General features: G+C 43.5%; 2 protein-coding genes across 6 annotated transcripts; both read left to right on the top strand.

Moving 5' to 3' along the window:
- The first annotated feature begins 10,219 nt into the window (after positions 1–10,219).
- prkcha (protein kinase C, eta, a) lies at positions 10,220–69,211 on the top strand. 2 transcript variants are annotated; one of them, XM_024430245.2, is made up of 15 exons: positions 10,220–10,690; positions 10,811–11,170; positions 22,920–22,983; positions 36,766–36,919; positions 37,310–37,344; positions 37,743–37,825; positions 39,139–39,268; positions 39,396–39,529; positions 43,559–43,693; positions 43,793–43,966; positions 56,057–56,211; positions 61,995–62,133; positions 62,753–62,941; positions 68,086–68,232; positions 68,518–69,211. In XM_024430245.2, exons 2-15 carry the CDS (start codon positions 10,820–10,822, stop codon positions 68,662–68,664), a joined length of 2,037 nt encoding a protein of 678 aa, XP_024286013.1. In that variant the 5' UTR covers positions 10,220–10,690; positions 10,811–10,819; the 3' UTR covers positions 68,665–69,211. The 2 variants fall into 2 exon arrangements, with proteins under 2 accessions (XP_024286013.1, XP_024286012.1); XM_024430244.2 differs by having other exon boundaries at positions 10,220–11,170.
- Positions 69,212–82,302: 13,091 nt separating this feature from the next.
- On the top strand, positions 82,303–124,572 carry LOC112256768 (hypoxia-inducible factor 1-alpha). 4 transcript variants are annotated; one of them, XM_024430248.2, is made up of 14 exons: positions 82,303–82,928; positions 89,793–89,986; positions 106,740–106,900; positions 117,294–117,378; positions 117,704–118,019; positions 118,321–118,427; positions 118,540–118,687; positions 118,857–119,143; positions 119,281–119,420; positions 119,600–119,722; positions 121,092–121,345; positions 121,455–121,557; positions 121,687–121,792; positions 123,407–124,572. In XM_024430248.2, exons 1-14 carry the CDS (start codon positions 82,858–82,860, stop codon positions 123,568–123,570), a joined length of 2,259 nt encoding a protein of 752 aa, XP_024286016.1. In that variant the 5' UTR covers positions 82,303–82,857; the 3' UTR covers positions 123,571–124,572. The 4 variants fall into 4 exon arrangements, with proteins under 4 accessions (XP_024286016.1, XP_024286015.1, XP_024286014.1 ...); XM_024430247.2 differs by having other exon boundaries at positions 82,304–82,928; positions 106,743–106,900; positions 119,281–119,468; XM_024430246.2 differs by having other exon boundaries at positions 82,305–82,928; positions 119,281–119,468.
- The last annotated feature ends 5,630 nt before the right edge of the window (positions 124,573–130,202 follow it).

The following is a 130,202-nucleotide window of genomic DNA, read 5'->3' as shown; positions in this document are numbered from 1 at the left end:
TTTAAAGGCCTTGATTGTTTAATTCTAACATTAGATTATTCAAATATGTAATACAAATCTCCAAACGTATTTTTGTTTCATTTTATAGCACTATTAAATGGCCCATGGCTAATTATGTTAATATTTTGGCATGTTTTTTTTACATTTAGGACATTAAACAACATTTATAAAGCAAACATGATCCCTTGAGTCTAGTTCAGCAAATACTTCAATTGTTTAAGCATATGTTGCAGAACAGTGATTGCGAGAAAAAAAAGTCACTGACAGGGGTTGACAACATACTCAAAACAGACATATTTTTGCCTCCAAATGAAAGTTCAATACAAACATTTGTAAAATATGGAAAATTATTAATTTGAAAATCCCCAATAAAAACAACCATTCTGTCAAATCTTTCAGCAATCTGAAGGAGTTGAAGACAAAAAAATAAAAATACTCAGTTTCTTTATGACTCTAAAACCTTATTAAATATAACATATTTGAACCTAAATTAATTTTCTATTTTAATCTATCAGGCAGATTGAGTTGACAGTTTAGGCTTGTGACCATGGTGATTCCAATATTGTTTGTTAATTTAAAAAAATCAAAAGTAGAGAACTTACAGACCATGAGTGGTCTTGTTGCACTACATGTAATGTGGACATGAATAAGGGGTATAGCTGACCCTTCTTATACCTGATTCATTTAGGATTTTAGACAAATCTGATGGACTTGACCAAATCCCCTGAAACATCTTTTAGGAATCAAAGTTGAGAAAAATATTCTTAAGTATTAAGTATCTTAAGTATCGAGAATTTCCCACTTATCCCCTGTTTGTTAAGTCAACCAGCATTTTGTTTCTCAGCTCCTGCTTTTCCCCAGTCTCTCTTTGCTCACCCTCCTGGTTTTGACCATTGCCTGTCCTGACTCTGAGACCGTCTGCCTGACAACTCTGCATGGCCCTGAGCCTGCATGCCATCTGGTGCCTTTGCCCCTACTCCAGATTACCGACCCCTGCCTGCCTTGACCTGTCGTTTGCATGCCCTGTTGTTGTAATACACATTATTACTTCAACACAGTCTGCACTTGGGTCTTACCTGAAACGTGATAGTACGAACTGGCCATGACTGACCCAGCAGACTTGGACCAGTTCCACAACGCCATCTCATCCCATGGAGCCCTCATTGGTAGACACGAGGAGTTGCTTCGTGGACTGATGGAAAGGTTCCAGGTTGTGGCCGAACGTCATGACCTAGCATTGGACGCCTTGCGGGGGCAATTCCATGGGTTGTTTACCAGGCAGCCTACCACGACGGCAACCTCCCAGCCCCTCAGTAACCCGGCTGGTTGCAGCGCCGTCACACCGGTTTCCCGGAAACCCGCTTATCTCCTCCGGAGCGCTGTGATGGAGATTTCAGAACCTGCCGGGCCTTTCTCTCCCAGTGCTCGCTCGTTTTCGAGCTGCAGCCATCTACTTTCCCCTCGGACCACTCAAAGATAGTATACATTATTATGTCCGGGAGGGCACTTGCCTGGGTCACAGCGGTGTGGGAGCAACAATCCGCCGTCTGCCTCAGTCTGGAGGTATTCGTGATGAAGGTGAGAAAGGTGTTTGAGGCTCCGGTGTCCGGGAGAGAGGCTGCCCAGAAGTTACTCCAGCTTCGGCAGGACTCCCTCAGTGTGGCAGACTATGAACCCAGAAGTTACTCCAGCTTTGGCAGGACTCCCTCAGTGTGGCAGACTATGCGGTGGATACCAGCAACGTAGGGTGCCTGGAACCCGGAAGCGCTGTTCGACATGTTCCTGCACGGATTATCGGAGGAAGTAAAGGACGAGCTTGCAGCCCGGAAACTACTAACGGATCTCGACTCACTCATCGCTTTAACCATTAGGATCGATCGGCGGCTACGGGAACGAAGGAGAGGTCTGATTGCGGTCCCAATCGCTCACTCAAGGATCCCACCTTGCATCTGATGAACTCCGGAATTCCCCGGCGTCTTTGTCCCCGAGAGTTCCTCCAAGAGCCTCCGAATCCTGCTGATTTGCCTCTTCCCTAGCTGATACAGCTCGGCAGGGCTAGGCTGTCTCCAGGCAAACACATATGCAGACTTAACACTCAGAATCGTCTGTATTGCGATACTACTGTCATTATGTGTTTACCTGTCCCTTCAAGAGACCTAGCTTATTGGTAGGACACCAGAGGATAATTTTCTTAAGGATCATTTTGCTTCTCCTTCTACTCGCCCCCCTCTCCATGCCACCCTGCTGTGGGGCGACCAGTCCAAGTCTCTCCAGATACTCATTGACTCGGGGGCCGATATGAGTCTTATGGACGTTACCCTGGCATCCGAGCTGGGCATCCCCACTCAACCCCTCTCCATTCCCATGAATGCACACTGCATGGGCTCTCTATAGGCCAGGTCACCCACCAAACCACCCCCATCAACCTATGAGTGTCGGGGAACCACAGTGAGACCATCCAATTCCCGCTAATTGAGTCCTGTGGTATTGGGATTCTCTTGGCTCCAGTGACACAATCCCTTGATTGACTGGTCTACTGGTGCCATCGTGGGCTAGATCCCATTCTGCCATGCCCATTGCCTGAAATCAGCTCTGCCTGCCACGGGACGTCTTCCTGGGGGCTTGGAAATTGCCCTGAACCTCTTCGTCATTCCCACGGAGTACCAGGACCAGGACCAGTTTCTCAGCTCCTGCTTTTCCACAGTCTCTCTCTTCTCACCCTCCTGGTTTTGACCATTGTCTGTCCTGACTCTGAGCCCACCTGTCTGACCACTCTGCCTGCCTGCCGTCTGGTGCCTTTGCCCCTACTCCGGATTACCAACCCCTGCCTGCCTTGACCTGTCGTTTGCCTGTGCTGTTGTTGTAATAAACATTGTTACTTCAACACATAATTACCTGGATTTCTGCATAAATTTTACATGATCTTCATCTAAGTCACAACAATAGACAAACTCAGTGTGCTTAAACTAATAATACACAAATTATTGTATTTTTATTGTCTATATTGAATACAACATTTAAACATTCACAGTGTAGGTTGAAAAAAATATGTGAACCCCTCGGCTAATGACTTCTCCAAAAGCTAATTGGAGTCAGGATTCAACTAACCTGGAGTCGAATCAATGAGACGAGATTGGAGATTTTGGTTAGAGCTGCTCTACCCAATAAAAAACACTCACAAAATTTGAGTTTGCTTTTCACAAGAAGCATTGCCAAATGTGAACCATGCCTCGAACGAACTGCAAAAATCACTGAAGCTGGAGATTCCCATCTCCCTCACTAGCTTTAAGAACCAGCTGTCAGAGCAGCTCACAGATCACTGTACCTGTTCATAGCCCATCTGTATACAGCCCATCTATCTACCTCATCCCCATACTGTATTTATTTATTTTTCTCCTTTTGCATCACAGTATCTCTACTTGCACATCCATATTTTGCACATCAACCATTCCAGGGTTTAATTGCCATATTGTAATTACTTCGCCACCATGGCCTATTTATTCCCTTATTTGACCTAATTTGCACTAACTGTATATAGACTGTTTTCTTTTTTTCTACTGTATTATTGACTGTATGTTTTGTTCATTCCATGTGTAACTCTGTATGTGTCGAACTGCTATGCTTTATCTTGACCAGGTCGCAGTTGTAAATGAGAACTTGTTCTCCACTAGCTTACCTGGTTAAATAAAGGTGAAAAAAAACAAGAGATCTCATAAAACGTAAGATTAAGAATTGTTGCCTTGCATAAAGCTGGAAAGGGTTACAAAAGTATCTCTAAAAGAAAGTCCACGGTAAGACAAATTGTCTATAAATTGAGAAATTTCAGCACTGTTGCTACTCTCCCTAGGAGTGGCCGTCCTGCAAAGATGACTGCAAGAGCACAGCGCAGAATGCTCAATGAGGTTAAGAAGAATCCTAGAGTGTCAGCTAAAGACTTACTGAAATCTCTGGAAGATGCTAACATCTTTATTGAAGAGTCTACAATACGTAAAACACTAAAGAAGAATGGTGTTCATGGGAGGACACCATGGAATGAGCCACTGCTGTCCCCCCAAAATATTTTCAGGTCTCTCCAGAAATGTTTGATTCGAGTCTTTGTCCTGTTGGAAGGTGAACCTTTGCCCCAGTCTGAGGTCCTGAGTACTCTGGAGCAGGTTTTCATCAAGGATCTCTCTATACTCTGCTTCGTTCATCTTTCCCTCGATCCTGACCAGTCTCCCAGTCCCTGCCGCTGAAAAACTTCCCCACAGCATGATGCTGCCACCACCATGCTTCACCGTATGTATGGTGCCAGGTTTCCTCCAAGCGTGATGATTGGCTTTCAGGCCAAATAATTCAGTCTTTCATCTTTCATCAGACCAGAGAATCTTGTTTCTCATGGTCTGAGTCCTTTAGGACCAAGGCCCTTCTCCCCGATTATTCAGTTTGGCCGTGCAGCCAGCTCTAGGAAGAGTCTTGGTGGTTCCAAACTTCTACCATTTAAGAATGATGGAGGCCACTGTGTTCTTGGTGACCTTCAATGCTGCAGAAATGTTTTGGTACCCTTCCCCAGGTCTGTGCCCTGACACAATCCTGTCTTGGAGCTCTACGGACAATTCCTTCGACCTCATGGCTTAATTTCTAAAAACCTGTTTTCTCTTTGTCATTATGGGGTATTGTGTAGATTGATGAGGATTTTTTATTTATTTAATCAATTTTAGAATAAGGCTGTAACATAACAAAATGTGGAAAAAGTCAAGGGGTCTGCATACTTTTTGAATGTACTAAAGCCTGCCAGTCAGCTCTTCGCCACTCACGTGGTCCTAAAGCCAGTCACTAATCCCGCTAAACTGCAATTGCCTTATTAAATTGGGATTGGAATGATTTTAGTAGCCTATTTTAAATTGTTGGTGATGAGCTAGTGTATGGCGACTGCCATACTCTGACATACCCAATTTACACTCCTGGTACTCAGTGATGTGTTGTTGTTTTGAATTTGCCACAAGCAATGCTTTTTAGGCTATTCAGGACAAAAGTTAATTTCTTTGCCACATTTTTTTGCATTGTTATTTTAGTGCCTTATTTCAAACAGGATGTATGTTTTCTAATATTTTCATTCTGTACATGCTCCTTCTTGTCACTGCCATTTAGCTTAGTTTTGTGGAGTAATCCATCCTCAGTTTTTTAAAATTGTCATTCTGTTACCAAAAACCCACATTTAAGTAGGATAAGGAAAGTTCACAGAAGTAACAATTAAAAGTAGACCTACCAATGAGTTAGTGTTTTTCTTGATAACAAATTTGTTTATTAATTATTAAAGCTACAATATGTAACTTTTTGCAAGACCCGACTGAATTCACATAGAAATTGTCAGTTATAGATCTTTCATTCTCATTAATTAAAGGCAAGTCTAAGAAGTCTGTTCTATGTGCGCTATTTCTATGCTTCCCGTTCTTAAGTTTTGTTTTTGCTTCTTTTGGTTTTGTACACCAGCTTCAAACAGCTGAAAATTGGGTCGCGTCCATATATGCTGAACAAAAAGACTAAATGACTGGGTCGCGTCTCTGCCAACTGAACCGATAGAACGAATGACCAGCCGGCTTGGGTGGAAACCCTAGAATTGTGTCATGACTATATCTTGTGGAAGGATGAAATAGTATGAATAAATTCATAAAAATAAAGTTAATGAAAATATGTCAATCATTACTTGAATATGTTGGTAACCCGTTGTATAAAAGTGCTAATGCCCTCGAAGCTGGTGTTTGAAGGATATATCCTCAACACTTGAGTACAGTTTAATTAACTGTATGTACTGTAGTGTACTGTACTGAACATATCTACTTGACTGTACTCTTACTGTTCTGTACAGTACTGAACTCTACTTGTGAAGCATTTGGTTAAAATAGACGTCTGATTGGTTCAGATTTGGTCCGGTATGGACCAATCAAATTTGGTCACACACGCACATTACTATACTCGTGATGACCTTTTGAGGACCATCAACTAATTCCCATTCAAAATCCTATGTTCCTTAACCCCTAACCCTAAAATAGCCTTTTTACAAGTGAGGACTGGCAAAATGTCCTCACTTCTCTGAAATGTTGTTGGTTTACTATTCTTGTGAGAGCTTCTGGTACTCACAAGTATAGTAAAATGTGTATACACACTCTCTCTCTCTCTCTCTCTGGGTTGAAGAGTTAACACTCAGTTAAATGTATGTAAAGCTGGCAGCAGGCTCCCGCAGTGTAATTGACGGAAGATTCAGGGCCACAGACCTTTTCAAAACAGCCTCTTTGTCAGGTGAGTGACATACACCGATCACAAAAGCATACGTGAAAGGTTAAGTTGAAAGAAGCTAACATTACTTTTTCACATTGCAACAGGCAGTTTTTTGTAAAGATCTTGAAAACACACCATTGTATTGTCTTTGTGGCTGACAGGCTGTGTGTATAACCCTTATTATAATGACAAGAATGGAGCAGGGCCTTCTCTTTACTGGGTGTCAGGGGTCTGCTCGATAAAGTGCCCTCCAGTTCCACTTCTCCTAGTTGTCCTCTCAAGTGCTTCATCAATCCCTGCAACAGAAAGACAACGCTGAGTTCATCGCTCAACACCAACCAAATGTCAACAGAATGCATTTGTGAAGCCTTGGCAGTAGAATTGGGTTCCATGCTGATCACTTTTCTCTTTCTCACTACAGTCATAGTTGACACAATAGCAGAAAAATAATGTTGAATAGACTGATTCAAGCAATGCTGTAACCATAAAAAATAGGACCAGATTAAAGACGTCAAGATAATTCCACATAACTGCACAGAAACATTAGAAGAGGAGAGCACAATGAGCTGTTTACTACATTTAGAGCAGAATGGTTGTCTCCAACAGCCCTTAGCTGATTTGTACAGAGAGGGCTGGGTAGGTGGGGAAGTTCGTCTGGAAAGGGGGCCACAATAGTGAGCAGCACAGTATGGGGCTTTGAGCAGGCTCTGTTTTTGGGAAGTGGGGGGTGCATTTGCCTTTCCCCCGATCCCCTTAGCACTTCGCTGAGCCCTTAACGCGGCCCTGACGCCTCACTGGCAGAAGCCACGCTGCCCCACATCTGGAGCCAATTACCCAGGAGGGGCTTTGACATAGCCCCCCACCCTCCCACACTGGATGGCCCAGTCTCACACACACATTCCTCTGCTTTTCACAACATTCTCTCACTCGCTCTCATTTTTCCCTTCGTTCCCTTCCTCTAAGTCTCTCTGTCTCCCAGTCTATATGTCTATATCCTGTCTTCTCTCACCCCCTAACTCATCTTTTACATCTACTATGGTACTATTCACACACAATCTGTGTGTCTCTCTATATTAAACTTGAAATAGGAAAAACTGAACTCACTCTCTGTCCCTACTCCAAAAAGGGTGAAAGTAGTGGTAAAGTGAGCTAGTGAGGTCTCATGCACCCTGACTGGCACAAACTTTCTCTTTCTCGCTGTCTCTATCTCTCCATGCCTTTTTCCCTTGCCCTCAACCTATACCAATTAAGGTGTCACGTTTCCCAGAGGCAGAGTGCTGGTATGAAATATGGACGTGTGAATAAAAGGGACACTTCGCACCAAATCAGCTTTTACGACTGTGATTTATGGCCTGCTGGTTCTCCCCTCATTTCATCTAAAGGACTGCTGTTTTTATTTTGCTGGGGGAGAGGTAAACTGAGGGGCTCAAAAGCTAGTGGAGGGCAAACATACATTGACTTAGTTCTGCAAAGAATAAATAGTACGTTCTCACAATAACAAATAAGTGGTTACTGTCATTCAACATTGACCTGCCCCAAATTGCATTCAACCATCTTGGCTTATCATTTTGCAATTGTTTGGCATAATGCCACTGGTAATGATGACACATATAACCTACATATAAGCTCTCTTTTGAAGGGTTCACTCTGGTTTATCATGTACCTTTTGATATCTCTGTTTATAGCCCTGTGAGGACAGTGACTAGGAAAGAAATATATTGGTGGATTACACATAATCAGCTCATTTGGCCTAGTTCAGTATTCAGTGTGTAGGAGTCGCTAGTCGTACCCAACCTGAAGGGGACGAGAGGTCCAATGTGGCATTAGGTGAGGGGGATAGTGTTGGGGCACTGCCCCTGTGAGGGATGGAGGTAATTGGGTTGGGTCTGAGGGGGGTGACGGGGAGGGGGTTGATGTGGGAGGCATGGTGTTTATATACTAGCCACATGGGCCTTCCCTTACCGGGGTCACACACAGAGGGCTGGGAATGGAGCTCACCATACCTGGCCCATATTACCCATATTCCCTGTTGTCCCATTTGGCACCAATGCTATGGTTCATTAGCTGCAGCTATAGAGTGTACCTGGGCAGGGAGCCAGAGAATAGAGCTGTCCAGGGTTACAGGAGCATAAATCGTAATGTGGACGGTGAAGGGAATGTGGAAACACTACAGGTGGCAGTTACTTTAGTCGTACCAATGAATACCCTGGACTGTTACAGCCTGGTTGAGGTAGCTGCTTCTGTGTTAATGTGTACAAGAACGTTAACATGCAATTTTAGAGTTTACACCAGAGGTGTGTCCTTGCAAAGAAATGTGTGATTATATGTATGAGAAAGTGTGGTCATGTGTGTTTGTGGAGTACACACCAGAACACGCGTTTGAGTTCAGATGTGTGTAAGTGTGTGATCATAACTCTTGATTTGGGCATGGCAACAGCTGTAGGGAGGAGAGTATAAAAATGGATGAAAAACGGGAGAGAGTTGGAGAAATAGAGAGATGGGGACAGTTGGGAAAACAGAGAGACCAAACAAATCACCCTCCATGATCGTATAAACGCCAGCCAGTGAAACGACTGCTGTGGAGAAAAATGTCTGCGGTACCCTAAGAAAAAAAAGACCACTGTCAAGATGAGGAAGTAGGGCATGTAAAAGTAAAGATGGAAAAAAACAAAAGATTGATGATGCGGTATGAAGGAGGAAGATGGCTATCAAATGAACTTTCTTGAGTTCAACAGCAGTCTCAGCCTGCCCTCTGCTGGACTGTATGGTGTAATGCTCCACAAAACTGGCAATGAAAACCAATGTACAGTATTCCTTGGGAATATTCAAAGTGAGGAATGGTTACTCACAGACCATGGATGATGGATCAATTGAATGTGTTTTTACCGGCAATGAAAGTTGTCTCAGGAGGTTGTCTTAGACCACTTTGATGTATTACGGGCACATGTTTGTCTCGGAATTCTATTACTGACAGGTCAAATCCCTGTCAGTAATGACTCAATGTCTGACTCAACACACTGACATACACATACATCTGTAGTATTCAGGTTAGTCATTCTGGGGTGATAATTGTGAAAAACATATGAAACCACACTACCCTATCTATCTGTCACTTTTATCTCATCGCTGTCTTCTTTTTATAAGGGCAGGTAAAAGCTGTTGTTTATAAGACAGGCTCTATCCCTGAGATCTGTAAGAGCCGTGTTAAAAGCTTTGTTTTTTAAGACCATCTCTGTTCCCTGGGATGTGGCCCCTTTATTGGAAGCAGCTGGAAGAGAGAGATGTGGGGAGGCGACGTTTGGCAGAGAAGGCTGAGAGGTCAACGCTAACACTAATAACGGCCAGACTTTGATCGTGAGAGAGAGAGAAATATTTACTGACCTCAAAGATTGACAGTGTGGCACCGAATATGACCTTTTCTTTTGCCAAAAAGATTGGGGACAAGGGAGTTTGGAAATGAGGGCAGAGAGAGTGTGTGTCAGAGGAAGATATTCAGAGACAGAGAGGGGTTAAGACTGGAGGGGAGTTAGAACTAACCCATGAGTTAAGGTCATCATTAGCTCATTCTGGTTACTTTCATAGGTCCTCTGAGGCACTCTTTCAGAAGAAAACTCTTGCCTTTAATGTCCTTTTTGATTCTGGTGTTATTAGCATTCAGCATAAATCAACTCCACAGCGCCCATCCTTACAACTCAGATTAAAAGCCCACTTGTTTCTACCATGTCTTGCAGGTCATGGCCATGTGCCTTTAATTACATCTTCACAGCTGTGCCAGGTGATATTCTTCACACAAGAACTGTACAATAGACCTCTGGAGGCTAAATAGCTGTAGTCACACTTTCTGTATATCACAAGGGGGTGCTATTTCTTTATTTATCTGCCGAGGACAGGATAATCATTTCGATAGCCTACCCCCATGCTCTGAGTCAACCCTAAGCGCTGCAAGTGCACTACGGTAGTTATAGTCTTAATGATACTTTTTCCACATTATTATATCAATCCTTGATAATAACCGATGAGACTAATATTGACTAGACCTTTTACAGTTATTTGTAGCATGCCGATTAGTCAGAACAAAATGTAAACACGTGCATTGAAAAAGAAGAAACTCTATAGAAAGCATTATCGTGCATGGTCGCTACTTCTGTTACTTCCTTTTTACGGAACTTGCCTTGTGCTTCCTTGAAGTAGACCTAGGTCGTTCTCAGAACGTGCGCGCTTTCTGTATAGGCTACATCAGCAGTGTTATTTTGGGAGGCAAGATCACACGCGCTGGTCCAGGGCACCGCTCACGACCGAGGGTCAAGAGCGCCGTGCGAACGCGTCACCTGCAAATGCCTATTGACGAGCAATGTCTTCGAATTGCTCTAGGATGCAACATTGGACTCCAATTCACAGTCAAATATATTGATTTATATTATTTTGAAATTAGGTCAGTATGTAGGAATGCTTTACATGACTATCGCAATAGCGTAGTTTTAATTTGAGTTTAAGTCTTTTTTGATTTTTAAAAAAAACTTTGAACTTGTTACGTTTTTTTTTCTTTCTGTAGAGGAACAATATGAAGTTCAACGGGTATCTGAAGCTTAGAATTGGTGAGGCGCTGGACCTCAAACCAACTACTTTTTCTCTTCGTCACTCTGTAATGTTCAACAAAACGGCTCCCACTCTAGACCCTTACCTTGTGATAAAGGTGGACGAGTACAAAATTGGACAAACACATACAAAACAGAAAACCAACATGCCAACTTACAACGAAGAGTTTTGCCTCAATGTCAACGACGGCAAGCATATAGAGTTGGCTGTATTTCATGATGCACCCATAGGGTATGACGACTTTGTTGCCAACTGCATTATTCAATTTGAGGACTTGATCAAAACCTCGAACACAGAAGATACTTTTGAAGGATGGGTGAGTAGCTTTAAAGCGGCAATCATTAGTTAAAACAGTAATAAAGCTGAATCCCTGCCCTGTTCCTATAAAAAGCTGAGAGATGGGGCTGGAGAAATGTAACCACGAGCAAAACATTTTTTTTACAAACAAAACAAAACGCACTATTTTCACATTTGTTCGGGTGGTGCTGAAAATTATGAATACGAAGTTGAACGTTTTGGAAATTACACTTTAATAAGCCCTGGGCAGTGTGAGGATGAATAGGGACTGATGTGGCTGTCATGACACAATTGTATTCTCTTGGCAATTCACTCAAATAGCCTTTATGATAAAGCAGAATGAATATAGCCAGACTGTCAGTAAAAAATACCCTGATCATATTTTCCTTTACCGCTCTGAAAAGTTCCCTTGGAGAACTTTTGGGGAATTTGCATATACACATTCCATACTGTACTGTTGGGTGATAAACTAATGCCAAGGGCCAGACACAAGGTAATAGGCACTTCTAAATACATCCCCATCAGTAGTGCTACTTGTAGACCTGAGATGCATAGTTTACACTCATTTTGCCATTCCCTTTCCAGTCCTTTCTTTACAGGGCAAGAGCCGATAGTGTCCTTTCCCCATATAGAGCCGCTAATTATAGGCGGCATCTTAGTGAATAGTGTGTTTAGCTTACGCCTAGTCTCAAACCCAGACCCACATGAGTACATTATAGGAAGCAACACGTCTGTCTAGAGACTAGCTTGAGCCTGTCGGAAAGGCAGAAGCGACATCAGCAAAGGGCCATAACCACACATGCCGTTCTAATGTGTTAATTGTGCTCCCTGCTAGCAATATGTCAAGCATGGCATTGTAAAGTGTGCTGGAAACCACAACCAGCAGAGACTTTGCATCTGGGGTCGGCGCCTTGCATGCACAAACAAGCTGAAGTGTGATAATACCCTATCTTACTGCATCTCATACCGCCACTCTCGTACAGCCATTGATAGATGTTAAAGTGACAGTATCAAAAGAATGACCTGTTATGACTTTCTACATTTCTCTCTCTGGTTGATGTGCATTGCTTTAGGGGCTACATGGATACCTCTTTATACCATTGTAGGCTACTATTGGTTTGGGTTATGTCTGTCACTGGAACTGCCCTCTATAACATAGTTTCACTCGTCTGGTTTACTTTTGATCCATTTTAATAATGTGTCACCTGAACCTGTGCAAACTGGGATCGTCAGTGTGCCTTGAGACCCACCGTCCTCCAGTGGCTGTCTGGGCTTCTTATTATCTCTTATGGTCACACAGTCCAATTTTTAAAATCAAACCTTTATTTAATTAGGCAAGTCAGTTAAGAACAAATTCTTATTTACAATGAAGTCCAAACCCAGACAAATTGTGCACCACCCTATGGGACTCCCAATCACAGCCAGAAGGGATGCAGCCTTGATTTGAACCAGGGATTGCAGTGACACATCTTACACTGAGATAGAGTGCCTTAGACTGCTGCGCCACTCGGGAGCAATGGGCTGACATACTCAACCTCCTCTGTCATGGTGCCAAAAAGCTATTAAGCAATACTTCACAATGTTGGCTATGAAGCTCAGAGTCAGATGAACTGGTGGATACCAGTTTTATGTCTACGTGTGCAGTTTGAAGGAAGCTGCTAAATAGCGTTAGCGCAAACGCTGGTTAGCATTGGCTCTTAAAACTACCTCTAACTTCCTTCATACTGGATGCAAAGACATAAAAATGGTATCCATGAGTTCATTCAACTCTGGGGAAGTATCCCTTTAACCTCTTGAAAAGTAGAATCTGAGTTTTTTTTTTTTGCGAAGCTTCCACCAGGGGCCAATCGCTGAAGACCAGAGTCAGTGCAGTGGGTGTCTGAGGTTTTATTGACCAAGATGTGGGCATAGCCTGCCCTCACACTTTAGGACATGCACTCTTGACAGCACTTATCTGATAGATCTGAACTGTGAAACTATCTTTTTGCTTTGTTAGCTTTCTCAGATGAAGTGCTTGGGGCCCTATATGTATGACAAAGAGTAGAGACTAAAAAGTAGGGCACAGGCCTCCACACGCCAACACCACTGTTATTGCTGCTTTCCCAATGTCTGCTTGACGCTCCAAGTCCCTCTCAATCCCATCCCATCTCCCTCGTTTTATAACCTCTCTTGGCTCAGAGCCAATAACATCACTTTCTCTTTCTCACCTGTGTTCCTCTCTAACAAGCAGGACAATTCCACGACAACAGAATGATGCTGAGACTCAGATTTCTCACTTTAAAATGTATGTCAAACAAAATACAATGATTGCAAAGTTAAACATACCATACAACTCTATGCACAAGGACTACTTTTTAACAATTTCCACTGAACATTTTGCAAAATCACATTTACCTGGAAGAACAGCACAAACTGTCATTCTGTTCCAAAATTTGCATCTGCACTGTTTTTTTAAAAGTTAATGTGTTTTTGGACAATGTTAAAAGTAGTCATTGTGCATAGAGCTGTACGGCAGGTAGCCTAGTGGTTAGAGCGTAGGGCCAGTAACCAAAAGGTTGCCGTGTCGAATCCCCGAGCTGACAAGGTAAAAACCTGTCATTCTGCCCCTGAACAAGGCAGTTAACCCACTGTTCCCCAGTAGGCTGTCATTGTAAATAACAATTTGTTCTTAACTGACTTGCCTAGTTCAATTTAAAACAATGTCCCCTCAAAAAATTATTGCAAATGTTTAAAGTGTTACTTTGGAATTGCTCAGTACAGTGTTGCATATTAAACACAAACAGACTTTACAGAGTGTCTTAAATATTAGGGGGGCTATCGGGACACACACACAGAAATAACTTTACTTCTTATTGCACTGTTACACAGAACCTTGACCAGCACCATAACACTGTGTGCCTCCGCCCCCATGTCAAAGTACAGAGGAGCAGAGAGAGAGTCTATGTTGTGTGTCAGGACAAGCAGCAGTTTGAGGTGTTAACCTAAAAAATAGCAACTCAAAATAGAAGTATGCAGTAATATCTGTGTCTCATCAGCCTGTGGCTCAGCCTCATGTGCCACCCACCCACTCCTTTCACACCCCACTCACATCCTCAACACTGGGGGACAGTTTCCATTAAGACCCATAACTTACACCTGTGACAACTTCAAATAGTGGCCTGTGTTGAACCATTTATCAGGTTCATCGAAATGTTGTCTCTTCTAGAAAGGGTTGGGGACTGAATACACTAGACTCAGTTTAACGCTAAATGTCTGTCAGCAGCTTCCACTCCCTGAAAAAAAACACTTCCTCCATTGCTGTGGCTCAGCCAGGCAAAGTTCCTGCTTTTTAAATTTAGTGTGGTCCTGTTTGCATCAGAGCTTGATTTAGTCTGAACACTTCTGTCTTTATCTGTCTCTGGAGTCCTGACTGCATCAGCTGCTTCACAGAGTACACAGACCCAGGGCTCTCAGAGAAAGAGAGAGAACTGGAGCTAACAGTAATGGGTGACAGTAGGCTAATAGTTTGTGTGTGCTCAGCTGAACACAAAGGAAACATGTGTGGAGGGTGATGTCTTGTCAAGGTCAATAGTTAAGGAATGAGAGAGGTGGAATTATCATAACATCTACATCTGATGTCGTTTTCTGTCTGGGATTTCCGTTTCCAATGTTTCAGCCTCAGCATTAGATCATGTGTGATATTACATATATTCCCTCCTTACAGTGATACAGAACTATCTAACTGACCAAGTATATTGAATGGTGAGACCAGCTGGTAGAGATGACTAAATCAGGATAGAGATGACCCTGCAGTATCAGTCCAATCATGTCACTTTTGTTGTGGGTTGTCAAGGTTTTCCATTGGGGCATCTGTCTGACATGAACCCTCTCTGTAGTTTGTGCTGTAAGCAAGGGCATAACTTTTTGTTGGATATTTGGGGTTGGGGTCAGGGTCAACAGGTTCCGGTGTCAACACCCCTCTAGGGGGGTCAGGGGGCATGTCCCCACGGGAGATGTTTTGTTTTAAAAAGGTCTGAAATGATTGTTTCTGGTGAATTTGGTCAATATACCCCAATAACAACTGAAACACAAATTTCTTTAAAACTGTGTTCTTACTCGTAACAGTTCAGAAAGTCACCACCACACCCCTTTAACCTGTTGATCCTACCCCCTACTTTTTCTAACATTCTGTTAAAAATCGCGCAACATTTCGGCGTCCTGCTACTCATGCCAGGAATATAGTATATGCATATGATTAGTATGTGTGGATAGAAAACACTCTCACGTTTCTAAAACTGGTTAAATCACCGCTGTGACTATAACAGAGCGTCTGTTTCATCGAAAAGCGCAAGAAAAACTGATCACTGAAAACTGAAAAAAAATATCCATGCGCCACTTGCATGTATTGTTCAAGGGGCACGAAATTAAATAGGGCCGAGATTGCAAGTCCTACAGCTTCCACACGATGTCACCACTCTTGTCAATTGCCTTCTCGTTGTTTCTTGGTCAAACGAGGAAGAGAGACCCCTTTCCATCCGGTCTCCGACAGGACGTTATGGAAGAGAGATTTTGGAAGATGATTTGAAGACGTGGAGCTATTGAATACACATCGCCTCGTGATCAATTTGATAGATTATTAAGGTTTACTAATACCTAAAATTGGATTACAAAAGTATTTTGAAGTGTTTTGTGAAAGTTTATCGTCAACTTTTTTAATTTAAAAAATGACGTAGCGTTTTGAAACGGTCTTTTTTTCTGAATCACACAGTTTCCATAGATGGATATTTTGGGTATATATGGACCGATTTAATCGAAAAAAAGACCCAATAGTGATGTTTATGGGACATATAGGAGTGCCAACAAAGAAGCTCGTCCAAGGTAATGAAAGTTTTATATTTTATTTCTGCTATTTGTGTAGCGCCGGCTACGCTAATTCTTTTGTTTACGTCGCCTTCAGGTATTTCGGGGTGTTGCATGCTATCAGATAATAGCTTCTCATGCTTCTCATGCTTTCGCCGAAAAGCATTTTAATAATCTGACTTGTTGGCTAGATTCACAACGAGTGTAGCTTTAATTCAGTGCCCTACATGTGTGTTTTGATGAATGTTTGAGTTTTAACGAGTGCTATTAGCATTTGGCGTAGCGCATTTGCATTTCCAGATGCCTAGATGGGACGTCTGCATCTCAGGTCGACATACCCCAATAACAACTGAAACACAAATTTCTTTAAACTGTGTTCTTACTCGTAACAGTTCAGAAAGTCACCACCACACCCCTTTAACTACATTTAAATGTTAAAACCCATTATTCTATTTGTGTACCCTTCACCACGCTTGGCTAGTACATGGTCTTGAATAACTCATTTCTTATACCAAATTAACTTAAAATCTGACTCCAGAAACATCTTACTTAGTTACACAATTGAATTGTAGTATTAATTCATAAAATAATTCAGTGACATTCAAAAAATATAACTCTTCGATATGGACGATAGACTTCAAAATTAACCAATCAGTGTAGCATCATGCTCAAGCAATAGACTTCAAAAATAGATAGCAACAATTAATTGTCATTCACCATCAAGTACAAAACAAACACATTCAATTACCTGTTGCAATCTTATATAAAGGTGGGCATATAGTGGTACAGAGAGGGGTCAGATGTTTAGTCTAAATTCTCTAAAATGTACTAAATACCTGTTTACGCCCGTCACTGACAGAAATACAATGTTGGCATATTGTTTTCATTTCTATGGTATCCAGCTTCTCCTGGTGAATGACAGATGGCAACATGGTTCAATCTGCTTTATGTCATTGTTGAGAGCAGCCACGTCTTCAATCTCCATGACAACCAAATGAAATCAGCAGGCAACAACATTTGTTATAGCACTTGGGCTACAGTCAGCAAAGATGAGAAGTTGAACCGATAGTTCCAATCTGTGTTCAATGTAAATTGCTGTGCAACATGCTGTACCAGACTGTCTTATAACTCAAATTCCAAATTCTCACCTGATGACCTGATCGCCCTCTCCCTGTGCCTCAACATGGGCAGTGCTTTCCCTCTTTCTACTGACTGTCTCTGACCCCTACCATGACAACCAAATGAAATCAGAATGAAGGCAGCAACTGTTTTGTTATAGCATTGGGCAACAGTCAGAAAAGATGAGGAATTGAACATATAGTGCCTTCCTTAACTCAAATTTTCACCTGATGACCTGTTTGTCCTCTCCCTGCCTCAACATGGGCAGTACACTCTCACTCTCTCTATTGCCTGTCTTTGAACCCTCCCATAATCATATGATCAAATACCATTATCATATGAAAAAAATGTCTGGCCGTAACAATGATGGGGTTTGCTTATTAACATAAATTATATTCTGCTTTTATTAGCAACATTTTCTTTTTTACTGTTTGGCAATAGGTATAGCTAGCTAGCTGACAACAAAGTCCCAGTCTATTATGAATTGTACAGTGTATTGTAGTTAGCTAGCTATGTAGCCATTAATTAATTTGGTACCTCCATTAAGGGCACTAACTACTTTTTCACTAGGGTGAACAGTGACTCACTAAGTGCTGCTCATCTGGAGCTGCAGTTGAAAAGGGGAAGATACTGTGCTAGCGAGCTAAAATAGCCAACCTAGCATAGCATCACCCACTATAAAACTATTTTTACACAATTATCTCATCACCAGTAAATAGTTCACTAGTTACTCAGGAACATAGGAATAGATTTATGAAATGTTCATTAACTTTTACTTGTTTTAACATTTTAAAACATTCATTGATTGGATTGCTCGTGAATGTAACTACCCAGGGCTCAAAAAATAACATTTTTTAATCACCGGGACAGAATCTTCCCAAAGTGCAACTTTTAACATCCTGAACTCTAGATGACCATCCCACATTAAAATACACTATACATACAAAAGTATGTGGACTGTCCTCCAAATGAGTGGATTCAGCTATTTCAGCCACACCCGTTGCTGACAGGTTTATAAAATCGAGTACACAGCCATGCAATCTCCATAAACAAACATTGGTAGTAGAGCTGCCCCGGTGAACTGTAAGTGCTGTTATTGGGAAGTGGAAATGTCTAGGAGCAACAACGGCTTAGCCACAAAGTGGTAGGCCACACAGGCTCACAGAACGGGACCGCCAAGTGCTGAAGCACATAGTGAGTAAAAACCTGTCCTTGGTTGCAACACTCACTAGAAAGTTCCAAACTGCCTCTGGAAGCAACTTCAGCAACATTACTGTTCATCGGGTGCTTCATGAAATGGATTTCCATGGCCAAGCAGCCGCACACAAGCCTAGATCACCATGTGCAATGCCAAGCGTCGGCTGGAGTGGTGTGAAGCTTGCTGCCGTTGTGCTCTGGAGCAGTGGAAACATGTTCTCTGGAGTGATGAATCACACTTCACCATCTGGCAGTCCGACAGACGAATCTGCATTTGGCGGATGCCTGGAGAACGCTACCAGACTGAATGTGTAGTGCCAACTGTAAAATTTGGTGGAGGAGGAATAATGGTCTGGGGATTTTTTTCATGGTTCGGGCTAGGCCCCTCAGTTCCAGTGAAGGGAAATCTTAATGCTACAGCATACAATGGCATTCTAGATGATTCTGTGTTTCCAACTTTGTGGCAACAGTTTGGGGAAGACCCTTTTCTGTTTCAACATAATGCCCCTGTGTACAAAGCGATGTCCATACAGAAATAGTTTGTCGAAATTGGTGTGGAAGAACTTGACTGGCCTGCAAAAAGCCCTGATCTCAACCCCCATCAAACACCTTTGGGACAAATTGGAACGCCAACTGTGAGCAGGCCTATTCGCCCAACATCTGTGCCTGACCTCACTAAAGCTCTTGTGGCTGAATGGAAGCAAGTCCTCGCAGCAATCTAGTGGAAAGCCTTCCCAGAAGAGTGGAGGCCGTTTATAGCAGCAAAGGCGGGACCAACTCCATATGAATGCCCATGATCTTGTAATGAGATGTTCGACGAGCAGGTGTCCACATACTTTTGGTATTGTAGTGTACTTCGTAAAAGTCGGGGGCATGGGTTTACTCTAGGACAGGTCATTCACAGTGATTTAGAAGGCTAATAAGAGTACTACTGAAATAGATAAATGGGACTGTCAACTGATCCAGAAATGTGACTAAAACGCAGTGCTGGAAAAAGTACCCAATTGTCAATAGTAATAGAAAATGAGTCAAGTAAAAGTGAAAGTAACCCAGTAAAATACTACTTGAGTAAAAGTCTAAAAGTCTGAAATATACTTTTTAATTTAAAAAAAAAGTATAAATAATTTAAAATTTCTTACTAAGCAAACCAGATGACACCATTTTCTTGTTTTTTAAATGTATGGATAGCCAGGGGCACACTCCAACACTCAGACATCATTTACAAAAAAAGCATTTGTGTTTAGTGAGTCCACCAGATCAGATGCAGTAGGGATGACCAGGGATGTTCTCTTGATAAGTGTGTGAATTGGACCATTTTCCTATCCCGCTAAGCATTCAAAATGTAATGAGTACTTTTGGGTGTCAGGGAAAATGTTTTGAGTAAAAAGTACTATATTTTCTTAAAGGAACGTAGTGAAGTAAAAAGTAGTCAAAAAAATAAATAGTTAAGTAAATTACAGATACCCCCCAAAACTACTTAAGTAGTACTTTAAAGTATTTTTACTTCAGTACTTTACACCACTGCTTAAAAGGCCAACACTGGAATAATATTCTAATCTATTTTGCCTAAATGTATGGGTAACTGACAAAATAAAAGAAACACTTGAGTAAATGAGGGATACAAAGTATGTTGAAAACAGGTACTTCCACACAGGTATAGTTCCTGAGTTAATTAAGCAACTTCATGCTTAGGGTCATGTAAGATATAATAATGCCCAGTTGCCCATCATTTTGGCTACCATGGCTAGAATAAATAATCTCATGGAGTTTAAAGTGTGTGTGTCAGTCACCTGATCTCAAACCAATTGAAGATTTATGGAAGATTCTGGAGCTGCGCCCGAGACAGCATTTCCCACCACCATCACCAAAACAACAAATTATGGAATTTCTCCTTGGAGAATGGTGTTGCATCCCTTAAATAGAGTTCCAGACACTTGTAGAATATGCCAAGGCGAATTGAAGCTGTTCTGTCGGCTCGTTGTGGCCCAACGCACTAAAACACTTTATGTTGGTGTTTCCTTTGTTTTGGCAGTTACTTGTACATAAATAATTAGCCTACATCTCAAAGTGTAGCCTAGGTGATATGTCCACACTGATGCTGACATGAGGGAGGCGGCAGAAAATGTAGCCAAACTTTTAAGTACCTAAATATAGGCTAAATGCCACTCATGTTTGACAAATATAATGTAGGATAACATTAACGTCTAAAAGTTTGATTCTGTTGACATACTCGAGGCACGGTTTGTTCAGATCAAATGGGTGTGTTCCCACTAATTGCATTTTGGAACATTCGCATGGAGCCTATACTGCAGTATGCGCGTTGCTGTGCTTACTCGGAATGGGCCGGCTGGGGGGGATCCAATCATAAAATGAGGAATGAGGAACATAAAGCCAGTAGCGGCCTGGCACTTTACAGTGGGGACATGTTTTCCAATCAATCAAACTAATCATGGTAAGATATTAACGGGTTCAAATTGACCTGTTTCTAATATTGGGGCAGTCATGACTCCCCGTCCCCATGCCCCCGGCAAGTTACTCACCTGGCTGTAAGTAACCTCCGTTTCCATTTTAGTGGTTTGTGCATGGCCTCCGCAGCACTGGAGATCCTTCAGGTTCTCACTGTGGGCCTAATACAAACCTTTCGACCTCTGTCAGTCTCATTATGTCTATCTGTCTATGTGTGTAGGTCTTCTTTATACTTACAGTGTATTCAGACCCCTTGACTTTTTCCACATTTTATTATGTTACAGCCTTTTTCTCAAACTGATTTTTGTCATCAATCTACACAACCTCACGCTGACAAGGCAAAAGCAGTTTTTTTGGCAAATGTATGAAAAATTAAAACTTAAATATTAAATTTACATAAGTATTCAGACCCTGTACTTTGTCTAAGCAACTTTGGCAGGGATTACAGCCTCGAGTCTACTTGGGTATGACGCTACAAGCTTGGCACGCCTGTATTTGGGGAGATCCTCTCAAGCTCTGTCAGGTTGGATGGGAAGCATTGCTGCACAGCTATTTTCAGGCCTCTCCATAAATATTGATCGGGTTCAAGTTCGGGCTCTAACTGGGCCTCTCAAGGACATTCAGAGACTTGTCCCGAAGCCACTCCTGCATTGTCGTGGCTGTGTGCTTACTGTGTCCTGTTGGAAGGTAAACTTTTGTCCAAGTCTGAGAACCTGCTCCAGAGCACTCGGGACTTCATCAAATATCTCTCTGTTCTTTGCACAGTTCATCTTTCCCTCTATCCTGACTAGTCTCTGCCGCTAAAAAATATCCCCACAGCATGATGCTGCCACCACCATGCTTTACCGTAGGGATGGTGCCAGGTTTCCTCCAGACGTGACGCTTGGCATTCAGGCCAAAGAGGTCAATCTTGGTTTCATCAGATCAGAGAATCTTGTTTCTCATGGTCTGAGAGTCCTCCCAGCAGGCTGTCCTGTGCCTTTTACTGAGTGACTTCCATCTGGCCCTCTACCATAAAGGCCTGATTGGTGGAGTGCTGCAGAGATGGCTGTCCTTCAGGAAGGTTCTCTCATCTCCACAGAGGAACTCTAGAGCTCTGTCAGAGTGACTCAGGTTCTTTGTCACCTCCCTGACCAAGGCCCTTCTCTCCCGATTGCTCAGTTTGGCCGGGCAGCCAGCTCTCGGAAGAGTCTTGGTGGTTCCAAACTTCATCCATTTAAGAATGATGGAGGCCACTGTGTTCTTGGGGACCTTCAATGCTGCAGAAATGTTTTGATACCTTTCCCCAGATCTTTGCCTCGACACAATCCTGTCTTGGAGCTCTTCGGACAATTGCTTCGATCTCATGGCTTGGTTTTTGCTCTGACATGCACGGTCAACTGTGGGACCTTGTATAGTCATGTATGTGCCTTATCAAATCATGTCCAATCAATTGAATTTACCACAAGTGTACTCCAAATTTTAGAAACATCTCAAGGATGATCAATGGAAACAGGATGCACCTGAGCTCAATTTCGAGTCGCATAGCAAAGGGTCTGAATACTTATGTAAATAAGGTATTTCTGTTTTCGCTTTGTCATTATGGGGTATCGTGTAGCGATTGCTGAAGGAAATGTTCTATTTAATTAATTTTAGAATAAGGCTGTAACGTAACAAATGTGAAAAAGTCAAGTGGGCTGAGTACTTTCCGAAATCACTGTATGCCTATGTCTGTGTGAGATGGATGTTATTTTCACTGGAGCAGGGTGTCATTTTAATAGAGCTAGCTCAACCAGCTGGACCTGCTCTCTAGTCTCTTCGCCACATTGCTCACATTCTCCCCACATTACATACACACTCAACCCACTCAACATGCTAAATACCGGTATGTTAAAGAAAAACCTAACAATGCAGATGTTTTTTTAATCTCAATATCAAATGATTTCTGGGTAACAATTAAGTACCCTTCTGTGATTGATTGTTTTAAATTAAATGGTAAAAAAGAAACAAATAGTTTCTTAATAAAGAGCAATTTCTCAAGATTTTAATTTTCATAGTATTATCCCAAGCTTAAAGTGTGGAAATATATATAAAACACAGGAAAATCATGTTTGACTGCACTGGGCCTTTAAATAGTCTAGTCTAATGTCTCCTGTGTTTGTGTGCAGGTGGACCTGGAGCCAGAGGGCAAGGTGTACATACTCATAGCACTCAATGGCTCCTTCATTGATGGTAAGAGTTTTTCACTGTATCTCACACTAACCCTCTATCTATTTCATCCATAGATGGCACAACTATCTCTTTCTCCCTCTTTCTCTGTTCCTATCTTTTATTTCTCTTACACTGAGACAGCATACATTCTTTCAACTCCTTAAATATTCAGTAACATTTTGTTCTATTCGACCCTCCTCCCTCTAAAGTTAAAAGTCTGTCTGGCTGCTTCAACACAGCCACTGATGCAGCTGATAACTAACAGGCTGTCAAACAGACATTCGGTGTCACAAAAACCTGGTTGTGTGTATGTGTGCGCGTTTGTGCATGCCTGTGACTGACCTACTGTAAGACATACTGTAGATGCTTTGATTGATGGGAAACCTATCTCCTTTGTTTCCTTTCAGATAAAAGCAACAATGTTCTATCATCCATATTTCCTGTCTGAATAAAATACTCCCCTCTAGCAGTTTGTATAGTGCTCTGCCGTGGTTTTATCACCACTGAAAATCATCATGACCTTATCTAAACTGCATCTGACCTGGATACCCTACAAATAAAAACTGCACATAGCTCTGCAAATTTCTCTCACTTTATCATAATATCATTCATAAACCTCTCCATTCTGAAGGTCACTTCCCTGATACAATAATATTTAATTTGTAAAGAGTACGATTGGGTTAGGTCATGAATGCTTTAGGGAGGTTCCGTCCATGAAATAACACACATTTAAACCCTAGTTTTTGCTGTGGCAAATCAAACATCCTTCAATAGCTGACAATTGAGTGCTATTCTCAGTGTAGTACTCCACCACCTGTGTCTCTGACGTGTGTCGGGACTCTAAAACATACAACTTTCCGCTGTTCGTATGTGGTCTTAGCACCTCACAAACTCAACTATTATTACTCTAGACAGACACACACACGCACACAGACATACACACTCACCTATAGACACGCACACACTCATCCATAATACCATACATGATATGATCAGTGGCTTCCCCCAAAAATGTACCAAGAAAAAAACATATAAAATAAACTCCTTCAAGACTGTTGGAAAAGCATTCCAGGTGAAGCTGGTTGAGAGAATGCCAAGAGTGTGCAAAGCTGTCAGGGTGGCTATTTGAATCTCAAATATAAAATGTATTTTGATTTGTTAAACATTTTTTTTTGGTTACAACATGATTCCATGTGTGTTATTTCATAGTTTTGATGTCTTCACTATTATTCTACAATGTAGAAAATAGTAAAAATAAAGAAAAACCCTTGAATGAGTAGGTGTTCTAAAACTTTAGACTGGTAGTGCAATCTCTCTGTGTTTCATAAATTTCCTTCAATTCACAAGAGGCTGAACGTATCTCACCGGAGAAAGCATCCCAGTGAACGAAACAGCGCCCCTCTGTCTCAGTATGTGTAGTGTATCTATCTGATGCTGTCTGGTCAGAAAGACTATGAAATTGATGCTGCCCATAATATTGAATGCAAGGGAAGCCAGCAAGTATTTGGCCTCCCTTGATAATAGCCAATCAGCTATTAAACTGAGTGCGCTCAGCTTTGAATGGTCCTGGCGCAACAAAAACATTTTTCAAGGGAAGATAGTTTGGATTTGGCTTCAGTCCAATCACATCACAGGCCAATCATCATTACTGACAGAAAAAAACTTTAATTGTTGTGTTCTCCGGTGGCTAGCTAGCTAAAATCGTCCCTTTCCTAAATTAGCCATGGATGGAGATAGGGATTTGGACCTAATTCTCCATACTGGTCAATCATTAAAACGGCGATTCTGATCCAACCATAAATTCGTACATTGTGCCCCTGGCCTGAGAGGATGGAAGTTCAACGTGTAGCTAGATTGTGGTATGCTAATGTTAACTAGCTGGCCTGACCTATCGTTGCCCATGAAAGGAAGTTAGGCTAGCGAGCAAGTATTTTAGCCAGGTAGCCTAGGTCAACAACAACTTAAAGTGTGTGCTGTGTGACTGTCATAGACCGTTTAGGCAACATGTAGGGAGAGAAATACTCCTCAGAATCAATTTGAAAGAAATAAGCTTTTTGTGCTTATTGAACATTTCTGGGATCTTTTGTTTCAGCTCATGAAACATGGGACCAACACTTTACATGATGCGTTTATATTTTTGTTCACTGTAGTTGTCACTCTATTAGACTAGGCATAGGTGATAAGCTGTTGAAATTGAAATGGTGCTGGAATAGGGGAGACCGCTCCAGTTTTCTTTGCGACTTGCGGTAAATCTCTGTGGCTCTAAATAAATAGTTGTTTAGTAGTGTGAAAATGTCAAGCATTACCTTGCTCTACCATGCTGTAGGTCATATAACTGTTTGCTACATGCAATATGTTTTGTGGACTTCACAGGACAGATGTTGCTCTCTGGTTTTGTAATGAGACGTGTGGTTGACTTTATTCTGCCACTGTGTCTTTTTATTGCCTCGGGCCTTAGGCCAGTATGTCATGGTGGTAAGGCATGTGAGCTAACCGGTTATAGAGCTATCAACGCATTTAACACAACACCGGTTGAAGTATGGCTTTTTTGTCCTGGATTGGCTTCCTTGGTGATTTTACCCACGCACCAATGTTTTGATAAACATTTTTTATTTTTTTAAACATTTTATTTAACCAGGTAGGCAAGTTGAGAACAAGTTCTCATTTTCGACCTGGCCAAGATAAAGCAAAGCAGTGTGAAACAAACAACACAGAGTTACACATGGGATAAACAAAAGTACAGTCAATAACAGAATTGAAAAATCTATGTACTGTGTGTGCAAATGTAGTAAGATTAGGGAGGTAAGGCAATAAATAGGCCATAGTGGCAAAATAATTACAATTTAGCAAATAAACACTAGAGTGATGGATGTGCAGAAGACGATTGTGCAAGTAGAGATACTGGGGTGCAAATGAGCAAAAAAATAAATAACAATATGGGGATGAGGCTATTTTGTAAATGACATCGCTGAAGTTGAGGATCGGTAGGATGGTCTGTTTTACGAGGGTATGTTTGGCAGCATGAGTGAAGGATGCTTTGTTGCAAAATAGGAAGCCGATTCTACATTTAATTTTGGATTGGAGATGCTTAATGTGAGTCTAGAAGGAGAGTTTACAGTCTAACCAGACACCTAGGTATTTGTAGTTGTCCACATATTCTAAGTCAGAACCGTCCAGAGTAGTGATACTAGACTGGCGGGCGGGTGCGGGCAGCAATCGGTAGAAGATCATGCATTTAGTTTTACTTGCATTTAAGAGCAGTTGGAGGCCATGGAAGGAGTGTTGCATGGCATTGAAGCTCGTCTGGAGTTTTGTTAACACAGTGTCCGAAGAAGGGCCAGAAATATACAGAATGGTGTTGTCTGCGTAGAGGTGGATCAGAGAATCACTAGCAGCAAGAGCGACATTGATGTATACAGAGAAAAGTTTCGGCCCGAGAATTGAACCCTGTGGCACCCCCATAGACTGCCAGAGGTCCGGACAACAGGCCGTCCGATTTGACACACTGAACTCTATCTGAGAAGTAGTTGATGAACCAGACAAGGCAGTCATTTGAGAAACCATGGCTGTTGAGTCTGTCGATAAGAATGCAGTGATTGACAGAGTGGAAAGCCTTGGCCAGGTCGATGAAGACGGCTGCACAGTATTGTCTTTTATCAATGGCGGTTATGATTAGAGGTTGACCGATTATGATTTTTCAACACCGATACCTATTATTGGAGGTCCCAAAAAAGCCGGCGCCTATTAATCGGCCGATTTAAAAAAATATATATACATATATATAAAAAAAAAAGTTTTATTTGTTATAATGACAATTACAACAATACTGAATGAACACTTATTTTAACTTAATTTAATACATCAATAAAATCAATTTAGCCTCAAATAAATAATGAAACATGTTCAATTTGGTTTAAATAATGCAAAAACAAAGTGTTGGAGAAGAAAGTAAAAGTGCAATATGTACCATGTAAGAAAGCTAACGTTTAAGTTCCTTGCTCAGAACATGAGAACATATGAAAGCTGGTGGTTCCTTTTAACATGAGTCTTCAATATTCCCAGGTAATAAGTTTTAGGTTGTAGTTATTATAGGAATTATAGGACTATTTCTCTCTATACCATTTGTATTTCATTAACCTTTGACTATTGGATGTTCTTATAGGCACTTTAGTATTGCCAGTGTAACAGTATAGCTTCCGTCCCTCTCATTGCTCCTACCTGGGCTCGAACCAGGAACACATCGACAACAGCCAACCTCGAAGCAGTGTTACCCATGCAGAGCAAGGGGAACAACCACTCCAAGTCTCAGAGTGAGTGACGTTTGAAACGCTATTATCTCGCACCCCGCTAACTAGCTAGCCTTTTCACATCGGTTACACCAGCCTAATCTCAGGAGATGATAGGCTTGAAGTCATAAACAGCGCAATGCTTGAAGCATTGCGAAGAGCTGCTGGCAAAACGCACGAAAGTGCTGTTTAAATGAATGCTTACGAGCCTGCTGGTGCCTACCACCGCTCAGTGCTCTATCAAATCATAGACTTAGTTATAACATAATAACACACAGAAATACGAGCCCTTAGTTTCTGGATTCGACCATATTAATGACCTATCATCTCGAAAACAAGACGTTTATTCTTTCAGTGAAATACGGAACCGGTCCGTATTTTATCGAATGGGTGGCATCCATAAGTCTAAATATTCCTGTTACATTGCACAACTGTCAATGTAATGTCATAATTACGTAACATTCTGGAAAATTAGGCGGCCCAAAATGTTGCATATACACTGACTCTGCGTGCAATGAACGCTAGAGAAGTGACACAATTAATTAATATTGCTTGCTAACCTGGATTTATTTTAGCTAAATATGAAGGTTTAAAAATACACTGCTTAAAAAAATAAAGGGAACACTAAAATAACACATCCTAGATCTGAATGAATGAAATATTCTTATTAAATACTTTTTTCTTTACATAGTTGAATGTGCTGACAACAAAATCACACAAAAATTATCAATGGAAATCAAATTTATCAACCCATGGAGGTCTGGATTTGGAGTCACACTCAAAATGAAAGTGGAAAACCACACTACAGGCTGATCCAACTTTGATGTAATGTCCTTAAAACAAGTAAAAATGAGGCTCAGTAGTGTGTGTGGCCTCCACGTGCCTGTATGACCTCCCTACAACGCCTGGGCATGCTCCTGATGAGGTGGCGGATGGTCTCCTGAGGGATCTCCTCCCAGACCTGGACTAAAGCATCCGCCAACTCCTGGACAGTCTGTGGTGCAACGTGGCGTCGGTGGATGGAGCGAGACATGATGTCCCAGATGTGCTCAATTGGATTCAGGTCTGGGGAACAGGCGGGCCAGTCCATAGCATCAATGCCTTCCTCTTGCAGGAACTGCTGACACACTCCAGCCACATGAGGTCTAGCATTGTCTTGCATTAGGAAGAACCCAGGTCCAACCGCACCAGCATATGGTCTCACAAGGGGTCTGAGGATCTCATCTCGGTACCTAATGGCAGTCAGGCTACCTCTGGCGAGCACATGGAGGGCTGTGCGGCCCCCCAAAGAAATGCCACACCACACCATGACTGACCCACCGCCAAACCGGTCATGCTGGAGGATGTTGTAGGCAGCAGAACGTTCTCCATGGCGTCTCCAGACTGTCACGTCTGTCACATGTGCTCAGTGTGAACCTGCTTTCATCTGTGAAGAGCACAGGGCGCCAGTGGTGAATTTGCCAATCTGGTGTTCTCTGGCAAATGCCAAACGTCCTGCACGGTGTTGGGCTGTAAGCAACACTCCTTCCGTGACCTCCATCTGCTCTTAAATGCAAGTAAAACTAAATGCATGATCTTCTACCGATTGCTGCCCGCACCCGCCCGCCAGTCTAGCATCACTACTCTGGACGGTTCTGACTTAGAATATGTGGATAACTACAAATACCTAGGTGTCTGGTTAGACTGTAAACTCTCCTTCTAGACTCACATTAAGCATCTCCAATCCAAGCATGTGAAATTGATTGTCAATCAGTGTTGCTTCCTAAGTGGACAGTTTGATTTCACAGAAGTGTGATTGACTTGGAGTTACATTGTGTTGTTTAAGTGTTCCCTTTTTTTTTTGAGCAGTGTATATTCTTCTGTGTAATGATTTTAAGAAAGGAATTGATTTATGGTTAGGTACGCATTGGAGAAACGACAGTCATTTTTCACGAATACGCACCGCATCGATTATATGCAACGCAGGACACGCTAGATAAACTAGTAATATCATCAACCATGTGTAGTTAACTAGTGATTATGATTGATTGTTTTTTATAAGATAAGTTTAATGCTAGCTAGCAACTTACCTTGGCTTACTGCATTCGCGTAACAGGCAGGCTCCTCGTGGAGTGCAATGTAATCAGGTGGTTAGAGCGTTGGACTAGTTAACTGTTTGGTTGCAAGATTGAATCCCCGAGCTGACAAGATAAAAATCTATCGTTCTGTCCCTGAACAAGGCAGTTAACCCACTGTTCCTAGGACGTCATTGAAAATAAGAATGTGTTCTGAACTGAGTGTAAAAAAATATATTTTTATTTAAATATGTAAAAAAATATATTTAAAAGAAATCGGCCAAATCGGTGTCCAAAATCGGCCCTAATTAATCGGTCGTTCCGATTAATTGGCCAAACTCTAGTTATATCGTTTAGGACCTTGGGTGCACCTCAGCCACACTCATGACCCGCTCGGTAACAAGATTGCAGAGCGGAGAAGGTACAGTGGGATTCGAAATGGTCGGTGATCTGTTTGTTAACTTGACTTTCGAAGACTTTAGAAAGGCAGTGTAGGATAGATATAGGTCTACAACAGTTTTGGTCTAGAGTGTCTCCCCCTTTGAAGAGGGGGATGACTGTGGCTGCTTTCCAATCTTTGGGGATCTCAGACGATACGAAAGAGGTTGAACAGGCCAGTAATAGGGGTTGCAACAATTGCAGCAGAACATTTTAGAGAGGGTCCAGATTGTCTTGCCCAGCAGGGGTCCAGATTTTGCAGCTCTTTCAGAACATAAACTATCTGGATTTGAGTGAAGGAGAAATGGGGAGGCTTGGGCAAGTTGCTGTGGGGGGCAGAGATGTTGGCCAGGATAGGGGTAGCCAGGTGGAATGCATGGCCTGCCGTAAAAAAAAAATGCTTGATTATTTCGGTGGTGACAGTGTTTCCTAGCCTCAGTGCAGTGGGCAGCTGGGAGGAGGTGCTCTTATTCTCCATGGACTTTACAGTGTCCCAGAACTTTTTGGAGTTTGTGCTACAGGATGCAAATTTCTGTTTGAAAAAGCTAGCCTTTGCTTTCCTAACTGCCTGTGTACTTCCCTGAAAAGTTGCATATCGCGGGGGCTATTCAGTGCTAAGGATGTTTTTGTGCTGGTCAAGGGCAGTCAAGTCTCGAGTGAACCAATGGCTATATAACTTTTCTTAGTTCAATTTTTTTTTGAATGGGGCATGCTTATTTAAGATGGTGAGGAAAGCACTTTTAAAGAATAACCAGGCATCCTCTACTGACGGAATGAGGTCAATATCCTACCAGGATACCCGGACCAGGTCGATTTGATTGGCCTGCTCGCTGAAGTGTTTTAGGGAGCGTTTGACAGTGATGAAGGGTGGTCATTTGACTGCATGCCCATTACGGACGTAAGCAGTGATCGCTGAGATCCTGATTGAAGACAGCAGAAGTGTATTTAGAGGGCAGGTTGGTCAGGATGATATCTATGAGGGTGCCCATGTTTACGGATTTAGGGTTGTACCTGCTAGGTTCCTTGATAATTATGTGAGATTGAGGGCATCTAGTTTAGATTGTAGGACGGCCAGGGTGTTAAGCATATCCCAGTTTCGGTCACCTCACAGTAAAAAGTCTGAAGATAAATGAGGGGCAAATAATTCAAATATGGTGTCCAGGTCACAGCTGGGGGCTGAGTGTGGTCTATAACAAGCAGCAACAGTGAGAGACTTATTTCTAGAAAGGTGGATTTTTAAAAGTAGAAGCTCGAACTGTTTGGGCACAGACCTGGATAGCATGACAGAACTCTGCAGGCTATCTCTGCAGTAGATTGCAACTCCACCCCCTTTGGCAGTTATATCTTGGCTGAAAATGTTGTAGTTGGGGATGGAAATTTAAGGATTTTTAGTGGCCTTCCCCTTCCTAAGCCAGGATTCAGACACTGCTAGGACATCAGGGTTGGCGGAATGTTTTTATTTTTCACCTTTAAAATAAATACAGTAGGGAAAGAGGTAGTTGTTTGGGCTAAATTATAGGTGGGCCATGTACAGGTGCAGTAATCTGTGAGCTGCTCTGACAGTTGGTGCTTAAAGCTAGTGAGGGAGATAAGTGTTTTCCAGTTTCAGAGATTTTTGTAGTTCGTTCCAGTCATTGGCAGCAGAGAACTGGAAGGAGAGGCAGCCAAAGAAAGAATTGGTTTTGGGGGTGACCAGAGAGATATACCTGCTGGAGCGCGTGCTACAGCTGGGTGATGCTATGGTGACCAGCGAGCTGAGATAAGGGGGGACTTTACCTAGCAGGGTCTTGTAGATGACATGGAGCCAGTGGGTATGGCGACGAGTATGAAGCGAGGGCAAGCCAACGAGAGCGTACAGGTCGCAATGGTGGGTAGTATATGGGGCTTTGGTGACAAAATGGATTGCACTGTGATAGACTGCATCCAATTTGTTGAGTAGGGTATTGGAGGCTATTTTGTAAATGACATCGCCGAAGTCGAGGATTGGTAGGATGGTCAGTTTTACAAGGGTATGTTTGGCAGCATGAGTGAAGGATGCTTTGTTGCGAAATAGGAAGCCAATTCTAGATTTAACTTTGGATTGGAGATGTTTGATGTCAGAGCTGTCCAGAGTAGTGATGTTGGACAGGCGGGCAGGTGCAGGCAGCGATCGGTTGAAGAGCATGCATTTAGTTTTACTTGTATTTAAGAGCAATTGAAGGCAACGGAAGGAGAGTTGTATGGAATTGAAGCTTGCCTGGAGGGTTGTTAACAGTGTCCAAAGAAGGACCAGAAGTATACAGAATGGTGTCGTCTGCGTAGAGGTGGATCAGAGACTCACCAGCAGCAAGAGCAACATCATTGATGTATACAGAGAAGTGAGTCGGTCCAAGAATTGAACCCTGTGGCACCCCCATAGAGACTGCCAGAGGTCCGGACAGCAGACCTTCCGATTTAACACACTGAACTCTATCAGAGAAGTAGTTGGTGAACCAGGCGAGGCAATCATTTGAGAAACCAAGGCTGTCGAGTCTGCCGATGAGGATGTGGTGATTGACAGAGTCGAAACCCTTGGCCAGATCAATGAATACGGCTGCACAGTAATGTTTCTTATCGATGGCGGTTAAGATATCATTTAGGACCTTGAGCGTGGCTGAGGTACACCCATGACCAGCTCTGAAACCAGATTGCATAGCATGGAAGGTATGGTGAGATTCGAAATGGTCGGTAATCTGTTTGTTGACTTGGCTTTCGAAGACCTTAGAAAGGCAGGGTAGTATAGATATAGGTCTGTAGCAGTTTGGGTCAAGAGTGTCCCCCCCTTTGAAGAGGGGGATGACCACAGCTGCTTTCCAATCTTTGGGAATCTCAGACGACACGAAAGAGAGGTTGAACAGGCTAGTAAATAGGGGTTGCAACAGTTTCAGCAGATCATTTTAGAAAGAAAGGGTCCAGATTGTCTAGCCCGACTGATTTGTAGTGGTCCAGATTTTGCAGCTCTTTCAGAACATCAGCTGACTGGATTTGGGAGAAGGACAAATGGGGAAGGCTTGGGCGAGTTGCTGTGGGGTGTGCAGTGCTGTTGACCGGTGGAAAGCATGGCCAGCCGTAGAAAATGCTTATTGAAATTCTCAATTATAGTGGATTTATCAGTGGTGACAGTGTTTCCTATCTTCAGTGCAGTGGGCAGCTGGGAGGAGGTGTTCTTATTCTCCATGGACTTTACAGTGTCCCAGAACATTTTTGAGTTAGTGTTGCAGGAAGCAAATTTCTGCTTGAAAAAGCTAGCCTTGGCTTTTATAACTGCCTGTGTATAATGGTTTCTAGCTTCCCTGAACAGCTGCATATCACGGGGGCTGTTCGATACTAATGCAGAACGCCATAGGATGTTTTTGTGTTGGTTAAGGGCAGTCAGGTCTGGGGAGAACCAAGGGCTATATCTGTTCCTGGTTCTACAATTCTTGAATGGGGCATGTTTATTTAAGATGGTTAGGAAGGCATTTAAAAAAAAAAACAGGCATCCTCTACTGACGGGATGAGCTCAATATCCTTCCAGGATACCCCGGCCAAGTCGATTAGAAAGGCCTGCTCGCTGAAGTGTTTCAGGGAGCGTTTGACAGTGATGAGTGGAGGTCGTTTGACCGCTGACCCATTACGGATGCAGGCAATGAGGCAGTGATCGCTGAGATCTTGGTTGAAGACAGCAGAGGTGTATTTAAAGGGCAAGTTGGTTAGGATGATATCTATGAGGGTGCCTGTGTTTAAGGCTTTGGGGAGGTACCTGGTAGCTTCATTGATAATTTGTGTGAGATTAAGGGCATCAAGCTAGATTGTAGGATTGTTAGGGTGTTAAGCATGTTCCAGTTTAGGTCGCCTAGCAGCATGAGCTCTGAAGATAGATGGGGGGTAATCAGTTCACATATGGTGTCCAGAGCACAGCTGGGGGCATAGGGTGGTCTATAGCAGGCGGCAACGGTGAGAGACTTGTTTTTAGAGAGGTGGATTTTTAAAAGTAGAAGGTCAAATTGTTTGGGTACAGACCTGGATAGTAGCCTGCAGAGTTTTGTCCTATCTTTGTAGTAGATTGCAACACCGCCCCCTTTGGCAGTTCTATCTTGTCTGAAAATGTTGTAGTTTGGGATGAAAATTTCAGAATTTTTGGTGGTCTTCCTAAGCCAGGATTCAGACACAGCTAGAACATCCGGGTTGGCAGAGTGTGCTAAAGCAGTGAATAAAACAAACTTAGGGAGGAGGCTTCAAATGTTAACATGCATGAAACCAAGGCAATTACGGTTACAGAAGTCATCAAAAGAGAGCGTCTGGGGAATAGGAGTGGAGCTAGGCACTGCAGGGCCTGGATTCACCTCTACATTGCCAGAGGAACAGAGGAGGAGTAGGATAAGGGTACGGCTAAAAGCAATAAGAATTGGTCGTCTAGAACGTCTGGAACAGAGTAAAAGGAGGTTTCTGGGGGCGATAAAATAGCTTCAAGGTATAATGTACAGACAAAGGTATGGTAGGATGTGAATACAGTGCAGGTAAACCTAGGTATTGAGTGATGATGAGAGAGATATTGTCTCTAGAAACATAATTGAAACCAGGAGATGTCATCGCATGTGTGGGTGGTGGAACTAATAGGTTGGATAAGGTATAGTGAGCAGGACTAGAGGCTCTACAGTGAAATAAGCCAATAAACACTAACCAGAACAGCAATGGACAAGGCATATTGACATTAAGGAGAGGCATGCTTAGTCGAGTGATCAAAAGGGTCCAGTGAGTAGTGATGTTGGTTGGGGTCACGGCGATTCAAACAGCTAGCCGGGCCATCGGTAGCAAGCTAGCATAGGATGGAGGTCTGTTTTTAGCCACCTCGTGCGTTTCCGTCGGTAGGATTAGTGGTGTTCCGTGTGGTAGAGGGGATGAATCCAATTCGCAAAAAAAACAAAAAACAATAGATAGAGGCCCAAGAAAATAAAAATAAATAAATAAATAAATTGTCCAATAGGCCTATTCAGATAGCAGCCGATAAGACAGCTAACGATTAGGAGACCGCAGATGGGCGTTCAGGTAACGTCGCGACGGAGGAGCCAGCCGGATAACTCCCTCGGGTAGATAACGTCGGTAGTCCAGTTGTGAAGGCCCGGTGGGGCTCCGCGTTGGCAGTAAAACGGATCCGGATAGGTGATTGTAGGCCAGGAGTGACTGATGGAGCTCTTCAGCTGGCTAGCTCCGGAATTATTGATGTTTGCTCCGGAATCAACATAAGCCGATAGTCACACGGATAGCAGCTAGCTACCTGCGAGATCCAGGTATAAATGTCCAGAGTTAGCGGTTGAAATCCGGGGACATGGAGAGAAAAATAGGTCCGATATGTTCCGGTCCGAGCCGCGCCGTACAAAACAGGCGATAGATTTTCGAGCTAAAGGATAGCTGATGACCACAAACCGTGGTTAGATGAATACTAACGATTAGCCAGTAAAGAAGCTAAATAGCTTCTGATTAGCTTCTGGTTAGCTTCAGGCTAGCTTCAGGCTAGGTTCTGGATTAGCTTCTGGCTAGCTTCTGGTTAGTTTCTATGGAGGATTACAGATTTGAGGTAAATAATACTTTCTTTTTTAAAATATAAATTGGTGAGGCGGGTTGCAGGAGAGTGTTTTGAAGATGAGTTTATGGAAAATAAAAAATATATATAAAAAGGTTTGTGAAGAAAGTTGTATATATATATATATATATATATATATATATATATATATATATATATATATATATATATATATATATATATATATATATATATATACGGGACACGGCAAGACGAGGACAAAAGACGTCTGACTGCTATGCCATCTTGGAGCAAGATGTGTGTGTGCTAAAGCAGTGAATAAAACAAACTTAGGGAGGAGGCTTCTGATGTTAACATGCATGAACCCTAGACTTTTACGGTTACAGAAGTCAACAAAAGATAGCGCCTGGTGAATAGGAGTGGAACTGGGGGCTACAGGGCCTGGGTTAACCTCTACATCACCAGAGGAACAGAGTAGGATAAGGGTACGGCTGAAGGCTATAAAAACTGGTCGTCTATTGCATTGGGGACAGAGAATAAAAGGAGCAGAATTCTGGGAGTGGTAGAATAGATTCAGGGCATGATGTTCAGACAATGGTATGGTAGGATGTGAGTACAGTGGAGGTAAACCTAGGCGTTGAGTGACGATGAGAGAGGTTTTGTCTCTTGAGGCACCAGTTAAGCCAGGTGAGGACTCCGCATGTGTGTGGGGTGGGACAAAAGAGCTATCTAAGGCATTTTGAGTGGGACTGAGGGCTGAAATAAAACTGTAAGAACTAGCCAAGACAGCAGTAGACAAGGCATATTGACATTAGAGAGAGGCATAAAGCAAACACAGTTGTTGATCAGGAGAGCTAACACAACAACGGGTAAATGGCGATGAATGGGCAGAGCGGGTTGGTTAGGACATACAGGACCTGAGTTTAAGGCTGGGGCCGACAGGTAAACAAAATGAGGTACCGTGTTATTGAAACAGTACAGGGGCATCCGCTGTGTAGCCGAGTGATCATAGGGTCAAAAGAGCAGCAATAGGTGAGTCAGGGTGCTGTTCGGTAGTCATTACTACGCTAGGCGAGCAGGGGACACAGAGTTCAGAAAAGCTAGCGGGCTGAGGCTAGTAGATGGTTCTTCGGTGACATCGTAACAGAATAGCCTGTTGAGACCCCCTCGGACGGTTACATTGGTAGACCAGTCGTGATGGATCGGCGGGGCTCCGTGTTGGCAGTAAAAGGGCCAATTGGAAAAATAGGTATTGTAGCCCAAGAATTGGCTGAAGAACCTCTTTGGCTAGCTGGGAGATGGGCCTAGCTCGAGGCTAGTTCCAGGCTAACTGGATGCTTGCTTCGTGACAGAGACGTTAGCCAGGAGTAGCCACTCGGATAGCAGCTAGCTAGCTGCAATGATCCGGTGTAAAGGTTCAGAGCTTGCAGTTGGAATCCCAATACTGTCTGACCCCCATCCCATTCTGTTCCCATGTTCTAAGATGACGCCACGGGGAATGTGAAGGTGTTTAAGCAGTTCAACAGGAAGAGGCAGGGGGCCGTGAAACGCAAAATTCACCAGGTCAACGGACACAAGTTTATGTCCACATTCCTACGGCAGCCCACCTTCTGCTTCCACTGCAAAGAGTTCATCTGGTAAGGACACACACACACACACAACATATGTTTTACTATTCTTGAAGGGACCTAAAATTGATTTCCATTCTGGTACCCTAACACTACACTAACCTTAACTCCTATCCCTAATTGTAACCCTAAGCCTAATACCTACATTGAAAATAGTATTTGGGAGAATGTTCCTTGATTTACTGTCCTTGTGGAGACTTTTGGGGATTTCTGGTACCCACAAGGGTAGTAATACAAGACCACACACACTCCCTCCCTCACCTCATAGAGTTCATCTAACGTGTTACACATAGTGATAGTATTGTTGATGGTTTATAATAGAAACAGCCAGTTACAATATATTTCATATGTAAACAGTATGCTTTGCATGATTCCTGACTGTCAAGTCTTCTGTTACAGGGGTGTTTTTGGGAAGCAGGGTTACCAATGCCAAGGTGAGTGACCCTTTTTCTCCTTTTCACTGTTTTCTTTGAGTCTTTCTTTCTGCTCAAACCCCCAGTCTTTCTTTTCTCTCACTCTTATTCACACCATTTCTGTGACCACCAGCCCACTCAGAAAGGAAGTCTGTGCTACGCCACAGAGAATGAGCTCTCTCTCACACGGCCTGTTTTTATTATTGAGCTGCTGAACCCAAAACCCAATCATCTCACAGTGCCCGGCCTCTATCTCAAATAATTAAGCCACATGGTCTTTCTCAGAAACAATTGATAAAAATCCCTAGTGTTTCTGCAGGAAGCTGATGCCTTTGTCAGGGTTTCTTTCACACTTAACGGCTGTGTTAATGAAAAACATGGCTTGATTGTTGTTTTGATTAATTCTGTCTGTTTTCCAGTATGCACTTGTGTGGTTCACAAGCGATGTCATCAGTTGGTTGTCACGGTGTGTCCACGCATGAAGAAGCCTGTCAAGGAGCCGGTGAGACAACATACAGAGACGAGCCATTTGAACTTTAACACCATACCCCTATTACACTACAATAATGCTGTAACAGCTCTGTCATGTCATTACTAGAACACCCACCCCTCCACATTCCAAAAATCACTCTCTCATCAATGGAATGTGTTCTGACAATGCAAAGACAAAAAGTTGTCTTTGTACCTGAAATACACTATTTTGACTATCCGGGGGATTCCAGAGTCAAAATCGGCTGTTCTACAGGTGCATTGTGCATCAGCTGATAGATCCAGATCCAGTCAGATGGCCTTCAGACGTAGATGAAAATATCTTTATTCAGGAACTATGTCAGTCAGGGACCCTGCCCCGGATGCTGTTTGTGCTGAGTTGTTGTGGGTGAACAACATCAAGCTACTGAATACAGATGTAGGATCTTAATTTGATCACCCTGTTGCAGGAGAACTGCAATGCAGGTTTAAAAAGGCTTCTGAAGTTTGTAATTTCCACTTTGAAATGTCAGACTTTATTTTCCCTTAAAATGTCCATTCGTTATAATCCACATAATAATTCACATTTCCTGTTGCTGCAGGATAGTTTTCTGCTGAAGCAAACTGGCACAATGACATGATGCCATGTGATGGTTTGCTTGAGCACACACTGCTACCTGCTGGCTGTGTGGTTTATAACATACAGTATTTACATGGTCTCCCATTCAAACCGAGGTCAATGCAGTGGTGGAAAAAGTACTCAATTGTCATACTTGAGTAAAAGTAAACATACCTTAATAGAAAATGACTCAAGTGAAAGTAACCCAGTAAAATACTACTTGAGAAAAATATAAAAGTATTTGGTTTTAAATATACTTAAGTACCAAAAGTAAATGTAATTGCTAAAATATACTCAAGTATCAAATGTAAAAGTATGATTCATTTCAAGTTCCTTATATTAAGCAAACCAGACAGCACAAATGTCTTTATTTTAACAAATAGCCAGGGGCACACTCCAACATAATTTACAAACGAAGCATTTGTATTTACTGAGTCCGCCAGATAAGAAGCAGCAGGGATGACCAGGGATGTTATCTTGATAAGTGTGTGAATTGGACCATTTTTCTGTCAAAATGTAACAAGTACTTTTGGGTGTCAGGGAAAATGTATTGAGTAAAAAGTACATTATTATCTTTAGAAATGTAGTAAAGTAAAAGTTTCCATAAATAGTCATGTACAGATACACCCCCCCAAAACTACTTAAGTAGTCCTTTAAAGTATTGTTTACTTAAGTACCTTATACCACTGGGCCAATGTGATGACATTGTGATAAATTCTCATTCACAGACCACCAATCAAGGCTTCAGTATCAACGTCCCCCATAAGTTTAACATCCACAACTTTAAGGCTCCCACCTTCTGTGACCACTGTGGTTCTCTATTGTGGGGCCTTGTCAGACAGGGTCTACACTGCAAGAGTAAGATTCTTTCTCTCATTTCTTATATTCTTGATCTCTCGCTCTCTCAGATGTTTATAGGCAGGTGTTCCATTTTCATGGCTTATTAACCTGTACTTCCTGTCTGTTTTGTGTCTGTCCTCTGCAGTCTGTAAAATGAACATACACATCCGCTGTAAGGGCAACGTAGCACCCAGCTGTGGGGTCAACAGTGTGGAGCTGGCCAACAAGCTGGCAGAGATGGGGCTGCAGGCTGGGGGGCTCTCCAAACGCAACTCACTGGTATGCTAACTAGATGAAAAGAGAGAGCGGGAGAGGAAGAAATAGTGTGCCAAGTTAATCCACACATACAAACCACAGGAGGTTGGTGGCACCTTAATTGGGGAGGACAGGCTTGTGGTAATGGCTGGACTGGTATACGTGGAATGGTGTTAAACAAATGGTTTCCATGTGTTTGATGCCATTCCATTTGCTCTGTTCCAGACATTATTATGATCTGTTATCCCCTCAGCAGCCTCAACTGATACACACACGTACTTAGATACATACACATACAGTTTATATACACTAATGTTGGAGTCATTAAAACTCGTTTTTCTTTTTTTTCTTTTTACATTTTTTTTACCCCCCTTTCCTCCCCAATTTCGTGGTATCCAATTGTTAGTAGTTACTATCTTGTCTCATCGCAACCACTCCCGTACGGGCTCGGGAGAGACGAAGGTCGAAAGCCATGTGTCCTCCGAAACACAACCCAACCAAGCCGCACTGCTTCTTAACACAGCGCGCATCCAACCCGGAAGCCAGCCACACCAATGTGTCAGAGGAAACACCGTGCACATGGCGACCTGGTTAGCGTGCACTGCACCCGTCCCGCCACAGGCGTCGCTAGTGCGCGATGAGACAAGGATATCCGTATCGGCCAAACCCTCCCTAACCCGGACGACGCTAGGCCAATTGTGCGTCGCCCCACGGACCTCCCGGTCACGGCCGGCTGCGACAGAGCCTGGGTGCGAACCCAGAGTCTCTGGTGGCACAGCTAGCACTGTGATGCAGTGCCCTAGACCACTGCGCCACCCGGGAGGCAAAAACTTGTTTTTCAACCACTCCACAAATTTCTTGTAACAAACTATAGTTTTGGCAAGTCGGTTAGGACATCTACTTTATGCAAGACACAAGTAATATTTCCAACAATTGTTTACAGACAGATTATTTCACTTATACGTAATTCACTGTATCACAATTCCAGTGGGTCAGAAGTTTACATACACCAAGTTGACTGTGCCTTTAAACAGCTTGGAAAATTCCAGAAAATTATGTCATGGCTTTTGAAGCTTCTGATATGCTAATTGTCATCATTTGAGTAAATTGGAGATGTACGTGTGGATGTATTGCAAGGCCTACCTTCAAACTCAGTGCCTCTTTGCTTGACATCATGGGAAAATCAAAAGAAATCGTCCAAGACCTCAGAAGAACAAATTGTAGACCTCCACAAGTCTGGTTCATACTTTGGAGCAATTTCCAAACGCCTGAAGGTACCACATTCGTCTGTACAAACAATAGTACGCAAGTATAAACACCATGGGACCACGCAGCTGTCATACCGCTCAGGAAGGAGACGTGTTCTGTCTCCTAGAGATGAACGTACTTTGGTGTCAAAAAGTGCAAATCAATCCCAGAACAACAGCAAAGGACCTTGTGAAGATGCTGGAGGAAACGGGTACAAAAGTATCTATATCCACAGTAAAACAAGTCCTACAGTGGGGCAAAAAAGTATTTAGTCAGCCACCAATTGTGCAAGTTCTCCCACTTAAAAAGATGAGGCCTGTAATTTTCAGCATAGGTACACTATAACTATGACAGACAAAATGAAAAAAAATCCAGAAAATCACATTGTAGGATTTTTTATTTATTTATTTGCAAATTATGGTGGAAAATAAGTATTTGGTCACCTACAAACAAGCAAGATTTCTGGCTCTCACAGACCTGCAACTTCATCTTTAAGAGGCTCCTCTGTCCTCCACTCGTTACCTGTATTAATGGCACCTGTTTGAACTTGTTATCAGTATAAAAGACACCTGTCCACAACCTCAAACAGTCACACTCCAACCTCCACTATGGCCAAGACCAAAGAGCTGTCAAAGGACACCAGAAACAAAATTGTATACCTGCACCAGGCTGGGAAGACTGAATCTGCAATAGGTAAGCAGCTTGGTTTGAAGAAATTAACTGTGGGAGCAGTTATTAGGAAATGGAAGACATACAAGACCACTGATAATCTCCCTCGATCTGGGGCTCCACGCAAGATCTCACCCCGTGGGGTCAAAATGATCACAATAACGGTGTGCAAAAATCCCAGAACCACACGGGGGGACCTAGTGAATGACCTGCAGAGAGCTGGGACCAAAGTAACAAAGCCTACCATCATTAACACACTACGCCGCCAGGGACTCAAATCCTGCTGTGCCAGACGTGTCCCCCTGCTTAAGCCAGTACATGTCCAGGCCCGTCTGAAGTTTGCTAGAGAGCATTTGGATGATCCAGAAGAAGATTGGGAGAATGTCATATGGTCAGATGAAACCAAAATATAACTTTTTGGTAAAAACTCAACTCGTCGTGTTTGTAGGACAAAGAATGCTGAGTTGCATCCAAAGAACACCATACCTACTGTGAAGCATGGGGGTGGAAACATCATGCTTTGGGGCTGTTTTTCTGCAAAGGGACCAGGACGACTGATCCGTGTAAAGGAAAGAATGAATGGGGCCATGTATCGTGAGATTTTGAGTGAAAACCTCCTTCCATCAGCAAGGGCATTGAAGATGAAACGTGGCTGGGTCTTTCAGCATGACAATGATCCCAAACACACTGCCCGGGCAACGAAGGAGTGGCTTCGTAAGAAGCATTTCAAGGTCCTGGAGTGGCCTAGCCAGTCTCCAGATCTCAACCCCATAGAAAATCTTTGGAGGGAGTTGAAAGTCCGTGTTGCCCAGCAACAGCCCCAAAACATCACTGCTCTAGAGGAGATCTGCATGGAGGAATGGGCCAAAATACCAGCAACAGTGTGTGAAAACCTTGTGAAGACTTACAGAAAACGTTTGACCTCTGTCATTGCCAACAAAGGGTATGAAACAAAGTATTGAGAAACTTTTGTTATTGACCAAATACTTATTTTCCACCATTTGCAAATAAATTCATTAAAAATCCTACAATGTGATTTTCTGGAGAAAAAAGATTCTCATTTTGTCTGTCATAGTTGAAGTGTACCTATGATGAAAATTACAGGCCTCATCTTTTTAAGTGGGAGAACTTGCACAATTGGTGGCTGACTAAATACATTTTTGCCCCACTGTATATCGACATAAAGGTCGCTCATGAAAGGTCGCTCAGCAAGGAAGAAGCCACTGCTCCAAAACTGCCATAAAAAAGCCAGACTACGGTTTGAAACTGCACATGGGGACAAAGATCGTACTTTTTGGAGAAATGTCCTCTGGTCTGATGAAACAAAAATAGAACTGTTTGGCCATAATGACCATTGTTATGTTTGGAGGAAAAAGGGGGAGGCTTGCAAGCCATAGAATACCATCCCAACCGTGAAGCACGGGGGGTGGCAGCATCATGTTGTGTGGGTGCTTTGCTGCAAGAGGGTCTGGTGAACTTCACAAAATAGATGGCATCATGAGGCAGTAAAATTATGTGGATATATTGAATCAACATTTCAAGACATCAGTCAGGAAGTTAAAGCTTGGTTGCAAATGGGTCTCCCAAATGGACAATGACCCCAAGCATACTTTCAAAGTTGTGGCAAAATGGCTTAAGGACATCAAAGTCAAGTTATTGGCGTGACCATCACAAAACCTGACCTCAATCCTAAAGAAAATATGTGGGCAGAACTGAAAAAACGTGTGCGAGCATGGAGGCCTACAAACCTAACTCAGTTGCACCTGCTCTGTCAGGAGGAATGGGCCAAAATTCACCCAACTTATTTTGGGAAGCTTGTGGAAGGCTACCCAAAATGTTTGACCCAAGTTAAACAATTTAAAGGCAATGCTACCAAATACTAATTGAGTGTATGTAAACTTCTGACCCACTGGGATTGTGATGAAAGAAATAAAAGTTGAAATAAATAATTCTCTCTACTATTATTCTGACATTTCACATTCATAAAGTAAAGTGGTGATCCTAACTGACCCAAGAAAGGGAATTAAATGTCAGGAATTGTGTGAAAAAGTGAGTTTAAATGTATTTGGCTAAGGTGTATGTAAACTTCTGACTTCAACTGTACATACATTACATACATACTCTGTTGTCCCCCAGTCCCCTGGAGGGCAGGGCCAGGAGCGGGCCCTCAGTGTGAGGAGGGAGAGTGGAAACCCTCAGCAGCAGACCAGACGGCTTGGTATCACTGACTTCACCTTCCTACAGGTGTTGGGCAAAGGCAGCTTCGGCAAGGTGAGACAATAGTGATACACTATAGAGCGATACCTCAAGGGACTGTGTGAGGGTTTGGAGTTGGGTTAGTAACGTGTGTGTGGTTTATTCTTATTTCAGGTGATGCTGGCTCGGTTGAACAGCAGTGAGCGGGTGTTCGCAGTTAAGGTGCTGAAGAAGGACATAATTCTGCAGGATGATGATGTTGAGTGCACTATGACAGAGAAGAGAGTGCTGTCACTAGCTGGCTGCCACCCCTACCTCACTCAGCTCTACTGTTGCTTTCAGACACTGGTGAGACACGCACACATTCTTACATTTACAGTTGATTGCAGTCACACAATATATATATTTGCTGTAATGCAGTTAGAAAAGCCAAGGCTAGCTTATTCAAGCAGAAATTTGCTTCCTGCAACACAAACTCAAAAAAGTTCTGGGACACTGTAAAGTCCATGGAGAATAAGAACACCTCCTCCCAGCTGCCCACTGCACTGAGGATAGGAAACTCACCACCGAAAAATCCACTATAATTGAGAATTTCAATAAGCATTTTTCTACGGCTGGCCATGCTTTCCACCTGGCTACCCCTACCCCGGTCAACAGCACTGCACCCCCCACAGCAACTCGCTCAAGCCTTCCCCATTTCTCCTTCTCCCAAATCCAGTCAGCTGATGTTCTGAAAGAGCTGCAAAATCTGGACCCCTACAAATCAGCCGGGCTAGACAATTTGGACCCTTTCTTTCTAAAATTATTACTAGCCTGTTCAACCTCTCTTTCTTGTCGTCTGAGATTCTCAAAGATTGTAAAGCAGCTGCGGTCATCCCCCTCTTCAAAGGGGGGGATACTCTTGACCCAAACTGCTACAGACCTATATCTATCCTACCCTGCCTTTCTAAGGTCTTCGAAAGCCAAGTCAACAAACAGATCACCGACCATTTTGAATCCCACCGCACCTTCTCCGCTATGCAATCTGGTTTCAGAGCTGGTCATGGTGCACCTCAGCCATGCTCAAGGTCCTAAACGATATCTTAACAGCCATCGATAAGAAACAATACTGTGCAGCCGTATTAATTGACCTGGCCAAGGCTTTCGACTCTGTCAATCACCACATCCTTATCGGAAGACTCGACAGCCTTGGTTTCTCAAATGATTGCCTCGTCTGGTTCACCAACTACTTCTCTGATAGAGTTCAGTGTATCAAATCGGAGGGCCTGTTGTCCGGGCCTCTGGCAGTCTCTATGGGGGTGCCACAGGGTTCAATTCTTGGGCCGATTCTCTTCTCTGTATACATCAATGATGTCGCTCTTGCTGCTGGTGAGTCTCTGATCCACCTCTACGCAGACGACACCATTCTGTATACTTCTGGCCCTTCTTTGGACACTGTGTTAACAACCCTCCAAACGAGCTTCAATGCCATACAACTCTCCTTCCATGGCCTTCAACTGCTCTTAAAAACGAATAAAACTAAATGCATGCTCTTCAACCGATCGCTGCCTGCACATGCCCGCCCGTCCAGCATCACTACTCTGGACGGTTCTGACTTAGAATATGTGGACAACTACAAATACCTAGGTGTCTGGTTAGACTGTAAACTCTCCTTCCAGACCCATATCAAACATCTCCAATCCAAAGTTAAATCTAGACTTGGCTTCCTATTTCAAAACAAAGCATCCTTCACTCATGCTGCCAAACATACCCTCGTAAAACTGACCATCCTACCGATCCTCGACTTCGGCGATGTCATTTACAAAATAGTCTCCAATACCCTACTCAATAAATTGGATGCAGTCTATCACAGTGCCATCCATTTTGTCACCAAAGCCCCATATACTACCCACCACTGCGACCTGTACACTCTCGTTGGCTGGCCCTCGCTTCATACTCGCCGCCAAACCCACTGGCTCCAGGTCATCTACAAGACCCTGCTAGGTAAAGTCCCCCCCCTTATCTCAGCTCGCTGGTCACCATAGCAGCACCCACCTGTAGCACGCACTCCAGCAGGTATATTTCTCTGGTCACCCCCAAAGGCAATTCTCCCTTTGGCCGCCTCTCCTTCCAGTTCTCTGCTGCCAATGACTGGAACGAACTACAAAAATCTCTGAAACTGGATACACTTATCTCCCTCACTAGCTTTAAGCACCAGCTGTCAGAGCAGCTCACAGATTACTGCATCTGTACATAGCCCATCTATAATTTAGCCCAAACAACTACCTCATCCCCTACTGTATTTATTTATTTAGCTCCTTTGCACCCCATTATTTCTATCTCTACTTTGCACAGTCTTCCACTGCATATCTACCATTCCAGTGTTTTACTTGCTATATTGTATTTACTTCGCCACCATGGCCTTTTTTGCCTTTACATCCCTTATCTCACCTCATTTGCTCACATTGTATATAGACTTATTTTTCTACTGTATTATTAACTATATGTTTGTTTTACTCCATGTTGTTGTATGTGTCGAACTACTTTGCTTTATCTTGGCCAGGTCGCAATTGTAAATGACAACTTGTTCTCAACTTGCCTACCTGGTTAAATAATGGTGAAATAAAATACATAAATAAAATGCCTAGATTGTCCTGTTGAGGGCAGCAGTGCCCTAACGTTATGAGTGTGAGAGGTTAAATTGATTGTGATACAGGAAGCACAGTGAATGGCCATCTGGATGCCAGAGCTATTCTACCACCCAGAGCCTGCTCTGCTTTAGTTGTTTGAACCCTCGCTGGCCTACTTCAATGTGGATGAAAATCGAGCAGTGTTGAGTGATGGGTTAACTCTGGCTCCTAGACACAGCTTACTATGTATACCTCAGCTGCCCCAGACCACACTCTATCTTCACTCCATAGTTCTCTGTCTTCTTTGAGTGGGAGTTACAGTACTTCATATCTTAACAATACAAATTGTAGCTGTACCTCATCTCTCACAGAGCCTCTCTACGCCATTCATATCCATGACATATCCAGTTGGATTACTTGTCAATATTTTACCAATGGCTCAGTAGAATAACACAGTAAGGGCTCTATAGTCTTTACCTACCTAGTGTGCTGCAGTTGAACAGAACACCTTGTACTGGCTAGTCATGTCTGGTACATTTATGGCCCATACAGTACTGCACTCCGTGTTCCACAGGGAAGTGTTTTTTCCTGCTCCCATATTCTGGAACATATGTGTGCCTAACCTGTAATGAGATAAATTATTTATGTATTTGCACAGTGTACATTGCTTAAAATGGAGCTGGAGAAGAAGGCAGATGTTTTACATGCCCCCAACCGATTATGTTTTTTTGTTTGTTTATTTGCGTTGTTTGTAACTTATTTTTGTAACTTATTTTGTATATAATGTTGCCGCTACCGTCTCTTATGACCGAAAATAAATTCTGGACATCAGGACTGCGAATACTCACCGCGGACTGGCAGAATCCTTTTTTTCCTTTAACGAGTCTGACGTGAACGATATACTGCTTTCTCGGGAACAGGCTCAGATCCCTGTGATTTGTGTGAAGAGGAGGCGGAGAAAAAGGGGCTGGAGGGTGGGCTGCCTTCTGAGAATTCGTAGGCGATCGAATAAACCCCCACTTTCTTCCATTATGCTAGCAAACGTGCAATCTTTGGACAATAAAATAGATGACCTACGCGGAAGATTAAACTATTAACGGGACATTCAAAACGGTAATATCTTATGCTTCACGGAGTCGTGGCTGAACGACGACAGTCAACATACAGCTGGCTGGTTATACACTACACTGGCAGGACAGAACAGCAGCGTCTGGCAAGACAAGGGGCGGTGGACCATGTATTTTTGTAAATAACAGCTGGTGCATGATATCTAAGGAAGTATCTAAGGAAGTCTCGAGCTATTCCTCGCCTGAGGTAGAGTATCTCTTGATAAGCTGTAGACATCACTATCTACCTAGAGTTTTCATCTGTATTTTTCATAGCAGTTTACATACCACCACAGTCAGAGGCAAGCACTAAGACAGAAATGAATGAGCTGTATTTTGCCATAAGTAAACAAGAAAACGCTCACCCTGAGGCAGTGCTCCTAGTAGCCAGGGACTTTAATGCAGGGAAACTTAAATCTGTTTTACCAAATTTTTATCAGCATGTTAAATGTGCAACTAGAGGGAAAAAAACTTTGGACCACCTTTACTCCACACACAGAAGCATACAAAGCTCTCCCTCGCCCTCCATTTGGCAAATCTGACCATAATTCTATCCTCCACATTCCTGCTTACAAGCAAAGATTTAAGCAGGAAGCACCAGTGACTAGATCAATAAAAAAGTGGTCAGATGAAGCAGATGCTAAGCAAAAGGACTGTTTTGCTAGCACAGACTGGAATATGTTCGGGGATTCCTCCGATGACATTGAGGAGTACACCAGTCACTGGCTTCATCAATAAGTGCATTGATGACGTCGTCCCCACAGTGCATACCCCAACCAGAAGCCATGGATTATAGGCAACATCCGCACTGAGCTAAAGGCTAGAGCTGCCGCTTTCAAGGAGCGGGACTCTAAACCGGAAGCTTATAAGAAATGCCGCTATGCCCACCGAAGAACCATCAAACAGGCAAAGAATCAATATAGGACAAAGATCAAATCATACTACACCGGCTCTGACGCTCATCGGATGTGGCAGGGCTTGCAAACGATTACAGACAACCAAGGGAAGCACAGCCGAGAGCTGCCCAGTGACACGAGCCGACCAGACGAGCTAAACTACTTCTATGCTCGCTTCGTGGCAAATAACACTGAAACATACATGAGAGCACCAGCTGTTCCAGAAGACTGTGTGATCACGCTCTCCGCAGCCGATGTGAGTAAGACCTTTTAAACAGGTCAACATTCACAAGGCCACAGGGCCAGACTGATTACCAGGACGTGTACTGTGAGCATGCTGACGAACTGGCAAGTGTCTTCACTGACATTTTCAACTTCTTCCTGTTAGAGTCCGTAATACCAACATGTTTTAAGCAGACAACCATAGTGCCTGTGCCCAAGAACGCCAAGGTAACCTGCCTAAATGACTACCGACCCGAAGCACTTGCGTCTGTAGCTATGAAGTGCTTTGAAAAGCTGGTCATGGCTCTCAACAACACCATTGTCCCAGAAACCCCAGACCAACTCCAATTTGCATACCGCCCCAACAGATCCACAGATGATGCAATCTATTTTGCACTCCGCACTGCCCTTTCCCACCAGGACAAAAAGAAACACCAATGTGAGAATACTATTCATTGACTACAGGTCAGCTTTCAACACCGTTGTGCCCTCAATGCTCATCAATAAGCCAAGGACCCTGGGACTAAACGCCTTCCTCTGCAACTGGATCCAGGATTTCCTGACAGGCCGCCCCCAGGTGGTAAGGGTAGGTAACAACACATCCGCCACGCTGATCCTCAACACCCTCAGGGGTGCGTGCTCAGTCCCCTCCTGTACTCTCTGTTCACTCATGACTGCACGGCCAGGCACGACTCCAACACCATCATCAAGTTTGCCAATGACACAACAGTGGTAGGCCTGATAACCGGGAAGACAGCCTATAGGGAGGAGGTCAGAGACCTGGCCATGTGGTGCCAGGACATCAACCTCTCCCTCAACTTGATCAAGACAAAGGAGATGATTGTGGACTACAGGAAAAAGAAGACTGAGCAGGTTGAGGGCTTCAAGTTCCTTGGTGTCCATCACCAACAAACTAACATGGTCCAAGCACACCAAGATAGTCATGTGAAGACAGCACGGCAAAACCTATTCCCCCTCAGGAGTCTGAAAAGATTTGGCATGGGTCCTCAGATCCTCAAAATGTTCTACAGGTACACCGTTGAGAGCATCCTGGTTGCATCATTGCCTGCATCATTGCCTGGCAACTGCTCGGCCTCTGACCACAAGACATGACAGAGGGTGCCTAGTAACTGGGGCCAAGCTTCCTGCCATCCAAGACCTCTATACAAGGCGGTGTCAGAGGAAGGCCAAAAAGATTGTCAAAGACTCCAGCCACTCTAGTCATAGACTGTTCTCTCTGCTACTGCATGGCAAGCGTTACTGGAGCACCAAGTCTAGGTCCAAGAGGCTTCTAAACAGCTTCTATCCCCAAGCCATAAGATTCCTGAACACCCTAAGTCTGGGTAGCCATTGGATATGTGCACACTCCCCTTTTACACCGCTGCTACTGTCTGTTGTTATCATCTATGCATAGTCACTTTAATAACTCTACCTACATGTACATATTACCTCAACTAACCAGTGTCCCCGCACATTGACTCTGTACCGGTACCCCCCTGTATATAGTCTCGCTATTGCTATTTTACTGCTGCTCTTTAATTACTTGTTACTTTTATTTCTTATTCTTATCCATTTTTTAACTGCATTGTCGGTTAGGGGCTCTTAAGTAATCATTTCACTGTAAGATGTATTCAGCGCATGTAACTAATACAAATAAAATACATTTATCTTCCCATTGGTATCAGGGAGTCATGGCTCTGCAGTGACAGCCAGATGAATCTGCTATATGGGCTCGTGAAATGAAATGTTATTGGTCACATACACATGGTTAGCAGATGTTAATGCGAGTGTAGCAAAATGCTTGTGCTTCTAGTTACGACAGTGCAGTACTATCTAACAAGTAATCTAACAATTCCCCACCAACTACCTAATGCACACAAATTTAAAGGGGTGAATGAGAATATATACATAAATTTATGGATGAGCGATGGCCAAGCGGCATAGGCAAGGTGCAATAGATGGTATAAAATACAGTATATACATATGATATGACTAATGTAAGATATGTAAACATCATTAACCTCTTGATTCTAGCCATCTTGGATCTGGGATCGTGAATACAGCCTCAAGCTCATTACCATAACGCAACATTAACTATTTATGAAAATCGCAAATGAAATGAAATTAATATGCTAGCTCTCAAGCTTAGCCTTTTGTTAACAACACTGTCATCTCAGATTTTCAAAATATGCTTCTCAACCATAGCAAAACAAGCATTTGTGTAACAGCTAGCGCAGCTAGCGTAGCATTTAGCGTTAGCATCAGCAGGCAACATTTTCACAAAAACCAGAAAATCATTCAAATAAAATCATTTACCTTTGAAGAACTTCAGATGTTTTCAATGAGGAGACTCTCAGTTAGATAGCAAATGCTCAGTTTTTCCTGAAAGATTATTTGTTTAGGAGAAATCGCTCCATTTGGTGCGTCACGTTTAGCTACGAAAAAAACCTGTATCCAGGAGTGTAATTATCCCCGCAGCTCATTAGCATAACAAAGTTAACTATTCATGAAAATCGCAAATGAAATGAAATTAATATGCTAGCTCTCAAGCTTAGCCTTTTGTTAACAACACTGTCATCTCAGATTTTCAAAATATGCTTCTCAACCATAGCAAAACAAGCATTTGTGTAACAGCTAGCGCAGCTAGCGTAGCATTTAGCGTTAGCATCAGCAGGCAACATTTTCACAAAAACCAGAAAATCATTCAAATAAAATCATTTACCTTTGAAGAACTTCAGATGTTTTCAATGAGGAGACTCAGTTAGATAGCAAATGCTCAGTTTTTCCTGAAAGATTATTTGTTTAGGAGAAATCGCTCCGTTTGGTGCGTCACGTTTGGCTACCAAAAAAAAAAAGAAAAATCAGTCATCAAAACGCCAAACTTTTTTCCAAATTAACTCCATAATATCGACTGAAACATGGTAAACGTTGTTTAGAATCAATCCTCAAGGTGTTTTTCACATATCTCTTCATGATATATCGTTCGTTGAAAGCCTCCTCTCTCCTCTCAATCACTGGATGACTGCGTGCAGCTTGTAGATTACGCACCAATTTAGACAAAGGACACCGGGCAGACCCCTGGTAAATGTAGTCTCTTATGGCCAATCTTCCAATGATATGCCTACAAATGTGTCACAATGCTGCAGACACCTTGGAGAAACGATAGAAAGGGCAGGCTCATTCCCGGCGCATTCACAGCCATATAAGGAGACAATGGAAAACAGAGCCTCAAAAATTCTGCCCACTTCCTGGTTGAAGTTTCATCTTGGTTTCGCCTGTAGCATGAGTTCTGTGGCACTCACAGATAATATCTTTGCAGTTTTGGAAACGTTAGAGTGTTTTCTTTCCAAAGCTGCCAATTATATGCATAGTCGAGCATCTTTTCGTGACAAAATATTGCGCTTAAAACGGGCACGTTTTTTATCCATAAATTAAAAGAGCGCCCCTATATCCAAGTAGTTAAAGTGGCATTGTTGAAAGTGACTAGTGATCCATTTATTAAAGTGATTGGGTCTCAATATAGGCAGCAGCCGCTCTGAGTTAGAGATTACTGTATAGCAGTCTGATGGCCTTGAGATAGAAGCTGTTTTTCTGTCGCTCTGTCCCAGCTTTGACACACCTGTACTGACCTCGACTTCTGGATGGTAGCGGTGTGAACAGGCAGCGGCCCGGGTGGTTATTGTCCTTGATGATCTTTTTGGCCTTCCTGTGACGTCGGGTGCTGTAGGTGTCATGGAGGGCAGGTAGTTTGCCCCCGGTAATGTGTTGTGCTGACCGCACCACCCTCTGGAGAGTCTCGGTGGTGCAGTTGCCGTACCGGGCAGTGACACAGCCCGACAGGATGCTCTCAATTGTGCATCAGTAAAAGTTTGTATCTACCCTCTGGAGAGCCTTGCACTTGAAGGCGGTGCAGTTGCCATACCAGGCTGTGATACAGCCTAACAGGATGCTCTCGATTGTCACCCAAAACCCTGACAAACTTTTACAGATGCACAAGACAAATTTCTTTAGCCTCCTGAGGTCCACCCACACTATCTGTGTGGGTGGACCTTTTCAGTTTGTCCGTGATGTGTACGCCGAGGAACTTAACTTTCCACCTTCTCCACCGCTACCCCTTCAATGTGGGTAGGTGGGTTCTCCTTCTGCTGTTTCCTGAAGTCCACAATCATCTCCTTTGTTTTGTTGAGTGAGATGTTGTTTTCCTGAAACCACCCTCCGAGTGCCCTCACCTCCTCCCTGTAGGTTGTCTCGTCGTTGTTCGTAATCAAGCACACTACTGTTGTCTGCAAACTTGATGATTGAGTTGAAGGAGTGAATGGCCACGCAGTCATGGATGAACAGGGAGTACAGGAGGGGGCTGATCATGCACCCTTGTGGGGCCTCAGTGTTGAGGGTCAACGAAGTGGAGATGTTGTTTCCTACCATCACCACCTGGGGGCGGCCCGTCAAAGTCCAGGACCCAATTGCACAGGGCTGGATTGAGACCCAGGGCCTCCTGCTTGATGATGAGCTTGGAGGGTTCTATGTATGGGGTTGAATGCTGAGCTGTAGTCAATGAACAGCATTCTTACTTGGGTATTCCTCTTGTCCAGATGGGATAGGGTAGTGTGATGGCGATCGTATCGTCTGTGGACCTGTTGGGGCGGTATGCAAACTGAAGTGGGTCTAGGATGGCCGGTAAGGTGGAAGTGATGTGATCCTTGACATGTCAATCAAAGCACTTCATGATGACAGGGCGTAATATGGGGCGATAGTCATTTAGTTCAGTTGTCTTTGCCTTCTTGGGTACAGGAACGATGGTGGCCATCTTAAAGCATGTGGGGACAGCAGACTGGGATAGAGAGTGACTGAATATGTCCATAAACACACCAGCCTGCTGGTCTGCGCATGCTCCGAGGACGCGGCTAGGGATGCCTTCTGGGCCAGCAGCCTTGCGAGGGTCAACTTTTTTGGGATAGGGGGCAGTATTCGGAAGTTTGGATGACTGAGGTGCCCAAAGTAAACTGCCTGCTACTCAGGCCTAGAAGCTAGGGTATGCATATAATTGGTAGATTTGGATAGAAAACACTAAAGTTTCCAAAACGGTTAAAATAATGTCTGTGAGTATAACAGAACTGATATGGCAGGCTACAACCTGAGGAGAATCCATCCATGTGAAGTGCTATTATTTTGAAATGCCTGTTTTTCCATTGAAAGCCTATCCACCATACAAAGACTTATGACGCAGTTCACGATTCCTATGGCTTCCACTACATGTGGCCAGTCTTCAGGCATTGTTTCTGGATTTTACTCTAAAAAATGAGGAAGAAACACCACTTTCAATGAGAGGCCAGTGGAAATTTCCAGAGATGTGTCCTGCGCGATCCCGAGAGCTCGCCTTTCTTTCTTTTCTATTGACGAAGCTATTGTCCGGTTGAAACATGATAGATTATTTATGACAAAAACAACCTGAGGATTGATTATAAACATCGTTTGACATGTTTCTACGAACTTTTATGGTACTTTTATGATTTTCGTCTGCCTGCTGTGACCGCGCTTTGTGCCGATGAATTATTGAACAAAACGCACCAACAAACCTGAGGTTTTTGGACATAAACAGGGATTTTATTGAACAAAACAAACATTTATTGAGTCACATGGAGTCTTGAGTGCAACCACACAAAGATCATCAAAGGTACGTGATAAATTCTATCGCTATTTCTGACTTTTGTTACTCCTCTGCTTGGCTGGTTACTGTTTAATTATTTGTCTGCTGGGCGCTGTTCTCAGATAATCTCATGGTTTGCTTTCGCCGTAAAGCCTTTTTGAAACCCGACACAGCGGTTGGATTAACAATAAGTTCATCTTTAAGCTGATGTATAACACTTGTATGTTTTAGGAATTTTTATTATGAGTATTTCTGTTTTTGAATTTGGCGCTCTGCAATTTCACTTGCTGTTGTCGAGGACACTACCGTCCCACCTATCCCCAGGAATTTAACACGTTTAATGTTTTGCTCATGTCGGCCACAGAGAAGGAGAGAGGGGGGAGGGTGCAGTCCTTGTTAGAGGTCTGCAAGAATTGCACTGTATTATCCTCAATGCGGGCAACATACGTCTCGTGTCTGAGTCGTTGAATTGCGACTCCACTTTGTCCCTGTACCGGCATTTCGTTTGTTTGATTGCCTTGCGGAGGGAATAACTACACTGTTTATATTCAGCGATGTTCCCAGACCTCTTTCCATGGTTAAATGCGGTGGTTTGCGCTTTCAGTTTTCCGCTAATACCGCCATCCATCCATGGGTTCTTGTTAGGGTAGGTTTTAATAGTCACAGTGGGTACAACATCGCCAATGCACTTCCTTATATACTCACTCACCGTGTCAGCGTAAAGATCAGTGTTATTTTCTGAGGCTGACTGGACCATATCCCAGTCCGCGTGATAAAAACAATCTTAAAGCGTGGATTCCGATTGGTCAGACCAGCATTGAATGGTTCTAGTCACTGGTACATCCTGTTTGAGTTTCTGCCTATAAGATGGTAGGAGCAAGATGGGGTCGTGGTCGGACTTAATGAAGTGAGGTCGGTGGAGGGCTTTGTATGTGTCCTGGAAGTTAGAGTATAAGTGATCGATTGTATTACCCCCGCGAGTACTGCAATCAATATTGAATTAAGGTATCCGTGTTAAAATCCCCAGCTACAATAAATGCAGCCTCAGGATATATGGTTTCCAGTTTACATAGAGTCCAGTGAAGTTCCTTGAGGGCCGTCTTGGTGTCTGCTTGAGGGGGAATGTACACAGCTGTGGAGATAACTGACGAGAATTCTCTTGGGAGGTAATATGGCCGGCGTTTGATTGTAAGGAATTCTAGGTCGGGTGAGCAGAAGGACTTGAGTTCCTATATGTTATGATTACACTATGAGTCGTTAATCATGAGGCATACAACCCCTCTTCCCGGAGGGGTGTTTATCTCTGTCGGCGCGATGCATGGAGAAGCCCGGTGGCTGAACCGAATCCGACAACATATCCCGAGAGAGCCATGTTTCCGTGAAACAGAGAATGTTACAATCTCTGATGTCTCTCTGGAAGGCAACCCTTGTTCGAATTTCGTCTACCTTGTTGTCAAGAGACTGGACATTGGTGAGTAGTATACTTTGGAGCAGTGGGTGATGTGCACGTCTACGGAGCCTGACTAAGAGGCCGCTCCGTCTGCCGAGGCACAGTTGTTTTTTGGTTCGGCTTCTGGGATTAGATCCATTGTCCTGGGTGCTGGTCCAAACAGAGGACCCGCTTCGGGTATGTCCTATTCCTGGTCGTAATGTTGGTAAGTTGATGTCGCTCTTATATCCAATAGTTCTTCCCGGCTGTATGTAAAAAACTTTAGATTTCCTGGGGTAACAATGTAAGAAATAATACATTAAAAAAACTAAATACTGCAAGGTTTCCTAAGGACTCGAAGCGAGGCGACTATCTCTGTTGACGCAATTTTGTATATTAGGGTAATAGACAAGAGTTTGACGTCACTTCCTCCTTGACATAAGGAACTTGGTATGTCCTCAAAAAGAAGTTGAAAGTTGGGATTCGTTGTTGTGAATGTACAAACTGAACCATTGTCCCTGTGTTGCAGGACCGCCTGTTCTTTGTGATGGAGTTTGTCAACGGGGGCGACCTCATGTTCCATATCCAGAAGTCCAGGAAGTTTGAGGAAGGCCGCGCTTGCTTCTACACTGCCGAGATCACCTCTGCACTCATGTTCCTGCACAGCAAGGGCATCCTCTACAGGTCCAATACACACACACACACACACACACACACACAATCACATGCTCTTATATAGAGACAGCTAACCTTTTCATTGAAGTGATGCCAAGGTGGCAGATGACTGGTTCTAATCCATCTAGATTTGTGTGTGGTCTTTTAATAGTGTTTTTACAGGGTTGTTGACCACTTACCGTGATAGCCAACACAACGGTCTCTCTGCCAAACCTCATGTTGATAGCGGCTACGCTATATGTTGAGTTTATATTTAGATAGCCCTCCATGTCAGCACCACATAGTATGACTGCTAGATTGATGCGACGAGCTAATGTCTTTTCCTGGAAATACCCTAACCCTAGAACACCAGGTCTTGCTCTATAACAGTACTAAAGACCCTGTGCTGACTTCTCAACATATGGTCCCAGATGTAGCCCAAGTGTATTATGTAACCTAATCACCTTATTGTCTTAACTACTGTATCTCTTCCTCGTGCTCTTTCACCTCAAGGTAAAGGGTGTATTATCAGCCAATTAGGGGCAATAAAATGGAGCAACAAAATTATTTTGCAAAAGTGCTTTAATCTCGATTTTAGACCATTAATATTATCTTAAATCAAAGACCAGAGCTAATAGTACCCAATGTCAAAATGTTACAGACCACAAGGTCCCCTCCTTGACTAGTCCTTAATCTCTTTAGGTTTGCTCACTGTGCTGTTAGTCATTCTTACATATTTGAAGTCCAGATATGTAAATGGTTTGGGTTAGTAAGTCAGTAAGTCACCAACTACTCCCCCTACTAGTACTTTCCGCTCCCTGTATGATTGGGAAGCACTTGGTTCCTCTCTCTATGGCTGCAGCTGTTTCCCAATCACCAGTTGGATATGTGATTCACAGCAGATCAAGTCAGCATGCGGCAGACGTTCAGAATGCACTGAGATGTTTCCAGCATGGCAGTTTGACCCCAAGGTCATGAACACACTGTGACTATGACCTACATATCATAGACAAAGGTCTAATGTCTATAATATCTACGCTAGATTCACTGCCCAGCCGTGCCACTCACAGGAAGTGATGAAGAGGAATTAGGTGGATGAGGTAGAGACTGAGGTTGGAGTAGAGAGCCAAACAAAAACTGAGATAAACCAGAGGACAGGAAGCAGGCAGGGTTTGTGATTAAGTGGAGGGTAATTCTTTAGTAAAACGGTGTCATTGGACTCCAGCCTGAAAACCCCACCACCCACTGGTCACAAACTGTTTGAATCAACGTTGTTTCAACCTAATTTGAGAGATTAATGTACTTTGGCGTGAAAAGTGCAAATCAATCCCAGAACAACAGCAAAGGGCCTTGTGAAGATGCTGGAGGAAACGGGTACAAAAGTACTTATATCCACAGTAAACCATATATCGATATATCCTATATCCGGAGAAGACAAGGTGAGCGCTACCATCAGTCCTGTGTCATGCCAACAGTAAAGCATCCTGAGACCATTCATGTGTGGGGTTGCTTCTCAGCCAAGGAAGTGGGCTCACTCACATCCTCCGAAACCAACTTATCCCAACCATCCAGGAACAGTTTGGTGACGAACAATGCCCTTTCCAACATGATGGAACAGTTTGCCATAAGGCAAAAGCAGGGAACAAAACATTTATATTTTGGGTCCATGGCCAGGAAACTCCCCAGACGTTAATCCCATTGAGAACTTGTGGTCAATCCTCAAGAGGTGGGTGGACAAACAAAAACCCACAAATTCTGACAAACTCCAAGCATTGATTATGCAAGAATGGGCTGCCATCAGTCAGGATGTGGCCCAGAAGTTAATTGACATCATGCCATGGCGGATTGCAGAGGTCTTGAAAAAGAAGGGTCAATAGAAGCCTTTGACACTTATGAAATGCTTGTAATTATACTTCAGTATTCCATAGTAACATCTGACAAAAATATCTAAAGACACTGAAGCAGCAAACTTAGTGGAAATTAATATTTGTGTCATTCTCAACTTTTGGCCACGACTGTATGTACCTCCGACTTCAACTGTATTGTCTTTTAATTTTTTTTTTTACCCTAGTTTGAATTGAAACAAAAGTCGTTGATGACTTTGCAAATGCTTTTTAGGCCTAAAAAGTATAATTGAAATACTGTATGACTTATAAAGTATGCTTACATTTAATTTGCTTTGTTAAAATTTCAGCTTTGGAATTCGCTGATAGCATCAGTGAATATATTTAGTTACTAAGAGATCTCTCAAAATCATTCTCACGATAGCACATAGTAGTCAGTGACAAATATTAAAGCTGAGCAGGGCTGGGTTTGGGAGACCAAATGGATAGCTGTAGATATATAAACTCTCGGATTGTTTTTTTTCTGATAGTGGATATAACGGTATTTCAAAAGGTGCAAATTCAACATATTTTATATAAGGTTTATCTATGTTGAAAATGTGTAACCATGATGACATAATCCTGTGATTTCAAATTTCACCCATAAAACAACAATTTCACATTCAATATGTTGAAAAATTACATTGAAACAATGTTGATTCAACCAATTTGTGCCCAGTGGGATATTACATTGTATTAAATTGTAGACAAACTGGAATTTGACAACCAAACACAATTTAATATCACTTTTGCAATACAGTAAATTCCCTATTAACTTGTTAACAAATTACGTGTTGGATTCACATCTCTAACTTCAACAACAAAAATGTAAAGAATAAGATTAAGCCAGTGGCTCAGATGAAACTATCCAAGCATTAGATATCCTTGAAATGTTGATATTTGGTTGCGTGGTCAACCAAACACAATTCAATAATCTTTCATATGTAACAGTATTTATTCAACCTTAAAATGAATAACACATCTATGGCCACATTTTGAGGTTAGCCTATTGTAACTCTAAATCTCTTACGTAATCAAGCGTGCATGTTCAAGATAGTATTCAAAGGTTGCAGGTCTGTGGAGATCTTCAGTTGCTTTCATAATCTGTGCAGAATCTTGAACAGCATTGTTCACTTGCACTATGTACTTTTTAATGTAATCTCAACTGCAACCCAGGACATTTGGTTGTTCTATTAGATGAAGCTCATAACACGTTAAGTTGTTGTATAAATACAAATATCTGACATTGTGTTCCCATTTGAACTTTGTTATGCTTTTAAATGGTTGACAGCGCAGTAATAACACATTTAGATGACAACTAAACCAAAAATCAAACATATTGTTTTTCTACTGTAATTTGGTTGTGCTTTTATACTGAACAAAAATATAAATGCAACATGCAACAATTTCATTGATTTTTACTGAGTTACAGTTCATATGAGGAACTCAGTCAATTGAAATAAATTCATTAGGACCTAATCTATGCATTTCACATGACTGTTGGTTACAGATACCTTAAACAAATGGGCCTCAGGATCTTGTTACGATATTTTTGTGCATTAAAATTGCCCTCGATTTAAATGCAATTGTGTTCATTGTTTGTAGCTTATACCCACACCATAACCCCGGCACTCTGTTCACAATGTTGACATCCACAAACCGCTCACCCACACTACGCCATACACATGGTCTGCGGTTGTCAGGCTTGTTGGATGTACTGCCAAATTCAAAAAAATTACGTTGGAGGTGGTTTATGGTAGATAAATTTAACATTTAATTATCTGGCAACCGCACTGGTGGCTAATCCTTTTGTCAACATGCCAATTGCACGCCCCCTCAAAATTGTTGACATCTCTGGCGTTGTGTGACAAAACTGCACATTTTACAAAAGGTGCACCTGTGTATTGATCATGCTGTTTAATCGGCTTCTTAGAGTAATGGTGCCGATAGAGAGGGCTGCATCACTTCTAGTCCTTAGGAAACTTTGCAGTATTTAAAAATATATATACACAGTGGGGCAAAAAAGTATTTAGTCAGCCACCAATTGTGCAAGTTATCCCACTTAAAAATATGAGAGGCCTGTAATTTTCATCATAGGTACACTTCAACTATGACAGACAAAATGAGGGAAAAAAATCCAGAAAATCACATTGTAGGATTTTTAATGAATTTATTTGCAAATTATACAAGGCCCTCCATCCATTATACAAGGCCCTCCCTCCCCCGCCCTCCTTTCGGCAAATCTGACCATGGCTCCATTTTGCTCCTCCCTTCCTATAGGCAGAAACTCAAACAGGATGTACCCGTGCTAAGGATTATACGCATACGTCTCGTGTCTGAGTCCTTGAATTGCGACTCCGCTTTGTCTCTATACTGACATTTTGCTTGTTTGATTCCCTTGTGGAGGGAATAACTACACTGTTTGTATTCGGCCATATTCCTAGTCACCTGTCCATGTTTATTATCTTGGCAAAGGAGACATTCTCACTAACAGGGATGTAAACAAATTTGTGCACAAAATGAGAGAAATAAGCTTTTTGTGTGTATGGAACATTTCTGTGATCTTTTATTTCAGCTCATGAAACATGGGACCAACACTTTACATGTTGCATTTATATTTTTGTTCAGTATAGAATCACAAGCTTCATGTAGTACATGCGTGCTAGGAGTATGGGAGCAAATATTATACTTTAGACTGCTTTATTTCTACAAGTCTTTTTTTGCCCTGTTTGTTTTGCAGTGAGCCAGAGGCACCATGAGGAACTGATTCAGTCAGGACAGGAAACACCAGATTAAACCAACCACACTATACTTCCATTAATGTGTGTCTGTGTGGCTTCACTCTATTTATTTCTCCTCACTCCCTCTCACACATACACACACACAACCTACACATTAAGTCATTACCTCACCTTTACCAGTAGACTCAGCCATGCCCGTCTAACACCTTGGTGACACATCACTGCTGTGTCACCTGATCTCAGATTAGCGCTATTGGCTGGGTTAATCTGTCTCTCAGATAGCCAAGGCTCCAACGGCCTTAGTGGGGAGGAGGAGGAGGAGGGGCCTCCAATAGAGATGGAGACAGAGACCAGACAATTTATTGTTATGGGGGATGATTCATTATGAAGGAAATTACTAATGACTCTGCTCTGCTCCTACCTTACTGCTTCTCCTGAATATTGCTTCTCCTCGTTACAGTGCTAATTCAAAGACGCTAGACAAACTTCAAAGATACCAGAGCGACAAGAGCCCAACGCCAAAACATTTTGTTAATGTCTGTGTTTGAAGTTCTCCACATTTTTGGGGGGGACAGATCAATATTGACACTGCAGCCCAGCCATTCCCCTGCTCATCCCCCTTCCCCATTAGGCTCTGTCGTATGACTGTGACAGACTCTTCTCTGCTGTCAGTCATTGGTCAGTGTCCTGGCCAACAGTAGCTCTCTGTTCAGTTCTCCTCTGTGTCTCCTGGTCCTACAGTTGGTCACGGTCTACATGTGGTCTAACTCACCATATTCTTTCACCTCACAGACATATTTTAGCAACAACTCTCGAAGGGGTTAGACTAGGATAGTTTAGCCGTCACAAAATTAAAATAGCAGTATTTGCTGACTCACTGGTAATTTAATTTTTTATTTGACCTTTATTTAACTAGGCAAGTCAGTTAAGAACAAATTCTTATTTTCAATGATGGCCTAGGAACAGTGGGTTAACTGCCTGTTCAGGGGCGGAACAACAGATTTGTCAGCTCGGGGATTTGAACTTGCAACCTTCCAGTTACGAGTCCAACGCTCTAACCACTAGGCTACCCTGCCGCACCAATTGGGAACATACTGAAGTAATAGTTGAATAGTTTCCCCCCAAAAATGAATGCGTTTAGGAGTCTACAGGTCTGGAAATGTCTGTAATGAGGTGTTATGTTTTCCAGGGATCTTAAACTGGACAATGTGCTCCTTGATAAGGATGGACACTGTAAGCTGGCTGATTTTGGCATGTGCAAGGAGGGCATGTTTGAAGGTGTGGCCACGGGCACCTTCTGTGGGACGCCTGACTACATCGCCCCAGAGGTCAGTTTACCTCCCTCCACTCATATACCCCTTCATCTGCTCTAAGATTGCATTCTTTACACCAATGGGAATCATTAAGTATCGGTCTCCCATCTATCTTTCGAAGGACATTGGAGTTCACATTATTTAGGAGCCAGCCCCACTATGTCACCCCACCACTCAGAATACCCAGTACTGTTAACACTGGTCTTCTAGTCCAGTCTCCCTGGTGGTTAGCAGCTAGGTAACACACCTGTGTTGGGTTGGCCCCCTGAAACCACTTCAGTTCTGTTAGGAGAGCCCCATCTGCCTCTCAAAGGCTCTGTTTGCCAACACTCTTTAAATCCCCACCACAAAATTCACCAAGAGAGGGGTCCTTGGTTACGAATTAGTGAGTTTATGAATGTGGAGTATGCATGTGTTTGTACGTAAAGCATTTAGTCTGATTTTGATGAATGGCTTCATTGCCACCCCCAACACTCAGTCCTTAGTGTATCCCAGTGAAGAGCAGCGAAACCCAAGGAACTGTCTTGGCTCTGGAGTTTGGTGTTACATTTAGTAAAACTCCAGTTGATGTACTTTAGAAGGTCTCTACTATGTTGTGTAATGTTGTTAAATGTCATGTGTTTTGGGTACCCAGATTCTTCAGGAGATGCTGTATGGGCCGTCTGTGGACTGGTGGGCTCTCGGGGTGCTGCTCTACGAGATGCTGTCTGGCCACGCCCCCTTCGAGGCAGAGAACGAGGACGACCTGTTTGAGTCCATCCTGAATGAGGAGATTATCTATGCATCCTGGCTGAGTGCTGATGCAGTCAATATCCTGAAAGCTGTAAGTCCATCCTAAAAAAAAAATAAAAGTCCATCCTTAATGCGGAGCTCATCTATCTGTCCTAAATGACCACAGTTAGTCATGTCAATAACACTCAATGCTGTTCATGTTCCAGAGGCCTTTATATTGTTTACATGAGAGAATATACAGTGGAGTCTGAAATTATTGACACACCTAAAGATTTGTATAAATAAAGTAGTCAAAAGCTTAGGATTTGGTCCCATATTCCTAGCATGCAATGACTACATCAAGTTTGGGACTGGACAAAATTGTTAGGGAGCCAAGCCCAGCCAATGAGAATTTGTTTTTCCCCACGAGGGCTTTATTACAGACAGAAATACTCCTCAGTTTCATCAGCTTTCTGGGTGGCTGGTCTCAGACTATCCTGTCGTTGGAGGCGGCTTATGGTAGAGAAATGAACATTAAATTCTCTGGCTACAGCTCTGGTGGATATTCCTACAGTCTGCATGCCAATTGCACGCTCCCTCAACTTGAGATGTCTGTGGCATTGTGATGTGTGACAAAACTTCACATTTTAGAGTGGCCTTTTATTGTCCCCAGCACAAGGTGCACCTGTGTAATGATCATGCAGTTTAATCAGCTTCTTGATATGCCACACCTGTCAGGTGGATGGATTGTCTTGGCAAAAGAGAAATGCTCACTGACAGGGACGTAAACAAGTTTGTGCACATAATTTGAGAGAAATAAGCTTTTTGTGCGTATGGAACATTTCTGTGACCTTTTATTTCAGCTCATTAAACATGAGACCAACACTTTACATGTTGCGTTTATAGTTTTGTTCAGTATAGAATCACAAGCTTGATGTAGTCAATGTGTGCTAGGAATATGGGACCAAATACTTAACTTTAGACTACTTTATTTCTACAAATCTTTAGGGGTGTCAATAATTTTTAATTTCTATTTCTCTCAGCAATTGTATTAGTATGAATAAATAGAAAAAGTCCCCCTTTTTTTGTTGCATACAATATAGCTCAGATTTGAATTATTGTACACAGTCATTATTGCTCATGTTTATCAGGAAGGTGTCAATCATTTCGGGCCCAACTCTGTCAGAGTACATTTTGTCTCTGAACCAAAGGGCAAGAAAATCGATCTATACGCAGTTGTGTATTTAGAGCCGTGTGAGGAAAAAATGACAAGTCCAATTAACCTACCACAAGCGGTTTGCGTAATAGAATATCAACATTACAGACCACCATGTAGAGAGAAGCAGTAGCAACACTTCCATGCAAGCAGAACTGGCACCCATCTGGCACCCATCTGTTGCCACAAGTGATCACAGGGTTAAAAAATAATATAAGCTCTCAGATAGGAGAGAACATACAGGACAGGGTTTTGGGGATGGATTTTTGGTCAGCGCATCGGGGTGGATAATAAATAATCTGGGTCCTCGTGTATGACACTAGCCTCACAGTGCTCCCTCTGTCTTACATAACTACATTAAGGCACAGTCCACTACCCCACCACTATAAATAACGCTGCCTCCTCCCCTCTGCCCCCCTAGCGACACATCATGTTATGTAAAGGCAAACTCGTGTCATCAAATCCAAAGACTTTCAACAGTTGAGTGGATTTAACTCGCTGCTCTATTTATACTGAAAGCTGTTCGCTCACCAGGGTTCTACTTCCTGCAAGCAACATCCCGTGTGTTTGAGCCCTGAGACTGGTTATTCAAACAGAGAGCGCACATTGTTTGGTGTTTGACAGTTGAGATGCTAAGGTGAACATTATCCCACCTCATATTTGACTGGGACATAAGAGCGGGGTAAATGTGCCTGTGTCCTATTTCTTTGCATGTCTCTTCATCTGATATAGTAGGCTTGTTGTCTGTCTGCAGAGTTTAGTTCTCAGGCCTGGCAGAGTGGATGGCACAGGCCCGGTGTAGCCAGTGGAAAATATGATAGACTCAAGTAGGATTTCCCAATTTACATTTTGTGGTCAGTTGAGGAGGAGGGAATTACATAGTGCATTTCTCTGTCCCATCATGAACTGACTAACCAATTTCCTCTGCTCCTCTACTCTTCTCTCCTGGCCTCGTCTTGTCTTCTTGTCTCTGCTTGTGTCTTCCATTCTCTACATCAGCTCTACTTTCTCCTCTCCTCTCCTTGTGAACTGTTTTGTTATAAAAAATGCAATGGCTCTGGGCTCTGGGGTGTTGAAGAGTGGCTTAGATTAAATCTCAGTTTAATTGTGGTCTGGTCTCAAAGCAAAGTGTATTGGTTGCGTACACAGATTTGTAGATGTGTACACAATGCTTGTGTTTCTAGCTTCGGCAGTGCAGTAATATCAACAACAAAGAAATACACACACAATCCATAAAAATAAAAATTAGGATGAGCCGTGACTAGACTACAGTATACATATACATACATATAAAGTGGGTGAAACAGTATCTAAACATTATTAAAGTGACCAGTGTTCACTTAATCTATATACATAGGGCAGCAGTCTCTGAGGTTCAGGGCAGGGTACTGGGCAGAGGCCAGTTAGTGGTGACTGTTTAACAGTTTGATGGCCTGAAGATTGAAGCTGTTTCTCAGTCTCTCGGTCCCGTCTTTGATGCACCTGTACTGTCTCGGACTTCTAGATGGTAGCGGGGTGAACAGGCCGTTGCTCGGGTGGCTGAGGTCCTTGATGATTTTCTTGGCCTTCCTGTGACATTAGGTGCTACAGATGTCCTGAAGGGCAGGCAGTGTGCCACTGGTGATGCGTTGGGCTGACTGCACCACTCTCTGGAGAGCCCTGCGGTTGCGGACGGTGCAATTGCCGTACCAGCCGGTGATGCAGCCTGACAGGATGCTCTCAATGGTGCATCTGTGGAAGTTCGTGAAGGTCCTAGGGGCCAAACCAAATTTATTCAGCCTCCTGAGGTTGAAGAGGCGCAGATGCATTTTCTTCACCATCCTGTCTGTGTGAATGGACCGCTTTTCAGGTTGTCGGTGATGTGCACACCGAGGAACTTGAAGCACCACTCTGCCAGGGCTCTAATCTCCTCCCTGTAGGCTATCTCATCGTTGTTGGTAATCAGGCCTACCACTGTTGGGTTGTGAGCAAACTTTATGATTGAGTTGGAGACGTGCGTGGCCAAGCAGTCATGGGTAAACAGGGAGTACCGGAGGGGGCTGAGCACACACCCTTGTGGGGCCGGTGTTGAGGATCAGTGTGGCAGAGGTGTTGTTGCCTATCTTCACCACTTGGAGTCAACCCACCAGGACCCAGTTGCATGGGGAGGAGTTCAGACCCAGGGCCCTGAGCTTAGTCATGAGGGCACTAATGGAGTTGAAAGCTGAGCTGTAGTCGATGAACAACATTCTTACATACAGTACCAGTCAAAAGTTTGGACACACCTACTCATTCTAGTGTTTTTCTTTATTTGTACTATTTTTGACATTGTAGAATAATAGTGAAGAGATCAAAACTATGAAATAACACATATGGAATCATGTAGTAACCAAAAAAGTGTTAAACACATCAAAATATATTTTATATTTGAGATTCTTCAAAGTAGCCACACTTTGCCTTGTGGGAACAACATCCTCTATGCATTTCCTGTCACCAAGTCAGTGTATACGTCAATACTATTCTCAGAGGCAACCTGGAACATTTCCCCGTTCGTGTGATCAAAGCAATCTTGAAGCATAGATTTTGTTTGGTCAGACCAATGTTGAACGGTCCTTACCATGGTAGCTTCCTATTTAAATTTCTACCTATAGGTGGGAGGAGCAGAATGGAGGTGTGAGCTGATTTTTTAAAATGTTTCGTTTATTAAATTGACCATAAAACTTAAATCCAAACGTGCATATTAGTAAAATCATCGAGGATAACACACAAAGTCTAGGACTTATTTCCATTGTGGTCCTCTTGACACAAGATGGCTAGGCAAAATCCAACAGTTGCAACACAGTATGACAGCGAGATAATAAAACATAAAAACAAAGAATAAGAACATCTATCTCATCATTGCAGTTACATCATAAGGTACATTCAAATGGGCACAGAAGACAGTTTTTTTTTTAAACTTAAACTGTCCAGTGAGGTTGTTTTTATGGGCAGAAGCGACTCATTCCACTCTGAGGACCCAGTATACAAGAAAGTACCTTTCCCAGCATTACTCCTGAACCTGTATAAGTATACATTATCAACACCTGATCTGATGCTGTTATGTGCATCCCTAACATGGGGAAAGTAATCAGTTAGATATCTGGGCGCAAAACCATGAATAGTCCTGTAAACCAAACCAAGTCTAATCTGGGACACCCTAACCTCAACAGGCAACCAGTTGAGTTCCTGAAAGCAGCACCTGCCTATGTGAGTACGTGGACTCCCCTTCAATACTGCCCTGATCAGCTAATTCTAGGCTATCTGGAGTACTAGCGTATTCAAAATGGCATTGAATGTGGGCAGTGGCTAGCACTCTCATGGAGTCCTTATTAAGCAGCTTGGACTTTCTAGCCAAAAACGTAGTCCTGGGTGGGGGAAGGATTTGTAGCCGTCACGGAAGGGAGAGTATTAATGTTCTGTTAACTGTGTTTGGGTCTGGTGTGGCAAGACCTATTAATCTTGGGGTGGACTGGAGGTGAATCTGGTCCCATTTCTCATTAGTTTTGGCTGATTGGGAATGTCACTGCTAGCCCCCTAGACTCCTCAGCCAAAACAGCGGTCCAATACATTAATTTGTTCCTCTGGAATCACTCCTCAAGGAATTTTGAGAGACTGTGTTTAATTTAGTTTTGTTGTGTTTTCTTTGACTCTTCCCCTTGGCTGCTCAAACCCACCAACGTCAGATGTTGTTGAGAAAAATGTAAGGTCCACATACAGTATTTAGTCCAGGAAATGGTTGCTTTGTTTTGTTGACACAGTTCAGATAAATAGAATTTACAAAACACATCTGTGTCTCTCCAGACGCCAAGCTGAGCCGGAAAGGAGGTGCTACTGGGCCTCGGGGTGTGTGTTTCTGCAAGTCAGGGGGGGGTGGATGGGATGGCATTCAAGGTCGAACCAAAACTGATGCTAATCTCAACAGTCATATTATAAGCCACATTCAAATGATTTACTTCATTAACACACTTTATTTTACTTTTATTCACTTCTCATATGCAATTATATTTCTGTTCTCTCCACAGTTCCTGACTAAGAACCCAGCCCGGCGTCTAGGCTGCATGGCGGAAGAGGGCGGGGAGAATGCTGTGACTAGCCACGCCTTCTTCATTGGAATCGACTGGGACAAGCTGAACCGCAGGGAGCTGGAGCCGCCTTTCAAACCCCGCATCGTGAGGCGCGCACACACACACCTGATACACATGATTGATGTCATTACAAACTGTTTACAGTAGATATTACGGTAGAGTTGTAATACCTTCCTATCTTACCATTTATAATACACACCCAGTTTTATTCTCTTATCATTGAATTACAGTATGGTAGGTAGTGGCCTGGGTTATGAAAGACATGCAAGGTGGTATCTGTTGGCAGTTACCCAAAAGTATTTCCAGGACATCTCACTGATATTTTGTTATTGTGCCTCCTTTCCTGTCTAACCAATACTTCACTTTCAGAAAACTGCAGAGGACGTGAACAATTTTGACCCAGACTTCACCCAGGAGGAGCCCACCCTGACGCCGATTGAGGACCTCCTTCCCTCTGTCAACCAAGACGAGTTTCACAACTTCTCCTTCACTGCTCCTGAGCTGCTGGACGATTAAGGGGCCCTGTGTGACACCCCAGCACCCCCAGACTTCTGTCATACCTCCCCCTTTCACTGTTCACCCCTTTTTCTCTGGCCCTACTGACTTCTACTTCTGCCCAATGGGGAGGCAGTTTGAGTGGAAGAGGCTGACTTCCAATTACATGAGGACTCTTACTGTAGCACTGAAAAACATCTCCAGCTTCTGACATTCTCAATTAAATTCTTGCAGCAGGATTGTTGCGTAATTGCGTCTTGGCACTGTGGGATATGACATCACTGTCTCGTCACTGTGAGACATGACTGACTGGTTTTGTGTTGAGACAGAGGTTGCTCAATGAGGCCAGATTTTAATCAGAGATTCTTTATTTTTCCATGCTCATTCCTGTCACCTTTAGAAAACATGGGACAGTTCTGACTTGTAATCTTGCTCAAAGTGTTTTACTGATCTTTCAGACTAGTTGACTGAAATGCAAAGCAAGGTTAATGGCAATTTGTCCACTGATACAGAAATATGAATTCCCCTACAGTTACTTCAAGATAAATACACACATTTTTTAAACTAATGAGAATTGTGTATCTTTGTCTTTATTAACTCGACATACTTCTTGTTCAATGCTGTGACCATTGGTGATTTTAGCATGTAAATCCTGGTGGGCAAACATTTTTTTTATGCATGCCAGCAAAACCACTACACAACACTAAACAATACATTAATTGCACTATAACGGTGACGAACAGTGCCCACAAACTCTTAGGCCTACATAAAGCTGTCCCAACAGCAGAGCTGAACTTTTCAGCACCATGGAGTGAATCCTTACCGCTGCTACACCTGGCTATCAACAGAGCCTTGTCTAGCAGTGAAACAGTTCATTCAGCCTCATTTACTGCCTTTAAAAAAACATAGCTGATATGTCTGACTTTGCTTAAACAAATGTGGTTTCTACTGACAATTGAGATCTACAAACTATGGCATAAGGGAATGATGAGCGGATAAGAGGCAATCCGTTATTTCAATGAAGACATTAATTAGCTAGCTAGGACGGGCGTAGTCAATATAACTTTGTTCAGCACTTTAGAAATGTACAGCAACAGAATTCAGGACATGGGCCGTTCTTACAGTATTTTCCCTGTACACCAAGTCAGAACCGTAGGATAAATATAGACTGACAATGAAAGCTCTTACAATATTCAATGATTACAGTTCTCTAAAACAGGCTATAGGCTACATGTGCACCACCAAGTCAGAACAGTAGGCTAAGTTATGAGGGGGGAAAGGGACCAAATTATTAGGGTGAGGCACATGGGCTACTAACTGCTTACTACACAACATACTTTCAGTATACATATCTCCCTGGCATATTGCATCATTTATGCAGCAGCATACAAGACATTTTTGGACTCACCTTGTTGTGCTGTGCTCACTTGAACAGGAAAGTGGCACGGCGGTCTTTCTTGTGGGCTCAAGAAAGAGGCCCGAGTTCCCGGCTTGGAATTCCGAGTCTAAATTATTTTCTGTATTTTCCCAGTCAGAGGGGGGAAAAAATGTAGTTCCTTACCAATTGGATATCACGTAATTGGGGGAAAAAGGGGTTCAAACATTTTAAAGGATAAACATTCACATATAACGTCATGGGCCAGAAGTTACAATCTTGTCTCATCGCTGCAACTCCCCTACAGACTCTGCGAAGGTCGAAAGCCGAGCCGCATTGCTTCTTGACACACTGTTTGCTTAAACCAGAAGCCAGCCGCACCAATGTGTCGGAGGAAACACCGTCGAACTGAGGACCGAAGTCATCGGGCAGGTGCCCGGCCCGCCACAAGTAGTTGCTAGAGCACAATGAGACAAGGAAATTCTGGCTGGCTAAACCCTCCCCTAACCCGGACAACACTGAGCCAATTGTGCGCCATCCAATGGGTCTCCAGGTCACAGCTGGGGATAGAACCCGAGGCTGCAGTCACGCCTCAGCACTCATTTTTGAATTTGAGTAATGTTTATGGCCGATGAGCACCGATATGTTTTATCTATAATTTATTTTAATGTGGCAAGGATGAAAAGGATTTGCTAGTAGATTGTCGACTTGATTTATGATGATGACTGCTTGTCTGGCTAGCTAGCTAAGATTTTGAAAGTATGATGTTGACAAAGATCAGTCCAATCAAAGCTACTGTAGATATGTGGCCAATGACTTTGAGCCTTCTTTGATGGGCACTTCTAATGTAAGTCTATGGCAGCACCCAAGGGGCTTCAATATTCGAGCTATGCCTCCTGGGTGGCGCAGTGGTTAAGGGCGCTGTACTACCAGAGACTCTGGGTTCACGCCCAGGCTCTGTCGTAACCGGCCGCGACTGGGAGGTCCGTGGGACGACGCACAATTGGCCTAGCGTCGTCCGGGTTAGGGAGGGTTTGGCCGGTAGGGATATCCTTGTCTCATCGCGCACCAGCGACTCCTGTGGTGGGCCCGGGCGCAGTGTGCGCTAACCAAGGTTGCCAGGTGCACAGTGTTTCCTCCGACACATTGGTGCGGCTGGCTTCCGGGTTGGTTGCGCGCTGTGTTAAGAAGCAGGGCGGCTTGGTTGGGTTGTGTATCGGAGGACGCATGACTTTCAACCTTCGTCTCTCCCGAGCCCGTACGGGAGTTGTAGCGATGAGACAAGATAGTAGCTACTAAAACAATTGGATACCATGAAATTGGGGAGAAAAAGGGGTAAAATGTAAAATAATAATAATAAATATTCGAGCTCTACCCGTAGATTTTGCGGTGACGTAGTGTCCCCATGAGTGACAGAACACTGAGAACATTACCAACCCCGAGGCGCTGTATTTTCTGCTGGCTGTCCCAGCACCACAGAAAGTACTGAGCTAGGCTGCCTTACTCAAGAAAGCAAAAAAGAGACCATGTCTGCATGCAGCTTTATTAACTCTTTTTTTAAACATTGTTTGCAAACTGATATGTGACAGAATATTAAAGCCAGAATAACATGCAAAAGAGGTGCAAAAAAATGAAATGGGCTAAACAGGTGGGGCTCAAGACAGGTTGGGCTGAATGACGTGTCGCCACTGGCTGTGACCATTAGTCAAGATAACTGACTGACTCCAGCACATAGACGATAGCAGGGAAAATGGTAACGTAACCAGAACGGCTGATCTGCTCTATTAAATACTGTAATGACTGCCGAGGGGTCCATGTGAAAAAGTTTCTCTGTCCTTCCCGGAAAACACAAACACACACACACACAGAATACAGTATGTTTTACTATCCTTGTGGGGACCTAAAAAACATCCTATTTTACCTAACCCTTAACTTAACCCTAACTCCTAAACCAAACCCTAAACCTATCCCTAATTCTAACCCTAATTGCAACCATAAACCTAACCTCTAAGCTTAAAATAGCCTTTGTCCTCATGAGGACGAGGGAGAATGTTCCTTGTTTTAGTATCCTTGTGGGGACTTTGGGGGATTTCCCGTACTCATGAGGATAGTAATTCAAACACAATGGAGATAAATGTCAGTCATTTTCACCTTTCATATCAGACACAGGGATGTGGTCTGAGAAGAGGGAAGGGGGTTTCACACCTCTTGTTTTGTCCCTGTTTTTCAGGAATAAATCTCATCCTGTGCTCTGTCAAATTAAATCCAATTTTATGCAAACAATGCAGGTGTAGAAGCACAGTGGCTAGGAAAAACTCCTTAGAAAGACGAGAACCTAGGAAGAAACCTAGAGAGGAACCAGGCTATGAGGGGTGGCCAGTCCTCTTCTGGCTGTGCCGGGTGGAGATTATAACAGAACATGGCTGAGATGTTCAAATGTTCATAGATGACCAGCAGGGTCAAATAATAATAATCACAGTGGTTGTCGAGGGTGCAACAGGTCAGCACCTCAGGTGTAAATGTCAGTTGGCTTTTCATAGCCGATCATTGAGTATATCTAACGCTCCTGCTGCCTCTAGAGAGTTGAAAACAGCAGGTCTGGGACATGTCCGGTGAACAGGTCAGGGTTCCATAGCCGCAGGCAGAACAGTTGAAGCTGGAGCAGCAGCACGGACAGGTGGACTGGGGACAGCAAGGAGTCATCAAGCCAGGTAGTCCTGAGGCATGGTCCTAGGGCTCAGGCCCTCCAAGAGAGAGAAAGAAAGAAAGAATTACAGAGAGCATACTTAAATTCACACAGGACACCGGATAAGACAGGATAAATACTCCAGATATAATAGACTGACCCTAGCCCCCCGACACAAACTACTGCAGCATAAATACTGGAGGCTGAGACAGGGGGGGTCGGGAGACACTGTGGCCCCGTCCAACGATACCCCCGGACAGGGCCAAACAGGCAGGATCTAACCCCACCCACTTTGCGGAAGCACAGCCCCCACACCACTAGAGGGATATCTTCAACCACCAACTTACCATCCTGAGACAAGGTCAAGTATAGCCCACAAAGATCTCCGCCACGGCACAACCCAAGGTGGGGCACCAACCCAGACAGGAAGATCATGTCAGTGACTCAAACCACCCAGGTGACGCACCCCTCCTAGGGATGGCATCGAAGAGCACCAGTAAGCCAGTGACTCAGCCCCTTTAATAGGGTTAGAGGCAGAGAATCCCAGTGGAAAGAGGGGAACCGGCCAGGCAGAGACAGCAAGGGCGGTTCTTTGCTCCAGTGCCATTCCGTTCAACTTCACACTCCTGGGCAAGACTACACTCAATCATAGGACCTACTGAAGAGATAAGTCTTCAATAAAGACTTCAAAGTTGAAACCGAGTCTGCGTCTCTCACATGGGTAGGCAGACCATTCCATAAAAATTGAGCTCTATAGGAGAAAGCCCTGCCTCCAGCTGTTTGCTTAGAAATTCTAGGGACAGTTAGGAGGCCTGCGTCTTGTGACCGTAGCATACGTGTATGTAAGGGTTTTCGTCCTCCTCTTCTGACGAGGAGTATCAATGATCGGACCAAAATGCAGCGTGGTATGTATCCATAATGATTTAATGATTTAATGAATACAAAATACAAAAGAACAAAAGAATCCAAAATGAAAACCGAAACAGTCCTGAATGGTGCAAACACTGAAACGGAAAAATAAACACCCACAACTCAAAAGTAAAACCAGGCTACCTAAGTTTGATTCTCAATCAGGGACAACGATTGATAGCTGCCTCTGATTGAGAACCATACTAGGCCGAACACAGAAATCCCAAATTATAGAAAAACTAACATAGACAACCCACCCAACTCACGCCCTGACCATACTAAAACAAAGATATAATAACAGAACTAAGGTCAGAACGTGACAGTGTAGGTATGTAGGGCAGGACCAAATCGGAACCATAGGTAAAAGCAAGCCCATGTAATGCTTTGTAGGTTAGCAGTAAAACCTTGAAATCAGCCCTTGCCTTAACAGGAAGCCAGTGTAGAGAGGCTAGCACTGGAGTAATATGATCATTTTATTTGGTTCTAGTCAAGATTCTAGCAGCCGTGTTTAGCACTAACTGAAGTTTATTTAGTGCTTTATCCGAGTAGCCGGAAAGTGGAGCATTGCAGTAGTCTAACCTAGAAGTGACAAAAGCATTGATACATTTTTCTGCATAATTTTTGGATAGAACGTTTCTGATTTTTGCAATGTTACGTAGATGGAAAAAAGCTGTCCTTGAAAGTCTTGATATGTTCGTCAAAAGAGAGATCAGGGTACAGAGTAACGCCGAGGTCCTTTCACAGTTCTGTTTGAGATGACTGTACAACCATCAAGATTAATTGTCAGATTAAACAGAAGATCTCTTTGTTTCTTGGGACCTAGAACTAGCATCTCTGTTTTGTCCGAGTTTGAAAGTAGAACATTTGCAGCCGTCCACTTCCTTATTTCTGAAACACAGGCTTCCAGCGAGGACAATTTTGGGGCTTCACCATGTTTCATCGAAATGTACAGCTGTGTGTTATCTGTATAGCAGTGAAAGTTAACATTATGTTTCTGATTGACATCACTAAGAGGTCAAATATATAGTGAAAACAATAGTGGTCCTAAAACGGAACACCGAAATTTACAGTTGATTTGTCAGAGGACAAACCATCCTCAGAGACAAACTGATATCTTTCCGACAGATAATATCTAAACCAGGCCAGAACTTGTCCGTGTAGACCAATTTGGGTTTCCAATCTCTCCAAAAGAATGTGGTGATCGATGATATCAAAAGCAGCACTAAGGTCTAGGAGCACGAGGACAGATGCAGAGCCTCGGTCTGACACCATTAAAAGGTCATTTACCACCTTCACAAGTGCAGTCTCAGTGCTATGATGGGGTCTAAAACCAGACTGAAGCATTTCGTATACATTGTTTGTCTTCAGGAAGGCAGTGAGTTGCTGCGCAACAGCTTTTTCTAAACAATTTGAGAGGAATGGGAGAATCGATATAGGCCGATAGTTTTTAAAATATTTTCTGGGTCAAGGTTTGGCTTTTCAAGAGAGGCTTTATTACTGCCACTTTGTGTGAGTTTGGTACACATCCGGTGGATAGAGAGCCGTTTATTATGTTCAACATAGGAGGGCCAAGCACAGGAAGCAGCTCTTTCAGTAGTTTAGTTGGAATAGGGTATGCAGCTTGACGGTTTAGAGGCCATGATTATTTTCATCATTGTGTCAAGAGATATAGTGCTAAAACACTTGAGTGACTCCCTTGATCCTAGGTCCTGGCAGAGTTGTGCAGACTCAGGACAACTGAGCTTTGGAGGAATACGCAGATTTAAAGAGGAGTCTGTAATTTGCTTTCTAATGATCATGATCTTTTCCTCAAAGAAGTTCATGAATTTATCACTGCTGAAGTGAAAGCCATCCTCTCTTGGGGATGCTGCTTTTTAGTTAGCTTTGCGACAGTATCAAAAAGACATTTTGGATTGTTCTTATTTTCCTCAATTAAGTTGGAAAAATAGGTTGATCGAGCAGCAGTGAGGGCTCTTCGATACTGCACGGTACTGTCTTTCCAAGCTAGTTGGAAGTCTTCCAGTTTGCTGTGGCGCCATTTCAGTTCCAATTTTCTGGAAGCTTGCTTCAGAGCTCGGGTATTTTCTGTATACCAGGGAGATAGTTTCTTATGACAAATGTTTTTGGTTTTTAGGGGTGCGACTGCATCTAGGGTATTGCGCAAGGTTAAACTGAGTTCCTCAGTTAGGTGGTTAATTGATTTTTGTACTCTGACATCCTTGGGTAGGCGGAGGGAGTCTGGAAGGGCATCTAGGAATCTTTGGGTTGTGCGAGAATTTATAGCATGGCTTTTGATGATCCTTGGTTGGGGTCTGAGCAGATTATTTGTTGTGATTGCAAACATAATAATTGATGATTGATTAGGCTGCATAGATTTCATGACTAGAAGCTCAAAAGACGAAAACGTTGTTTTATTTATTTTTTTGTAAATTGAAATTTGCTATTGTAAATGTTAGCAACACCTCTGTCTTTGCGGGATGCACGGGGGTTATGGTCACTAGTGTAACCAGGAGGTGAGGCCTCATTTAACACAGTAAATTCATCAGGCTTAAGCCATGTTTCAGTCAGGCCAATCACATCAAGATTATAATCAGTGATTAGTTCATTGACTATAACTGCCTTGGAAGTGAGGGATCTAACATTAAGTAGCCCTATTTTGAGATGTAAGGTATCACAATCTCTTTCAATAATGGCAGGAATGGAGGAGGTCTTTATTCCAGTGAGATTGCTAAGGCGAACACCGCCATGTTTAGTTTTGCCCAACCTAGGTCGAGGCACAGACACGGTCTCAGTGGGGATAGCTGAGCTGACTACACTGACTGTGCTAGTGGCAGACTCCACTAAGCTGGCAGGCTGGCTAACATTCTGCTGCCTGGCCTGCACCCTATCTCATTGTGGAGCTAGGGGAGTTAGAGCCCTGTCTATGTTCGTAGATAAGATGAGAGCACCCCTCCAGCTAGGATGGAGTCCGTCACTCCTCAACATGCCAAGCTTGGTCCTGTTTGTGATTGAGTCCCAGAAAGCGGGCCAATTATCTACAAATTCTATCATTTGGGAGGGGCAGAAAACAGTCTTCAACCAGCGATTGAGTTGTGAGATACTGCTGTAGAGCTCATCACTCCCCCTAACTGGGAGGAGGCCAGAGACAATTACTCGATGCCGACACATCTTTCTAGCTGATTTACACACTGAAGCTATGTTGCGCTTGGTGACCTCTGACTGTTTCATCCTAACATCGTTGGTGCCGACGTGGATAACAATATCCCTATACTCTCTACACTCGCCAGTTTTAGCTTTAGCCAGCACCATCTTCAGATTAGCCTTAACGTCGGTAGCCCTGACACCTGGGAAACAGTGTATGATCGCTGGATGATTTGTTTTAAGTCTAGTACTACGGGTAATGGAGTCGCCAATGACTATGGTTTTCAATTTGTCAGAGCTAATGGTGGGAGGCTTCGGCGTCTCAGACCCCTTAACGGGAGGAGTAGAGACCAGAGAAGGCTCAGCCTCTGACTCCGACTCGCTGCCTAATGAGGAGAACCTGTTGAAAGGTTCTGTCGGCTGAATGAGCGACACCGGTTGAGCATTCCTAAAGCATTTCCCTCCAGAAGCCATGAGAAAGTTGTCCGGCTGCAGGGACTGTACGAGGGGATTTATACTACTATCTGTACTTACTTGTGGCACAGACACTGTCTCATCCTTTCCTACACTGAAATTACCCTTGCCTAACGATTGCATCTGAAGCTGGGATTGCAGCACAGCTATGCTCGATGTATCGAGTCGATGTGCATGGGTATGAGGTAATTGAGGTAGATATCTAAACTCAGCAAAAAGAGAAAACATCCCTTTTTCAGGACCCTGTCTCAAAGATAATTCATAAAAATCCAAATAACTTCACAGATCTTCATTGTAAAGGGTTTTAAACACTGTTTCCCATGCTTGTTCAATGAACCATAAACAATTCATGAACATGCACCTGTGGAACAGTCGTTAGGACACTAACAGCTTACAGACGGTAGGCAATTAAGGTCACAGTTATGAAAACTTAGGACACTAAAGAGGCTATTCTACTGACTCTGAAAAACACAAAAAGAAAGATGCCCTGGGTCCCTGCTCATCTGCGTGAACGTGCCTTAGGCATGCTGCAAGGAGGCATGAGGACTGCAGATGTGGCCAGGCAAATAAATTGCAAAGTCTGCACTGTGAGACGCCTAAGACAGCGCTACAGGGAGACAGGACGGACAGCTGATCGTCCTCGCAGTGGCAGACCACGTGTAACAACATCTGCACAGGATCGCTACATCCTAACATCACTCCTGCGGGACAGGTACAGGATAGCAACAAGAGACTATAAGATACTGCATCAGATTATTATTAATATGTTGCTTTATGGATATCTTGAGAGAGAGAAGGGAAATGCAGTTGCAACCCTAACCATAAAGATCCATCATCTGTTTGAGCCATCATGTACTGTATATCTTACATTCTTACTATCGTCACAGACAATAAATGGATAAACAGGAAACTACAGTGTCATGACTGTCGCCTCTGATAGTTACAGGAAGTTGAGGTTACTGTTTGTTGAAAGGGAGACTTAGATGTTGGCCAAGCATTCTGCTAATAAGCAGCTGGTCTAGGAGATGGAAGATAGGTTTGAAAACAACCCTTCTCTGACGCTGAAGGAAATCCCAGCAGTCAGAAGAAACAATTTGCTGCCCTGTGTTGAACCTGCTCAGAGCTCGATGTTCTTGACCCAGAGATGTGCACTGATATGTTCAGATAGGATGGGAACTTCCTGTCATTTAGCACTGGAAGTCTTCAGACAGTACCAGAGTCACTGATTTATCCTGCTGGAAGAAATTCCTAAGATATAAAATTAGCATTGTTTGAAATCAATGGCAGGAAATAGCTCCCGTCTAAACAGAGCACAAGTAATGTCCCACTAGCCTGTGCTACAAGGACACATAGACCTTATATGAACTTTATTCAATTGAAAGAGGATGCCTCACACGGCTCTAAATTTAAAGTTGCTGAAATATTTGGATTAATGCGAACTTTCAATCCCTTCTCAATATCCCAGTAAAACCTTGCCAGCACTAAACTAACAAAATCCCACCTCTATCTTCTTTATTCTATGACTTACTGGAGCATCAGTTTAGCTCAAGGTTTAAGGTCAAGAGCATTGATCTCGGGAGGCACCAGTGCAGGCTACTAATCTGGTTTAATCAGACCTTGCAAAAATTCAACCCCTGTGCAATGCCTCAGGCCTCATTAAGGGGCCTAGTGAGCTGAGCATAATAAAAATACTAGTAATAGTTTTTAAAAAATATATAAGTTCTCTACTTGAGCCCCCCCTGACAAACGACCCGCTGTCGTGGGCTGCTCAGCTCATCACTCCAATTATGTTTTGGTTCAGCAGCAGCAAAATCTGCAGAAAGCTTGAAATTTGCAAAGTAAATGGGGAGGGAGTGGGGTTTATCCCAGGACATTGTTTACTAAACAGGCCTCAAAAAAGTAAATGAATCCATACAGCTGAATAATAATTCATAATAGACCATTATTTATTTCCATACCTACAGTTTTTCTCATAATAGTAGAAACGAGTGTCATTAATCACCCACAGACTGATTCATTCCTGTGCATTGTTCCACTCAATATGGTTGCAGACGTGACTGTCATTGAAATTAAGCTCCAGCAAAGAGGAGCTTTCAGAGTGGGGCAGAGAAAAAGAAAGAAGATTTAATTTGAACAGAAAAAGTACCTAAGTTAACTAATTTCTTTAGTAAAACGACAGGTGCTGCTGATAATACTGGCAGGGGATTTATTTCTCCTTGAGGCAGAGGACATTCATGTGTTACCCATGTATCTGATCATGTCTGGCCTAAAAGAGTATGGCATGTCATACTCCTTTTGACTAGCCAGCATCAGATACAGTGACTTGCAAAAGTATTCATCCCCCTTGGCGTTTTTCCTATTTTGTTGCATTACAACCTGTAATTTAAATGGATTTTTATTTGGATTTCATGTAATGGACATACACAGAATAGTCCAAATTGGTGAAGTGAAATTTAAAAAATAACTTGTTTAAATGTTATTTTATTTTATTAAAAACGAAAAGTGGTACGTGCATATGTATTCACCCCTTTTGATTTGAAGCCACTAAACAAGATCTAGTGCAACCAATTACCTTTAGAAGTCACATAATTAGTTCAATAAAGTCCACCTGTGTGCAATCTAAGTGTCACATGATCTGTCACATGATCTCAGTATATATACATCTATTCTGAAAGGCCCCAGAGTCTAAGCAAGCGGCACCACCAAGCAAGCGGCACCATGAAGATCAAGGAGCTCTCAAAACAGGTCAGGGACAAGGTTGTGGTGAAGTACAGATCAGGGTTGGGTTCTAAAAAAAAATCTGAAACTTTGAACATCCCACGGAGCACCATTAAATCCATTATTTAAAAAATGAAAGAATATGGCACCACAACAAATCTGCCAAGAGAGGGACGCCCACCAAAACACACAGACCAGGCAAGGAGGGCATTAATCAGAGAGGCAACAAAGAGACCAAAGATAACGCTGAAGGAGCGGCAAAGCTCCACAGCAGAGATTGGAGTATCTGTCCATAGGACCACTTTAAGCCGTACACCCCACAGAGCTGGGCTTTATGGCCAGAAAAAAGCCATTGCTTAAAGAAAAAAATAAGCAAACACGTTTGGTGTTTGTCAAAAGGCATGTAGTAGACTCCCCAAACATATGGAAGAAGGTACTCTGGTCAGATGAGACTAAAATGTAGCTTTTTGGCCATCAAGGAAAATGCTATGTCTGGCGTAAACCCAACACCTCTCATTAGCCTGAGAGCACCATCCCCACAGTGAAGCATGGTGGAGACAGCATCATGCTGTGGGGATGTTTTTCATCGGCAGGGACTGGGAAACTGGTCAGAATAGAAGGAATGATGGATGGCACTAAATACAGGGAAATTCTTGAGGGAAGCCTGTTTCAGTCTTCTAGAGATTTGAGACTGAGACGGAGGTTCACCTTCCGGCAGGACAATGACCCTAAGCATACTGCTAAACCAACACTCGAGTAGTTCAAGGGGAAACATTTGAAATGTCTTGGAATGGCCTAGTCAAAGCCCAGACAGAATCCAATTGAGAATCTGTGGTATGACTTAAAGATTGCTGTACACCAGTGGAAGCCATCCAACTTGAAGGAGCTGGAGCAGTTTGTCTTGAAGAGTGGGCAAAAATTCCAGTGGCTAGATGTGCCAAGCTTATAGAGACATGCCCCAAGAGACTTGCAGCTGTAATTGCTGCAAAAGGTTGCTCTACAAAGTATTGACTTTGGGGGGTGAATAGTTATGCAAGCTCAAGTTCTGTTTTTTGGGGGTCTGTTTCACAAGAAAAAATATTTAGCATCTTCAAAGTGGTAGGCATGTTGTGTAAATAAAATTATACAACCCCCCCAAAATCTATTTTAGTTCCAGGTTGTAAGGCAAAAAAACAGGAAAAATGCCAAGGGGGTTGAATATTTCGCAAGCCACTTGGGCTACATAATGTAAGACAGAGGGGCGCTGTTTTGCCTAGCTCGGATGCTTTCTCCGGTGAGATAGTTGTAGCCACTTGCATATTGAAGGAAAGTTGGCGGGTGCACAGTGCACTGTTCAGATGCTGGAATTATTTTGGATGAACGTGCAAAGGAAACTTACTTTTTTGACAATCAGATAAAAACATCATGACTGGTTGTGTCATGGCACATTAAAAGGTAATATTTACTGGAAAAGAGTTTGAGTTTGGAATGGTAATACTGCCATAACCCCCCACTCTTGAACCATAGGCCTACATTTTTGGTAAAAAATGCCTCACTTCTCATTGTAAAAGATAAATGCTCATGTTTTATTATTTTGTGTAGATTGAACTGAGATTGTTTGATGTTAGTATTTTATTGAATTTGTAAGGGAACTGACATTTGGCCTGGTAAATGTGACATGCTTACATTTTAATGATAGCAGTTCAGTCAACTTGGTGTAAAGGAGGGAAACCAAACAAATGGAATATACAGTACCATAGAGCTCGTGCGCGCCGCCGGTGGAGAGGCATGTGATTGCGCGCGCTCCCGAAAAGACAAAGAGGTAATGGGAGGGGACAGATTCTCTTTTTTTATTTCACCTTTATTTAACCAGGTAGGCTAGTTGAGAACAAGTTCTCATTTACAACTGCGACCTGGCCAAGATAAAGCATAGCAGTGTGAACAGGCAACAACACAGAGTTACACATGGAGTAAACAACAAGTATAAAATGTTAGCTGATTCCAGACCTGTAGTAATTGCTCATCTCTCTGGGGGAGATAAGCAAATAGAACCCATGTTTATGTTAATTTGTTTTCCCTTTTATACTTTATCTATTTGCACATCGTTACAACACTGTATATAGACATAATATGACATTTGAAATGTCTTTATTCTTTTGGAACTTCTGTGAGTGTAATGCTAATTTTTATTGTTTTATTTAACTTTTATTTATTATCTACTTCACTTGCTTTGGCAATGTTAACATATGTTTCCCATGTCAATAAATCCCTTAAATGTAATTGAAATTGAATTGATAAGCAGCTGATCACCTAGCCACAGAGTTTCTAAACCCAGAGGAGCGACATCGTGAGACTTCCGGGAACCAGGCCGGGGTTTGAGAAGTCAATGAAAGAAGTGAAAAATGATTCGTTAGTTGTTCGTTTTCTCGAAATCTAAAGGCACAACCTAGATTCGAGACAATGTCTTAAGTAGTTAAACATGTTATTACTCCAACCTCGTGATAGTGACAAACAGCCACGTTTTCATTTTCGTCAAAATGAATTGACGGACTGTACATGCGCATTTGGGCGCGAGCCGACCATTAGACCCGTAATGACATGTTTCTACGCATGAATTTAGCTTGCCAACAAGTGTGATCGGGGATTTCTTTTGGAGAAGCAGTTTCTACCTATCTTACTGTACGGTGTTTGACCTAGCTGCTCAGCTAACTAGATGCAACGTTGTTCCAAGCAACCGCTAGCGTGGCACCTCATGCCATTTCGAAGGAATTAAAACACATTCTTCTGCACTCATGTTTTGACTTCAGCGATGGAGGCTTGACCTCTCCTGATTTGCATTTATCAACAATTTCTGGAAACACAAATTACGGATTTAATTTGAATTAGCTACGTGAATTTTCGCTTGTTTTTGTACGGGCCCGAAACACAGTTTATGTTCTTGGCTGAGGCTCAAAATAAGTCCGTCGTCATTAAAATGAACACAGTTGTCCCAGAAAAGAAAAGGTACGTTTACCTCTAGTAATCTAGCCGATTATCTAGCTGTAATGTGTTGTTTCGTTCGGCTTGGTTTAGATTTTGACGTGTTTGCATAACTAGTTAGCTAGCCTAGCCAGCTACAGTAAATGTTATAGACGACTCGATATTTTAATTTCTAGAACTAACATTAGCTAGCTAGGCGGCTAACTACTAAACTAACTACATAGCTAGCTAACTTTCAATAAGGCTACCGTAAATAAGTGGCACTGACAGCCAGTGTGTTAAAAGGTCGCGAGATATGGGTCCACTTGCTGTCACTTGACTTGCCCGAATGATAGTGAGAGCTTGTTTTGAGGTGCTGAATACAGATTATGAACGTTTTGAGGAATTGTTGAAACGTGTCTTTGAGGTTGTCAAATGTTGAGGCAAGAACAGGGAAGAAAGCCAGGTATGTCAACTCCATTTTCTTGTCTCCCATTTTCTGGCCTTCATTGTAAAGGTGTTGAAATGTATTGTTAGTGGTTGCTCGTATAATACTCAGAATTGAATTAAAACTGTTTGGCGCCTCTATAATTGAGATGGTTTAGTTGCCATAGGCCAATGTAGTGGTATCAGTGTGAACCAAGGTAGGCTGTTCTATGGGAGGCTGCTACTTTTGTTGTTACAGTGTAACATTCTATGTGACTATGTGGGCAGATTTGAGACATTTATACTAATGTAGGGGACAGATTCTCTCGGTTGAGGTTTGCCTCAGTGATGGAGCTTTTATTTGTTACCAAATACCTTACTTAAAACTGCTGACATGAATCTAACGTAGTGCTTTGCGCTCTATGCCTACTTTCACAATTATTTCACACTGCTTTGTCCGCAGGTTCTAAAACCAAAACAGAAATCAAAACCATTGCAAAAAGTATCAAGCTTATTTTAATGTTTGCCATTCCATGGATTGCTGTGACCTTGTTATTTCTGTATCACGTCTTAATCACTGAGAGCCTGACGTCAGTGGGAGTTCCTGGCATAAAGTGTGTGTGTGGCAATTCACTAGTTGCCAGGAAAGGCCTTTAATTGACACTTTCTTTGTGCATAGGCCAAATTTTAGTAAAAAGCCTGTCCACTGAACAAACATATATTTAAGATAGCATTTTTGTGTGCAACTATGGGTCTTTCATGATCCATGGGCTTTTTGCACAGCTGTGGTCTTAAATATATTTTCTGGCATGGGGCTAGATTCAAGGCGCTGATGGACAGCTAGCAGCGACAGGGTGTTAGACTTGTTAGTCAAACATTCCGACTTGTCTCTTAGTCACGTTGTGCTTATATATATGTATATATATAGCCACATAGTCAAGGGGTCTGAATACTTTCCCAATGCACATACAGATATTTAAAAAGCACATACACATGTTTAAAAAGTGTATATATATATAAAAAGCACATACACATGTTTAAAAAGTGTGTGTATATATATATATATATATATATATATATATATAATACACCTTTTAAACATGTGTATGTGCTTTTTAAATATTTGTATGTGCATTGGGAAAGTATTCAGAACCCTTTGACTTTTTCCACATTTTGTTACATTACAGCCTTATTCTAAAATGTATTCAATTTATGGTTTTCCTCATACTATGTTGTGACATTTTGTATATGCATCTCTTCATGAGGAACACGTTTTCCATAAGGACCTATAAGCTTGTCCCATTACATACAGTGAGGGAAGAAATACCCATTACTACACACATAGTAAAAAAAAGAAATGTATTGCGGGTATCTGACAGCCTGTACAGGTCCGGAAAGATACATCTGTAATTTTTGTTTTACTCTGCCTGCAAACATGCTGGATGATTCAGAATCCATTGAAGAGCTTGAACGATTAATTGACGAGAGATACTTATGAGCTCAAAGAAACATGTTTCTGGTTTCGGGGGATTCAAGCACTGTTAAGGACAACAAACCCAATCAACAAACCAAAGCCAAGTTGGCCAAGCAGTATCAACGATGGCACCAAACCATCCCCAAACAAGAGGGAGTGTGTGGGGAGGTTCACTGATATGGATGTTCACTTGTTAAACTTGATATCTTGGATATAAACTCAGCAAAAAAAGAAACGTCCTCTCACTGTAAACTGCGTTTATTTTCAAAAAACTTGACGTGCAAATATTTGTATGAACATAAGATTCAACAACTGAGACAAACTGAACAAGTTCCACAGAACAGAAATGGAATAATGTGTCCATGAACAAAATGGGGGTCAAAAGTAACAGTCAGTATCTGGTGTGGCCACCAGCTGCATTAAGTCTTACAGGACACCCACCTCCCATCTGTAGTGTGGAGGGGCTGACGCACCATTAAGACAGCAGCACGAGAATCCTGTCTTCTGTAGCTGCCTTTGTTTGGACTGCACATAACTCACTTTGTAGAGTTTGTGGTCCAGCCTAAACCAGGACCTTTTCAGGTAAAGGGTTTCCAGACATTCCCTGTATTCTCTGTGCATAAGCCATACTTGTCTGTCACATCACAATAGATTCCAATACATAGCACAGAGATACGCTTAGATTTTATTTTACCTTCATGTGGCCAGATTTTCCACAGGTGAAGACCTAGATATTAATTTATTTTTATCTGCTTCACTTAGCGTTGGTTGAAAGCAATGATTATTGAAAGATGTTGCTCTGGGCTAGGGCAAGTGACCAGGAAGGTCTCTGTAGCGGAGGGTGAGAAGTGTGATGGCACTATGCAGAACTGGTTGCATTACACAGAGGACCAGAGGACCACAAACTCAGACCCCAGAGAGGCAGACCTCATGTGCATGCACGTGATGGAAAACCTGCAGACACATTCACTGAACATGCAAAATATTTGGGTTGCAAAACTGACCATCTAGGCTACTAATTTCTGTGTGGACATGTACATTGAGGTGGATCAGTTTCTGTCATTAACTGTTAGGAGGGACTTTCTGTACTCAAAAAAATGTTCAATTATTAATTCAATTAGCTAGCTGAAGCATTTTCCTGATTTTTACAGACAGTCTCAAATAATATAATTATGTGACTCTAACTCCATAACAGATAAATTGCAATTATGTTTCGGGGGGTTATTTTTACTGACGTCTATTTTTCACGGTGAGCGTTGCACACTTTTTGGATTTACGCTGTTGTCTGTAGGGTTAAGACCACAACTCAGCAGCAGCCTCTGGTATGCATTGGTGTCATTGCCTTGACTTGTCTACAATCTCTATATGCTTCAATACATATGGACAAGACCGACAATAAGCCATGCATGTGTTCACATCACGTGGGAGATATATAAACAGTACCAGTGAAAAGTTTGGACACCACCTCATTCCAAGGTTTTTCTTTATTTTTACTATTTTCTACATTGTAGATTAATAGTGGAGACATCAAAACTATTAAATAACACATGTAGTAACCATTAAAGTGTTAAACAAATCAAATATATTTCAGATTGTTCAAAGTAGCCACCCTTTGCCTTGATGAAAGCTTTGCAAAGTCTTGGCATTCTCTCAACCAGCTTCATGAGGTAGTCACCTGGAATGCATTTCAATTAACAGGTGTGCCTTGTTTACTTGTAGAATTTCTTTTCTTAATACGTTTGAGCCAATCAGTTGTGTTGTGACAAGGTAGGGGTGGTATACAGAAGATAGCCCGCTGTGGTAAAAGACCAAGTCCATATTATGGCAAGAACAGCTCAAATAAGCAAAGAGAAATGACAGTCCATCATTACTTAGGGTCATGAAGGTCAGTCAATACGGAAAATGTCAGGAACTTTGAAAGTTTCTTCAAGTGCAGTTGCAAAAACCATGATGAAGCTGGCTCTCTACGCCACAGGAATGGAAGACCCAGAGTTTGATAATCCAAAATGTGAGATTTTTGGTTCCAACCGCCATGTCTTTGTGAGACGCAGAGTAGGTGAACGGATGATCTCATGTGTGGTTCCCATCATGAAGCAGGTGTGGGGGTGCTTTGCTGGTGACACTGTCTGTGATTTCTTTAGAACTCAAGGCACACTTCATGGCTACTACAGAATTCTACAGCGATATGCCATCCCATCTGGTATGCGCTTAGTGGGACTATCATTTGTTTTTCAACAGGACAATGACCCAACACACCTCCTGGCTGTGTAAGGGCTATTTGACCAAGAAGGAGAGTGATGGAGTGCTGCATCAAATGACCTGGCCTCTACAATTACCTGACCTCAACCCAACTGAGATCGTTTGGGATGAGTTGGACTGCAGAATGAAGGAAAAGCAGCCAACAAGTTCTCAGCTTGTGTGGGAACTCCTTCAAGACTGTTGGAAAGCATCCCAGGTGAAGCTGGTTGAAAGAATGACGAGTGTGCGAAGCTGTCATCAAGGCAAAGGGTGGCTATTTTACTACATGATGAAATATGTATTATTTTATAGTTTTGATGTCTTCACTATTATTCTACAATGTAAAAATAAAGGAAAACCCTTGAATGAGTAGGTGTGTCCAAACTTTTGACTAGTACTGTGTGTATATACACTGCTCAAAAAAATGAAGGGAACACTAAAATAACACATCCTAGATCTGAATGAATGAAATATTCTTATTAAATACATTTTTCTTTACATAGTTGAATGTGCTGACAACAAAATCACACAAATGATCAATGGACATCAAATTTATCAACCCATGGAGGTCTGGATTTGGAGTCACACAAAATTAAAGTGGAAAACCACACTACAGGCTGATCCAACTTTGATGTAATGTCCTTAAAGCAAGTCAAAATGAGGCTCAGTAGTGTGTGTGACCTCCACGTGCCTGTATGACCTCCCTACAATGCCTGGGCATGCTCCTGATGAGGTGGCGGATGGTCTCCTGATGCCAACTCCTGGACAGTCTGTGGTGCAATGTGGCGTTGGAGGATGGAGCGAGACATGATGTCCCAGATGTGCTCAATTGGATTCAGGTCTGGGGAACGGGCGGGCCAGTTCATAGCATCAATGCCTTCCTCTTGCAGGAACTGCTGAGAACACTCCAACAACATGAGGTCTAGCATTGTCTTGCATTAGGAGGAACCCAGGGCCAACCGCACCAGCATATGGTCTCACAAGGAGTCTGAGGATCTCATCTCGGTACCTAATGGCAGTCAGGCTACCTCTGGCGAGCACATGGAGGGCTGTGCGGCCCCCCAAAGAAATGCCACCCCACACCATGACTGACCCACCGCCAAACCGGTCATGCTGGAGGATGTTGCAGGCAGCAGAACGTTCTCCACGTCGTCTCCAGACTCTGTCACGTCTGTCACATGTGCTCAGTGTGAACCTGCTTTCATCTGTGAAGAGCACAGGGCGCCAGTGGCGAATTTGCCAATCTTGGTGTTCTCTGGCAAATGCCAAACGTCCTGCACGGTGTTGGGCTGTAAGCACAACCCCTACCTGTGGACGTCGGGCCCTCATACCACCCGTTTGAGCAGACACATGCACATTTGTGGCCTGCTGGAGGTCATTTTGCAGGGCTCTGGCAGTGCACCTCCTGCTCCTCCTTGCACAAAGGTGGAGGTAGTGGTCCTGCTGCTGGGTTGTTGCCCTCCTACGGCCTCCTCCACGTCTCCTGATGTACTGGCCTGTCTCCTGGTAGCGCCTCCATGCTCTGGACACTACGCTGACAGACACAGCAAACCTTCTTGCCACAGCTCGCATTGATGTCCCATCCTGGATGAGCTGCACTACCTGAGCCACTTGTGTGGGTTGTAGACTCCATCTCATGCTACCACTAGAGTGAAAGCACCGCCAGCGTTCAAAAGTGACCAAAACATCAGCCAGGAAGCATAGGAACTGAGAAGTGGTCTGTGGTCACCACCTGCAGAACCACTCCTTTATTGGGGGTGTCTTGCTAATTGCCTATAATTTCCACCTGGTATCTATTCCATTTGCACAACAGCATGTGGAATTTGTCAATCAGTGTTGCTTCCTAAGTGGACAGTTTGATTTCACAGAAGTGTGATTGACTTGGAGTTACATTGTGTTATTTAAGTGTTCCCTTTATTTTTTTGAGCAGTGTATTTCTTTACAAGAAACTCTGAAGGAGAATGAAATGTTTTATTGTCACCTTTGTTTTCGGCAGACCTTTCTTCTACGGAATTAAAAGTTCTCCTTGTTGTTTTTTTCCCACAGGATATTTTTTTACTGTTTAGTTAAGATCTTATTTTAGCCTACATATTTTAACATTCTCTCACTCAATGGAGAATTGCATCGTGGCCTATATTTGTACAGCATTTATTTTATTTTTTTACCTTTTTGAGGGACTGATCTTAGCGGAGACCTAGCCTGCATAGTTTTCAAAACGGGCTTCTTTTTGTTCCTCTTAAGGTTCTTGTTGCATGAAGTGGACCAATTTTTAAAGAGGCTGTCATTCGTTCAGTAGCCTATGTGTTTTTTTAATGTAAATGTGTGTCCTTAACGAGGACCGTCTGTCCCCCCTCACTGTCCCTCAATAGTGGAGGATTGTACTATTGGCAATAAATGTCAGGATGATTGGTGGAGAGGCTTGGCAGTGCACCAAGCAGGTAGAGTGGAGAATCTACTGCGTATCACACACAACCAAGTCCCCACTCCCAGCCAATGGTGCCATGGGGGCTCACTGTGCTTCCTTTGGTTTGCAGCCAATAAGACGGCAGGCTGGGCCAGCGTCCGAAAATGAGCCTGCTAGGGTGAGACGGTTGGACTTGTAGCTTGTTGCAGACCCCAGCTGCTGCAGCCTTTCCCATTGTCTGGGCCAGTGGCTTAGTGAACAGTGTGCAGAGCAGGCAGGCAGACAACAAGGATGCAATCCCTGGTGGTGTGTGTGTGTTAGGCCCGGACTCTGACTTGCATCTTGTTGATCTGCCTGTCTCCCACAGCAGGGTGAGCTCGGAGCGGAGGAAGGAGAAGTCCCGGGATGCAGCGCGATACCGGAGGGGGAAGGAGTCGGAGGTGTTCTACGAGCTGGCCCAGGAGCTGCCCCTGCCCCACAGTGTCACCTCCAACCTAGACAAGGCTTCTATCATGAGACTGGCCATCAGCTACCTGCACATGAGGAAACTGCTGAGCACAGGTCAGTACCCTGGGGGGAGTGAGGAAGAGGAATATGGTAGTGTCCAAATTAGAGGGACACAGCTGTGGTGCGGATAGTGTCAAAAGTGTCTTGGGGTTAAGGGGTGGGGGTGAGGAGAGAAGTGGGAGGTGAGAAAAAGCAGTGAGGTGAGCAGCGTGGGCGACCTGGATGATCTAGAAACTTGCAGACAGGAGGATATACAGTGGGGTCTGAAATTATTACTCCCTTGATAAAGAGGAACAAAAATTCAACTTAATCATAGAAAGACCATATGAAATAAATAATTCAAATACTGAGCTATATTTACATTTTATATTAACACAATTGCTCATAGAAAGATTTTGTTTAAAAGATAGCGGTCAAAATTATTGACACCCTGTTTTCAATTCCTCACCTTGTGAGGATAACAACCCTTTTTCTAAAATGTTTTATGAATTGGAGAACACATTGCAAGGGATCTTAGACCATTCCTCCATACAGAATCCTTCCAGATCCTTGATATACTTCATCTGCACTTAAGGACTGTCCTCTTCAATTCAAACCACAGGTATTTAATGGGTTTCAAGTCCGGAGATTGTGATGGTCATTGCAAAATGTTGAAATTTCTTTGTGGATTTTGATCTGTGGGTAAAGTTCATGATGCCTTTACACTCGTACCCGTATGTATATTGGTTGAAAGTGGCAGATTTGGGCACCAATAAGAGCCTCAATTGGAACGTAGTGGCTGTACAGTAACATGCTATACATTAGGCCTGCACGATTAATATCATTTTAATCGGAATTGTGATATTGGCATTCACAATATCCATATCGCAAGAGGCAATATGGAGAGGTGTGTGTGTGTGTGTGTGGGGCCACTTGGAAACACCAGTTAGTCCTCTCACTCAAACCCTTCATTTTTTTGTATTATGTTGCACCATTTTCCAGGAATAGTCTTATGTTACTAAATGTATCCAGAGTGTTTTCAGATCAACAAATGAGGAAAAAAGTACAGTAAATGTAAAATGGACATAAGATCAACAGTGTGATGTTTGGATTCAGTCTTGTCAGGTGAACTGTTGTGTCCCCTCCTTTTGGTCTAATACTTTTCCAGTTAACTGTTCCCTTTCAATTGCTACCTTGGTTATGCAGATGCGTTTTTTCATATTTCTTCTTTAAGAAACAATTTTTGGTATAGCGTATTTGACTATATACCGGTATTGATGAATGGATCGGTTTGGGTTTTTACTTTACCTTCTATAATGATATTTAATGTTTGGTTTGTTAAATTTAATACACAGTGTGTAATGTCAATTTTTATAATTTACTCCGCTACTTGATTCAGCTCTTTTGCCATCTCTCTCTTTTGCCATCTCGGTCTGTCTGTCTGTCTCTGTCGGTCTCGGGCTGTCTGTCTGTCTGTGTCTCGGTCTGTCTGTCTGTGTCTCGGTCTGTCTGTCTGTGTCTCGGTCTGTCTGTCTGTGTCTCGGTCTGTCTGTCTGTGTCTCGGTCGGTCTGTCTGTCTGTGTCTCGGTCGGTCGGTCTGTCTGTCTGTGTCTCGGTCTGTCTCGGTCTGTCTCTGTCTGTCTGTGTCTCGGTCTGTCTCTGTCTGTCTGTCTGTCTGTGTCTCGGTCTGTCTCTGTCTGTCTGTGTCTCGGTCTGTCTCTGTCTGTCTGTCTGTGTCTCGGTCTGTCTCTGTCTGTCTGTCTGTCTGTGTCTCGGTCTGTCTCTGTCTGTCTGTGTCTCGGTCTGTCTCTGTCTGTCGGCCTGTCTCTCGGTCTGTCTGTCTGTCGGCCTGTCTCTCGGTCTGTCTGTCTGTCGGTCTGTGTCTGTCTGTCGGTCTGTCTGTCTCTGTCTGTCGGTGTCTCGGTCTGTCTGTCTGTCGGTGTCTCGGTCTGTCTGTCTGTCGGTATCTCGGTCTGTCTGTCTCGGTCTGTGTCTGTCTGTCTGTCTGTGTCTCGGTCTGTCTGTGTGTGTCTGTCTCGGTCTGTCTGTCTGTGTCCCGGTCTGTCTGTGTGTGTCTCTCTGTCTGTGTGTGTCTGTCTCTGTCTGTGTGTGTCTGTCTCGGTCTGTGTGTGTCTGTCTCGGTCTGTGTGTGTCTGTCTCGGTCTGTGTGTGTCTGTCTCGGTCTGTGTGTGTCTGTCTCGGTCTGTGTGTGTCTGTCTCGGTCTGTGTGTGTCTGTCTCGGGTCTGTGTGTGTCTGTCTCGGTCTGTGTGTGTCTGTCTCGGTCTGTGTGTCTCTCGGTCTCTCGGTCTGTCTGTCTGTGTCTCGGTCTGTCTGTCTGTGTCTCGGTCTGTCTGTCTGTCTGTGTCTCGGTCTGTCTGTCTGTCTGTCTGTGTCTCTGTCTGTCTGTCTGTCTGTCTGTCTGTCTGTCTCTGTCTGTCTGTCTGTCTGTCTGTGTCTCGTCTGTCTGTCTGTCTGTGTCTGTCTGTCTGTCTGTGTCTCGTTCTGTCTGTCTGTCTGTGTCTCGGTCCGTCTGTCTGTCTGTGTCTCGGTCCGTCTGTCTGTCTGTCTGTGTCTCGGTCCGTCTGTCTGTCTGTCTGTGTCTCGGTCCGTCTGTCTGTCTGTCTGTGTCTCGGTCCGTCTGTCTGTCTGTCTGTGTCTCGGTCCGTCTGTCTGTCTGTCTGTGTCTCGGTCCGTCTGTCTGTGTGTCTGTGTCTCGGTCCGTCTGTCTGTCTGTCTGTCTGTCTGTGTCTCGGTCCGTCTGTCTGTCTGTCTGTCTGTCTGTGTCTCGGTCTGTCTGTCTGTCTCGGTCTGTCTGTCTGTGTGTCTCGGTCTGTCTGTGTGTCTCGGTCCGTCTGTCTGTCTGTCTGTCTCGGTCCGTCTGTCTGTCTGTCTGTCTGTGTTTCGGTCTGTCTGTCTGTCTCGGTCTGTCTGTGTCTCGGTCTGTCTGTCTGTCTGTGTCTCGGTCTGTCTGTCTGTGTCTCGGTCCGTCTGTCTGTGTCTCGGTCTGTCTGTGTCTCTGTCTGTGTCTCGATCTGTCTGTCTGTCTGTGTCTCGGTCTGTCTGTCTGTCTGTGTCTCGGTCTGTCTGTCTTACTGTGTCTCGGTCTGTCTGTCTGTGTCTCGGTCTGTCTGTCTGTCTGTGTCTCGGTCCGTCTGTCTGTGTCTGTGTCTCGGTCCGTCTGTCTGTCTGTGTCTCGGTCTGTCTGTGTCTGTGTCTCGGTCCGTCTGTCTCTGTCTGTCTGTGTCGGTCTGTCTGTGTCTCGGTCTGTGTCTGTCGGTGTCTCGGTCTGTCTGTCGGTGTCTCGGCCTGTCTCTCGGTCTGTCCGTCTGTTGGTCTGTGTCTGTCTGTCTGTCGGTCTGTGTCTGTCTGTCGGTGTCTCGGTCTTTGTCTGTCTGTCGGTGTCTCGGTCTGTGTCTGTCTGTCGGTGTCTCGGTCTGTCTGTCTGTCTGTCTGTCTGTCTGTCGGTATCTCAGTCTGTCTGTCTGTCGGTCTGTCTCTGTCGGTCTCGGTCTGTCTCTGTCTGTCTCTTGGTCTGTCTGTCTCGGTCTGTCTGTCTGTGTGTCGGTCTGTCTGTCTGTCTGTCTGTGTCTCGGTCTGTCTGTCTGTCTGTCTGTCTGTCTGTCTCGTGTCCGTCTGTCTGTGTGTCTGTGTCTCGGTCCGTCTGTCTGTCTGTCTGTCTGTGTCTCGGTCTGTCTGTCTGTCTGTCTGTCTGTGTGTCTCGGTCTGTGTGTCTGTCTGTGTGTCTGTCTCGGTCTGTCTGTCTGTGTGTCTCGGTCTGTCTGTCTGTCGGTGTCTCGGTCTGTCTGTCGGTGTCTCGGTCTGTCTGTCGGTCGGTCTGTCTCTGTCTGTCTGTCTCGGCCTGTCTCTCGGTCTGTCTGTCTGTCTGTCGGTCTGTCTCTGTCTGTCTGTCGGTCTGTCTCTGTCTGTCTCTGTCTGTCTGTCGGTCTGTGTCTGTCTGTCGGTGTCTCTGTCTGTCTGTCGGTGTCTCGGTCTGTCTGTCTGTCGGTGTCTCGTCTGTCTGTCTGTCGGTGTCTCGGTCTGTCTGTCTGTCGGTGTCTCGGTCTGTCTGTCTGTCGGTGTCTCGGTCTGTCTGTCTGTCGGTATCTCGGTCTGTCTGTCTCGGTCTGTGTCTGTCTGTCTCTGTCGGTCTGTCTCGGTCTGTCTGTCTGTCTGTCTGTCTCGGTCTGTCTGTGTCTGTCTGTGTCTGTCTCGGTCTGTGTGTGTCTGTCTCGGTCTGTGTGTGTCTGTCTCGGTCTGTGTGTGTCTGTCTCGGTTTGTGTGTGTCTGTGTCTCGGTCTGTCTGTCTGTGTCTCGGTCTGTCTGTCTGTGTCTCGGTCTGTCTGTCTGTGTCGGTCTCTGTGTCTCGGTCGGTCGGTCTGTGTCTCGGTCGGTCTGTCTGTCTCGGTCGGTCTGTCTGTCTCGGTCTGTCTCTGTCGGTCTGTCTCTGTCTGTTTGTGTGTCTGTTTGTGTGTCTGTCTGTTTGTGTCTCGGTCTGTCTGTGTCTGTCTCGGCCTGTCTGTCTCGGCCTGTCTGTCTCGGCCTGTCTGTCTCGGCCTGTCTGTCTCGGCCTGTCTGTCTCGGCCTGTCTGTCTCGGCCTGTCTGTCTGTCTCGGTCGGTCTGTCTGTCTCGTCTCTGTCTGTCTGTCTGTCTGTCTCGGTCTGTCTCTTTCTGTTTGTGTGTCTGTTTGTGTCTCGGTCTGTCTGTGTCTGTCTCGGCCTGTCTGTCTCGGCCTGTCTGTCTCGGCCTGTCTGTCTCGGCCTGTCTGTCTGTCTCGGTCGGTCGGTCTGTCTGTCTCGGTCTGTCTCTTTCTGTTTGTGTGTCTGTTTGTGTGTCTGTCTGTTTGTGTCTCGGTCTGTCTGTGTCTGTCTCGGCCTGTCTGTCTCGGCCTGTCTGTCTCGGCCTGTCTGTCTCGGCCTGTCTGTCTCGGCCTGTCTGTCTCTGTCTGTCTCGGCCTGTCTGTCTCTGTCTGTCTCGGCCTGTCTCTGTCGGTCTGTCTCTGTCGGTCTGTCTCTGTCTGTTTGTGTGTCTGTCTGTTTGTGTCTCGGTCTGTCTGTCTCTGTCGGTCTGTCTGTCTCTGTCTGTCTCGGTCTGTCTCTGTCGGTCTGTCTCTGTCTGTTTGTGTGTCTGTCTGTCTGTGTCTCTGTCTGTGTCTCGGTCTGTCTCTGTCTGTCTGTCTGTGTCTCTCTCGGTCTGTCTCTCGGTCTGTCTGTCTCTGTCGGTCGGTCTGTCTCTGTCGGTCTGTCTCTGTCTGTCTCGGTCTGTCTCTGTCGGTCTGTCTGTGTGTCTGTTTGTGTGTCTGTCTGTTTGTGTCTCGGTCTGTCTGTCTGTCTGTGTCTCTGTCTGTGTCTCGGTCTGTCTCTGTCTGTCTGTCTGTGTTTCTCTCGGCCTGTCTCTCGGCCTGTCTCTCGGCCTGTCTCTCGGTCTGTCTCTCGGTCTGTCTCTCGGTCTGTCTCTCGGTCTGTCTCTCGGCCTGTCTCTCGGCCTGTCTCTCGGTCTGTCTGTCTCTGTCGGTCGGTCTGTGTCTGTCTGTCTGTCTCTGTCTGTTTGTGTGTCTGTCTGTGTGTCTGTTTGTGTGTCTGTCTGTCTGTGTCTCGGTCTGTCTGTCTCGGCCTGTCTCTCGGTCTGTCTGTCTGTGTCTGTGTCTCTGTCTGTCTGTCTGTCTGTGTCTCTGTCGGTCTGTGTGTGTGTCTCTGTCTGTGTCTCTGTCTCTGTCTGTGTCTGTCTGTCTGTCTCTCGGTCTGTCTGTCTCTGTCGGTCTGTCTGTCTCTCGGTCTGTCTGTCTCGGTCGGTCGGTCTGTCTGTCTCTGTCTGTCTCGGTCGGTCTCTCTCTGTCTCTCTCTCTGCGTGTGTCTCTATCGGTCTCTCTCCGCTTGCTGGGAGTGTTTGGTGTATGCTAGGAATTATATGAGCGAGTGTTGTCTGGAGTTACATCGTTTGGGTTTTCTTTCTTGTTTTTCTATGCATGATTAAGGTTCATTATTTTTCTTCTTGTGGTAGAATTAAGTATATTGTATTTCTTGTTGGTTTTGGCGGGGATGGCGACCCACATGCGGACACGGTCCCTGTCACATTGGCACGGCTTTAGGTGCACTTCTGAAGCCACTGTCACTATTGAGGAGTTTCTGATCACCGTTGGAGAGAAGGTAGGCTATGAAAAATGTTGCTTATGCATCGCGGATGAATTCATCGGTGGTGTTGTTTCTTAACCTCTCTAGGGTATGTGGGATGCTAGCGTCCCACCTGGCCAACATCCAGTGAGATTGCAGAGCGCCAAATTCAAATACAGAAATACTCATTATAAAAATTCAGAAAAGATACAACTATTTTACATTGGTTTAAAGATGAACTTCTTGTGAATCCAACCACTGTGTCAGATTTTAAAAATGCTTTACGGCGAAAGCATACCTTACAATTATTTGAGAACATAGCCCAGCAGACAAATCATTACAAACCGTAACCAGCCAAGTAGAAGAGTTACACAAGTCAGAAATAGAGATGTAGAGAAATTAATCACTTACCTTTGATGATCTTCTTATGTTTGCACTCAGAAGATATTCATTTATTCCATAAATGTTCCTTTTGTTCGACAAAGTCTCTCTTTATATCCGAAAACCTCCGTTTTGTTTGCGTGTTTTCTTCAGTAATCCACAGGCTCAAACGCAGTCACAACAGGCAGACAAAAAAAATCTAAATTGTATCCGTAAAGTTCATAGAAACATGTCGAACGAAGTTTATATTCAATCTTCCGGTTGTTTTTAGCCTAAATAATCGATATTCGATAATATTTAAACCGGACATTAACGTCGTCAATATAAAAGGTAAACAAGAAAGGCACTCTCTCTCGCGCGCATGAAAAATCTCTGTGACACGGCAGGGTCCACTCATTCAGACTGCTCTTATTCCCTCATTTTTCAGAATACAAGCCTGAAACAATTTCTAAAGTCTAGTGGAATGCAATTTGAGTCCTAAGTCAATGGATACTGTAATGGCATTGAATAGAAAACTACAACAACAACAAAAAATCCTACTTCCTGAATGGATTTTTCTCAGGGTTTCGCCTGCCAAATCAGTTCTGTTATACTCACAGACATTATTTTAATTTTTTTTTAAACTTTAGTGTTTTCTATCCAAATCTACTAATTATACACATGTCCTATCTTCTGGGCCTGAGTAGAAGGCAGTTTAATTTTGGCATGCTTTTCATCAAAAATTCCAAATGCTGCCCCCTACCCTAGAGAAGTTAAAGAACTTCTTTGGGATAGTGTCCCACCTCGACAACATTCAGTGAAAAATACAAAAATCGTAATATTAAACATTCATGAACAAATAAGTGTCTTACATCGTTTAAAAGCATAACTTGTTAATCCAACCACGTTGTCAGATTTCAAAAAGGCTTTACGGCGAAATCATACCATGCGACTATCTGAGGATGGCACCCCACACACAAAAGCATTAAACATTTTCCAAACCAGCAGAGGTGTCACAAAAGTCAGAAATAGCGATTAAAATAAATCACTTACCTTTGAAGATCTTCCTCTGTTTGCAACCCCAAGGGTCCCAGCTACACAACAAATGGTTGTTTTGTTCGATAAAGTCCTTCTTTATATCCCCAAAAAGTCAGTTTAGGATCCGCGTTTGATTCAGTAATCCACTCGTTCAACGTGTATACAAAGGAATCCCAAAAGTTACCATTGAACTTCGTCCAGCCAAGTTAAACAATGTTTCGAATCAATCCTCAGGTACCCTAATATGTAAATAAATGATATAATTTCAGACGGAATGTATTATGTTCAATGCCGGAGAGAAATAACGAGGTGCGCGCAAAATGAGAGCCACCTTGAAAAACTACAATTTCTAAGGAACTGCAATCTGGGAGGTATTCCTTTTGAATCTCTCAAAAACAAGCATTTGGATGAGCTGTGAACTACCAATTATATGTATATCCTAGCTTCTGGGCCTGAGTAACAGGTAGTTTACTTTGGGCACGTCATTCATCTGAATTTACGAATACTGCCCCCATCCCTAAAAAGTTAAAGAAAAGTGCCTTGTGGAGCATGGTGTACTTCTTAAAGGCATGTTTATTCAAGTTACGCCGCTTTTTCTCTCCGCCAACAAGGGTAATGATTTTGAATGTACAGCCGTTTATTCCCAATGAGTTATTGGAGCGTGAGTTTTTGCTGTTTGGGAAGTTTGCAAGTTCTATTAAGATTGTCCTGTTGGGTTGCAAACACCTGGCTCTGAAACCGGTTATATCGTTTCGGTGACAAGTGTTTGTTTTTGGACTTTGTAGGTATCGTTTAAAGTTCAGTGTGACTACAGACTGTATATGGCTTATGCTATTACAAGTAGTCAACAGTGTTTTGAAATTGGGGATGTTGGCCATAAGCGACATGCTTGCCCGAAAAGGGAGAAGGCGGAGGGAGGGACGCAGGTGATCCTCGTAACACCTGGCCAGGGAGAGGTGGGCCGACAGTGGTAGTGGCCACAAGCACCTGTTGCAGAGGAACAAGTTGTCCATGTTGAGGGTACTGAGTTGCAGCTTGTACCAGAGGGGAACATAGTGTCTGTTATGCAGCAGAAAAATATTGTTGGTGGAAGTAAGGACAGATTTGGGGAGCCATTTTCCCAGACTGGTGAGATGCCCGGTACGAGTGATGGGGTGTGAGTGGGGAGTGTTGAGAGGGATGTGGCTGAGGGGAGTCGGTGGTATGTAGCCTCAGTTGAGGAGGATCAGGAGAAGGATCTCTTTTGATATGATAGCAACTGGTGATGACTAAATTTACAATTTAGAGGAGGTAAATCTGTCAAATTGGCAGATTTCTTTGATGTTGATACGTTTGTAAGGTCAGCTGTGGTGTTACAGAAGATGTGGTGTTCAAATCTAATTTATTTATAAAGTCCTTCTTACATCAGCTGTTATCTCAAAGTGCCTTACAGAAACCCAGCCTAAAACCCCAAACAACAAGCAATGCAGGTGTAGAAGCACGGTGGCTAGGAAAAACTCCCTAGAATGGCCAGAACCTAGGAAGAAACCTAGAGAGGAACCAGGCTATGAGGGGTGGCCAGTCCTCTTCTGGCTGTGCCGGATGGAGATTATAACGGAACATGGCCAAGATGTTCGAATGTTCGTAGATGACCAGCAGGGTGAAATAATAATGATAATAATAATCACAGTGGTTGTTGAGGGTGCAGGAGAAATACTCCAGATATAATAGACTGACCCTAGCCCCCCCGACACACAAACTACTGCAGCATAAATACTGGAGGCTGAGACAGGAGGGGTCGTGAGACACTGGCCCCATCCGACGATACCCCCGGACAGGGCCAAACAGGAAGGATATAACCCCCACCCACTTTGCCAAAGCACAGCCCCCACACCACTAGAGGGTTTTCTTCAACCACCAACTTACCATCCTGAGACACGGCACTACCCAAGGGGGAGCGTCAACCCGGACAGGAGGATCACGTCAGTGACTCAACCTACTCAAGTGATGCACCCCTCCTAGGTACGGCATGGAAGAGTACCAGTAAGCCAGTGACTCAGCCCCTGTAATAGGGTTAGAGGCAGAGAATCCCAGGGAAGAGAGGGGAACCGGCGAGACAGCAAGGGCGGTTCGTTGCTCCAGTGCCTTTCCATTCACCTTCACACTCCTGGGCCAGACGACACTCAATCATAGGACCAACTGAAGAGATGAGTCTTCAATAAAGACTTAAAGATTGAGTGTGAAGATCAGTTGAGTGTGAAGAAGTGTTTCCGCTTGGTTAATTGTCTCTTCCGGCGCCGACAGAGATGGCCGCCTCGCTTCGCGTTCCTAGGAAACTATGCAGTTTTTTATTTTTTTACGTGTTATTTCTTACACTAGTACCCCAGGTCATCTTAGGTTTCTTTACATACAGCCGACAAGAACTACTGAATATAAGATCAGCGTCAACTCACCATCAGTACGACCAAGAATATGTTTTTCGCGACGCGGATCCTGTGTTCTGCCTTACAACCAGTGTAACCGAGTGGATCACATGCAGCGACCAAAAAAAAAACGACTCAGAAAAAGAGGGAAACGAAGCGGTCTTCTGGTCAGACTCCGGAGACGGGCACATCGTGCACCACTCCCTAGCATTCTTCTTGCCAATGTCCAGTCTCTTGACAACAAGGTTGATGAAATCCGAGCAAGGGTAGCATTCCAGAGGGACATCAGAGACTGTAACGTTCTCTGCTTCACGGAAACATGGCTAACTGGAGAGACGCAATCCGAAGCGGTGCAGCCAGCGGGTTTCTCCACGCATCGCGCCGACAGAAACAAACATCTTTCTGGTAAGAAGAGGGGGGGGGCGTATGTCTTATGGCCAACGTGACATGGTGTGATGAAAGAAACATACAGGAACTCAAATCCTTCTGTTCACCTGATTTAGAATTCCTCACAATCAAATGTAGACCGCATTATCTACCAAGAGAATTCTCTTCGATTATAATCACAGCCGTATATATCCCCCCAAGCAGACACATCGATGGCTCTGAACGAACTTTATTTAACTCTCTGCAAACTGGAAACGATTTATCCGGAGGCTGCATTCATTGTAGCTGGGGATTTTAACAAGGCTAATCTGAAAACAAGACTCCCTAAATTTTATCAGCATATCGATTGCGCAACCAGGGGTGGAAAGACCCTGGATCATTGTTACTCTAACTTCCGCGACGCATATAAGGCCCTGCCCCGCCCCCTTTCGGAAAAGCTGACCACGACTCCATTTTGTTGATCCCTGCCTACAGACAGAAACTAAAACAAGAAGCTCCCACGCTGAGGTCTGTCCAACGCTGGTCCGACCAAGCTGACTCCACACTCCAAGACTGCTTCCATCACGTGGACTGGGAGATGTTTCGTATTGCGTCAGACAACAACATTGACGAATACGCTGATACGGTGTGCGAGTTCATTAGAACGTGCGTTGAAGATGTCGTTCCCATAGCTACGATTAAAACATTCCCTAACCAGAAACCGTGGATTGATGGCAGCATTCGTGTGAAACTGAAGGCACGAACCACTGCTTTTAATCAGGGCAAGGTGTCTGGTAACATGGCTGAATACAAACAGTGCAGCTATTCCCTCCGCAAGGCTATCAAACAAGCTAAGCGCCAGTACAGAGACAAAGTAGAATCTCAATTCAACGGCTCAGACACAAGAGGTATGTGGCAGGGTCTACAGTCAATCACGGACTACAGGAAGAAACCCAGCCCAGTCACGGACCAGGATGTCTTGCTCCCAGGCAGACTAAATAACTTTTTGCCCGCTTTGAGGACAATAAAGTGCCACTGACACGGCCTGCAACGGAAACATGCGGTCTCTCCTTCACTGCAGCCGAAGTGAGTAAGACATTTAAACGTGTTAACCCTCGCAAGGCTGCAGGCCCAGACGGCATCCCCAGCCGCGCCCTCAGAGCATGCGCAGACCAGCTGGCCGGTGTGTTTACGGACATATTCAATCAATCCCTATACCAGTCTGCTGTTCCCACATGCTTCAAGAGGGCCACCATTGTTCCTGTTCCCAAGAAAGCTAAGGTAACTGAGCTAAACGACTACCGCCCCGTAGCACTCACATCCGTCATCATGAAGTGCTTTGAGAGACTAGTCAAGGACCATATCACCTCCACCCTACCTGATACCCTTGACCCACTCCAATTTGCTTACCGCCCAAACAGGTCCACAGACGATGCAATCTCAACCACACTGCACACTGCCCTAACCCATCTGGACAAGAGGAATACCTATGTGAGAATGCTGTTCATCGACTACAGCTCGGCATTCAACACCATAGTACCCTCCAAGCTCGTCATCAAGCTCGAGACCCTGGGTCTCGACCCCGCCCTGTGCAACTGGGTACTGGACTTCCTGACGGGCCGCCCCAGGTGGTGAGGGTAGGCAACAACATCTCCTCCCCGCTGATCCTCAACACTGGGGCCCCACAAGGGTGCGTTCTGAGCCCTCTCCTGTACTCCCTGTTCACCCACGACTGCGTGGCCATGCACGCCTCCAACTCAATCATCAAGTTTGCGGACGACACAACAGTGGTAGGCTTGATTACCAACAACGACGAGACGGCCTACAGGGAGGAGGTGAGGGCCCTCGGAGTGTGGTGTCAGGAAAATAACCTCACACTCAACGTCAACAAAACTAAGGAGATGATTGTGGACTTCAGGAAACAGCAGAGGGAACACCCCCATCCACATCGATGGAACAGTAGTGGAGAGGGTAGCAAGTTTTAAGTTCCTCGGCATACACATCACAGACAAACTGAATTGGTCCACTCACACAGACAGCATTGTGAGGAAGGCGCAGCAGCGCCTCTTCAACCTCAGGAGGCTGAAGAAATTCGGCTTGTCACCAAAAGCACTCACAAACTTCTACAGATGCACAATCGAGAGCATCCTGGCGGGCTGTATCACCGCCTGGTATGGCAACTGCACCGCCCTCAACCGTAAGGCTCTCCAGAGGGTAGTGAGGTCTGCACAACGCATCACCGGGGGCAAACTACCTGCCCTCCAGGACACCTACACCACCCGATGCTACAGGAAGGCCATAAAGATCATCAAGGACATCAACCACCCGAGCCACTGCCTGTTCACCCCGCTGCCATCCAGAAGGCGAGGTCAGTACAGGTGCATCAAAGCTGGGACCGAGAGACTGAAAAACAGCTTCTATCTCAAGGCCATCAGACTGTTAAACAGCCACCACTAACATTGAGTGGCTACTGCCAACACACTGTCAATGACACTGACTCTACTCCAGCCACTTTAATCATGGGAATCGATGGGAAATGATGTAAATATATCACTAGCCACTTTAAACAATGCTACCTTATATAATGTTACTTACCCTACATTGTTCATCTCATATGCATACGTTGATACTGTACTCTATATCATCGACTGCATCCTTATGTAATACATGTATCACTAGCCACTTTAACTATGCCACTTGGTTTACATACTTATCTCATATGTATATACTGTACTCGATATCATCTACTGTATCTTGCCTATGCTGCTCTGTACCATCACTCATTCATATATCCTTATGTACATATTCTTTATCCCCTTACACTGTGTATGACAGTAGTTTTTTTTGGAATTGTTAGTTAGATTACTTGCTCGTTATTACTGCATTGTCGGAACTAGAAGCACAAGCATTTCGCTACACTCGCATTAACATCTGCTAACCATGTGTATGTGACAAATAAAATTTGATTTGATTTGATTTGATTTAATTTGTTACTGCTGTTACGGCAGCAGAAGGTAATGGGAAACCTTACCACGTTAAGAGAGAATTAAAACAATGACAATGATCATGCCTCAGGGTGTTTTTGTTTTTCTGTCTTGTTTCTTCTGTTTATCCTTTCTCTTTTCTATATGGCAATCAATTGCAAGGATCCTTAAACAACGTAGACAAACTGAGCGTGATATATATATATATATATATATATATATATATATATATATATATATATATAATCGTATAGTATGTAGCAAACTCACTTGGCTCATAGTGGCTTTGAGGCGAGCCTTGCATTTAGTTTTCAAAGTGGGAGACAGAAGCAAAACGGCCGCCTTTCACCGAGATATGCTCGGCATGAAGATTGTGCTTCACAAAGAGTTTGAAGAAGGATGTAAGGCAACTTGTAAGGGCCCTAATGATGGAAAATGGAGCAAGACAATGGTCGGCTTGGGGCCAGAGGATGATGACATCGTGACTGAACTCATCTACAATTATGGAGTGGGAGAATATCGCCAAGGTAATGACTTCCTCGGTTTGACTTTGCAGTCTTGCCAGGCTGTCAGCAATGCTAAGCGTCTTGGTTGGCCCCCCACTGAGGTTTGAAAGGGCCTCTATCTGGCTGAGGCCCCAGGAGGTTATTGCTTCTACCTGGTGGAAAAAGAAACAGCCTCCCAATGATCCTGTACAGAAGGTCTGTGGCAGGGTCTGACCAGCAGAAATCAACACAATACACTGCTGCTCCTCCCTTCTGGGGATGAAGGTGAACAGGGGAAATGAGAAGACTGTGCTGATGGGATTCACAGACACTCACTGTAAACTAGAGCTTCACAACATTGTTGGGACAGCCTTCAGGCGGATAGCATTCTCCTGTCCACATGAGCAGTTGGCAGATCTTGAAGCCTTGATGACAAAGGGAAACCATGAAATCCTTACTATCTTAGTTAGCCTGGACACCCCTGGGAAGACTAGAGTAGGTCATTTGGGCTGATTCAGATGCCCGTGAGATCTGCTTTGTTGTTTGAGTGTTTATTGTGTTGTGGGTTCCCAGACACAATAAAGGTTCTTTAAATCTCTCTGTTTTCGTGAATTTGTCTTTTGACCAATCAGATCAGCTCTGAAAAGATCTGATGTGAATGGTCAAAAGACCAATTAGGGGAACAAATATCAAAATTGTGCTGCCTATGTTTTGTTATCTAGGCAAGTCAGTTAAGAACAAATTCTTACTTTCAATGACGGCCTAGCAACAGTGGGTTAACTGCCTGTTCAGGGGCAGAACGACAGATTTGTACCTTGTCAGGTCGGGATGTGAACTTGCAACCTTTCGGTTACTAGTCCATTGCTCTAACCACTAGGCTACCCTGCTGCCCCTATGTGAACAGAGCGTTTCTGTGTTTCTGTTTAGTGTTTCTGTGTATGTTGCAGTACCCTCTCCTTTCTTTTTCCCCATAGGGTTTTCATGTCAAATGACAATGTATTCAAAGTGCCTACTATTATATTCTAACTATAGAATTATAATAATAATTAGTGTTTTGCTCTAAATCGCAAGTCAAATTGCAATTGCAAGATTTGGTTAAAAATAAGGCTTCAATTTTTTTTGGACAATATCCTGCAGAACTATGTGACAATGTGGAATTGCAGCAATTGATGACATTATTTTAAAACAAATGTAAAAAATAAATAAAAATAAAATAGAGAAATACCCATTTAATCATTTAGAAATGTATGTGTTGCCAACCTAGGGTCACGCACTACTCATAAAGCAAATTTTCAATTTGTATTATTCAAAAGCATCAAATACCCTCATACTGTGAACATTTGGAAAAATACAGTGATGTGATATTTTGGCCATATCGCCCATCCCTACTATCCATATAGGCCAATTCCCACAAGTCTAAAGGGTTAACACGGGCCCAGGACCAGTGGAAGCAAAATAGCCCCATAACATCAAAGATCCACCACCATATTTTACGGTAGGTATGGGGTTCTTTTCTGCTTATGTATTCTCATTTCAATGCCAAACCCACTGCTGGTATGTGTGGCCAAAGAGCTCTATTTGCATGTCATCTGACGAGGGCACCTTTTCCAATCCAAGTGCCAATGCCGTTTAGCAAAGTCCAGGTGGTGCTTTAGACAAATGACATGAAAATAGAGCACATTGGCCACGCACACCAGTGGTGGGTTTGGCATTGAAACATGCAGAAAAGAACCTCATACCTACAGTCAAATATGGTGGTGGATCTTTGATATTATGGGGCTATTTTGCTTCCACTGGTCCTGGTGCCTTGTTGAGGTCAAAGGCATCATGATTTTTACCCAGTACCAGGACATTTTAGCCAAAAACCTGGTTGCCTGGAGGCTGAAACTTAGCCACTTATAGATCTATCAGACGGTAACACCAAGCACATATCACAATCCACAAAGACATGGTTAATTGGCCACAAAATCAGCATTTTGCAATTGCCGTCTGAGGGCTTGAAACCAATTGAATACCTGTGGTTTGATTTGAAGTGGGCAGTCCATAAGCGCAGACGTAGGATATCATGGATCTGGAAGGATTCTGTATGGATGAATAGTCTTAAGGTGAGGTGCTGTATTAAAAACAGATGTCAATTTTGACTCTCGACTTTTCTTGAGAAAATGTTTTATTACTTGTTAAACAATCCCTTTCTTTAAGCAACTGTAAAATAATATGATTTACACGTTTTTTGAGCATGCAGTATTTTATTTAACTTGGCAAGTCAGTTAAGAACAAATTCTTATTTACAATGACGGCGTACCCTGGCCAAACCCGGATGACACTGGGCCAATTAATTGCCAGCAGCATACCACCCTGCATCCCACTGCTGGCTTGCTTCTGAAGCAAAGCAGGGTTGGTCCTAGTTGGTACCTGGATGGGAGACCAGATGCTGCTGGAAGTGGTGTTGGAGGGCCAGTGGGAGGCACTCTTTCCTCTGGTCTAAAAATATTCCAATTCCCCAGGGACGTGATTGGGGACATTGCCCTGTGTAGGGTGCCATCTTTCGGATGGGACGTTAAAACGGGTGTCCTGACTCTCTGAGGTCATTAAAGATCCCATGGCACTTAACACTAGGGGTGTTAACCCCGGTGTCCTGGCTAAATTCCCAATCTGCCCCTCAACCCATCATGGCCACCTAATCATCCCCCGCTTACAATTGGCTCATTCATCGACCTCCTCTCCCCTGTAACTATTCCCCAGGTCATTGCTGTAAATGAGAATGTGTTCTCAGTCAACTTACCTGGTAAAATAATGGTTAAAATTATTTATTTTATACAGTAATTTTTGCTCATCTCTATCAAGGGTATCAATAATTGGGCACTTTTTGACTGCGTTTGGGCTGCCTATGTGAACGGAACGGAACCTTTTAGTGTTTCTGTGTATGTTGCAGTACCCTGCCACACAAACATGTGTGTTGGCTAGTAATCATATATCCTGCTTTATTCATGTCCCCATGTCTGCCACACGGTCTCTTCTGCTACCTCCCTCTCTCTTATTCTCTTTCTCATCCCCTCACCCCTCTTTCTCGCTCTCTTTTTCCAGAAGATAAGGCAGTAGAGAAGGAGCAGGAGGAGAGTGAGATGGACTCCCAGCTGAATGGCTCCTATCTGAAGGCTCTGGAGGGCTTCCTCATGGTGCTGTCTAAAGACGGGGACATGATCTATCTCTCTGAAAATGTCAACAAGTGCTTGGGTCTGGCACAGGTAGGTCTGGTGTCCCGTTAGAGACAGAACTGACTAGGATAGATCGATAAAGAATGCCCCAAAAATTGAAAGACTTGAGTAAAAGAGGGATATGAAGTATATTGAAAGCAGGTGCTTCCACACAGGGATGGTTTGTGAGTTAATTAAGCAGTTAACATCCCATCATGCTTAGGGTCATGTATAAAAATGCTGGACAGGCTATTATTTTGGCTACCATGGCTATGTCCCCATAGGATGACAATGCCCCCTTCCACAGGACACAAGTGTTCATGGAATGGTTTGATGAGCATGAAAACGATGTACACCATATGCCATGGCCATCTCCGTAACCAGATCTGAACCCAATTGAACACTTATGGGAGATTCTGGAGTGGTGCCTGAGATAGCGTTTTCCACCACCATCAACAAAACATAGTGATGTCATTTCTTGTGGAAAAATTGTTTTCATCTCTCCAATAAAGTTCTAGACACTTGTAGAATCTATGCCAAGGTGCATTGAAGCTCTTCTGGCTCGTGGTGGCCCAGCGCCTTATTAAAGGGGCCGCCAGAAATACAATTATGATATTCCTGTCAATTTGGTGAAAGCCTATGTTCTGTCAGTGGGTAAAATAAATAAAAATACCCATGATTTAACTTCTAAGTGGTCCATCTGTGAAAATCTGGATATTGTGTAGTATTGAGTCATAGCTACATCATTCTCATCACTAGATGGGGATAACCCACAATATTTTAAACAATTACCTGCACTCCAGATCGCCAAATCAGCCAATAGATGGTATGAGAATACCGTCTTGAATACATCCATCCGTTTATATTGTCATGACAAAGTATATATATTTCGTGAGGTGTGCTCACTCTAAATGGTGTACCAAATTGTTCAACTCCGTTTCTCCTTCAAGTACCGTGTCGCAATGTGCCCTGTGTCTGTGGGAAATGGAGAGATATATTACAGAAAGGAGGCGATTGGAATCCAATTGGGCAATGAATGAAGAAACTCCCCGCCCACTGACTGTCAACCCATTGCATTCATGTTGTCATGCTGTGTCACGCGGTTGCTAAACGTAACCTTCCCAAAGTCAGGGTATGTGTTGAGAAACCTGCCTATTTTCCTCGAATGTACGTAAAGTTATACGATATTTCAGAGAACAAGTTAATCATCTCACAAAATGCATTTTTCACGACCTATTAACTCGCATTCACTCCTTGAAGGAGAGGTGTCCTTTTCCCAGAATCACCCAGAATGCCCTGCGCGGCCCATTGATGACTTATGGGAAACTTGTTAACACGATTCTAATGGAGTTTCCCATCTCCTCAAAAGTATCTGTGGGAAATCAATGTTACTCTGCTCTCCCTCTGGGCAGAGATGCCATTTATAGCTCAGTGACCGAGACTAACTTCAAGTTGAACTCGGTAGGTAAGACTCCTAAATTGATAGTACAGTTTTATTTAGCCGATTTTGACTGCTAGCTAGCTATTTGACATGCTGATATTGACTTTAGTAGCTATGTGTTCTAGTTAGCCAGCCAGCCCAGAGAGAGAGAGAGCATTGCATTGTGTGCTTTGTAGTAGATTTGAGATGCAACAGATTTCCAAAATAGATTTTCACATGTTTCTACCAACCTTGTTATAACTACGAAATTAAAAATTTGTTCCCAAAACTTGTTTTCACATATTAGTGTCATTTAACACTGTTAATAATTGGAATTAGTGATTTGGGGCTGGATTATCCCTTTAAGACACTTTTTTATGTTGGTATTTCCTTTATTTTGGAACTTACCTGTATTTGTGACTGACCAGCTCGATTCGGTCTTATGTAGCAAAATGTGAAATTGTGTTTTTTACATTGTATAAAAGTAGAGACTCAGAGCTACAAAGTGGTATATCATTCACTACAGTTGAGGAACAATGGGAAAGTAATTCTGCTTTGAAAGTTGAATAACTTGTAACCTCACTTTTGAGAAAATGTCCTTTGAATGTTTTGGTACACCTACTGGAGAGCTCTTCTTTGTCTACACCCATTCAGCATCGTTCACACCCTCTTAAGCTTTAGCCCCACCCAGCTCTTTTAAGGATTCACATGAGAGGCCATGTACTAAACAACCAAAAATGTCAAGACTAATGCCTGGTTTATAGAATTGGTGTGTTTGTAAATTCAATCTGAAGTGCCAAAGTGTGCTCAGTGTGTGCTCTGGGCATTCGTAAACTGAAACTCAGAGCATTGTCAGTTATGTAAATTCAGAGCGTTTTGCTCTCGGAGCGTTCAGAGAGCACACTGGATGGTCCCTCTGGCCGAGGAGTAGGGTTGATCCGAGCATTCTGACCTAACCGCAGTCAAGCACCCAAGCTAACGTTGGCTAGCTTGCTAGCTACTTCCATACACAAATGAGGGAACTGCTTTCTCTGACCATTTTACTTGCTCTAGCAGAGCTGGTTAGGCTGTCTTTATGTTATCCAGAGCGTTGCTGACTGCTGCTGGCAACAATTTAATTACGCTTTTTTCTTACGCTTTTATTCTTCAACGTTTAATGACACCGGCCATATTCAACGGGTGTTTAGCGTTCATAAATTCGTAATTTATTCTGCACTCTGGCACAGTCAGACGAGTGCTCTGAAATCAGAGTAGATAGCCAGAGCGAATTTACCAGCTACGTCTATCAACAGTTATCACAGTGACATGATGAAAATTTAAATGGTTACTTTCATAGTGGAGTCTTTGGTTTAGACTAAAGGTCGACCGATTATGATTTTTCAACGCTGATACTGATTTATTGGAGGACCAAAAAAGTCGATACCAATTTAATCGGGCCATTTATTTCTAGATATATATATTTGTAAAAATGACAATTACAACAATACTGAATGAACACTGAACACTTCTATTTTAACTTAATATAATATATCAATTTAGTCTCAAATAAATAATGAAACGTTCAATTTGGTTTAAATAATGCAAAAACACAGTGTTTGAGAAGAAAGTAAAAGTGCAATATGTGCCATGTAAAAAAGCTAACATTTAAGTTCCTTGCTCAGAACATGAGAACATATGAAAGCTGGTGGTTCCTTTTAACATGAGTCTTCAATATTCCCAGTTAATAAGTTTTAGGTTGTAGTTATTATAGGACTATTTCTCTCTATACCATTTGTATTTCATATAGCTTTGACTATTGGATGTTCTTATAGGCATTTTAGTATTGCCAGCCTAATCTCGGGAGTTGATTGGCTTGAAGTCATAAACGGCGCTGTGCTTCAAGCATTGCTAAGAGCTGCTGGCAAATGCAGTAAAGTGCTGTTTGAATGAATTCTTACGAGTCTGCTGCTGCCTACCACCGCTCAGTCAGACTGCTCTATCAAATCATAGACTTAATTATAATATAATAATCACACAGAAATACGAGTCTTTGGTCATATCCAGAAACTTTCCAGAAATATCGTCAAATCCAGAAACTATCATTTCGAAAACAAAACGTTTATTCTTTCAGTGAAAAACGGAACAGTTCCGTATTTTATCGAACGGGTGGCAACCCTAAGTCTAAATATTGCTGTTACATTGCACAACCTTCAATGTTATGTCATAATTATGTAAAATTCTGGCAAATGAATTACGGTTTGTTAGGAAGAAATGGTCTTCACACAGTTCACAACGAGCCAGGCGGCCCAAACTGCTACATATACCCTGACTCTGCTTGCACTGAACGCAAGAGAAGGGACACAATTTCCATATTAATGTTAGCAGGCAATATTAACTTTCTTTTAACTTCATATGCAGGTTTAAAAATATATACTTGTGTATTGATTTTAAGAAAGGCATTGATGTTTATGGTTAGGTACATTTGTGCAACGATTGTGCTTTTTTCGCGAATGTGCTTTTGTTAAATCATCACCCGTTTGGCGAAGTTGAAGTAGGCTGTGATTCGATGACAAATTAACAGGCACCACATTGATTATATGCAATGCAGGACAAGCTAGTTACCCTAGTAATATCATCAACCATGTGTAGTTAACTAGTGATTATGTGAAGATTGTTTTTTACAAGATAAATTTAATGCTAGCTAGCAACTTACCTTTTGATGCTACACTTGCATAACAGGTGGTCAGCCTGCCACACAATCTCCTCGTGGATTGCAGTGTAATCGGCGTCCAAAAGGGCTCATTACCGATTGTTATGAAAACTTGAAATTGGCCCTAATTAATCAGCCTTGCCGATTTAATCGGTCGACCTCTAGTTTAGACATGTGGAGTCTTTTGGTTTAGGACTTGTGAGGCGTCTGTTTCTCAAACTAGACACTCTGATGTACTTGTCCTCTTCCTCAGTTGTGCACCCGGCCCTCCCACTCCTCTTTCTATTCTGGTTAGGGCCAGTTTGCGCTGTTCTGTGAAGGGAGTAGTACACAGCGTTGTACGAGATCTTCAGTGTTTTGGCAATTTCTCGCATGGAAGAGACTTCGTTTCTCAGAACAAGAATAGACTGACGAGTTTCAGAAGAAAGGTCTTTGTTTCTGGCCATTTTGAGCCTGTAATCAAACCCACAAATGCTGATGTTCCAGATACTCAACTAGTCTGAAGAAGGTCAGTTTATTGCTGCTTTAATCAGCACATCAGTTTTCAGCTGTTCTAACATAATTGCAAAAGGGTTTTCTAATGATCAATTAGCCTTTTTTAAATTATACACTTGGATTAGCGAACATAGTGTGCCATTGGAACACAGGAGTTATGATTGCTGATAATCGGTCTCTGTACGCCTATGTAGATATTCCATAAAACATTGTCCGTTTCCAGCTACAATAGTCATTTACAACATTAACAATGTGTTCACTGTATTTCTGATAAATGTGATGTTATTTTAATGGGGGAAAAAATCATTTCTAAGTGACCCCAAACTTTTGAACGGTAGTGTATATATTATATACTGAATAGGGTTAGTGTTCCCAAACAGCCATATCTCCATGTTACTGCACGTGTTTATGGAAGACAGAGAGACCACTTGTGATAATTAGCTATATAGCATGTTCCCGAACACCTGTGCTACCTGTCCCAGACCTGCTGTTTTCAACTTTCTAGAGACAGCAGGAGCGGTAGAGATACTCTTAATGATCGGCTATGAAAAGCCAACTGACATTTACTACTGAGGTGCTGACTTGTTGCACCCTCGACAACTACTGTGATTATTATTATTTGACCATACTGGTCATTTATGAACATTTGAACATCTTGGCCTGTTTTGTTATAATCTCCACCCGGCACAGCCAGAAGAGGACTGGCCACCCCTCATAGCCTGGTTCCTCTCTAGGTTTCTTCCTAGCATACCACCCTGCATACCACTGCTGGCTTCCTTCTGAAGCTAAGCAGGGTTGGTCCTGGTCAGTCCTTGGATGGGAGACCAGATGCTGCTGGAAGTGGTGTTGGAGGGCCAGTAGGAGGCACTCTTTCCACTGGTCTAAAAAATATCCCAATGCCCCAGGGCAGTGATTGGGGACACTGCCCTGTGTAGGGTGCCGTCTCTCGGATAGGACGTTAAACGGGTGTCCTGACTCTCTGAGGTCATTAAAGATCCCATGGCACTTATCGTAAGAGTAGGGGTGTTAACCCCGGTGTCCTGGCTAAATTCCCAATCTGACCCTCAAACCATCACGGTCACCTAATAATCCCCAGTTTTACAATTGGCTCATTCATCCCCCTCCTCTCCCCTGTAACTATTCCCCAGGTCGTTGCTGTAAATGAGAATGTGTTCTCAGTCAACTTACCTGGTAAAATAACGGATAAATAAATAAAATATCAGCTGATGTAAGAAGGGCTAAAAAATAAATTTGATTTTATTTAAACCCAACTCATGACGTTACTACCCTGCATGAATCTGCAGGTAGCTAACCAGCCAGGTTCAATGTTAGCTAGCTATGACTAACAATGCATTTTTTTTTATTTCACCTTTATTTAACCAGATAGGCTAATTGAGAACAAGTTCTCATTTACAACTGCAACCTGGCCAAGATAAAGCAAAGCAGGGCAACACAAACAACAACACAGAGTTACACATGGAATAAATAAACATACAGTCAATAATACAATAGAAAAAGTATTTATGCAGTGTGTGCAAATGAGGTAGGATAAGGGAGGTAGGCAATAAATAGGCCATAGTGGCGAAATAATTACCATCTAGCAATTGAACACTGGAGTGATAGATGTGCAGAATATGAATGTGCAAGTAGAGATACTGGGGTGCAAAGGAGCAAAATAAATAACAGTATGGGGATGAGGTAGTTGGATGGGCTATTTATAAGTGCAGTGATCTGTGAGCTTCTCTGACAGCTGGTGCTTAAAGTTAGTGAGGGAGATATGAGTCTCCAGCTTCAGTGATTTTTGCAGTTTGTTCCAGTCATTGAAAGCAGAGAAATGGAAGGAAAGGCGGCCAAATGAGTAATTTGGTTTTGGGGGTGACCAGTGAAATATACCTGCTGGAGTGTGTGCTGCTATGGTTACCAGTGAGCTGAGATAAGGTGGGGCTTTACCTAGCAAAGACTTATAAATGACCTGGAGCCAGTGGGTTTGGCAACAAATATGAAGCGAGGGCCAGCCAATGAGAGCATACAGGTTGCAGTGGTGGGTAGTGTATATGGGGTGTTGGTGACAAAACGGATGGCACCGTGATAGACTGCATCCAATTTGCTGAGTAGTGTGTTGGAGACTATTTTGTAAATGACATCGCCGAAGTCGAGGATCGGTAGGATAGTCAGTTTTACGAGGGTATGTTTGGCAGCATGAGTGAAGGATGCTTTGTTGCGAAATAAGAAGCCGATTCTTCTAGATTTAAATTTGGATTGGAGATGCTTAACTTCTTTGGGATAGGGGGCAGCATTTTCACTTTTGGATGAATAGCGTGCCCAGACTGAACTGCCTCCTACTCAGTCCCAGATGCTAATATATGCATATTATTAGTAGTGTTGGATAGAAAACACTCTGAAGTTTCTAAAATTGTTTCTAAAACTGATGTCTGTGAGTATAACAGAACTCATATGGCAGGCAAAAACCTGAAAAATAATCCTAACAGGAAGTGGGAAATCTGAGGTTTGTAGTTTTTGAGCTCAGCCCCTATCGAATACACAGTGGGATATAGGTTATTTTGCACTTCCTAAGGCTTCCACTAGGTGTCAACCTTCTTTAGAACATTGTTTCAGGCTGCTCCTGTGAAGGGGGGCCAGATGAGAGCTGTTTGACTCAGGGGTCTGCCAGCAGCCTCGTTCTCAGTCACGCGCATTTCACATGAGAGGTATCTCTCGTTCCATTGCTTTTCTACAGGCAATGGAATTCTCCAGTTGGAACATTATTGAACATTTATGATAAAAACATCCTAAAGATTGATTCTATACTTAGTTTGACAAGTTTCTTCGACCTGTAATATAACTTATTGAACATTTCGTCCGACTGGACCAGATCGCGCTTTTGGATTAGTTTACCAAAAGCCCTAACAAAAGAAGCTATTTGGACATAAATGGACATAAATGATGGACATTATCGAACAAAACAAGAATTTATTGTGGTACTGTGATTCCTGAAAGTGCATTCTGATGAAGATCATCAAAGGTAAGTGAATATTTATAATGTTATTTATGACTAATGTTGACTACCCAACATGGCAGATATTTCTCTGGCTGGTTTGGGCTCTGAGCGCCGTTCTCAGATTATGCTTTTTCCATAAAGATTTTTTGAAATCTGACACTGCGGTTGCATTAAGGAGAAGTGTATCTAAAGTTCCATGCATAACACTTGAATTTTCATCAACATTTACAGTGGGCAGAACAAGTATTTGATACACTGCTGATTTTGCAGGTTTTCCTACTTACAAAGCATGTAGAGGTCTGTAATTTTTATCATAGGTACACTTCAACTGTGAGAGACGGAAAGCCAGAACAAAACGAAAATCACATTGTATGATTTTTAAGTAATTAATTTGCATTTTATTGCATGACATAAGTATTTGATACATCAGAAAAGCATAACCAAACATTTGGTACAGAAAATTTTGTTTGCAATTACAGAGATCATACATTTCCTGTAGTTCTTGACCAGCTTTTCACACACTGCAGCAGGGATTTTGTCCCTCTCCTCCATACAGACCATCTCCAGATCCTTCAGGTTTCGGGGCTGTTGCTGTGAAATATGGACTTTCAGCTCCCTACCAAAGATTTTCTATTGGGTTCAGGTCTGGAGACTGGCTAGGCCACTCCAGGGCCTTGAGATGCTTCTTACGGAGCCACTCCTTAGTTGCCCTGGCTGTGTGTTTCGGGTCGTTGTCATGCTGGAAGACCCAGCCACGACCCATCTTCAATGCTCTTACTGAGGGAAGGAGGTTGTTGGCCAAGATCTCGCTATACATGGCCCCATCCATCCCATCCTCCCCTCAATACTGTGCAGTCGTCCTGTCCCCTTTGCAGAAAAGCATCCCCAAAGAATGCTGTTTCCACCTCCATGCTTCACGGTTGGGATGGTGTTCTTGGGGTTGTACTCATCTTTCTTCTTCCTCCAAACATGGCGAGTGGAGTTTAGACCAAAAAGCTCTATTTTGTCTCATCAGACCACATGACCTTCTCCCATTCCTCATCTGGATCATCCAGATGTTCATTGGCAAACTTCAGACAGGCCTGGACATGTGCTGGCTTGAGCAGGGGGATCTTGCATGCGCTGCAGGATTTTAATCCATGACGGCGTAGTGTGTTACTAATGGTTTTCTTTGAGACTGTGGTCCCAGCTCTCTTCAGGTCATTGACCAGGTCTTGCCATGTAGTTCTGGGCTGATCCCTCACCTTCCTCATGATCATTGATGCCCCACGAGGTGAGATCTTGCATGGAGCCCCAGACTGAGGGTGATTGACCGTCATCTTGAACTTCTTCCATTTTCTAATAATTGTGCCAACAGTTGTTGCCTTCTCACCAAGCTGCTTGCCTATTGTCCTGTAGCCCATCCCAGCCTTGTGCAGGTCTACAATTTTATCCCTGATGTCCTTACACAGCTCTCTGGTCTTGGCCATTGTGGAGAGGTTGGAGTCTGTTTTGATTGAGTGTGTGGACAGGTGTCTTTTATACAGTTAACGAGTTCAAACAGGTGCAGCTAATACATGTAATGAGTGGAGAACAGGAGGGCTTCTTAAAGAAAAACTAACAGGTCTGTGAGAGCTGGAATTCTTACAGGTTGGTTGGTGATCAAATACTTATGTCATGCAATAAAATGCAAATTAATTACTTAAAAATCATACAATGTGATATAGATCTGTAGCAGTTTGGGTCAAGAGTGTCACCCCCTTTGAAGAGGGGGATGACCGCGACAGCTTTCTAATCTTTGGGGATCTCAGACGATATGAAAGAGGTTGAACAGGCTAATAATAGGGGTTGCAACAATTTTGGCAGATCATTTTTAGAAAGTGAGGGTCCAGATTGTCTAGCCCAGCTGATTTGTAGCGGTCCAGATTTCGCAGCTCTTTCAGAACATCAGCTATCTGGGTTTGGGTGAAGGAGAAATGGGGGAGGCTCTGGCAAGTTGCTGTGGGGGGTGCGGTGCTGTTGACAGGGGTAGGGGTAGCCAGGTGGAAAGCATGGCCAGCTGTAGAGAAATGCTTATTGAAATGCTCAGTTATTGCACATTTATCAGTGGTGACCGTGTTCCCTAGCCTCAGTGCAGTGGGTAGCTGGGAGGAGGTGCTCTTATTCTCCATGGACTTTAGTGTCCCAGAACCTTTTGGAGTTTGCGCTACAGGATGCAAATTTCTGTTTGATAAATCCGGAGACAGGTGTTTTATACAACAGCCGTATGTTTTCTTTTTGACTCTGTCTGCATATTTGCAGTCAAATGCATTGTTGTCATACTCAAATTCCACTGTGCATCCCACTAATTTCAAAACTCGATCCTTTGGAAAGTGGAGAACAACACCTTTGCAGTTCTACTACATGATATCTTTCAAAAAAGTTGCACCTTAGAAAGGATTACCAGCACGTACTGACCAGCTCATATTACAGACAGAAGCATGGTATATGGCAGACCAAGCCGAACTCATCTCTCGGCTTGTCCAAGCCCACCCATTATCTCAGCCAATATTGGCTTGTGGGAAGGTTCCTGTCTTTCTGTGGCTAAACCAACTAGGCTCGTAACATATAACAATATCATTTGTATTTACAGATGGCATACAAGTTTGTTATTAAGGCACATGAAAGTCCACATGTTCGAGATGGCATTTCTGCCAAAAAAAAAACGTATTTAGATTTTATAAAAAGTTTACTTTCAAATGGCTCTCCTGTGAAGTAGTAATGGATGACATATGCCTAGTTTCCTGAAATTAGTCACATTTGCTGTTCTTTCCTTGACATGAATGTTATTTCTAAACATCCTTCCTCTTCTGTCCATGTGCAGTTTGACCTGACAGGACTTAGTGTGTTTGAGTACACACACCCCTGTGACCATGAGGAGCTAAGGGAGATCCTGGTACACAGAACAGGTGAGACCCACAAATGTGAATACACACTCAAACTAAAGGTTCCTACTGAGAATAGACTCTGCTACACACAGCACTCTGGAATATCAGTGTAACAAGTAGTGTGGAGCTCAATTTAGCAGCTCCAAGCAAAAGTCGGAACCTGTAGAAGTAGTTATCATTTCCCACTCCAGCCCTGAGGTCAGAGTGATTAGTGGGCTACTGTCTTTTCCCTTGGTATTCACTCTGCTTCACTGGCACCATTCCTTTTTTGCACATCGCACCAACACTAAATGTAATTGTTTATTTAGTAACCTTAACCTTCTCTCTCTCTCCTCTGCCTGGTCAGGGACCTCTAAAAACTCCAAGGGACCAAACACAGAGCGCAGCTTCTTCCTGCGGATGAAATGTACCCTCACCAGCAGGGGGCGCACTGTCAATGTCAAATCATCCACTTGGAAGGTTCTCCACTGCTCAGGCCATGTGCGAGTCCATGAAGCCCCAACTGAGCAGAGCCCCATTGGGCACAAGGAGCAGCCCGTCTCATACCTGGTGCTAGTCTGTGACCCCATCCCCCACCCCTCCAACATCGAGGCGCCATTGGACACCAAGACCTTCCTCAGCCGCCACACACTGGACATGAAGTTCACCTATTGTGACGAGAGGTGAAACTGAGACCTACCATTCCACTGACTGCAGCACCAGCATGAATAATGTAGTAGAAGAATACTGAATCTAACACAAAGCTTTACTCAATATAAGAATAAGGGCTATTGTTGTAAGAATATATGTTGCGTTAGATTTTTTCCTTGAAAAGTTAAATGACTTGTATTCACACAAAGATGTGATTTAAAATAATAGGTAACTCCTGAATGTAGTGCCACAGATCCACCTTGTGTCCAATAGATTGAATGGCACTCCAGTAAGCAGCGGGATTAACCTGTCCCCTAACTCTGTGTTGTCCAGGATCACTGAGCTGATGGGCTATGATCCAGAGGACCTGATAAATCGCTCTGTGTATGAGTACTACCATGCCTTGGACGCAGACTACCTCACTAAGATTCATCACAACTGTAAGCATCCCCACATAAATAAGTACGTAATATATTGTTGAAGTACTAGGTAGCTACTTGCAGTCTCTCTTTCCTCTTCTCTCACCCTTTTCTTCTTTCTTTGGCTCTCCAGTGTTTGTTAAGGGCCAGGTGAGCACAGGCCAGTACCGCATGCTGGCTAAGATAGGTGGCTTTGTGTGGGTGGAGACTCAGGCCACTGTTATCTACAACAACAAGAACTCCCAGCCCCAGTGTGTTGTCTCTGTCAACTTTGTGCTCAGGTACCGTCATGGTCTACATAGTGTGTTAGAGGTTAGTTTGATCAGGGATTTAAACTGTCTGGTGGACTGACTCCACTGGGTTCTGACTCAACCAATCAATCAGATTTTCCCTTTTGTAAGGTGGAGTAAGACATGATATGTAACTGTTTTTGTCTCTTTCTTGCTCCAGTGGCATTGAGGAGGAGAAGATGGTGCTGTCTCTAGAGCAGACTGAGGACATGAGGTCTGTAAAGAAGGAGCTGGTGGAGGAGGAAGAGGACGAGGGCTCAGAGGCAGAGGTGTCCCCTGTGCTCCTGAAGGAGGAGAAGGTGGATGTGATTAAGCTGTTCACCCAGGCAATGGAGGCCCAGCCGCTGGCGAGCCTGTATGACAGATTGAAGGAGGAACCAGAGGCCCTCACCCTTCTGGCCCCGGCCGCAGGAGACACCATCATCTCCCTGGACTTCAGCAGCCCCGGTCAGTACCCTGCCCTGCCTGGAGCTTTGGGAGATAATTACTTTTTAATGGGAGATTAACTTTATAATTAGTGATAAAGTCATGCTTTACTTTACTATCCCAAACTCATTCTGACCTCCTCTTTACTGTCCCTGCAGACTCTGACATCCTGCTGAAGGAGGTGCCTCTCTACAACGATGTGATGCTGCCCTCCACCAGTGACAAGCTGGCCCTGCCTCACTCTATGCTGCCCCCCAATGAGCAGCCCCTGATCCCCAGTGCCTCAGTGGACACCAAGGCAGGTCCAGACTCCTTCAGCACCCCAGGCAGCCACAGCTCAACTGAGGTGACCAGGGATACCACGTGCAGATGGACCGCTTTTAAAACTGCCAGTCAGGAAATCAATGGAAAGTTGCTATGTCAAAAATACTTATTTTCACAAATACTAGTCTTTAACCAATCTAATGTCCTCTGCAGCCTGACAGCCCGCTGAACTTCTGTTTTCCAATGGACTCTGACATCAGTGCTGCGCTGAAACTGGACCTGGTGGAAAGACTGTTTGCCATCGACACAGAACCCAAGACACCTTTCACCTCACAGGTATGGTACCTACAGTGCATTCGAAAAGTATTCAGGGACCCCTTGAAATTTCCCACATTTTGTTACGTGAGTCTTATTTTAAAATGGATTACATCAAATATTTTCCTCATCAATCTACACAGAATAGCCCACAATGACAAAGTGAAAACAGGTTTTTAGACATTTTTGCAAATGTATTAAAAAATAGTCAATTGGAGGTGTACCTTTGGATGTATTTCAAGGCCTACCTTCAAAATCAGTGCCTCTTTGCTTGACATCATGGGAAAATCGAAAGAAATCAGCCGAGACTTCAGAAAAAAATTGTAGACCTCCCACAAGTCTGGTTCATCTTTGGGAGCAATTTCCAAACGCCTGAAGTTACCACGTTCATCTATACAAATAGTACGGAAGTATAAACACCATGGGACCACACAGCCGTCATACCACTCAGGAAGGAGACCCATTCTGTCTCTTAGAGATTAATGTACTTTGGTGCGAAAAGTGCAAATCAATCCCAGAACAGCAAAGGACCTTGTGAAGATGTAGGAGGAAACAGGTACAAAAGACCCTCTAAAATCCACAGTAAAACGAGTACTATGTCAACATAACCTGAAAGGCCGCTCAGCAAGGAAGAAGCCACTGCTCCAAATCCGCCATAAAAAAGCCAGACTACAGTTTGCAACATGGGGACAAAGATAGTACTTTTTGGAGAAATGTCCTCTGGTTTGATGAAACAAAAATAGAACTGTTTGACTACAATGACCATCATTATGTTTGGAGGGAAAAGGGGGAGGCTGGCAAGCCGAACACCATCCCAACCGTGAAGCACAGGGGTGGCAGCACTTCACAAAATAGATGGCATCATGAGGGAGGAAAATAATGTGGATATATTGAAGCAACATCTCAAGACATCAGTCAGGAAGTTAAAGCTTGGTCGTAAATGGGTCTTCCAAATGGACAATGACCCCAAGCATACTTCCAACGTTGTGGCAAAATGGCTTAAGGACAACAGTCAAGGTATTGGAGTGGCCATCACAAAGCTCTGACCTCAATCCTATAGAGAATTTGTGGCCGGAACTGAAAAAGCGTGTGGTCACCAGAAAAATGTCACGAGCTTGGGTTTCACACTATCAGTAGCTGGAGGAGGTAGTGAACAATATAAGGAAGAGACTGGGGTGGCAGTGGGACGCGTCCATCTTGGTACAATGGTGAACCTATTTGAAACGAGAATCAGCTGTTGTGTGCTTTAAATACTGTAGGCAGAGATGTAATTGCTGTGATTCTATTCCACCACTTCCCTGAACTTGCGTGGATTCTAAACGTCTTTTAAAGGATATGACTTGATTCAGGTAAAGTATGATCTGACATATGTTCTTTTTTCCCCCTGTAGGGCATGGAGGATCTGGACCTGGAGATGTTGGCTCCATACATCCCCATGGATGATGACTTCCAGCTGCGCACCCTGTCCCCAGAGGAGCCCCCAACGTGTGGCCCAGCCCAGCCCCTGGAGAGCTCTCCTCTGCACCTCACCCAGGATGTCCACAGCTACACTGATTCCCCCTTTAGTGCCCCAAGAAGCCGGACAGCTTCCCCAGCCCCGGAGCTGGCAGCTAGCCCTTGCCCTGCCTCCTTACTCACCATGAGGTAAGTCCCACCACATACACACACTCCTTCCAACTTACCCTTTCCTCAAAACTAAAGCATATCAGTGTTTTCTGACTGCTGACATGGTGTGTGACTCTCTGTGCTCTAGGGCGCCTCAGATGGACAGAGAGATGTCCCTCAGGACACTGGCCACCCAGAACTCACAGCGCAAGAGAAAGTTGTCTCTGTCTCATGCTGTCGGAATAGTAAATGTGTGTAGGACCTTTAGAAATGTTTTTTTATCACATTATACATATTAAAAAATAAACATTTAGCAGAGATATTCTGTTTGATAACATCTGGCATGTTGAGGGCTAATTTGAATATGTTATTTTTCTTAGGGGGCATTGCTCCAGGACCCTCCTGGGCCAGGTAAACAGCTCAAGGTGTCTGAGCTGGGCAGCTCTGAGGCTCCCTCCAACAGGACCATACTGCTCCTACCTACAGGTAGTTACTCCTGGAATACACAATAGCCACGGCCTGACATTAAACGTATGTACAGTGCATTCGGAAAGAATTCAGACCCCTTGACCTTTTCCACATTTTGTTACGTTACAGCCTTAATCTAAAATGGATGAAATAAAATAAAAATACTCCGCAATCTACACACAATACCCCATAATGACAGCAAAAACAGGTTTTTAGAAATGTTTGCAGAAACAGAAATACCTTATTTACACAAGTATTCAGACCCTTTACTTTGAGACTTGAAATTGAGCTCAGGTACATCCTGTTTCCATTGATCATCCTTGAGATGTTTCTACAACTTGAATGGAGTCCATCTATGGTAAATTCCATTGATTTAATATGATTTGGCAAGGCACACACCTGTCTATATAAGGTCCCACAGTTGACAGTGCATGTCAAAGCAAAAACCAAGCCATGAGATCGAAGCAATTGTCCATAGAGCTCCAAGACAGGATTGTGACGAGGCAAAGATCTGGGGAAAGGTACCAAAACATTTCTGCAGCATTGAAATTCCTCAAGAACACAGTGGCCTCATCATTCTTAAATGGAAGTAGTTTGGAACGACCAAGACTCTTCCTAGAGCTGGCAGTCTGCCCAAACTGAGCAATCTGGGCAGAAGGGCCTTGGTCAGGGAAGTGATGAAGAACCCGATGGTCACTTCCAGAAGGACAACCATCTTTGCAGCACTCTGCCGATCAGGCCTTTATGGTAGTGTGGCCAGACGGGACCCACTCCTCAGTAAAAGACACATGACAGCCAGCTTGGAATTTGCCACCTTCAGGACTCCGACGATGAGAAATAAGATTCTCTGGTCTGATGAAACCAAGATTGAGCTCTTTGGCCTGAATGCCAAGCGTCACGTCTGGAGTAAACCTGGCAACATTCCCTACGGTGAAGCATGGTGGTGGCAGCATCATGCTGTGGGGATGTTTTTCAGCGGCAGGGACTGGGAGACTCATCAGGATTGAGAGGAAGCTGAATGGAGCAAAGTACAGAGAGGTCTTTGAAGAAAACCTGCTCCAGAGTGCTCAGGACCTCAGACTTGGGCAAAGGTTCACCTTCCAGCAGTACAAAGACCCTAAGCACACTGCCAAGACAGCACAGGAGTGGCTTCTGGGACAAGTCTCTGAATGTCTTTGAGTGGTCCAGCCAGAGCCTAGACTTGAACCCGATCGAACATCTCTGGAGAGACTTGACAATAGCTGTGCAGCAACGCTCCCCATCCAACCTGACAAGGCTTGAGAGCATCTGCCGAGAAGAATGGGAAAAACTCTGTAATCGCTGCCAAAGGTGCTTCAACCAAGTACTGAGTAAAGGGTCTGAATACTTGTGTAAATGTGATATTTCAGTTTTTAACATTTTATTAGCCCCAAAAAATATGTTTGAAATGTTTTTGCTTTGTCATTATGGGGTATTGTGTGTGTATATTGAGGGGGGGGAACGATTTAATCAATTTTAGAATGCGTCTGTTATCTAACAAAATGTGGAAAAAGTTAAGAGGTTTGAATTCTTTCCGAAGGCACTGTATGTTTTACATATAATTTACATGAAACAATGACACTAGTGTCCCTTATATTCTCTTGTTTCTCTTAGACCTGGCAAGCTGCCTGCTTGGCATCTCCTCGGAGGGCAGCGGCTCACCCTTCACCCTTCCACAGCTGACCCGGTATGACTGTGAGGTTAATGCCCCCGTGGTGGGTCGCCAGCACCTGCTGCAGGGCGAGGATCTGCTGTGTGCCCTGGACCAAGTCAACTGAGTCAACGCTTAGCCTGCCCCCTGCTGGACCAGACTAGACACTTCAACTTCTCACTCCCTGTTCCCACCCACTGCCACTTTATTTGTCTCTGTGTGAGTTTGATATTATGCTTTGGCTGCCGTCTGCATCCACCAAGTGATCTCTGCAGCGTTCCACATTGATGAACGTCATACAGAGTTGGTGTAAGGGATGTGGTAGTGTTAGCAGGTAGAGGCACGTAATTGTTTCTTTCTCGGGAGTCTAACAGCACACATATGGCACCTCCATGGATGGCTCTGTTGCCTGGTCTCCATGGAAACCGGCGGCGCTACTGCCAGCAGTGTATTGTAAGCTTTAATCGCACAGTTTATATTTAAAAAATAATAATAATTCCGATTACCAGCAATATATATATTACGGCTTTTTAAAAGTTGTTCTAATGGAATTTCAACCATTTTATTGAACTTTTCCCTCTGTATTCTTATGTCGTGTACAACGATAGTATATGGTCCAGAAGGCTGAGTTCATTGTTTCATTGGATGTTATATCCCCATTACTGGTTACCAGTATTTTAGGCATAAGTGTGTGTTTGTTACTGTGCATTGACCTTGGGAACTTTCCAAGATGTCTTAAAGCCTTGTCATGAGTAATAAAATACATGTGGAAAGGTATAATTGGAACTAAATCCAGTGTTTGTTTTTAACAATGGAGGATTCGTCACTCAGCTTGATCATGTATTTCATATTTTTAGTTGAGACTCAAACACTTCATTTAGAATTTAGTGACGTGTGTCATATGATCATCATTTTACCAGTATAGTTATCTCATCATTAGTAGCAAGCAAGTGTTATGCTTGCATGTTTTTTCTCTCTTTTTTTTGTCTGTTTTATGGCATTGGTCCACATACTGTAGTGTTGTCATGCTTCCTGTTGCTGTGTAAAATAAAACTGAATTATTATTTTTTTGCCTTGTTTAAAACATATATACACTGCTCAAAAAAATAAAGGGAACACTAAAATAACACATCCTAGATCTGAATGAAATATTTGTATTAAATACTTTTTTCTTTACATAGTTGAATGTGCTGACAACAAAATCACGCAAAAATTATCAATGGAAATAAAATGTATCAACCCATGGAGGTCTGGATTTGGAGTCACACTCAAAATTAAAGTGGAAAACCACACTTCAAGCTAATCCAACTTTGATGTAATGTCCTTAAAACAAGTCAAAATGAGGCTCAGTAGTGTGTGTGGCCTCCACGTGCCTGTATGACCTCCCTACAATGCCTGGGCATGCTCCTGATGAGGTGGCTGTTGGTCTCCTGAGGGATCTCCTCCCAGACCTGGACTAAAGCATCCGCCAACTTCTGGACAGTCTGTGGTGCAACAGACTGTTGGTGGATGGAGCGAGACAAGATGTCCCAGATGTTCTCAATTGGATTCAGGTCTGAGGAACGGGCGGGCCAGTTCATAGCATCAATGCCTTCCTCTTGCAGGAGCTGCTGACACACTCCAGCCACATGAGGTCTAGCATTGTCTTGCATTAGGAGGAACCCAGGGCCAACCGCACCAGCATATGGTCTCACAAGGGGTCTGAGGATCTCATCTCGGTACCTAATGGCAGTCAAGCCACCTCTGGCGAGCACATGGAGGGCTGTGCGGCCCCCCAAAGAATTGCCACCCCACACCATGATAGACCCACTGCCAAACCGGTCATACTGGAGGATGTTGCAGGCAGCAGAACGTTCTCCACGGCGTCTCCAGACTGTCACGTCTGTCACGTGCTCAGTGTGAACCTGCTTTCATCTGTGAAGAGCACAGGGCGCCAGTGGCGAATTTGCCAATCTTGGTGTTCTCTGGCAAATGCCAAACGTCCTGCACGGTGTTGGGCTGTACGCACAACCCCCACCTGTGAACGTTGGGCCCTCATACCACCCGTTTGAGCAGACACATGCACATTTGTGGCCTGCTGGAGTTCATTTTGCAGGGCTCTGGCAGTGCACCTCCTGCTCCTCCTTGCACAAAGGCGGAGGTAGCGGTCCTGCTGCTGGGTTGTTGCCCTCCTACGGCCTCCTCCACGTCTCCTAATGTACTGGCCTGTCTCCTGGTAGCGCCTCCATGCTCTGGACACTACGCTGACAGACACAGCAAACCTTGCCACAGCTCGCATTGATGTCCCATCCTGGATGAGCTTCACTACCTGAGTCACTTGTGTGGGTTGTAGACTCCATCTCATGCTACCACTAGAGTGAAAGCACCGCCAGCATTCAAAAGTGACCAAAACATCAGCCAGGAAGCATAGGAACTGAGAAGTGGTCTGTGGTTATCACCTGCTGAACCACTCCTTTATTGGGGGTGTCTTGCTAATTGGCTATAATTTCCACCTGTTGTCTATTCCATTTGCACAACAGCATGTGAAATTTATTGTCAATCAGTGTTGCTTCCTAAGTGGACAGCTTGATTTCACAGAAGTGTGAATGACTTGGAGTTACATTGTGTTGTTTAAGTGTTCCCTTTATTTTTTTGAGCAGTGTATATTCTGTGTCATGTCATGGAATATTGTGGTATCAATATAAACATGAATTCTTCACTCCAACAGAAGAATCCTGCAGTCAAATAAAAATTAGATACACATTGGATAACAAGGACAAAACTCTATTTGATTGGTACATACACAAATGTTGACACGTTTTCTGTCAACATTTGTCTTCACAAGGTTTTCACACACTGTTGCTGGTATTTTGGCCCATTCCTCCATGCAGATCTCCTCTAGAGCAGTAATGTTTTGGGGCTGTTGCTGGGCAACATGGACTTTCAACTCCCTCCAAAGATTTTCTAAAGGGGTTTAGATCTGGAGACTGGCTAGGCCACTCCAGGACCTGGAAATGCTTCTTACGAAGCCACTCCTTCGTTGCCCGGGCGGTGTGTTTGGGATCATTGCCATGCTGAAAGACCCAGCCACGTTTCATCTTCAATGCCCTTGCTGATGGAAGGAGGTTTTCACTCAAAATCTCACGATACGTGGTCCCATTCATTCTTTCCTTTACACGGATCAGTCTTCCTGGTCCCTTTGCAGAAAAACAGCCCCAAAGCATGATGTTTTCACCCCCATGCTTCACAGTAGGTATGGTGTTCTTTGGATGCAACTCAGCATTCTTTGTCCTCCAAACACGACGAGTTGAGTTTTTACCAAAAGTTTCTATTTTGGTTTCTTCTGACCATATGACATTCTCCCAATCTTCTTCTGGATCATCCAAATGCTCTCTAGCAAACTTCAGACGGGCCTGGACATGTTCTGGCTTAAGCAGTCCCTGGCGGCGTAGTGTGTTACTGATGGTAGGCTTTGTTACTTTGGTCCCAGCTCTCTGCAGGTCATTCACTAGGTCCCCCAGTGTGGTTCTGGGATTTTTGCTCACCGTTCTTGTGATCATTTTGACCCTATGGGGTGAGATCTTGCGTGGAGCCCCAGATCGAGGGAGATTATCAGTGGTCTTGTATGTCTTCCATTTCCTAATAATTGCTCCCACAGTTGATTTCTTCAAACCAAGCTGCTTACCTATTGCAGATTCAGTCTTCCCAACCTGGTGCAGGTCTACAATTTTGTTTCTGGTGTCCTTTGACAGCTCTTTGGTCTTGGCCATAGTGGAGTTTGGAGTGTGACTGTTTGAGGTTGTGGACAGGTGTCTTTTATACTGATAACAAGTTCAAACAGGTGCCATTAATACAGGTAATGAGTGGAGGACAGAGGAGCCTCTTAAAGATGAAGTTGCAGGTCTGTGAGAGCCAGAAATCTTGCTTGTTTGTAGGTGACCAAATATTTATTTTCCACCATAATTTGCAAATAAATTCATTAAAAATCCTACAATGTGATTTTCTGGATTTGTTTCTTCTCATTTTGTCTGTCATAGTTGAAGTGTACCTATGATGAAAATTACAGGCCTCTCTCATCTTTTTAAGTGGGAGAACTTGCACAATTGGTGGCTGACTAAATACTTTTTTGCCCCACTGTACAGTGGCAAGAAAAAGTATGTGAACCCTTTGGGATTACCTGGATTTGTGCATAAATTGGTCATCAAATTTAATCTGATTTTCATCTAAGTCACAACAATAGACAAAAATAGTATGCTTAAACTAAAAACACACATTTATTGTATTTTCTTGTCTATATTGAATACATAATTTAAACATTCACAGTGTAGGTTGGAAAAAGTATGTGAACCCCTAGGCTAATGACTTCGCCAAAAGCTAAGCATTGCCTGATGTGAACCATGCCTCGAACAAAAGAGATCTCAGAAGACCTAAGATTAAGAATTGTTTAAGCTGGAAAGAGTTACAAAAGTATCTCTAAAAGTCTTGATGTTCATCAGTCCACGGTAAAACAAATTGTCTATAAATGGAGAAAGTTCAGCACTGTTGCTACTCTCCCTAGGAATGGCCTTCCTGCAAAGATGACTGCAAGAGCACAGTGCAGAATGCTCAGAGGTTAAGAAGAATCCTAGAGTGTCAGCCAAAGACTTACAGAAATCTCTGGAACATGCTAACATCTCTGTTGACGAGTCTACAATATGTAAAACACTAAACCAGAATGGTGTTCATGGGAAGACACCACGGAAGAAGCCACTGCTGTGCCTAAAAAACATTGCTGCACGTCTGACGTTTGCAAAGTGCACCTGGTGTTCCACAGCACTACTGGCAGAATATTCTGTGGAACAGATGAAACTACAGTTGAGTTGTTTGGAAGGAACACACAACACTGTGTGGAGAAAAAAAGGCACAGCACACCAACATCAAAACCTCATCACAACTGTAAAGTATGGTGGAGGGAGCATCATGGTTTGGGGCTGCTTTGCTGCCTCAGGGCCTGGACAGGACATTTTGCAGGAGAATGTTAGGCTGTCTGTCCGCCAATTGAAGCTCAACAGAAATTGGGTGATGCAACAGGACAACGTCCCAAAACGCAGACGTAAATCAACAAAAGAAGAAAATACACCTTCTGGAGTGGCCCAGTCAGAGTCCTGACCTCAACCCGATTTGAGATGCTGTGGCATGACCTCAAGAGAACGGTTCACACCAGACATCCCAAGAATACAAAACTGTTTCATTTCAGCAATAAAGAGGAATGGTCCAAAATTCCTCCTGACCATTGTGCATTTCTGATCGGCAACTACAGAAAATGTTTGGTTGAGGTTACTGATGCCAAAGAAGAGTCAACCAGTTATTAAATCCAAGGGTTCACATACCTTTTCCACCCGGCACTGTGAATGTTTACACGGTGTGTTCAATAAAGACATGAAAATGTATAATTGTTTGTGTTATTAGTTTAAGCAGACTGTTTGTCTATTGTTGTGACCTAGATGAAGAACAGATCACATTTTATGACCAATTTATGCAGAAATCCTGGTATTTTCAAAGGGTTCACATACTTTTTCTTGCCACTGTAATTAATATGCATGTCAGTCTCTCTTGGCTAAGAAACATACACAGACACTATAAGAAACATACACAGACCCTTATTACACCAGGAGTCTTTTTACAGTCCCCAAACAAATTCAAGAAAGTGTACAGTATTATATAGAGACATCATTGCATGGAACTCCCATCTCATATTGCGCAAATGAAAAGCAAACCTGGTTTCAAAAAACAGATAAAGCAACACCTCACGTCACAACGCCTCTTCCCTATTTGACCTAGATAGTTTGTGTGTATGTATTGATATGTAGGCTATATGTGCCTTTAAATTTTCTTTTGGATGTAGTTCTGTCCTTGAGCTGTTCTTGTCTATTAATATTCTGTATTATACTATGCTTCATGTTTTGAGTGGAACCCATGAAGAGTAGCTGCTGGTTTCGCAACAGCTAATGGGGATCCTAATAAAATAACCAAAATACAAAACTCCCATGTTTATACACAGGACCGAGGGTACCATGCAGTACTGTTATTACTACCTTATGGCATAAAGAGTATAAGGACACATTTCATGTCCTTGGTCTCAGCACTCCATTCCAATGGTAACTGTTGAAACTGTCACTAACTGAAAACATTTTAAATGTTTATATTGTCATCTTGTTCTGTTCTAAATTCATTTGTTTTCATATATGTATGGAATATGAGACATATTTACTGTATTTTATTCCAACAGATAAAAATGCAATATGAAAGGACTAGTTTCTGTGACCTGCACAATGTTCATGTATTTATTTGAACTCATATAGTGACAAGGAATCTCATTTTAATTTAGCATTAGAAACATACTCAATGTATGCTCTAAGTGGCCAAGGTCTACACGTCTAGAAGCTGGTGAGAGTGGAGGCAGGTGGCTTCTCGGTGAGTTATTTTTTTCAGTGTGTTTCCTATTAACCTTGCAAAATAAAACGTGGCTTCTCACTCCCTTTGTCGATCCCTGAACAGCACAGGAAATGCGCTACAATCTTGCGCATGGCAGAACAAGGTCGGTTGTGGAGCGCACCATAACTTAATAGAAATACAAAAGTTTAATTTAAAATGGGTTAACTTAAAGCAACATATACCAACATTTTATTGAAATTGCACACCCAAAAGGTTTTGGCCAAATAGCTGAAAACAGTTAATTTCGGTTTCAGAGATGTCACCTTGAAACTTGTTAATTTTGAAGCAATGCTGGTGTAAACGAAT

Source organism: Oncorhynchus tshawytscha, linkage group LG08 (genome assembly GCF_018296145.1).
Source record: "Oncorhynchus tshawytscha isolate Ot180627B linkage group LG08, Otsh_v2.0, whole genome shotgun sequence".
In the NCBI taxonomy this organism is placed as follows: Eukaryota; Metazoa; Chordata; class Actinopteri; order Salmoniformes; family Salmonidae; genus Oncorhynchus; species Oncorhynchus tshawytscha.
The sequence above is the reverse complement of the archived record's forward strand: the minus strand, read 5'-3'. Positions and strand labels throughout refer to the sequence as shown.

Excerpts from the sequence above, each read along its gene's own strand:
- prkcha (XM_024430245.2), top strand. The coding sequence starts at position 10,820 with ATGAAGTTCAACGGGTATCTGAAGCTTAGAATTGGTGAGGCGCTGGAC. Across the intron at positions 62,942-68,085 it reads CAGTCAATATCCTGAAAGCT|TTCCTGACTAAGAACCCAGC; the intron begins GTAAGTCCATCC and ends TTCTCTCCACAG. Across the intron at positions 68,233-68,517 it reads CGCCTTTCAAACCCCGCATC|AAAACTGCAGAGGACGTGAA; the intron begins GTGAGGCGCGCA and ends CTTCACTTTCAG.
- LOC112256768 (XM_024430246.2), top strand. The coding sequence starts at position 82,858 with ATGTTCTTGGCTGAGGCTCAAAATAAGTCCGTCGTCATTAAAATGAAC. Across the intron at positions 106,901-117,293 it reads AGTGCTTGGGTCTGGCACAG|TTTGACCTGACAGGACTTAG; the intron begins GTAGGTCTGGTG and ends GTCCATGTGCAG. Across the intron at positions 121,346-121,454 it reads GCCTCCTTACTCACCATGAG|GGCGCCTCAGATGGACAGAG; the intron begins GTAAGTCCCACC and ends TCTGTGCTCTAG.